Source organism: Rhipicephalus sanguineus, chromosome 1, assembly GCF_013339695.2.
Source record: "Rhipicephalus sanguineus isolate Rsan-2018 chromosome 1, BIME_Rsan_1.4, whole genome shotgun sequence".
Taxonomy (NCBI): Eukaryota; Metazoa; Arthropoda; class Arachnida; order Ixodida; family Ixodidae; genus Rhipicephalus; species Rhipicephalus sanguineus.
Window position 1 is genome coordinate 289464250 of NC_051176.1, and position 144179 is coordinate 289608428.

The 144179-nt window shown below is 45.9% G+C and overlaps 3 protein-coding genes and 1 non-coding gene across 5 annotated transcripts in view; 3 read left to right on the top strand and 1 right to left on the bottom strand.

The window, feature by feature from the left end:
* The first annotated feature begins 17722 nt into the window (after window positions 1-17722).
* LOC119383185 (atrial natriuretic peptide receptor 1) lies at window positions 17723-78369 on the top strand. Its single transcript, XM_037651223.2, has 18 exons — window positions 17723-17987; window positions 37103-37402; window positions 37895-38122; window positions 41342-41482; window positions 42077-42211; window positions 42290-42425; window positions 43194-43285; window positions 46148-46292; window positions 47392-47612; window positions 47838-47900; window positions 51081-51158; window positions 51482-51586; window positions 56933-57004; window positions 59024-59177; window positions 66401-66565; window positions 70214-70386; window positions 76178-76882; window positions 77299-78369. The coding sequence occupies exons 1-18, from the start codon at window positions 17724-17726 to the stop codon at window positions 77410-77412; spliced, it is 3291 nt and encodes a 1096-aa protein (XP_037507151.1). The 5' UTR covers window position 17723; the 3' UTR covers window positions 77413-78369.
* Trnat-ugu (transfer RNA threonine (anticodon UGU)) lies at window positions 74061-74132 on the top strand. The gene has a single exon. It is a non-coding gene; the product is annotated as a tRNA-Thr (tRNA).
* A 25804-nt stretch (window positions 78370-104173) lies between the features above and the next one.
* On the top strand, window positions 104174-128996 carry LOC119379224 (uncharacterized). Of its 2 annotated transcripts, none has more exons than XM_037648454.2 (10): window positions 104174-104471; window positions 104941-105872; window positions 106981-107210; window positions 109890-110028; window positions 114601-114713; window positions 119424-119677; window positions 125399-126509; window positions 126569-126710; window positions 126764-126876; window positions 127947-128996. In XM_037648454.2, the coding sequence occupies exons 1-10, from the start codon at window positions 104285-104287 to the stop codon at window positions 127996-127998; spliced, it is 3273 nt and encodes a 1090-aa protein (XP_037504382.1). In that variant the 5' UTR covers window positions 104174-104284; the 3' UTR covers window positions 127999-128996. The 2 variants fall into 2 exon arrangements, with proteins under 2 accessions (XP_037504382.1, XP_037504383.1); XM_037648455.2 differs by having other exon boundaries at window positions 104175-104471; window positions 127950-128996.
* A 3421-nt stretch (window positions 128997-132417) lies between these two features.
* The window catches only part of LOC119379225 (xaa-Pro aminopeptidase 1), a 62086-nt gene continuing 50324 nt past the window's right edge, over window positions 132418-144179 (bottom strand). The window contains exon 19 of the mRNA XM_037648456.2: window positions 132418-137213. Within this exon, the coding sequence (XP_037504384.1) occupies window positions 137094-137213 (120 nt within the window). The 3' untranslated portion in view covers window positions 132418-137093. The remainder of the gene's footprint in view (window positions 137214-144179) is intronic.

Below are 144179 nucleotides of genomic sequence, written 5' to 3' on the forward strand. Positions count from 1 at the left end.
GTTAGAGCATTTACGATCTAATTTGGGGGTCATCAGACACGAAGCTACTAACTAAAGCATAAAAGTGAAAAACACAAATTTGGCTGTCAAGTGTCCCTTAAACAGCCTGTGTCGCAGAAATTCTGGTGGCGGCGTCGATGGCGTTGGTTGTGAGCAAAACATAGGCGTTGTCCGTGAGCGAAAACTATGGCGGAAGCAAGGAACAAAAATCCGGCTTTCGAACCGAAATCTAACCCAAGCATCCAGCAATGGCGTAGCCGGGGGGGGAGGGTCGAACCCCCCCCCCCCCCCCCCCAAAAAAAAAAATTGTGGCTACGCTCCTGGCATCCAGTGTGGCAGTCAAGTATTCTACCACGGAGCTACGCCAGCGCTTGAAACTGGTTTTAAAGAAAGAAAGAAAAAACCTATACAGGCGTCATGTAGTGCAAGGAGTCCCATTGTCACATATAATGTTGCGTCTCAGAAGCGTAGACTCGCACCAGGCGTCACATCATGTGAACTGCGCAACGAGTCCCGCCCCCCTCCCTCCCCATTACGAAGCGCTCAGGTATAATTGATCATCATCAGCAGCAGCTATTTCGTCAGCATCATCATCATCAGCTATTAGTGAATGCGGCGTTAAAGAGTGTGTCAAGGCGACGAGGACGGTGATATAGAAGCCTTGAGTCAGGGTCTCACAGTCATTCCTTCCCTCGTGACATGGTTGAGGCGTCTGCCGAGAAGCGAAGCGTGGCAAGGGAACCGCTGTCTTGCCACGGGCACGCCTTACCAACACTGCAAGCGGCCTACTACTGCTCCGACTGGGATGCTACAACCACTTCCTTGTTCAGCAGAACCATTTTTTTATCGTTGGCACTGACCTTTTCGGCCCGCTACTAACAACTCCAGACGACAACAGGTGGATCGTCAGTGCTGTTGATTACTTGATCCGGCACGCTGAAACAGCATCGTCGGAGGCAGCAGCCTTCTTCTTGCAGCTATCTACTTGCGCTAGAGGGCCTCTTACGTTCTTTTTAGCGCCCGCGGCAAGGTACTTATTGCAAGAACCTTTCAAGAAATTCTCCAAGCTTCCAACTCCGTGCAAAAGACAACATCCAGCTGCCACCCTCATACCAATGGCCTAAAGGAGCAATTTCAACACCCGTTGTGTGATATGCTGTTCATATATGTTCAACCTGATCATCGTAACTATGATGCAATTCTTTCATTTGTAACATTTGTTAACAATACGTCTGTTCAACGGGCCGCTTGACACTCTCCATTTTTAGCATGCATATATATATATATATATATATATATATATATATATATATATATATATATATATATATATATATATATATATATATATATATATATATATATATATATATATATTGTTAAGCGGTTTATTGGACGGCACTCGGCGACAATGCACTATGGCGACAGTCAAGGCAAAAACACGGGCTCCGAGCGCGAGCGTAGAAGAGGACGACCCACTAGGAGCCGCTGGAGAGCGCAACCGTTAAGCAGTACCGATTGCTTCGCCACAATTACCCCGGGTACGAAAAGGGAGCCGTCCGGCGACCTAACAGCTCGTTACTATGAGTGGGTCATAGTAGGCCTTGAGGCGCTCCACGTTGACTATGTCGCGCCCTCGACGGCGCATGTCCGAAGCTGGTTCGATGGGTTCGATCAGGTAGTTGACCGGGGATGTGCGCTCGACGACCCGGTAGGGGCCTTCGTATTTCGGCAGTAGTTTTGAAGAGAGGCCGGTTGCAGTGGTAGGGACCGAGAGCCATACGAGCGCTCCAGGGAGGAACGTGGACTCAGAAGTGGTGGTGCCACCGCGAAGGCTCTTCTGCCGTTATTGTTCGTGCGTTGTAAAGGCCTTTGCAAGCTCGCGACACTCTTCAGCAAGCCTAGCTGTGTCAGAAATAGGCGCACAATCAGATGGATCCGGCTTGTAGGGTAGTATCGTGTCAATGGTGTGCAACGGGTGCCTTCCGTATACAACAGGAAGAAGGGTGAAAAACCAGTAGTGCTCTGAGGGGCGGTATTATAGGCGTAGGTGACGAAGGGCAGAATGGCATCCCAATTTGTGTGATCGGCGGCGACGTACATTGAGAGCATGTCGCCGAGCGTGCGGTTGAAGCGTTCGGTTAGGCCATTCGTCTGCGGGTGGTAAGCAGTAGTTTTGCGATGAACAGCATGGCACTCTTTGAGAATGGCTTCGACGACTTCCGACAAGAAGACACGGCCTCGATCGCTGAGAAGCTCCTGGGGTGGACCGTGACGCAGCATGAATCGGTTTAGCAGGAAGGAGGCAACATCACGCGCTGTAGCCGCTGGGAGGGCAGCGGTTTCGGCGTATCGCGTTAGATGGTCAACGGCGACGATGGCCCAACGGTTACCAGCCGACGTCAGAGGAAGTGGTCCATACCATAGAGTTTCCTAAAATGACCTAGAGGGAACTCTGGCGCTGCGATCGTTCAGCCACCATGGGAATGATGGGTAGTACACGGATTTGCCTAGTCTTCGTGCTTGTGGGCTTCGAACGCACTTGTGGCTTTGTTTATTGCTATGTTTTGGCTTTCTTTCGGATAAAAGAATGGATCGTTGGGAACTTCGTGACCAGATTTGAATCGGTGAGCCTAAAGAAGTTAAAGTGGTGAAGTGAAACTGCTGACTTTTGCTCAGCCTCGTTTTGCGACAAAGCGGATGCAGGCCACGCGGAGCCAAACGGAGCCGAAAGAACGAAGTTTAGACAAATCCGTGTACTACCCATGATTCCCATGCTGGCTGAAGCGCGATGCATTGCAGCTCCCATAGACACTAGCGCCAGAGTTCCCTCTAGTAAGTATTGTAGGAAACTCTATGGTCCATACAAATCGATGCCCACGCGCACAAACAGACGGTTAGGGCAAGGTAATGGTTGTAGACCGACTGGTGACACGTGCGTTGAAGGTTTGCGGCGTTGGCAATCAGGGGCGTAGCCAGAAATTTTTTTCGGGGGGGGGGTTCAACCATACTTTATGTATGTTCGTGCGTGCGTTTGTATGTGCGCGTGTATATATACGCAAGCAAAACTGAAAAATTTCGGGGGGGGGGGTTGAACCCCCCCCCCCCCTGGCTACGCCCCTGACAATGGCCAATCAAGGTAAAAGCGGCTGACGCCACTGACGGCCGAATTGCGGAAGGAGTATTGTCAGCCTCTGCCGACGACACTAACTGTTTCTCAAGGCAGGTATCGCACCCCTAATTTTTTTTTTTCGGGCGGAAAGCCATTTCGCTAGTTTGCGAGTCTTGTCTTGAGGTCCAATTGACGTTGTCTAAATGACAGCCTACTTGAGACGCTGCTGTTGCTTAAGTGCTATCAGCGCAGCAACCTTCTGTCTAACAGACCTTATGTCTAGAATAAATGTATGCCTTTCCTAATGCACTGGCGTTCGCTAGTGATTGGAGCGATATTTTTGAATTCCAATATTTAACGCATTGCAACACTAATCACAATATTATCCTGCACCTAATAAATGTCTTAGCAGAGCATCAGCGTCTTCGAAATAAGAAAAAAAAAGTATTCCAGTATTCTTGTATCTTGTATTCGGATTCTTGTATCTGTATCCCTGTAACTGTATTCCGGGATACTTTTTCGCCTTTTTGCAAATGTATCTCCGAAATATCCCGTTACGTCCAATACAAATGTATCTGAGTATCTGTATTTTAGGCTTCCAGCCTATGTATTTCGATATCTGTATTCGGGAATACTTTTCTGAGTATCTCTGCCCAGCCCTGCTGGAGGGGAATGAAGCGGCATATGCTGCGGCCCGCGATCACGTTTGCTGGGCCATTCCCTCCGTACTCTCGAGACGCCAGGCCTGCGTCCGCGGAGGCAGAGACCATACCAACAACGACTCGGCGATCCTTGAACATCACAGGCTACACCGCAAGGTGTAACCACCACCTCACCCAAAGCTTAACAAAGAAAACAGCACCACACTCGGACGACTCCAAAGCAATACTTACGGAATACTCATGCACAGACTTTACCCAACGCTACACAGATACCTCTGTCCAAAGTGCGGCGTACTGGACACTTTAGCGCACCTAATTCTCGAATGCCCATGGCAATTAGACACAGACGTATCGCCCTCACCTAAAAACTACAACGCCGGAGAAGAAAGCGACGACCTCATTGAAATGGGAGGCTAAGCTCGTCCCCGCGTACCTGGAACAACAACGACGCCTCGTCGCCAGGGCAAAGGAGGCAACGAGGGCCAGAGGATTCCTAGAACGAGGGTAACCCTCCCAACTGGAGTATAAACGAAATGAACGTTTATTCCTGCTCCTCCTCTTTTGCTTCTCAGTCGATTCTATTGACCCTCCCTGCGAAGTTACCTGCACTTCAAGTGTTGCTGCTCTACCTCTCAGGGATCGGCCTTCCTTTGACCAAGTGACGATGTCATGTGGGCAGGGGCGTAGCCAGAAATGTTTTCGGGGGGGGGGGGGGGGGCACCTTTAATCTGAAGGGGGGGTTGGGCAGGCAGATGAGATGTATATGCCATGGCAAAAAAAAAAAAAAATCGGGGGGTGGACACGGGCCCGGTGTGCCCCCCTGGCTACGCCACTGCATGTGGGACGTCGTCATATGTCATAACGTCACAAAAAGCGGCGACGACATGCATACGTTTAGCGTGCGCACTTTTGAAAACCGGAGAAAAAACAATCAACAAATGCGAAACGACGCGGTTGTGGTCGCGCGAAGCGATTGACGTGACTCAGAAAAAGAGCCTGCACCTAGTATGAATGCCCGCCGTTCCATTCCGACGTCCATCCATTCTCGCCGAGGTCGTCATTTAAGAGTATTACTAATCATCAAGTGCGAGAGGACAACGTACTCGGAAGTGCTGGCTACCAAATGAACTCGGTTGCTAAAGCAGCCCGCTTACTATAACTAAAATGCGAAAAGGCGAAGAGGTGACATGTAGCAACATAAGCAGATGTGCAGGAGTACTGACATGACATTTCTTATTCGTAGTTTTCCAGTTACATTAAACTGAAGTCAAAGCCCATTTTTACTTTTAAAAATGTCTTCAAATACAGGCAGGCGCCAGAGCGCCCTTAATCTTTTACGCACGTGTAATATAATTGTTTTGTCTGTTGCGAGCATTCTGGGAGTACGACAGCCAAAGTGCAGTGTCTTAAAGGGACCACGATACCCAACTTTCGATCATATATCCGTGTTATATATTTATACATATAAATTGGAAAGCATTCAGAGAAAGGCCATCAGATTTATTCATAAAAAATATCGGCGCAGTGACTCACTTACTTTTCTACTAACAAAGACAGGGATTTCAACCCTAGCCATTCGAGCAAAGCGAGCTCGTCTGAAATTTCTTCACCAAATAAGACACAAACGTGTAAAATTAGAGGCTACAAAATAATTTACCTTTCATCATTCTCGTATTGCCCGCCATAAGCATCAATACACACTAAATGAGTTCTTTTGCAGAAGGGGCGTAGCCAGAAATATTTTTCTTTTTTTTTTTTGGGGGGGGGGGGGTCAACCATACTTTATGTATGTTCGTGCGTGCGTTTGTATGTGTGTGTGTATATATACGCAAGCAAAGCTGAAAATTTTCGGAGGGGGGGGGGGTTGAACCCCTCCAACCCCCCCTTGGTTACGCCTCTGTTGGCAATCGAGGCAGGAGCGGACGAACTTGTGCACGTAGCGGTACATTCCTCGCCAGAAGTATCGTTGTCGAATGCGGTGGTAAGTTTTGGATACCCCAGAGTGCGCGCATTGCGGATCAGAGTGGAAGGACTCGCATATTCCAGCACGCAGATTTCGGGGTATCACAAGTAGCCACTGGCGGCCGTCGGCGTTATAATTGCGTCGGTGCAGTAGGTCGTCACGAATGGCGAAATGGTGGGCTTGACGACGCAACGCGCGAGTGGTTGGTGTTCTCGACGGATCAGTGAGCAAGTCTATTAGCGAAGCGATCCATTTATCCTTGCGCTGCTCGGTAGCGATGGTGTGAACATCGATAGAAGAAACAGCAGTGTGAGACACTGAGCAGGAGGCATTGTCGTCAGGCAAGGGGGTGCGCGAGAGGGCGTCGGCATGCTGACGTCCGTTGCGGTACAGCACGCGGATGTCGTAGTCTTGCAGGCGAAGTGCCCAACGGGCGAGACGGCCCGAGGGATCCTTCAATGACGACAGCCAGCATAGTGCGTGGTGATCGGTGACGACATCAAATGGGTGACCATACAATATATATATATATATATATATATATATATATATATATATATATATATATATATATATATATATATATATATATATATATATATATATATATATATATTGTATGGTCACCCATTTGATGTCGTCACCGATCACCACGCACTATGCTGGATATATATATATATATATATATATATATATATATATATATATGTGTGTGTGTGTGTGTGTGTGTGTGTGTGTGTGTGTGGCCTCCATTCAACCTAATCACTCCACGTTTATTTATTCTCTGGCTCCTTCAACATTTCACCATTCATTTGCGACCAATGTGTTTCCCGTACTGCCCAGTGCCGTCATCTCGCCTGTGTAAACACCGAAACCAACTACTAAGAAGGTCGCAGAAATCGCTATTATGCCTCTCATTGCGTAGTTTTCTATACCGCGCTGGCAACGATGCGCTCATTTGGGCCCCTGCAAACACCCGGCTAATGTGAAAAGCTTCAGTCTCGCTACATGGGCCCCTACAAAGTGAACTATCACGTTACACCTATTGATGCCCCAACTGACTGGCGCTGCTGCGGGATCGAAATCCTGCGTGTTTCCCGCCTCAACCCCTTTCATCGCGTATTGCACAGTATAACTTGCGCTGGCCGGTTCCGTTCACAGGGGAAATAGTACAGGCTTTGGTTTGGTTTGGTTCCTTAAAACACTACGGTACATATCCGCTCTGGAAAACGGCAGGAAGTGGAAGATGGAAGCTTGCGATGAAAAAATCCGTAAACAGGGGGTGGTTGCTCGAGCCAACGTTTCGACAAGTGGACTTGTCTTCTTCAAGGCTGGAACTGATTTCCTTAGCTATCGTGTGTATATGCTTCGTGCCCTCTCCAGAGTGGGAGTGAGAGGGGGGGGGGGGGAGGCCGCCGTGACTTTGTGTGAGTCATAAGGAAGGCGGAAAAAAAAGACAAAAAGCGGGTAGGGGGCGGGAGAGGGGAGAGTGTACGTTTTGCTGAATGAAGCACGTGGCATTTTAACAATAGTAGGTTCTAATTTCCTAGAAGAAGGGCTTAACTCTCGTTGGTTTTCGTTGTGCATGTACCATACCGAATCGATTCAAGAGCCCCCTTAGAAACATTAATATGAAAAATATGACAAAAATATAAAAACGAAGCTATCAGACAACTCAGCAACAACACGCACTATCGAAAATTAGCCTCGGACCCGACTCAAGAATATAGTAATAGCATACAACACACGATCACGGATTTTCTAGCCAGGCAATTAATCACACACTCTGAGCACCGGTTCCTAATGCCTAAAAATAAGCAAGCAGGCCGCTTCTGCCTTCTTCCGAAGATTCATAAGGTGTCCATAGATGAACTGCTTATCGCTCAAATCCCGGGCAGGCCTATAGCACCTAACAACAATACACCTACTGAGTCGCTATTAACGTTTCTAAACCATCATTTATCTAAAATACCATCTGACCTACCGTCTTTTGTTCAAGATACACCTCATTTCCTTCGAATAATAGATTCTATTAACGGAACACAAACACTCTTGGATCAGGCCATTCTGGTGAAATTAAATGTCTGCTCCTTGTATACGAATATACCTATCGCTGAAGGGATTGAAGCGGTCTCAGAATCACTCATAGAAAGCAAGCAAACACATAATGCTGAAGTTTACCTATCGTTACTGCAATCAGTCCTGACGCTAAATTATTTTGAATTTGATTCGTCCTACTACCTGCAAACTTTCGGCACTAGTATGGGAACCCCTTTTGCGCCACATACGCCAACATTTTTATGGGACAGTTAGAATCAGAGCTGTTGGAATCATGTCCAGTGAAGCCTTCCACCTATCTCCGTTATATAGACGACATATTTATCATATGAGAACATGGCGTAAGTGCACTAAACGCATTCATTGACCACTGAAACAAGTTTCACTGTAGTATTAAATTCACCATGCACCATTCTTCCAGTGAAATTAACTTCCTAGACACGACGGTATCTATTGAAGCAGGAAAATTAAAGACGACGCTTTACAGAAAACCAACAGACAGCCAACAATACCTAGATTACACTAGTCATCACCCGCGACACTGCAAACAAGGGATATTTGTCGGGCATGCGAGGCGTATAAGAAGGATCCGTAGCGACGACAGCGACTACGTTCACCACTTAAGCAACCTAAAGGAAACATCAGTTAAAAGAAATTACCCGCAAGATGCTCTAAACAAGGTCTACAACGAAGCATGTCAACTAGATAGGAGAGAGAGAGAGAGAGAAAGAGCAGAGAAAGGCAGGGAGGTTAACCAGAAGTTTGCATCCGGTATGCTACCCTGCACTGGGGTTGGGGAATAGGGGGTTGAAAGCGAGAGAGAGAAAATAAATAATAAGGAAAAAAAGAAACAATCACACACACACAGACACGAGAGCGTTCCGCTCAGAGGCTCTCTGACAGGCCAGTGGATCACAGGAAGGCGAGTAGTGCTTGTAAAGCCTTCTTCTGCGACGTTATGTCCGGACGATGGCGTAAAAGTCTTTCTTCTGATAGAGGCTGGTCGTCTAACTTGTTGAGAGCATGGCAAAGAGATTGTCTCTGTGTTCTATACTTCGGACAGTCACACAGAACATGCCGAATCGTTTCTTCGTCGCCGCAGTGCTCACAGGCGGTGGTGTCGGCCATCCCTATGCGAAATGCATATGCATGGGTAAACGCGACGCCCAGCCATAATCTACAGAGAACGGTAGCGTCACCTCGGCGAAGTCTTGATGGCAGTCGAAGGCTTAACGTGGGATCAAAGGAGTGTAGTCGTGCATGCATGAAATGTGGCTCATTCCAATTTGACATGGTGCATTGGCGAGCGAGCATGAGGAGCTTCTGAGCAGCGTCCGTCCTAGAAAGAGGTATCGACAGGTCGCGGTCCTCTGTATGGGCTGAACGGGCAGCTTGATCGGCCCGTTCATTGCCGATAATCCCACAGTGACTTGGTAGCCATTGAAATGTAATGCAGTGTCCTTTCTCGGTGAGGTGGTGGAACATCTCGGCAGTCTCAAATACCAACTGTTCGTGCGGACCGCGGCGTAAAGTCGACAGTAGAGACTGCAGTGCCGCCTTGGAGTCGCAGAAAATCGTCCACCTTTTTCTGATTTGGTCGTTAATGAAAAGCAGCGCGGCGCGAGGCGCTGTGAGCTCTGCTGCTGTCGATGTTGTTGGGTGAGCCGTCCTGAACTTGATAGTTGTGGCGATCGTTGGAATCACGACCGCCGCTGTTGAACTGCTCGGTAGGACGGAGCCGTCAGTGTAGACGTGAGTCGAGTCGTGATACTTCTCGTACAATAGAAGTAAAGCGAGCTGTTTAAGAGCTGGTGCTGACAGATCTTGTTTTTTCTGGACGCCTGGTATTGTCAGGTTGATGACTGGTTGTTTCAGGCACCATGGAGGAACCGAAGGTCTCGCCGCCGGTGTGAAGCCAGTTGGTAGAGATTCGCCGTGTGTGGTTACTGTTCGGAAAAAGGAGGTGCGTGGTCTGTCCGCTGGTAGAGAGGCTAGGTGGTGGTGTGGTGTCCGGGCAACATGCCTTATGTGGGTCCTCAGTGCTTCAACCTCAATATGAGTCTTTATGAAGTGGTCCTTGGCGATGGCTATGGTCGCCGCTTTTGAAGCACTTTGAGGCAGGCCTAAACAAATCCGAAGGGTCTGGGCCTGAACACTCTGTAGCATGCGTCGACTTGTCTTGTTTGCGTTAGTTAATGCAGGCAAAATGTATCGCAGGAAACCGAGAAACAGCACCCTGCACACAAGTTCCTGGGCGTCATAATAGACAGAGAACTATCATGGAGTCCTCACGTCTCGTACCTGAAAAAGCGGTTGGCAGGCATTTCTCACCTCTTCAAGTTTTTCGCTGGAAAGACTTGGGGAATGTCACCCAGTGCTATGTTACAACTAGATAGAAAATCATCACTACCTCAAAGGGCCCCCGTAGCACAACCCAACCAGCCGCCAGCATTTATAACCAAATACTCAAATGCGCTACCAAACATAAATAATATCCTCCGTAAGTATTATCCAATACTGGCAAGCAACGAGCGCCTTAGAAAAGCGTTTCCCGGAGTACCAAAGGTCGTGTATCGCCGCAATAGGAATTTTAAGGACATGTTAGTGCATGCAAAAGTAAACCCTCATTCTACTGCCCACATAACACCTTGTTCTCGTCCAAGATGTAAGACTTGTAAACACCTTCAAGGCGACGTTATAGTTAAAAGCACCGGAAGTGATTACGTCCATAATATGAAATCTAGTTTTACCTGCTGTAGTTCAAACGTTATCTACATGATCGAACGTTCATATTGTCAAAAACGGTTATTGGCGAAACGGGACAACCTGTTGATGTTAGATTTAATGGGCATCGTGCGGACACGGCGAAGAAGTTACCCAAAGCAGTGGCACAGCATTTTAATGTAACAGGTTACAGTTTCGACGATTTCAAACTTTACATACTTCAGTCAAACTTCCGGTCCCCAAGGGACAGAAAATATACAGAGTCATATCTTATTCACAAGTTCAATACACTCCAGCCAGCAGGTATTAACGTTTCTAATGGGGCTCTTGAATCGATTCGGTATGGTACATACACAACGGAAACCAACGAGAGTTAAGCCCTTCTTCTAGGAATTTCGAACTTACTATCGTTAAAATGCCACGTGCTTCCACTGAATAATCATTCAGCGAAACGTACACCCTCCCCTCTCTCGCTCCCCCTCCCCGCCGCTTTTTGTTCTTTTTGTTCTTTTTTTTTAATTTTTTCCCGCCTTCCTTATCACTCACACAGTTCGTCGCGGCGGCCTCTCCGCCCCCTTCCCTACCCCCACTCTGGAGAGGGCACGAAGCGTACACACACGATAGCTAAGGAAATCAGTCCCAGCCTTGAAGAAGACAAGTCCACTTGTCGAAACGTCGGCTCGAACACCCACCCCCTGTTTACGGATTTTTTCATATCCGCTCTGGGGCATTGGCCAAGACATCACCTTAACATTTAGATAATTTGAAGAATGTATAGAGACTAAAAAATGAAATAAAAGAGATGCTGCCATTGCGCAAACAGACCAGACAGCTGTATTAGCCTGACCATTTATGCAGTCTTTCTCATCTGTACAAAGCCATCACCAATCATCGCTTCGCTTCTTCTCCTTCGGTGCCAGCTTGTTGCCTTGCTGTAAAGCGTTGGCTCAACCTTTGTATTTCAATACTGTGAACCATACGAATACGTTGCACCGGTGAAATAAAAAAAAAATATTTAAAGCGAGAACATTTTTATATATTTAGTGATAGTGGCATAAAAGCACTCTTTAGGACAACATATAAAGCCGATTTGGGGCTGTGTACACATCCGGAACCGACTTTGCGACAATTTAATGCCGAACACGGGTTTCGGTGATCGCGGTATAAGCCTTTCGTTCGGCCGTTCCACACGCTGACGAATGCTACAAACAAGAAGAAAAGCGCAGTGCCGATGCCGCCCGAAAACAACGTTTCGAGAAAGGCCGCAACCACGGAGTTTCCTAAGGTAAAACCCTACGCTTACGCATCACTTAGACAACTCCCAAAGGAGATTCTGAGTGGATATTTATTTCGATCACCGTTCCCAATATGTTTTGTTCCGCCCCGCCACGGTGGTCTAGTGGTTATGGCGCTCGACTGCTGACCCGAAGGTCGCGGGATCGAATCCCGGCCGCGGCGGCTGCATTTTCGATGGAGGCGAAAATGTCTGAGGCCCGTGTACTTAGCTTTAGGTGCACGTTAAAGAACCCCAGGTGGTCGAAATTTCCGGAGCCCTCCACTACGGCGTCTCTCATAATCATATGGTGGTTTTGGGACGTTAAACCCCAGATATTATTTAATATGTTTTGTTCCGTAAGCCCGTCATACGTATATGAACCCAAGGCAATACATTTGAGAAGTTTGTATTTTGGGGTGCATGAATTGAATAAACAACATGATCGCGAAACAGGCAAGCACAGGCTTTCTTTTTACACGTCTCGCGATGCCTGCAGTTTTTTTTTCTTTTTCAATATTTGTCTTGCGTGTATAACTTACCGCTTACCATGTTTATTCCTTTCATATAAGCTCTAGTTTTATTTCATTTTGTTTATACCTTTATTCTATATTCGGAATTTTTCGCTAATATTGCATAATACCACGCGTTTCATTTCTTTTTAGTCAAGTCCATGATTACCTGGAATGAAGTAATGGTGTAGCCACCCACACCCCTGTGTAAATAGCCTGGTTAACGAAATAAAGCTCATTTCTCTCTCTCTCTCTTTATAGATTATGCAACCCACTGTCCTCTTCAATGCTTCGGTGGTTGGAAATGCGGCCGCATTTCAATGGAGGTGAAATGATATAGGGGCCCGTGTGCTTAGATTTAGATGCACGTTAAAGAACCCCAGGTGGTCGAAATTTCCGCGGCCCTCCACTACGGCGTCTCTCATAATCATATCGTGGTTTTGAGACGTAAAACCCCAACAGTTATTATTATTAATGCACGTTGATTCATTTTCAATGTACGCTGATTCATACGGCAGTTTCTTGGTTCACTCCTGATTCACACCTAAATTACTAAATTCACACTATTCAAACTTCAGTGACTTCGTTCATTCTTGATTCACACTTAATTCACTTGATTCACTTTAATGTACGTTGATTCACTTTAAGTTCAGTGGAAATTACTTTGTACTTCTCATCATTTGGAATCATTGCACCTGTATGTAAAGTCTTCAAGCAGAACTTTTTCTTGGGCTAGTTGGTCCATGTTACGGAAGGAATGAAGCGCCAATGAGACGAACAGAAGTGATACGGACAAGCGCTTACTGACAAGTGGTTCTTCACTGAAAGAAACACGCATATGGATGTAACGCTGTAACAGCTGTATGTAACGTCACAAGAATTTTGGTACCATTCGTGTTCACGACGCTGCCGGAAGTGACGTTTTTCAACCGTTGAGCCAGATAAGTATTTCGCTTTAACAAATGCAAGATAGGAAGTCACTGACGAGAGAGAAATAGCTAGCTTAGGGAAAACTTGTTGCTACTAGCTCGACAACATATGCAGCAGTATCTCGTGGTCAATAGCTCCCTGGTTTAGCTGCTTAAGCGCCAACGCGACGGATGACATGCCACTTTTCGTCGCACATGCGCTATACAGGAAGTGTGTTTCATTACCGAAAAAAAAAAAAAAACGGATGGGGAAGCTGCCTTAGCGAGGCTTTTGAAATTGTTCCACGCAAGCTGGCTTCACCGCTGTTAGTGTATTCTTGTGGCGAAGTAGCTTTGCGGGCCTTGTACCAGCGGCAGTGTGGGATCGATCATGGCCAAAACGTGCAGATGTCATCTTCTACATCGATACAGCGTAAGCGGATTGAGATACGCACACTGCAATGAATTATCGAGCCATAACTACAGGATGAAAGGGAGAATGACAGTTTCTCGAATCCCGGACGAAAGCGTCGACAAAAACGACGCCGTGATTTTACAACGTCGCATGTAGACGCTATACGCCGAAGAATATCCGACAGGAAAGCTGGAATGATTTTTTTATAATGCGTAATCATTTATATGCCAACTTTAAGAGAAAACTGTCCGTCCGTCCATCGTCCCCCTGTCACTTATGACGAACTGCTATAAAGAAATAAACGTATAAAACAAAATATATTTTGTTGGTGGTTCTCGGTTTTGAACCTACGGCCCTGCGCTCCGAAGGAAGGAAAAACGGAGAGAGAGGAAAGGCAGGAATGTTAGCCAGTTTAGCATAACCGGTATGGTATACTCTGCACAGGGGGAAGGGATGGGGGAGATTGAAAGAGGAGTAAAGAAAGAGTGTGTGCGCTCCGAAGGTGAGTGTCCTACCTACTGGGCAAAACACCCACGCTTGCCGAAATGGCATATGAATGCGTTGTACTGGCGGTACAAAACAAATGTAAAAGGAGAACAATTTCTATAAAGGCCTCGTGTAAATATTTTGTGGTGGTCAATTAAAAGCCCTCTCTAGGACAACATGTAAAGCCGACATGGAGGGTTGTACACACCGGAAAATTCTGACTGCGAAAATGTAATGCCAATTCGCGCTTCGGTGGTCGCGGGATTGGCCTTTCGTCGGGCCGTTCCAGCCGCCGACGAATGCTACAAAGAAGGTGAAAGACTCCGTGCCGATGGCGCCCGACAACAACGTTCAGGGAAGGCCGCAACCAAGCAGCTTTAAAGCACACGCCACATTAACGCAGTGAAGTCCGTAGTCGAGCAATACAGATGTTTTGTTATTACCTACCAAAAGGAGGTATTAGTGGGTCAATCGCGCTATTCAAGCATGCAGCACAGGGCACCCTCCAGAGGGGAAAAAAATGAGTGTGAGTTTCTCCTTCAGCTCAGTGTTGTAATTTGAAGAGCGAACAACGACGTTCCCTCGGTTCTGAAGCACGGGCATGATGTAGCACGTGGGTATAAGCAAGCCAAAGATTAATCTCTCTTGACAAGCGTTTGGGCCACGGCCGGTTGCAAGTGTCGTGACGTGAACTTTTCAAATTGGCTTCTCCGCGTTACACCAAACAGCACACGAAGCACGCTTCTCTAGAGAGCGTGTAATCGATACCCAGGTGCCTTGACTGTTCTGCTTTTCCTGTGAGATAGCTGACTCGCCTCTACAGCTTGACAGGTCTTAACGAAGCTTGTGACTGCTCGAACAGCCGCCCAGAAGCTACTACTCAACATATGATACTGCATATTTTGAGAATTGTTTTAAATTGACTTTAAAGTGTGATTTTAATAGTTTCACAACATGGTCCCACACAATAGCATTGGTTTTTCGTACCGTTATACAGTCATATGACGAACGAATTGCACCCAGTGGCCGTTCATGAAAAGTAGCTCGTAATAGAAATAAGTGAGATCGCCCAGGCTTTGGTGCTTACGCATTGCCTCGTCTAAATAATTACGCAAGTGCTACTCAAAAGCCTGCATCAAAGTGTTTACAATGAGAACTTCTCAACAGATAGAAGAGAGCGCAGTAAAGCACACGCCACTTAGCCTATGGTAATCATGTGCACTTGCATTGAAACACGACGATCTGTTCATTTTAACACTTTTTACCTTCTGCAGTTAATATTGTTAGCGATATATATTAGCGGGTAAACATTCAGGGTTTATCACAGTTGCTTGTGTGAAATAATTGTGCTTCTTCTTACTTCCACAAGCTAATGTGGATCTTGTTGATCAAAAGTTGTGGTCACTGACCAAGTCAATGTTAAAGAACACGCAGACGCGAAATGTTCCGAGACGGTAGGCGTTCCTTGATGAAACGAAAGCAGGCAAGAGCCGCACGTCGTTTTTCATTCCAAAATATGACGTAGGGAACGGGTGTAGTTAGTAGGTAGATTTCAATCAATCATGTTGATGGTGTCGTAAGTCGCTTGAATAAATAGATATTGCAATAGTAGTCGTGCCATCGGATTCTTCTGCTTCGCTGTTATAACAGCGTTTCACCCATCGCTGCGGTCGGTGACCGGAATTATCGGCGTGCTCAGCAATAGCGCTTGACGCGTTCTTGTTGTTAGAGATGTCCTTTTTCTGCTTCTTTAATCTTGTAAACTTACCGGTTTCGTGGATGAAAAACTGGACCTGCAGTCTGCGCATGGTATCTTGTAGAGACCACCGCGGTAATTCTTGCTGTCTGGTCAATCTTTCAGATTAATGAGTTGGTTTCTCAGTTTATCGGACGGCATGTGCACTATTCGGAGATCTTATCTTGAGATGATATGGCTGAAAGCTTCACTGACGCCAGGTATGTATGGAATGCCAGCGCAGTCTTCCAAACGCTTGCCTGGAGATGACTTAGGATGGAGAATACGAGCTTCAATTTCGTTAATAAACTTTTTCGGGTACCCGTTACTGGACGGATCGTGACGAGTTATCTTTTTTTTATTGAAATGATGAAATAGGAGAGGTTGGTGCCATTATGGTGGCACCGGCTGATCCTTCTTCTGTTACTCATTTCGTTGTCACTTGTGCAGATGTGGGTTGCCCGCGTCACGAGGCATGAAACAACGGATGATTTGTGGCGAGTCGGAGTTTGTGGAGTCGGAGCAGACGAGAGTTTAATACCGGTTCGTGATTGTTTCTTTATTTTTTTTCTTTGAATCCTGCCGGCTTAAGCTTCCGTGTCTGAATAATTTTCATATTGAAGAGTGTGGCAACTATATTACGTAAAACAATAAAGTGGTTGGAAATCAAAAGCTGGATTATCGAAGATATAGTTTGAAAGGAGACAAGAATGGATACAAGAGAGGGAACAAACACCGGTCGCATCGCCTTGTGTGCCCCAAATTATTTTCTCTTAAAGAATTAAAGAGATCGAAGGACTTCCAGACAATATCTTCTCCTTCATAGAATATGCCCGCATGAATTTACCTTGTGGAATCCTGTGCAGATACGCCGTCTTCCGTGAAAAAGTTTCGCACGAAAAGCAGAAAAGTATCGGTGGCGCCATCTCGCTTTTCTGAGCCGAAATACCATGTCTTCGGGGACCGCTTGTCGGACGTCCGAAGAGCGATCAATAGAGGGGGCGTGTTTAAATGACGAACGTCCAGTTTCATTTAAATTGATGGCCCTACGCTGACATATTAGCTTTTTGCTTGTATTTTGTTCAGCTTCATTACTTCTCCTTTGACAGAGAAACCAAGAGTATAACAAACGATGGCTCTTCGCTGCTGTGATGTCTGAAACCGCCGGCTTAGCGTTTCATCCCGAACAGCAGCACAACATACACGAACTTATTGAACAACTATTCCGATAACCTGTAGATGTCATTTGAAGAGTGCTACCGTCTTCCTTTCTTGCTTGCTTCTTTTCTCCATAATCACTGGAAATTTCCGGAATCAGCACCAGAGTTGTTAAGCTTTGTGATAATAAAAAACGCCGGTTTTCGTGCCTGCCCAGGAATTGTACATTCCAAAAGCATAAAGCGAAAGCAAAGAAGGAAAAAATAATTTGGAAAGGCCGCAAGCGCAGTCGGATTTCGAAGACAACGCCAGCTCCGGGGGATAGGGAGAAGACGACGGGTAATAACGGTGCTCGGCGCGCCGTCCGCACAAGTAGCAACAGGTCCCCAATTTCGTCCGGGCAACGGCGCTCGCTCGGATATGTCTCTGAAAGTCAAAGAGGATGGGAGAGGGGGAGGAGGAGGATACTGCGCCAGCAGCGTAAGCGCGGCGCCCTTATGTCGTCCACCGGTGCGCGCACTCTAGAAGCGCACGCGCAGATGGGAACATTAAAACGGCCGATAGAAAAAGAAAAGGGCCGAGCAAGGAGGAGAAAGGGGGGCGCAAACAGAAAGAAGAAAGGCAGCCGGGGAAAGGAGGGATGCGCACGGGGATGCCCGGAAGCGGCGGCGGCGCTGTGTCACACCGAGCGCGTGCCACGGACGCCAGTCGGGCACGATGCGCGGCTGGGCTCTGGTGGGCGCCGTGCTGCTATCGGCCGGGGCGCTGCCCGAGGACGATAGCCCGGCCACGCCGGACTACGTCGAGCTGGAGCTGGGCGGTGAGCCGGCCCGCAACCGGACCCGCTGGGACTCGCGCTTCGTGGACGCCGAGGGACGCTTCCTGGCCAAGATCATGGCCACCTTCATCCTAAGCAAAGACCTCACGCGCAGCTTCGACTACCGCATTGCCAAGCCCGCCCTTGACATTGCCATCACCAAGGTACAAAAAGCACTTGGATGCCCTCCCCTCATACGCAGGTCCTTCGGAGAAATCCAACTTCTCCCAGCACCTTTCACTAACGCCTCGTCTCTGGAGCTTGTCCAGAGATCTTGTCCTGGTTTAGCAAAGGAAAGACTCGGAGTACTCGGTCATATGTAACCTCTCTGCTAGTGCAGTCTTTGTCTGTTAGTGCAATATGATGGTCCTTGAGGAAGCCATTTATTGCACTAACATACAAAGAGCTATCTTACCTAGGTACTGCCGAAATGTGTTTCAGACGATAGAGGTTGTGCTCTCAACAATTTCTTCGTTGTTGTTAGTTTTTTATCCTTATTACTTATTCAGTCATATTTCTGCATACAATTTTGTTTTCTCTCTAGTATTTGTCTTGGGACTCAATTTTGTAGCTGTATTTATGGTGCTTGAAGCTTACTTGGCATTCGGATTTACACATAACGTTTCAGACAATTTCTTTTTCAGATCACTGCTAGCTACGTTCGCCTTCAGCTGTTGCCCCACGTTTTACAACTTTTACCTGAAAATGTTCTTCCGCGACTTTGTACTGAGACATTGTTTATGTAGCTGGTACTGAGATTGCTCAAAGGAGTTGTCTCAGGAAAAAGGTTGAGGGTCAGATTTATTGAACTGTGCAATTTTTTTATTCACGTAATGACACTTCGTGTTTCATTCATATACAGTAAAACCTCGGTGATACGATGACGGCTCGTATGAATTTCGGGGTGATACGAATTTTTCTGTGGTCCCGGCCAAGGCCCATTAGCCTGCTATGTACTGGAGTGCGGTTGCTGCGAACCGACTTTCACCCCCGCGACGTTTGATACGAACGTACGCAAGCGCACAGGTACGAACAGGTGCTGCCCGCGCTGTCGCGGAAGACGCTCCAGTACCGCGCGGGCGCGGAAATGCGCGCTGCGCGACCACCAACGGTGCACGATGAACGGTGCACGATGAACGGCGCGTCTTGCCTGCGAGGTTGTGTGCCCGAATCTTGGCCGTTATGCGCCTTCGCGCTTAGATTACAGATTGCTTTGACGTCGCGTTTCTTTTTTCTTTTTTTTTTCAGCGCTTTCACGCGTGCTGCTGTGCTCGAGGCAGCAGCGCCTTTGTACTGCGTTAACACGTGCCTGCAACGTCAATACAAGCCATGCCCTCGCAATCAGACGTTCTGTGAAACAAGACTGAAACTTGGGCTGGGGGTCCATTATGAAGTCCCATGAAAGATGGAAGAAGACCCCAAGAGACAAAGCGGACGGTCTTGGCGAAGGAGCTAGGCATCGCAACGTACGCGCACACCTGCCAACTCTCCGATTTGCACGGGAGAAACTCGAATTTTGAGCAAACCTCCCAACTGTGTGGGCACGGCCGTAAATCTCCCGAAAAGCGCTCCCAACACCACCGCGATAAGAAAATAACAGCAACAAAGGACAGGGATTATAAAATTTTCTGGCCTTCATCTATCGCGTGCAAAACGTTTCTTAAGTTACTTTCGCCGCACTACTGTAGTGTCGTGCAAAAAAGCGTAGTACAATTAGGCAGGGGCTACTAGCGGTCACGCATCACAACACATCTGGTTCATTAATTACACACGCGCGCACGCACCATATATCTGCGAATACAAGTGTGATCATTGACGTCTAAAAAGTTTACTGGCAATCATTTAGGGCTGTTTATGGCGTCGCTGCGGCCCTGAGAAACACTGAATCAAAACGTATATGCCAACATTGTTTTGTCGCATTCTAATTTTCCATGTTTTCTGGTGATACGAATTTAGGATGATACGAATATTTTTGGTGACCCCGCGAGATTCGTATCACCGAGGTTTTACTGTATTGAAGTCCTTTATGCTTATGTTTCTCAGCCTCCCCCCCCCCCCTCGCGTTGTTTTGTATTTGTTTTCACTCCTGGGCAGTTCCTTCAAAGCAGTTCAAACATGAAGCCCCATCGAGAAAACATCCCACGAAGCTCCAAACGCTTCGCTGATGGAAAGAGCAGCGTTAAAAAATGTGGCCACTCTGAAAAAAAAAAAAAGAAAAAGATAACTCACAGGTTCTCTTACGCGTTCGCCTAAGACGACTCAAACGCGAAAGCTATCCGGTGTGGCTATTTTACCGTACACTTTATACCACGCGAATGCCACTTCCTTATTATTATTATTCTTTTTTTAGTGACGCGAATACCGCAAAGACGAAGTGAGCGCGCAGCTCGCGTGCCTCAATCCAAGAGGCGCGTGCGTGGTCATCTGACTTTTGTATGACAGGCCGCTTTCGCCTCAAGGTCAAGACATATAAGGTTTCCCCTAAAGACAAAGAAGGCTTTCGCCTTAAAAATTTGTTGCTAGGGCGATGCAATGGCACGATACCTGAATGCTCGCGGAGCAACGGTGTTAAGCACGAGCCACAGGTGTGTTGGCCGCGACAGTGTTGGCACAATTATCTTATAATTGACCAAAGATTTGCATTGGAAGCTGTTAAAATGTGCAGCAGCCCTTCAGCTATGTTTTGTTGGTTACCTTGGAGCAATTAAAAAAAAAATTATGGCAGCTTGGCACTAGTGGTGCCAAGCCTAAGGCAGAGAGTGGCCTTCCTTGCTTCTCTTTATTTTCTCTTTCTTTCTCTCTGTTTCTCGTATCTCTTTTCTGTATCTGTTTCTTTCTATTTCTTTCTTTCTCTCCCCACCTATTTCTTTCTCGTTATCTTTATTTCTCTTCCCTTTCTCTCTCTCTCTCGCCTTCTTTCTCTCTCTCTCTCTTTGTTTCTCTCTATTTCGCTCTTTCTTTCTCCTTCTGTCTTGCTCTCTATTGTTTCTATCTTTTTCTCTGTCTGTCTACGTTTTTCTGTCTTTTTTACCTTTTTATGTCTTTATTCTCTTTATTTCTCTCTATTTTTCTCTTGCTCTTTCTTTTTATCACTTTTTTCCTCTTTCTCTATATTTTCTATCTCTTTCTTTCTCTCTCTCTTCTTCACACGTTCGTTTTCGTTCGACACTGGAACCCGCTGGGGCTTGCCCAATTCCTGTGGCGCATGCCCACCTGAGGAGTTTTGCACGACGGAGCACAAGTTACCGATAGCTTAAACGGCTTCACTGTAAAGAGAATGAAGAGAGCGCGTGCCGGTTCATGATGATGATGATGATAGTTTTTTTAGGATGGAGCACAAGTTACCGCCAGCCTACACAGCATCGCTGTTAAAAAAATAACATTTCTTGGAAAATGTTCCGGCTTCAACCATATTTCGGTACAACGTAGCAACGGTGGGTAGAAAGCGTGGTGTTACTCCAGTGCCCTCACAGCACATAATAATGGCAGCACACAATGTACCCACCATGGCGCAAATTTCACGCGCGTTTGCATTGCGCGCGTTCTGCTCTGCGCTTGCATGCATGCCTCGTTCGCGCGACTCCTCTTTCAACAATGATGATCAGCAAGAGGTCATCATCATGAATGGCCGCGTTTAGAAGCAAGCGTCACTGCAGCGCTCCCTGTGCCACTCAGGAGTCGGCACGCGGAAGGGTCCAAACACCCATTCACGTAGCGAATGCTTTAACAAGGCAACACCATTAGCGGGACGCGGATGCCTAAAGGGAGAAAAATTAAGCCTTAGATGGGACACCAGAAATAGATCCACACACGATACAATCCAGTTATGAAGTCCTCTCTTGGGTTGCTATATCTCACCGACGAAAATAAACACGTAGAATATAAATTAAGCGTCGTAATGCATTCAGTTCGTAATTTGGTAGTTTTTAGATGCGAAGCAGCTTTTGCGCTGGGCTGTGTCCGTAGTTCCATTGGCGACCGTCCCACCTAGCATAGCAATCTGAGCGCGCGCTCGCGCGAAGAAGTCTTCTTCCGCTTGTTCTTCGACCGCATTGATGATGATACGTGCAGAGCACTTAGGGGCCCGGGCTGCCGTATGCTGTCCTAGCCTGGCGTAACGCAGACAAAACCATGTGTGCTGGCACGCGCTAGCGCGTTCGGGCCTGTGTAAGGGGCTTGGTAAGACGCTGTGGCCTCTCCCCCTTACACTCTCTCAGCAATCATGTGATGGCGAACAGCTACAGCAACTACAGTGAATTCATGGTGTGCTCCACTTGCAAGGACGCGTTAACATCGGGTAAGGTGCCCGTGATGAACGAAACTTCAAGTCGACCCATGTGCTCCTTCGCATCCCCACATGGTTCCCTTTAGTGGGAGATGGTGAAATTTTTTTGGTGGGTATAGTGGACCATTTACTTGCAGATTTAATGAATGCGTAAAATACCTTTCTGGCTCTTTCTTTCAGATTTTTTTCAACCGTATACAGAGTTATATGACCCTCTTTATTTTCGCTTAATAAAACTACCATGCAACGATATTCGAAGTTCCTTTGCTGCTCTGAAAAAAACTTCGACGCGGATGAAACCAACTGTATGCTCGCCAGCCTCCTGGAAATTCCACCAGAGTTTTTTTTGTTTTTATTAATAGTTCTTAGTAGTTTTTAATTATCAAACCCTTTAATTACTAACTTTGCAGTTGTCACGTAAACAAAAGGTTTGTCGAACACATTTCAAAACATTTCCAAATGTTTGCAACGCGTTACCTCTGTTTTTCCGCACTTAAGAGGAAGCGTATGTAGCAAGTATAGCTAGGAGGCTGCCCGGCTTTATAAAGGTCTCTCGTGCTTTCTCCTAAAACAGAGAAAAGAACACCGAAAAAACAAGGAACGCGTCCCAAGCAGTTGCAGGTAATCTTTGAAAATGTACACATGAAATCTTGTACGGAGAATATGGTCCGAAAGTTAACAGTTAAAAGGCGTGCTACATAATTCTTAATGATTGTTTATGTTTAGTGAGAAGACATGGTACTTGAGACTCATTAAAAAGATTGCACAAAAATTTATCCACAACAAGCATGGTTGTCCGGTTTTCTTTTTTTTTCTGACACTCAGGCACCTGGTACAGTGTGACGCAGTGTAGTAATCTTGAGCTTGAACAAGAAAAATGGCGTCTTGCAAAATTTTCTGCAGATCAGCGACATGTGTTCATGCTTCAGTTCGAATCCCTAAAGAACCAAAGTGTCGATGGCCAAAGAATATGCATATAATTTTTTTTTCAAAAGAATATTGCTGGCTATGGGTTTAATTATATATATATATATATATATATATATATATATATATATATATATATATATATATATATATATATATATATATATATATATATATATAGTTATAAAATCAGACACAGAGACAGCACCCGTTCCTGGGCCAGCTGTTCTATTCTCCATCTTTTCTTCCTCATGTCACTCTAGCTGCCCGCGCGACAGAGCCTCGGTGCCGCTCTTCTTCATCACACTAGGCCATGACTGCGAGCGCGCGGGACAGTCTACAATGTCTCTGGTGGGCGGTGCTGGCTGCATCGCTGCGGTCAGTCCCTACCACGCTGCAAGTTGGTTGGGAGACCTGCCAGAAGTGTCTCTGGTGGGCGACACTGGTTGAATCGCGGTGGTCGCTCCCGGCCACGCTGCGACTTGGCTTGTGGATGAGTCATAAGTGTCTCTGTTCGGCGACACTGGCTGCATGGCGGTGGTCGGTCCAGGCCACCCGGCGACTTGGCTTGAGAAGGTGCCTCAGCGTGCTCTGGCGGGCGACCCTGGCTGACATCGAATGGTGGCATGTTGTCAGGAAGTTTATTCGGTCGCAGTCTCGGAAACAGTGCACGAGATGGCGGATCCGGCAAAGCCACTTGTTGCACCGAACGAGGCCGTCGGCCCTTTTTGCAGTGGGCCGAGGGGCGTCTGAGTGCCCTACTACAGGTATGCGGCATCGTGGCGCCAAGTTCACGCGCTGACCTGGGACCTGGCTTGTGCCTTTGCAGCGTTGTCGATGTGGGGGCCCCTGGCGTTCTCAAGTCAGCAATTCTTGAAGCTGCGCTGCCTGCAGGCGTGAGGTCCTCGAAGAAAACAATTTCAGACTTGTCAGAGACCTTGGTGTCTTCTGAAAAGTCGTTTATCAAGTCATAAACGCTATCACACACACACACACACACACACACACACACACACACACACACACACACACACACACACACACACACACACACACACACACACACACACACACACACACACACACACACACACACACACACACACACACACACACACACACACACACACACACACACACACACACACACACACACACACACACACACACACACACACACACACACATATATATTACTGAAGCCCCGTTCGGACACACCTGTCCCTCCCCTATTAAAAAATAATCATAAGCACTTGATTGATTAGCCAGCAAAGGTGCGTGAGAACTGGAAATGCATAAAAGAGAATGTGCTCACTTTTTGTCACGATAGTTTGAAAAGTTTCTGTGTTCACACCAATCATCCGCCAATCACGTTTATCGGCCTCGAATTCGTTATGGTGCCGCTGTGGCTGTATAGTCGCGGTGCAAAGCTCGCGAGTTTAATTCCCAGCCGTGGCGGCCGAATTTTCGATGGGGTGAAAATGTGAAAACGGTCGTGCAACTCTGTTTCATCAAGATTAAAGCAGAGCACTCCACTGCAGCATATTCCAGTTCCCCATTGTCACTTTTGTACAGCGACTTAATCAATCAAACATTCAGCCGTCTTACAGCAAATGGCGCCAGAGAACTCGAAGAACAAGAGACGGAGACGAGCACACGCCGCCGCCTAATCGTCGCCATTTCTCTTTCTTGTCTAGTGTTCCCTGGCGCCGTATGCTGCTATTACGAATCAACTAGACCAACAATAAGTTTTCACCCTTCAATATACCTGCCGCGATGGCAGAGTCTTCGACTTCTGTTGCGGAGATCGCTGGTTCGATTCCTTCGCTGCGGTGGCCTCAATGCACCAAAGGCAGGTTGCAAATGTCGAAAGGCATCGTGCACTTAGATTTAAGTGCAGGCTGGAAAACTCTTTTAAGTGATCAAGAGTTATCCGGCGGAGCCCTTCGGCACGCTGTCCCTCAAAGCCCGCTGTGCCGCTTCCCGACATAAAACGCCCGAGAGATTATAAAATTTGTCTTGATACGATGAGCGCTGTTAAGAGGCTTTCCTCGAGCCTTCAGCTTAGGAAGCGACTGGAAACAGTGCGGTATCTGTTCGCGGAGTTATATTTGTGTTGATACTTCGTACAAGAAATGTATGATACTCCGTCCCCCGCTTCCTCAGGCGCTGTAATAAAAGCCCTCTAAGAGCGAATCAGCCACTATACAGAGCAGCGAAGATCGGAGGCTATAAATAAACACGAAGTAAACCCTTACAAGCTATCAAGAGCAAACGAGCATGAAGCTTTTATATAGATGCGAAGTCGTAGAACCGCTCCAATCACCGATTCAGCCCACGGTATTGGCTGCGCGGCCGCAATTGTCAGAATTGTCCGCATATTATGTGTAACACAAATTAACTCAATATGATACCTCTTGATGATTCTTAAATATTAATTTATATGTCTGCTAAAATAGGTCGCCTAACGTCGCAAGCTGCCAGCGGCGCGCCATGCGATGGCTTAAAGGAGTATTGACACAAATTTTAAATATTTTCGGATTGTTGCTCTAAATAAAAACACTGGTGTAGAGAACCCTAAAAAGAGTATTGTGGTGCTTGGGAATGCATCGCATATATTTTTAATACGGCTACCTTAAAAAAAAAAAACTTTCGGTTTCGATATCGAGGCCGCGGCTTCTCAGTGAGGTGTCATCTCAGTGTGACGTCACTGGGAGATAGCAACTCGCAACGTACTAGCGGCAGATCTGTCATCTCTCGTGGTGCACGTAAACAGCGATGAGTGAATTGCCGTCCAGTGACGCCGACAGTGATTTCTACGATTGAGGCTGCATGCAGGACGCAGAGGTCGCCAACTCAGTGGAACTGTGCTGACTCGTCGGCATAGGTCGGCAAAAAAAATTGGAGCTCACTCAGACTCACTCAAGAAATATATACCTTGCTCTGAGGGCTCACTCGGACTCAGAGACTCACGAAAAGTTTCCTCAACCGGACTCACTCGGACTCATACTCACTAAACTTTTCTCAACCGGTCTCACCCAGGCTCAAAGTCACCAATGTAATAATCAGCCGGACTCACTCAGACTCAGACTCACGGCTTAACCTGAGTGTGAGTGAGCCTGAGTGAGCCTGAGTGAGCCTGAGTGAGTCGAATCATGAGTCTGTTGGCGTAAAATGAGCTTTTTCGATCATGGTGTCAATCCTCTTTAACGCCAACATCTCTCATATTCGGTGCTCTACGATACGGCTTTTGATCTTGTACCTTCAAATACGTGTTACTATCGTATATCATATATCATCATTATCATATATCAATCCAGTAGGGACATTTTTATGAAATTCGCGACTCACACGAGATATTTTTATCAAGAACTTTCCATGAAAGAGTTTGCGGGGGAAGGTCATGGCACCCCGCCTCCCAACTCACGCCTCTGATCAATAAATATTGAAGTGGAGCATGAATGCTAGTGTGCTGAGATGTGTGAATAGACTTGAGTATAAACGTAAGCCGATATAAGGCTGATTGCAATGCTGAAGATGAGTAGATAGGGCCATAAGTGGGCAACAAAAGGTGGAGCTCACTCGGACTCACTCAAGAAATATATTTTGCGCTTAGTGCTCACTCGGACTCAGACTCACTAAAATTTCCTTCAATCGGACTCACTCGGACTCAAACTCACCAAAATATTACTCACCCGGACTCACTCAGACTCTAAAAAATTTAGAAAAAGTTTAGAATCTAAAAAATTTTTAAATCTAAAAAATTTAGAAAAAAGGTGGCTAATCGCAACTGAATAAAACCAACAACATACTGTTTTCCGTCATGTGGAGCTCGTTAAGGTATCTTTTTTACTGCGCTTAATTGCTTAATTAACCGAGATCAATTATGTAAAATTTTTAATATTTACTTTAGGGCCAAGTGTCTTTCGTTACTTTGTAGAGGGCATTCCAAAATGGCCGATCCAATGTATTGTGCTAACGTACGTGCTGCGTGGAGATTTTTTTCGTCGTTTAAAGAAATCCCACGAAATATGAAGTAAAACCACCTGACTGCGCTCGTGCGCCACCGTTCTGCAGCGCTCTAAACCATGCTCGCGGACCAGCGCGCGGACCCGCGCGCGGACCGTCAACCTGTCGCTTATCAGGGACGACGGTGCTTCCTTGCCGCCTGCGTCCGTCAACACGCTGACACACTGGGAAGCCGATGACTGGAGCCCCGATCACTCATTTCGCCACAGTTCCCGCGCCGGTTGTTTCGCTCAAAGCACGTTTGAGAGCGCTGCAGTACGGTATAGCACCCGAGCTCAGTCAGGTGGTTTCACTTCGTGATTCGCGGGATTTCTTTGAACGCCGAAAAAAATTCCCGCACAGCATGCACGTACGTTGCCGCAAATAATTGGTTCGGCCACTTTGGAATGCTCTCTACAACGTAACGAAGCGCACTTGGCCCAGTGAATGTTAAAAAATTTGCATAAATGATCTTAGTTAATTAACCAATTCAGAGCAATACAAAAAAATACATCTAACAAGCTCCACATGGCGGCAAATCATATGTCGTTGGTTTCAGTCAGTTTTCATAAATAAAAGAACTTTTAATAAGGAACGGCGACGAATATCACCTCGTAGGAGTAGACTGTTCGGTCAATTCGAGAGAGATATGCTTCGCACGAACCAGCACAGAACAAAGGACGGGGAAGGAAAAAACAAAGCAAGCGGTGAACTAAAGTTTTCTTGCAGAAAAATATTTCCTGATTGCGAAAACGTGCCACGCTTAAGCTGGTTGGCGTGGGAAAAGCGCAAAATAAAAAACAAAAGAAAAACAGGACGGAGACGTTGGAGACACCGCACGTGTGGTGCATTTATTGCCTCTGTGCTCCTGTTTGTTGTACTGTTGCTATTGTTTTTTTTTTGTCACTGCTTTCATGATTTGTTAATCGGCTGGCGTTCGGGCAGCCACCAGTCATAATAGTGACTGGAGCGATAAAAAAACAATATCTAGGGCGAAGGCTAATTGCGCATGATACATCAGTAGGTAATAAAGCCGTGCGGGTTTTTTGTTGTTGTCTTTTTTTTTTAACCGAACTTGTTACTACTTATCATTAGCGACTGCTCTAACTAAACAACCAAGTGTTCCATTTACGATCATTGAGTAGAACCTTTGTATGTACGCTGTTATGCTATATCGTTGTTGTAATTCTGCCATGAGCTTCATTAACATAGTGATTCTGATTCTATGAGCCCCAGGCGAAGTTCTGCGCTTGTCGTGCACTTTATTTCTCGTTAATTGTAGTTCTGCACTGGTAACGTGGTGCATTCCTTCAGGGCGCTCAGGTCGGTTTCATGGAGCATGGCCGCTCGATCAAACACGGCGTGCAGAAGTGGCCCCATGGCTTTCGTGTGAGCAAGCAATAAGACGAGTTGGTACGGATAGATGATAAAAGAAATTGTATAACGCAAGATCTAATGTAGACAAAAGGAACAAAACATGCACAAACCGCTCTCTCAATTACAGTTTTATTGCTAAACCGCAACATATGTAGACGCACATTAAAATGGTAAAAGAATCCAAAATAGCCCCGCCACGGTGGTCTAGTGGTTATGGCGCTCGGCTGCTGACCCGAAGGTCGCGGGATCGAATCCCGGCCGCGGCGGCTGCATTTTCGATGGAGGCGAAAATGTTTGAGGCCCGTGTACTTAGATTTAGGTGCACGTTAAAGAACCCCAGGTGGTCGAAATTCCCGGAGTCCTCCGCTACGGCGTCTCTCATAATCATATCGTGGTTTTGGGACGTTAAACCCCAGATATTATTATTAATCCAAAATCACGTGAACGTCAGCCAGTCTCGTTCTTTGCACGACCCACCCTTCCCTTGCTCATACAATCAATGCGTTTGCCACTTGCAAAGAAACTGTATTTCTTTTTCCGTTATAGTTCTATTGAAGGACGTCCGGTGCAGCTGTCCTCTTCTTTCTGAATCGAGCGGGTAACATTATATTTATATATCTCGATGATGTTGGTGGTGCTGTATTCTGGCATGCGCCCGCATGCGCGGCAGTGTAGGCACAAGTGAGTTGGTTCGTTGTTCTTTCCTCTATTTCGATCAGCCTTTAATCTAATGAAGGGCAATGAGAAAGCTGTAAAATAGAAAAAAAGAAAAACGAACAAACTCACTTGTGCCTACATTGCCGCGCATGCGGGCGCATGCCAGAATACAGCACCACCAACATCATCGAGATACATAAATATAATGTTATCCACTCGATCAGTGAAGTATACCACATTCAGAAAGAACAGGACAGATGCATCAGCCATCGTTCAATAGCACTAACGGAAAAAGAAATACAGTTTCTTTACAAGCGGCAAACACATTGATTGTGGGAGCAAGGGAAGGGTGCATAGGTCGGCAACAAAAGTGGAGCTCACTCAGACTCACTCAAGAAATATATTTTGCGCTTAGGGCTCACTCGGACTCAGACTCGCCAATATTTTCCTCAACCGGACTCACTCGGACTCAGACTCACCAAAATTTTCCTGAGACGGACTCAGTCGGACACAGACTCACTAAAGTTTCTCTCAACCGGACTCACTCGGAATCAAACTCACCAAAATATTGCTCACCCGGACTCACTCAGACTCAGACTCGATCTGAGCTTGAGTGAGTCGGAGCAAGTAGGCTCATGAGTGAGTTTTCCGACCTATGGAAAGGTGTGTCATGTGCAAAGAACAAAGACTGGCTGATGTTCGCGTGATTTTGGATTCTTTTGCCATAATAATGTGTGCCTATATATGTTGCGTTTTCTCAATAAAAATCTAATTGAGAGAGAGAGAGAGAGAGAGAGAGAGCGGTTCGTGTATGTTTTGTTCCTTCTGTCGGCGTTAGATTTTGTGCTATATGTTTTCTATCATGCACCATGGCTTGTTACCATCGAGTGTCCTTGCCAGTGGCGGTGCAGCATCGGTGCGAATTCTGTATCGCTTCCGTGAAGTAATGTCAAAGGAAAATGTCATCTTGAAATGACAAAGTGCGTCTCCCATCCTCGCTGCAATGCCATAGCAGACACGCATGTATTGTACAATGAAGACTGCTCAGCGGGTAACAATGTAGACGCTTCGTGCATGTACCGTCATGGACAGTGTAACTACAAAGAGCTTAGGGTTAACCAAAATGCATTGTTTCCTTCTTGTTTCCGGCAGTACGCTTAACGTCAGCACGGTTCCGGCTTGCACGCTTAAATTGAGACCTAAACTATCTTTGGCAACCACATAATTAGAGGCCCGAGATAGTGCTTTCGAGCCATCGCTTGCGAAACCTAATTTCTTGTTCGGTTTTGATTCTTCCACTTCTGTATACATCCCAGCCAATAATAGTAAGGATAGGGACGGCTGTCATTGCAAGTCCCGCTTGAACCTCAACAACGATAAGGTGACAGCCAGGCGCGTGAGTTGCCGCTCTCTCTACACGAAGCAGGTGGGCGTTGGCGGTTGCCACCGCACGAAGTTGGATTTCGCGGCGGTTGCCACCGCCGCGAAATCTCGCCGCGTGCGCGGCCTCCCGCAAGCGTTCAGAAACTGAGCGGGAGTTTCATTGTGCTCGCCACGTGGAGCGCGAGCGAGGACCGGTTACCCGCTTTTTCTGCATGTATCGTAAACGGGAGATAAACGCAGCCGAAATCCTCCATTGCCGCCTTTGATCTTTTTCTTTTTTCCCCCCTCCTTGTCGGCTGAACAGTCAAGCGAACGACGCCTCCTGGCATGATCTGAGGCAGATGTATGCTATGTATATTTATATTATCGAGTCTACCGCGAATGACTTAATGAATTTGGTGAACGAATTCTTAACATAAATCAGGCTTGCGCAACAGCCGGTACAGTATGTCCCGAGCCTGCGCTCATGTGCCTCTGACAACGAGCGGGTCCGCATGGGCAAGTTACGCGACCGGTCCTCGAGCAAGTGGCCGCGGCTCACGCGAGCGGAACGAGCAACCTCCTAAAAATAACGGGGCCACAGCGCGATGGATCAGGGGTCCGGAGAAATATGGCCGCCTTAAGCCGGGCCCCAGCGCTGCGCGCGGCCGCCCTCCGGCATCGGGATGAGCCAATATCCGTGGCGGCGACGGCAATCCTCGTGAGCCCCATTGCTGCTGTGCGGCTGATTTACGGTCGAGGTAATTGCTGGGACCCTGAGGGGCCAAGCATTTGATGCCCCACCGCGCAGGAGCCGCACAAGACGCTACACGATTGGACAATGGAGCTTGACCTAGAAGTTGCGATTACCGTGAAAGACTAACCCGCAGGGACACTATATACAACTTTTCAATGCCTGCGCATCCGCTGCGCGAGAGGTAAATCCCAATAAAAGAACGAGCATTCGTGTAAAAAAGTAACTCGAGTCGAGCGTATAGAATCCTTTGCACCACGTCCGCCGAAACAATGCTGCTATGCCGTGCGACGGATATCGAAGTCGAAGGTTCGTTTCTAGACATCGCTGATGCGGGAGCGAGACCAAAGTAGCGGCCTTGTACTTTTGTGCTTATGAAGTCGCCTGCATGCAGGCGCTCCTTTCATAATTTAAAACTTCCTTCAGGCCTAACACTTTCATTACGAGTTGAGCTAAGATCAAAGCTAACATGGAGCTCCAATTTTATTATAACTTATGCTTGGTTTATCACAGGCAAAATTCAGAAGGGCGTGTGCATACTGCAAACTGTTGGACTCACTGAAGACGCATATACGATAACAACGCCGTTCTTCTCGCACGTTCATCGATCCACTTTGACATCGAAGTGGATCGATGGCAGGGATTTGTTTTCTTTTTTATGCCTTTGGGTGATTTAAGATAGCATGTTGTGTAACTTTGAGATTCCGGAATAATCACCATGTATTCTGAAAGGTCAATATTTTTTTTATATGTTAGCATAATGTTTTTTTTTTTTTTTGACGTAAGCATTAATATCCAGAGGTAAAATATGTATAAGCAAGTGTGAGTGAACTCTCATGAAACTGCCCTACAAATTCTGCGTGAAGTAGATAATGTTGTTTATGGCCATGCATTCAGCAGTTCGCTATCACGAGATCGCGGCACGGAGTAACTGTTACAAATTTCGTAGATTTTGTCTACTAACATTCAAAAAAGCGCCACCTCTGGCATTTTGTTTTGCGTAGATTCCAAAGCGAGGGTTCCGTCCTCGCGACTGATATGAGCCTGCAGCATTGCCGAATGAGCACATGAAAATTAGTCCATCGTTTGGTAAGGAGCGAAAGGTGTAGGCACTGCTGGGCAGTATCGAAGATACAAATATCTTAGATACTACCTTAGATACTCTTTGGGTATCTTGTATCTGTATCGCGATACGTCTCGCAAGACGTGTGTCAGCATCTGTATTTCCGATACAATGAGGAATGTATTGTGTAGATACAAGATACTGCAACACCACCGTGCGAAACAATAAACGTTGGTGAACTCCGCTTCCCATGCTGATGCTGCTGCCGCTAAGCCAATAAAACTAAAGTCAGTGACGTTAGTTCATCTTTCCGCCAGGGTTTTCCAGCGAGGGCTAATGAGCTCTGAGCGTCCGTATTGATGGAGCGGAGTCACGTGGTGGCGCTCGCATCGTATCGAAAGACAAGCGCGCGAACATCGACGCCCAGCCGACCATTTGCTTTCTCGGTGTTGTTTTTTAACACGAAAGTGTCTTATGCCGGGGTCCACCACGGCTCCACAGACGTATTTCCGTCACGGATATGACGTTGTAAAATATAAAGACTAACAGTTGACAAAGAAAAAAACCAGAAGAAAAAGCTCCGTCACCTGGAATCGAACTTACGACCCCTCGATCCGCAGCGCGAAACGATTCGGCCGCGGACGGCACGTTCTTCGCAATGCTAACGGTGAGCTATTTATATACACCATTTGCCGGTGGCTGTACTCAGAGATCTGTGTTAAAGCGTGTTTTCGTTATCACTAGAGAGATGGTGCGAAGGGCTGTTTTTCCTGTCTTTTTCCTGTCTGCCGTGTGTTCTTTTCACGCTGTTAACCTTAAGTAAGCAGGGGCGTAGCCAAGGGGGGGGGGGGGGTTGGGGGGGTTCAAACCCCCCCGAAATTTTTCAGTTTTGCTTGCGTATATAGGCACGCACACATACAAACGCACGCACGAACATACATAAAGTATGGTTGAACCCCCCCCCCCCCCCCGAAAAATATTTCTGGCTACGCCCCTGTAAGTAAGGCTCGAAGAGCCCGCTTGAAAGGTCGTTGCCGTTGGGACGAGCGCCCGCGTCTACAGGGAGTGGTCGCTTGTGCGTGCGCTTATCTCGTGATCGCGGTGGTTTGTACGTCTCGCGTTGAGAGCACGAAGGTCACTAGGCTCACTGCAGCGGCCGCTTTTGCGAAAGGAGCGCGGTGCTCACGCAGAAATAAGTTAGAAATGTGACAGTTCGCTCTCATCCTGTGTATGTTCGTTCCGTGCGTCCTTTCTGCTTGATCATCGCGTTGCAAGTTTCGAGCTGCTTGCCGTTGTTCGCGTGACATTACAATTTGTTGCTGTAGCATTCATGCCTTCGCCCTTGGGGTGAAAGAATGTGCAACAAACGCTCAACTACGTCTGTGAAGACACGTTTCACTTTCGTGTTATACCGATTCCTATGACAGAGGGATCAGCCATGTTTTTTTTTCTTTTTAGTTGTGTCATTGCCACGAAACTGGTTTTTAGTCACTATCCTGTGCCGCGAGCTCCAATGCGTGCGGCGTCTTTCGCACATATTCTGATGACGCTGTAGTGTCGTTATCGAAGTTTCTCTTGCGTTGTGTTTCGTCACGAAGTCTGAAGAATACAAGAATGGGGTTGCGTTGCATCTTGAGGCTTTCACACATCGGCGATTTGAAGGACCTCGTGGATGTAATTTTGACTTACATGCAATGAGATATGCAAATAAGATTCTAACAGCTGTAGCGCCACCGGTACCGATGCTGGATCTAACAGAACGAGCACTCACCTAACAGAAGCTATCTTGGCGTACGTCTTTTTTGATTTATTCAGTGAGTTTTTAAAATCATATTTTTATTGTTAGCACAAGTTCTTTCTCAGCTGTCCGTCTTTTCCATGCCATACATTACCTATATATCTGTATTGTTTTTTCGGTCCGCTTACTGCAATATGTTTTTTACCGAGCTGCCAAGGTAAGCTATTTGATTTATTCTTACTTTTAACTGTTTGCGTCGTTTCTGCTGGTGTTTGCATACTTATATTCCACTTGAGTTTACTGTTATGTCAAGGCTATGTTGGGAACAGAAAAGTCACAGTTTCGCCGCAACGGCGAAGCAATGAATGCGATAGCAATAGATTGGAATGTAACGCGAAGAACGGAAAGCAGCTCTAAATTGCCAGCGCGTCGCTCGAGCCCAAAGGATGCACGAAAAGAACGCACACAGGACGAGCGCGAACTATCATGCGTCACAGCTCGACACTTGAAGCGCACTGCTCAAACATAAAGCAGGACGCACGAAACGAACGAACACGTACACACAGGACGAGCGCGAACTAACTGTCACAGTTGTTACTTATTTCTGTTTGAACAGCGCGCTCCTTTTGCAAGCGCGGCCGCTGCAGCGAGCGAAGTGACTTTGGTACGCTCTGTGAATTCAGCGCGGACATCGCGGAGAAAGCACAAGACATACAACCCCCCGTCCCCGCCCCCCCGCCCCCCGCCAGCCGCCTCCTTTCCTCGAGATAAGCGCGCGAAGGCGACCACGCCCTGTAGTGCGAAGCGGCAACGGCGTTCGCAGGAACGGGGCGACGATCTTTAAAGCGCGCCACGCGTGCACATCGCGCCATCTATGTGGTAACTAAGAAAGCATGCTGATGTAAGTGGTGTATATAAATAGCTCGCCGTTAGCAGGCTGAAAGACGGTGCTGTTGGTGGCCTAACCGTCTAACGCCGCGCGCTGGAAAGCGAGAGGTCGCCCGTTCGATTACGCGCGCCGGAACGTTTTTCTGAATTATTTTTCTTTGTGGCTTTTCTGTATATATATAGACATATACATATACGGTGCATGACGGCGGCGACGGCAAAAATCAGCCGAGACTGTCCATATAATTGCTATCGCAATAATATATAATAATCTGCTCGGGCCTGGAGCACACAGTAACAAAAATTCTGCTTACTACTTAGTAAAATAGCGAAATTGAGTTTGCATTATAATAGCGTTAATTATTAGGAGCCACCTTAAAGATCTTAGCAAAGGAATTCGGGAAAGGTTGTTATACCAAATTCTCTGTTTTTCTCACGAGCATTCTAACGAGCCGTTTTACGCTATTTTCCATAGGCATTGAACTTTCTGTGGTCTTACCTTAAATGTTCAATTGTTATAGCTATTCGGGGTTACCCGCGACGGTGGGCTAGTGGTTATGGGGTGCTTGACTGCGACCCGAAGGTCACGGCAGACGCATTTCGGTGGGTCATGGAGACAAAATGCTAGAGGCCCGTGTGCATAGGTTTTGGTACCCCAGGTGGTCGAAATTTCCGGGGCCCCCCACTACGGCGTCTCTCATAACCATATCGCGGTTCGGGAACGTACAACGCAGCAAGTATTATTTGACAGATTTAGTTGGGCGTCCTCAACAACGTACGGACGCAGCCTGCCAGCCATTTCCTATGGCAGGCTGCGTCCGTACGTCGTTGCGGACGCTCAACTAAATTTGTCCATTAGCTCTTGGGGGTAGCGCCTGCCCCGTGTTTCTATACTTATTCCCTGTGTTTGATACGGAACCGCTTTTCTATTTTACTTAGATATATTGGGTTTCCTTTTTTAGGCTTCCCTTAAGCCTTCCTACTCCTACTAATCACCAGGTGTTCGGAGATAAAATTGGCAATATAGGGTGAATAGCGGTGGTGTCCTGCGGCGCTTTGTGCAAACATACAGTACGTCTAAGACGTTTCTGGGCTGCACATGTTCTATCGTAGAAGAAAAATTATTAAAAGATTGTGCATTATTGAGTACGTCGCTAACGAATGTTTTACACCAGCAGATAAGTGAATATAAAGGTCATTTCAGTTTTATGTCCTCTACGTAAACACGATGCGTCGCAATGAATGTCGCTGCCAGCGTTCTTGCCGATGCACACCTGTCCAGTGATCCGGTACTGCGAAAACCGTAATACGTTTACGGCCAATGTAGAACTCCACAATGGTAATTGCACCATCGTGCGGATGCTCTTGTGAAAGTTCTTGTGAAAGGATCAGCGAAGCGCATAGAGAGATGTCATGTTAAGCAGCTAAAGCAACGCCAGTAACTTATTTCGGAATGAAACTAATATACCTTGAGCAAGAAATACAAAACTTTTGAGATACTTCCAGACATTTCATTCAAACAAAACAAAACTGGTCGCAGTTAATAAATTTTCAAGCGAACATTTTTGTGCATAGTCGTTTGGTGTTACATTATATAGATATATAATAACAAATTTGCGAATGTATCGAATTATCCTAAGATACAATTGCAATGTATCGTATCGGATACAATCAGTTATGTGGTATCTTGTATCTGTATCTCAAATACTTCTTGCCTGAGTATCTTGTATCTTATATACAATTTTAAAGTATTTTTGCCCAGCCCTGGGTGTAGGCGTATGTTGTGTTTATTGAAACAGAAATTTCGCTTAGTCATTTGGGACACGGCACAACATGGTCTTGCTGCATTGAAGGCATTGACAATTGCCAGAAAGAAGTTCAACGTTGAGGTGAGAGCAGCGAGTTAAACTTTCGACATAAAGGGAAAACAAGGAAGGACGTCAAGATTCATCCATTCATTGAAGCCTGAGTGAGCAAAAGCAGGAAAACTAGTTAACCTTAGCTTGACGGTCATTGCGTTAGAGACAGCGAAGGCGATAATTAATATGCGTGGCTTGTCACTCGAACAGGCCTCATTCAGCCAAGGTTCCAAGCCAGCTCTCATATACCGATGAAAACCAAAAGGGTACATTCCCTGGACGTTTTTACACGCACCCTGTCCTTCAAGCAAATCTAGGCCGCCAGATGGCCCCGTTCTTGATGGCGGCGGTTTCGCTGCAGGTTCGCAAGTTGTACCCGCACATTGCGTTCGAACTGATCGGCCGGCGCGGCTACACGTCGTGTATCAACAACTACGCGGGCAACTATGCGGCCGAAGAATACCTGGGCGGCGGTGTGGCGGCCTTCGTGGGCCCCGGCTGCTCCATGGCCGTAGACTCGGTGGGACGACTCGCCTCGCACTGGAACGTGCCGGTGTGCACGGCTGCCGGTGTCGGAGCGCAGTTCGAGGACCGCACCATCTACGGCACGCTGGTGCGCCTCGCGCTCACCATCAACGCGCTGCGGGACGCCTTCCTCCAGGTATGGCGCAGGCACGCTCAGCTCGTTCACTGTTTCGGCAATCTTTTTTTATTTGATAACGATGAGCTGCTGCGACAAACGAACATTAGGAATCAGCGTCACGGCTTCGGCACGCCTGGAAATGAGACTCTTTGAGTGAGTCGCAGAGTACATTCACGTATTCCGGAGGCTGCATACTCGGCCGCAAAGTTAAACAGCCTTCTAGTCAGACATCGTTTTGTATTAGTAAATACACGCGAAGAGAATAGCTTATTTACGAAGAGCCAGTGAACTCCAATGGCTATTTCTACTCTTCAACCGCTTTAACAATCAAATGCAGTGTCCTGTTTAGAGAGGTGGGTATACAATACAGCAGACGAGTACTGTCCTACATGAAGCTGTTGCGGGTGAAATTACCGAGCAGAATACTCGACGAATGTGCACATAGCTTATGAAGGTTACCGACCCAGACCCTAGTAGACAAACGAGCTGACGCTTACCGACTGCGTGCAGGTGCTGCGCCACTTCGGCTGGCGGCACCTGGTGGTGCTATCGGACAGTTCGCAGTCCTTCTTCCGGCAGCTGCGGCGTGCTCTCGAGGGCCTGTTCGCTGACCCTGACACGGGAGTGCGCGCCGTCTTCCGTGACTTCGATTCTAGCCGCTCGTCCGTCAACTACACCTCGTTGCTGGTCGAAGGTCGCTCGTATGCGCGGGTATTCCTGCTGGCTGGCGATGGAGAGGTAATTGCCACCAAAAACTATTCTGCACGCACAAGGAAGCTCACAGAAGCAGAAAATTGTAACCATTTTAAGTCATTTTGCTGCGTCACGAATGACAGAACATCGCTTTTGCTAATAATCATTCCCTAATGATATGATCACAAGGACTGCGCGAAATATGTAATGTTGCGACCAAACCTTTAGAGCCCGCCCTCTGCCACTGCCTTTTCTTCAACAACATAATTCATCATGATCAAATGTTTGCAGTTGAAACAGAACTGGGACGAAAGGAACGCACATCACAACGGCACCAGCGTTCGAATGCAGTGCTGGTCCTGCTTTGGTGTGTTTTTTTCTGTTCTCTTGTTTGTGCTAAGCTTTTATTTCTGATGAACCAACAGCCATGGTTCTCCTGCCTCAAGCAAGTTTCTCTTCCATCAAATCAAAGCCGGTTAATCAATGACGCTTAACGGACGGAAAGATGTTATGATAAAGTCCAAGTGCGATATCTACGCATACGCCTGCTAAATCTCGAGGCTTGCTGCTATTCTAAAAAATTACTAAGTCATTTGAATTAGAGCACTGCACGGGCCGATTTTTCCGGCCCGGGCCCGGCCCGGCCCGAAAATGCCATGCTCCGGCCCGCCCGAGCACGGCCCGGTGTTCTTAAATGTGGCCCGTACCCGGCCCGGGCCCGAAAGGTTCGGGCCCGGCCCGGCCCGGCCCGGCCCGTTTCAGCTAGTTATGCCTTGAGCATAAAGGAGGCACTGTCCAAACTTCGGTTATTGTGAAGATACCTGCCGCACAAAATATATTTTCTAGAGATTGTTTTAGGAACTTATTTCAGTGTCACGACTTTCACTGGTACTGTGTATACTTTCGGTAAATTACGCGCGTGACACTCTTGCGAAATGATTGCAGGCCAATATAAAATATAATTGGAATCATAGCTGGCTCTTTCATGTACGCACGCAGTGCTAACCACGCCATCTCATTTTTGCATTTCAAAGAACAACTACAAAATATAATACCTGCATAAAGTGGAGAAAAAAAGCATGGCAGACATTTTTAGGTTGAGTCTACATCAACTGCATACGAGCTAGGGCTGTTGAGTAAAAGTAGAAAGTCCCCTGCAAACTTCATCTATTGCACAATGCAATGAAAAAAAAAACGTGCTCTAGCTGCTTCTGGGAGGATTACACCAGGCTGGGCAGCGTTACATAAATTAAAGCTGTCGTGTTGACTCCTCGGCAGGCAACTGCACCCAATCTACATTACGTTTTCGTGCTCAAAACAACAAGGTTCTTTGTTGTTTCGAGCACGAAAACGTAGTTTCTTCCCCGAGTCACCGCCACCGCAGGGCCATAGATCTGTCAAAGCAAGGCACACCCGTTAACGAGCGAGCCACCGTCCTCGTGTCAGACGTGTGTACAGTAACGGTGTGTTGAATAAAGGGTGCTTTAAATAAAACTAATCAGTCTGCGTGTTGGTTATTCCCAGACTCCCGGATTGCTTCTCTAGCCTGATCACTCCAGTTGAGCCACACTCGGGGAAATTGGTGTCTCTATGGTCTGGCGCCTCACCACTAGTAATGGCAAAATCAACAACGGCGTTCGCCCTGTGATGAGAGTCGCTCCGCATATTGCACTCAAAATGCACGAAAAACAGCTCCTGAGATATTAATGACTCACAAGTCGCGTTGGCCAGTCTACGGGCATGCGAGCGTAGCTGCATACTCGAAATGTTTCCCTAGATGCGAACGCGCACATCTTATATACACTAATCTAGGCAGTTTACCGTTGCTTTCCTTACACGGTACCCAAGAACGTCTTTCACTCACTATAATGGCGGAAACTTATATTAGGCGTTTCTTGAAATCTGGTGTAGCATACCGATGGAGCAAAATTGTAGACGTCTTGTACTGTGCAATTTCTGTGCACGCCAATGCACTCCAGGTTGTTTAAATTACCCGGAGCCCTCAACGACGGCGTCTCATATAGCCTGGGTTGCTTCGGGAATTAAGCCCCAGAAAACAACAAAAACAAAGCCACACAACGTACACACGCAATTATACATATACGTATGTGACCCGGGCCTAATACGGGCCTGGCTCAGGCCCGAGCCCGACCCGAGCCCGAAGATCATGGGCCCGAGCCCGGCCCGGGCCCTATCCAACAACCCCTTACCCGGCCCGGCCCGGCCCGCGGGCCGGGCCGGGCCCGGGCTTTCGGGCCGGCCCGGGCCCGTGCAGTGCTCTAATTTGAATATCTGTAAATGTATGGCAAGCACTCACAGATTGATGGCGCATACATCTTATTTTTGTCGTTTTTTTTCTGGAAATATTTTTGTTTGCATGTGCGTATCTGTGCGAGTGTGACCTCTCCGTTTTTTAGCCCAGCGTATGACAGCGAATTGAATCCAAATATTGCTAACTTTAATGGGGTTTCTTTGTCTCCTTTCTCCCGTCATAATGGTCAATGATTCTGCGAACTACTTATTCAATGGTACTTGAGATCACTATTTTCTAGTTTCGTGATTGGCTATTTTGTGCGGTTTTTGCTTTCTCAAAGTAACGCACTTAAGAAGTTTTGGCACCATGCCCTTTCTGCGCAATCCACGAAAGAGTTCATTACAATAATAAGAAAGCTCATGACTTTGGCATAGTAAATCAGTTTTAGCTATTACAGTCGGAGGTTAAGTCCATCACCAACGAAGTTAGTTAGTTAGTTAGTTAGTTAGTTAGTTAGTTAGTTAGTTAGTTAGTTAGTTAGTTAGTTAGTTAGTTAGTTAGTTAGTTAGTTAGTTAGTTAGTTAGTTAGTTAGTTAGTTAGTTAGTTAGTTAGTTAGTTAGTTAGTTAGTTAGTTAGTTAGTTAGTTAGTTAGTTACGAAATCTTAGTGTTCTGGCAATGCTCGAAAAAGGCAGATGGCTACTGATTAGTCTAAGGCTTTACTGAAAACAGCTAATCACTCAGCAAAGTTCAAGAACGCCCACAGGCCGACGAATCTACCAAGCAGAGATATTTGCGCCATGAAAAAAAAAAAAAAAACTACAGCGACAGGCAGCACTCGAGGCCTGCTGACTACTGTAAACGCGAGAATCATGCGAGTAACGCTAGAGGTCCTAAGAACGCAAAATAATATTACTAGCAAGATTTGCACTCGTTAGCAGCGCCTGTATTGTCCGCGTCGTCTTCGAGTGGTCCCGTGAATTGCGTTTTCCGCTCTCGCAATGTCAACAGGTAATTCGGCAGCTGCTGCTTGACGCACACGATCTGGGCATGCACGACGGTCAGTTCGCCTTCCTCACGGCCGAACCGTACAAGAATGAGCGTTACTTTGGAGAGTTCTCCTGGTACAAGGAAGGGGACTCCCGGAACACGGTCAGTACTCTGTTCATGCCTACAGCTGTTTACAGTAACAGCTGTTATCTATCGGCGGGAAGCACCTACAAATATCTGACGATACTTTTTTTTTTCATTATACCAATGACGCCTGCTCTTCGAAGTTAAATAAATATTTATGCACAGTGCGGTTTAAGTTTCTTTTTTCTTTTTTTTATCTGGTATATCTCGATGACTTGCGATGATCAGGGTTAGTTGGAATTGAATATTTTATGTAAAGGTGGCGCGAAAGGTGAACAACAACAAAGTAAGAATATGGACGCAAGTGTAGTGTTGCCCGCGTCTTTTCTTTTATCCATGTTTTCTCTTGCAATACCTTAACTTGTAACGCCTCTTATAATTACACCCATACTGTACGACTTTCAATGTGTGAACGAATCCATATGCGTCCCATCAGATGTGCACCGGAAATAAATGTGAGAGAAATTGAAGGCCTGTGTGGAGATATTCTGCGGATCAGCTACTCAATGTTTGAGGCAAAAATGCATCGGTTTTTACGCCAACTCGTTAACACTGAGCTTAGTATACCGCCACGTAATAACCCTGGGTTCGTGGTCTCCGTTGCGTACGCAGGAAGTCCGTAAGATGTACGAAGCTTTGATGATCCTGTCGCTCAAGATTCCTACCAGCCCCGAGTACAAGCAATTCGTGCGCCAGGTGGTGCGTAACTCGAGGAAAGAATTCAACACCACAATCGAGGACTCCATTGTGAGTGAAACCGTCGCACGCACGCGGGCTGGTCGAGCAGTCGAACGACACTCCCCAGCACGATCCGTTTCCTTGCAGGTGAACGTGCTTATCGCGGGCTTCTACGACTGTGTCCAGCTGTATGCATGGGCACTGAACGAGACGCTCGCCAACGGTGGAGACCCTATGGACGGCCGTGCACTTATCGACCTCATCATGAACAGCACGCGATACGGTAAGGAACAACCAGCACCGCCGTCTTCCGTGACTTCGATTCTAGCCGCTCATAGCACTTCGAACGGCGGATGCTCTTTGAACTGCAGAGAAGTGTGAATCTGGAGCTTTATGGAAAGGCGCAGCGGGAAGGCCTCGCCCCAAGTGTCTGCCAATCCCACTCGGTTTTTCTAATCCAATCGGACACTTGAGGTAACCTAAGCAGCTAAGCATCTTCAATTAATTAGGAATGGGTCTTTTCAATTGGTTCTGGGCCTTCCAAATTGAGCCTGGGTCAAATTGGGCATATGGAGAACAGGGTCAGGAAAGATCATTAATACCAAATCCTTCTGAGCTGAAAAACTTTCTCTTTTGATAGAAATAGTATTTCTAGTTTAGTACTACATTCGACTATTTAGTAATTTCGCGTCGAAATAAAACCGTCTCAGATGTCCCACGATTCCAGGGAAACTATGCCATGGTTTTATACGAAGGTTCTTTTCAAGGTCGTTAGCTTAAATTATAGACATAATCCTAAATTACTTGTGCTTCGAACTTTTAACAAGGTGTGTACATTGAACACGCTGTGTATTGTTTATTCCTCACTCCCTTTCAAAATGACTTGTATTTCTATTTAATCCACGATAAGAAAGCCAAATGATAGGATACCTTTGTTCATCTGTCAGCAGCGTATGAAAAGTTTCCTTTTTTTTGTAGTTGTGATTCACTTATCAGTAAGATTTATCGGTGATGGACAAAGTGAGCTACTTACCGTTGCATTCTGTCGCAGGTCTGACGGGTAAAATCCACTTCAATGCCAATGGAGACCGCATCGCTGAATACGCGCTGAAGGCTCTCGACCCTGCCACACTCGAAATGCGGGTATGCTACGACACTTTGAGCATCCACGAGTGTATATAATAAGAGCTCAGAATCTGATTTTATTATTCGAAAGATTCGCAGCAAAACACAGAACTAAGAAAATATGTGCAGCTCGGCATCCCATAGGAACTGCGAAATCGCCTCTGCCAACTTGTCATTCCTCGCCCAATGCTACTGGGATGAAAAATAACAATTTTGCAAGACCCAGATGTAAATGGTAATTCTGACCTAGAAAACCAGGTTTTGCTCCATAGACAAGAACCTACGACGTAAAGCACATAAACGTAGACCCAAAGAACATTTAGGGCAAGGTAAATACACTTCATGTCTGAAGGAAAGAATACTACTTCATCGTTTCGACTTAACGTCGCATAAGAAGACCGTACAAGCCTTACTAGGCTTCCTGCGATCTACTGGCCTGTCTGGACGACTCTGAGTGGAACGCTCGTGTGTGTGTGTGTGTGTGTGTGTGTGTGTGTGTGTGTGTGTGTGTGTGTGTGTGTGTGTGTGTGTGTGTGTGTGTGTGGTGTGTGTGTGTGTGTGTGTGTGGTGTGTGTGTGTGGTGTGTGTGTGTGTGTGTGTGTGTGTGTGTGTGTGTGTGTGTGTGTGTGTGTGTGTGTGTGTGTGTGTGTGTGTGTGTGTGTGTGTGTGTGTGTGTGTGTGTGTGTGTGTGTGTGTGTGTGTGTGTGTGTGTGTGTGTGTGTGTGTGTGTGTGTGGTGCGTGCGTGCGTGCGTGCGTGCGTGCGTGCGCGTGCGCGCGCGCGCGCGCTCTTTCCTCTTTTCTTTTATTTACTTTTTATCTCTCTCTCTTTTTCAAATCCCCTATTCCCCAACAATACTGCAGTGTAACATACCGGACACTACCGTCTGGTTGGACACTACTTCTCTCTATCATGTGCGAAAAATTCTACTTTACGATAACTGCAGAGGAAGGGCAAATATGACTGCAAACTTAACCGTCTTCTATACTTTAGAGACAACAAAATTTACAAAGTTAAAGTTAATTTCCCAGACTACTTTGCCCGCTCTCAGTATTGGTCATTTTTCTATAGTATGTATTATGAAATATGAGTGTTGTCGAGGCTCATCACTAGCTTTTACCACAAAAAAGAATCGTAAATTTCAATCTTAAGTCCTAGCTGTAGTGATCCTACATGGGAGTTCTCGATATGCCCAATGGTTGTTTGCATGTGCACTCTATCTTTAAATAATGACCACATATTCTTTGATTCCATTTAAATGTCATCGGGCCAGTAGCCCCCTGGGGGGGGGGGGTTAATGGTTACTGAAAAATAGATGTTTTCCTCAAATAAAACTTGGAGGACGGAAACCGCAGAACAACACACGATCGTCGCTTCTTGTCCTCACGTTTACGCGCGGGCTGGTGGCCACGGCTGGCGATGCGCTTTCCTAGCAGACGACAACCAGTGATGAACTGATGGGCGCTTGCAGTCTCACTGTCTGTAAAAGTGTGTGCGCGCGCTCGCCTGTGTGTGTGTGTGCGTTGTGAGCGTGTTTGTGTGTGTGTGCGTGTGTGTGTGGGGGGGGGGTAATCTACTGTTCCCCGCGTGGTGTCCAAGGGACGAAAAAGAACTTGTTTCCGGCGCAAGCATCTGTGTTTTGTCGGCTTTTTCTTTTCTTTTTTTTTTGTTGGTAGGGCTCGCAGTTCGGTTTTCAATGAAAAGAAGGACTGAGAGGGGCCTGTCTTTCTCGAACGGCTTGAGGAGAAAAGGGGACGAAGTTTTTTTGAATGCTTACGTTAACAAGAGTCGCTGGATGCTGATTTTTCGGCTGCAGCTTTAAACGGCTGTAGTTTGAGAGGTTTTTCAGACAGGAAGAAAAACATCAATAAACGTAAGTTAGCACAGCGTATTGACACACGCAGACAGAAAGAAAGAGAACTACGGTGGCCGTTCTTGGAGAACAGCTGCCGCCGCAACCGTAGCAGCCGCCTTGAAACATGCAGACGGGCCCGTAGGCGACAATCCTAACTGTGCGCCGCTAGCCCGATAGAGGGCGAGAGCAGTAGCGCCACCATACCCGCTCTCGAGGTCTATATTCATGCACGCGGTGCGACGAAACATGGCGGGGCGATGCCGTTTAAAGCGCGCCCGTGGGCCCTTTGCGCCATCTCGCGGGTGATAGTCAAGCCTCTGCCACGCTGTAGCACCTCCGAGATGTGCGTGCCACTAACGGTAACATGGTGTATTTAAATACCTTGCCGCCGTTAGTATGCTAGAGCAACGTTTATAGAATATAAACGTTGGCTAGAGGATGTATGCGTGGTGGCCGAGCGGCTAAACTCATCGCGCTACGGAGCGAAGGGTCGGAGCTTCGAATACCCACTCGAACCGAATATTTTTTTATTTCTTTATTTGCATCTACCTCGAATTTTCGCCTGGATGTCGTACTCATCAGAATTCGGACTTTAAGATTCAATAACAAGTGCCCTTTTCATGGTTTACTGAACATTTGACAATACTGTGATAAATCAAGCGCCTATTCTGCGAAAGAAATTTAAGTTTCCAAATTTGCTTTAATTGACTTGTTTTCTTGCTATTCTCAATGTGCCATACTGTGCGGAAGCACTGGTCCTGCCTGCTCTGGTGGTTTTCTCTCTCTCTCTCTCTCTCTTTTCTGCTGTTGTTCTAGGCGGAAGCGAACCAAGGTTGGAAGTTACCCGAGAATAATACTGGTACATGCATGTATAATATATAGTCTGCAATATGTCGCAAAAACATATACCGTCGTTCATTCCTCTCGTTAGTGCTCCGAATTTCCCATCGAGTCAAACATTCAGTGTGCATACGCTGAGGCCCTGCGGATGTTGCCAATCTTCATTAACAAATGCTGTGATCGCAGCCCGTGGCTGTGTACCACGGGGCGCGACAGGTGCTGGTGCCGGTAGAGAACGTGACCATCTACTGGCCGGGTCAGCGAACCGATCCGCCGCAGGACGTGCCCGAGTGCGGCTTTCTTGGGGACGCCCCTCACTGCCAGCGAAAAGGTGACATTTCTGTTCCTCCTGAGCACTCAGAAGTAGTCGTCATTAGCAGCTCCCATCGTTTTCATCCCTCAATCTGCGTAGTGGTAGCGTGAACTAATTGGGCTTTAGATAGGCAGATCGTTCTCGGTTCCATGAAGCTGCGAAGCCACGGAAACTCATATTCCATATCCGATTCGCTGTGCGCAGTGATGCCTAGAGTTAAAAGGAACACGCAGTTAGTATTATGCCTTCTTTCATCACTGAGATATGGCATAAAGACTCGTAAACTTATTTTTATTTGTGAATGCATTCGTCAAACTGATTATATCAGACCAAAAAAGTGGCTACTTGTGGCTGGTGAAAAATTAGTTAAATACAAGGAAAAACTCGTGCATGAAATGTTGAAGGACATAGAGAAGGCGACAGGTCCTCTCACCTCCTTTATTTCGCTCAGCGTTAATAGCGCCAACAAGTATTTATCCTTGCCTGATATACCAGGCACTTCCTATAAAGGTAAAGAAATATTCGTGGCATTTTCTTTTTTTTTTACCTGTTTGTTGTTCTCTTTAAACAGTGGACCGTGCTGTACTACGAACGAGGGAAGAGAATCGAACGGGATGAGTTGAGTGGGCAGGGGAGTACAATACGGATGAGCTATTCGCCTTTTCGGTCGGTTTCAAGATTGCGATAGCAGCAGCTCGTGTTGTACCCCAAGAAACTTCCGGTCACTTCAATTATCACTCTCTAACGCCGAAGCAGAAAGCGTGTTTTTTAAGTTGTTCCAGAGTAAAGAAAGACCTTTTTTCCGCTTTCAGGTAAAAGGAAGGCGCTTAAAGTTAAGGACTAACTCTTATAATGCTGTGTGTGCAGCTTAGAAGAACATTTATATAAAATATTTGGCCAGACACAGGGAGAAAAGTGTTGAAGATGTGCGGGCTACTCTCTAAGGCTTTTGTTCCCCGTCAATGCTACTAGGCTGCTCCGGCGCACAAAACCGGAAGCCGTCCAGCACCTGTGTTTGTAAACAGCGAAAGAGACTATGGATATATAGGTAGCCATAGGTAATCATGTGAGGCCACTGAGCGACACTGGAGCGTGGCTGTTTGAATGGCTTGCGCAGAATCGCCCACGCTGCTGATCGTGGTGACGCTGGTGACGCTGTTGAGCTTCTTCGGCATGGCCATAGTGGCCCTCCTGTTCTACCGGAGGGTGCAGCTGGAGACGCAACTAGCAAACTTCTGGTGGAGCATCAAGTGGGAGGACATCGCTTTTCCGGAGAGAAGCCGGAAGTCTGCTAGTAGCCTCGCCACCAACGACGAAGGCCTGTCCAAAGGCTCGCCCGTGAGTTCCATTATACTGATGACCGTGTTAGTGCATCAGTGCCTTCTATTCGTCGTCTTATTTCGTGAAAAAAAAGCTTCCTTCTTTTCACGAAATACGATTCCTTTAAGGTTACTCTCTCCCTCTCTGCTAGTGCGGCAAAGTGTAGCACAACCGGAGAGATGAACGTCTCGATGTTGCAGTACAAGATAATTGTATCCCTTTTATGTTCTAACCTTGGTGCAGAGATTTGGAGGCACCTGCTCTAACCAGGGTTACTACGGCGATGTCCACGTTGGGATCTACAAGGTAAGGGCGTTTGCTTCAGCTTTCTGGAAAGCACCAAATAAGGAGGCAACACGAATGCTGCAAATCCTGCTTTTAGTTTCTATTCCAATGTAGCTGCGCATCTGTAGGCAGCATTTAAACTGCGATATGAAATGACAAAATCTGTGTCAGTTGAAGAAAACAAAGGATTTATTACCGGGGGTGGAGGGTTAAAAAAGTATATAGAGGGAGCTGAACCACTGCAGGTTTTTATTTCCTTATTTTCTGTCAAAAAGAGACAGGGTAAATGAAGCGCGATTATTGTTTCTGACGGCAATGCCTCCACAACATTCAGTATTTAAAAGCACGCAAGATTCACGGCAAAGAACACTTTCCGTTTTCTATAGCAGTGAGGCTACCGGCATGCTTATGACCATTGTTCCGCACACCGATAGCGGTCAGCTTGACAATGCGATATCGTAATGTTTTCCTAGAGCGGCGGCCTTGTGCAGTTAAATCCCATTCCTGCTTGCTTCTTCGCGCTCTTTCACGTCCTTTCTTTTTTTTTTTCCTTCTTCAGCATGCATCTTTTAACGCAATAACACTGGAGGGAGGAGAAAAGCGCAGTAAATGAAAAACTAAGTTGATTTCTTTTTGTGAAATCTCCCCCTAGAAAAGCGAAAACCTAGAACGGCAACAACATAACCCCGGAAAGCACAAAAGCCCACGCGCGCCAGGCGTTTATGCATGGCGAATGCATGGCGTTGCGCGACCGTGGGCCGCATTTAAAAGGCGGCTGTAAATGAACGCGTCAAGAGAATCTCAGAAAGCGAAACCGGATTCCAATGCGGTTATACTTTTTTGTGACCTTCCAACGGAAGCGGAGGACAATGCGCGACCGATAGGGTCTCTTCCGCTCGCAGCTAAGCCTTGGCTGGATAATCCGCTCGCTCAGTGCAGACCTTCCAGGAACCAGACGGCGCTCGTTATCTGGGGCGGTGCACAGCGATCGAAGGACGCTTGTACGGGCGCCCCATTAGGCGCGTCTTCATTTCCCGTTAATATGCACCGTCCATGACGTTCGCTGTGCCGGAACGAGGAGAGTCGTCGCAGGGGTCAGACATGCTTTTACGCCGCCTATAAAAGCTGTCTCGGTTGCAACGTGCGAGTTTGAACAGCCCAAATGTTTTCTTTCTTTCTTTTTTTGCTCGGCCTGAAACGGCTCTTCATGAATGCCACCCAGTAAGCGATAGTCTTACCGACATTCGGCAGGCAGCAACTTGATATCAGCTGCAATGCGGAGCCGCGAAAGAGCGATGTCCTAGTAATAAGTAATACTTGCTGCCGGAGTTCCTTGATGACCGCGTAAAGGAGGTTAAAAGATGAGAGACGGTTTGGACTTCGCCAAGCAACGTAGTTTTGTACGCAGGCACATTCGACAGCCTCGCACAATGCTAAACGCGTTTGGAATGCCGAAGAACGTACAAGCGGGACAGGCGCGCTGCCCGAACGGACGAGGAACGCCAAGCCCGACTGGCCGAAGCTAACACGTACAAGAGCCACAGAGCCGAGGAACGCCTGACCGGGACATCGGCCGCCACCAGTTCCTCAAACGAGTTCAGCTGAAGGCTCGTGTTCTTTCCTGACTTCCGCGAAATATCGATAGGTACAGAGTGCTTTCGCACTAAAGAAATAATAATAATAAATAAAGCGAAACGCATGAGTTTAAATATTTTTTTTTTTCATTTTATTTTAACTTTTGCGTACACTGTAGGTTGCCTGTGCATGTGTTTTCATCCTACACACGGTCGTCCCAGTAAAAGAATGCGAATAATATTAAATATTCTTTTTTTTTAATTAAAGGAGCTCAGACATAACATTTTTTACTCGTATTTTTTATGTTAAATGAACGCTCGAACCGTCTAAACCCAGCAAAAAGATATTGGCAAGCCTCAGAGAACCCTAAACAATTTACTATTAAAACAAAACTGTTTCCGGGAATCAGTTTTGGTTTCAGTGCACCGGAGGTACATGCACGAGGACGTCACGATCTCATCGCCTCGCTACGTTTGTACAGTACATTAGCGGCTGCCTCACGCGAGCGCAGGCAGTCAGACGAGCGCGCACCACTGTTGCTTAGTTTGTTAAAGGCAAGGCGTCGTCACATACCTTGCGTTATCACTATACTACGTCGGAAAATGTTGCCCTGTGTCACGACGTCACGATAATGTCAATGATATACCAGGTCCGGCACTTAGAAACTAACGCTAGCATGAGATTAGGATTTCTTCAGTTTCCCAACCCTCACACTTTCTAAGGGTCAACCATTCAGGGGAAACCGATATCCTAGATGACATTAAGAGAAAAAAATTAACCTGGACAGGTCACGTAATGAGAAGGACGGATAACCGATGGTTAGTTAGAGCGACGGAACGGATTCCAGGGGGTGGGAAGCGCGCCCGTGGACCACAAAGGGTTAGGTGGAGCAAAGGGATGAATAAATCTGTGAAATGGAATACCCTCGCAGAATAGGGCGAGGTCACTGGGAGGGGCCTTCGTCCGGCAGTGGACAAGACGACGATGACGGCGACGAAGCGCGTGAAGCCAGTGCTCCAGATTCTGCAAAATTTCAAATAAGTGCCAGTGCTCATTAAAAAACTCCCTTATGCAGTCGCCTTGGACGACTCGAAGGCGAAAACCATCTTCTGTTTCTTCCCGGCTGGCGCATTGATACTCCGCCGCTCCCCTCCAATAGCTTTCGGCACCTAATCTGGTTTTCCAATGCCTCCAGAATCGGAGGCGTGGCAAGCTTTGTTTTATTCAAGCGTTATTTTTCGGGAAAGAAATTTTGCGATGGCGTGAGGGCGCTTCGAATTTTGCACACGGAAGTCAAACTGTGTCACAAACAATAACGTCTACAAGTTATTAATATGAGCCATTACTACGAAACATTTTTCTCGATAACGGCTCCAAGCAACAATTTTGTACAAGTTATTTTGTGCAAGCGCGACACAGTTTCACCTCCGTGCGTAACGTTCTAAGCGCGCCCTCACGGCATCACTTTTTTTTTTTGCGAAAAGTGCGCTTGATAAAGTACTTTCGAAATTCAGATATATTAGCGTGACTTAATTTCAGCGGGTGGGAGATGGTCGAAAAACGACTTGGTACACTTGAGAGGGAATGACCCTCCTCCAAATGAGCGCGTATTGATCTTTACCGCAGGGCATGACCGTGGCAGTTAAGACCATTCGCATCACCAAGTTCACGGCCACTCGAACCATACTCCTGGAACTGAAACAGGTAACGTTAATTTTCAACGTCAAGAAGCACGTCTTTGCAACGCTTTTCTTGCTACAATTCAAGTTTTCTTTTTTAAACGGACTAATCCGTGAAGCGTTCAGCTTGCTTCACGGAAAGACAAAAGCGTTAGCTGCTTCCACGTCCTCACAACATAGAGTAAAATGCAATTCCCTCGCTGCGCTTTTTGGGGGCTGTGGTAGGTGTCACGTGTTATTGTCTCAACTTGCTTATTTCTTCAGTGGTTCACGAAACAGACTTCTACAAGTAGGGCGAGGGAAGCGATTCTTCACATGTGGGGGCCACCCAAGCACGCGTGTACGCAGATGCGGGACGTGACCCACGAGAACCTGGTTCGGTTGGTGGGCCTCACCACAGAGGACCCGAACGTGGGACTCGTCATGGAGTACTGCCCCCGAGGGAGCCTCAGGGTGAGAGCCCACGCACGCCTTACGCACGAACTCACGCGCAGCTATAGTGAACGAAGGCTCCGGACAACCCGAGGCGAACGATCCGAGTTCGCGGCGACTTCTGACGCCATGGCTATCGCGCCGTGCATAAGTGGACGCTGTGCGACAGCCGGACGTCTGCATGACACATTTACTTCTTCGCGCGCATGACGCGCGTCCAGAGCAGTAGTTGCGCCACGCCGGCATAGGTGGGCACGAATTTCTCGACCTCGATTAAAGTTTGATGTCCTCACTCAACCTCATCCAATGACGTTGAGGGAATTTCAGTGTCCGCCCGTCACCTCTCCTCAGCTTCATTATTAATTGAGGATGAGGTCACGTTTTAAACCTCAGTCTCAATCTGCGAATTTAAAGTCAGCTCCTTTATGCCAAATCTGCTTATGCGATACAAGATTTCACAATGGCCAGCGCAAAAAAGACACGGGACTAGAAGAATGTACTCGACACAAGCGCTGTTTAACAACTGAAAGTTTAATGGAAAAACATAAAATATTTAAACAGAACGGGAGGCAGTGAATAACAACAAAAAACATTTTTAAAAAGTCGCCCGCATCTTCCCACGGGGGGAACTCGAGTAAATGCGTCGCTGAGTGGTGGGGGTATCGCGTGAATGTTGCGTAATTGGGTATGGTTTGGGAATGCTTAATTGATACACGATGCGCATACCAAGTACGACTTGAACGGCTCCAGCGTGCACGAAGTTCCGGGTCCGCAGCTCGCTTCAAACGCTTGCGTTCAGCGTCGTATGCTCGTCTCTTCGCAGCCTTGTCTTCTGCGTTGCTTGCTGTTGTTGACGCCGACGATAGTGAGGGTGGGTTAACGTTGCCTTCAACGAGTGTTGGTACGCTGAGTGAAGGTACTGTTGCTTCCATCGCATCTACTCGAGTCAAGCAAAGCGTCAAGTCAAGCGAAAGCCAAGTAAAGAAGCCCTTGACTGAATTACGAACGCGCGCTCCGCCGCTTATATACACACCGCCCGCGTTCGATCGAGAGGAGGGAGGGACGGAGAGGAGAGAGGGAGGGAAGGAGGAGGAGAGAGAGGGAGGGAGGGAGAGGAGAGGCTTGCTGCCGGCACGAAACGAGCCGAGCATGCGCAGTGGGGGTGTGGACGGCGCCGCCGACGCCGCAGGTGCGACTAAGAAATGCTCCGTATTTAAAATCCTTCCCTGTCATGAAAGCTTACAATCATGCATGTGAGAGCAATCGATGGATGGCTCACGGGCTTGTCTTTGCTTTTCGTTATTTCAGACGCTTCTGCGATTTCTCGGGTGCGCTGGTCCCCGTGCCTCATCACCACGACCGCTTTGTTTAGCTCAGGTGAGCAACCGCACTGCCGGTAATGTAGGGAAATGTGCGACTAAGGCGTACTTATTAAGCATGCTCTCTTAAGTGGACGTTTAGACACCATCCTGTTTGACCAATATACGTGCCACCGCACGAAAAAGGGATGAAGTGCACAACACCGCTGGCACAGCGGTATTGTGTACTCCATCTAAGGCACGCCTTAATCGCAACCTTCTCTCCATTGTCGGCAGTGCAGTTGAGCACCTGAGCTAAACAGAACAGTCGTGGTGATGAGGCACGGGGACCAGCGCAGCCGAAAAATCGCGGAAGCGTTTGAAATAACGAAAAGCAAAGACAAGTGCGTGAGCCATCCATCGATTGCTCTCACCGATACTGAAGTGTTGCTCTTGCAACATGCGTGATTGTAAGCTTTCATGACAGACTTTTTTTGTTTTATTTTTGTTTTTGTTCACTGCCTCCCTTTCTGTTTAAATATTTTATGCTTTTCCATTAAACTTTCGATTGTTAGACGCCGCTTGTGTCGTGTACTACATTCTTCTAGTCCTGTGCCTTTTTCGTGTTGGCCATCGTGAGTATATTTCAACTCGCCCTGTTTGTACCTCGCTACACAAGTATCTCTACTCATGTGCGTTTCCAGCACATTAAACCACAAAAGTGAACACAGACTGTCGCAATATAGATGACAGGCAAGAAGCTGGAAAGTTTCTGACATTCAAAGCCCGCGCCCAACCGTAAACGCTCATCCACAGATTAAGTTTTTCAATACGAGAGCAGAAAGCGTGCTCGTGTCCACGTTTCTCAGTGATTCCTGCTTTTACCTGTTGTAGCATGCGAAGAAGCAACAAAAAACTGAGACGAAGCTTCGCCTTCAAGAGTCGAACGCGTTAGCCTAATCGGGCCCCTTTCGCATCGCCTTGTCACTCGTTTGCCATTCGTTTCTGTTCGATGGACACATAAATCAAGCAGCAAAGAAAGGAATGTATATATGCGTGACATTAGCCGTGCCTATATACTTCAAGTACAGTTGCGAAGTGCCCACCACGCCATAATTCATCATTTTGCAAAGTAGCAAAGCAACCACGACGCGTCCGTAAGGTGATACGCGCAGCTCCGCAGCTGCACACTTTGTTGATGCTGATGCTGTTGATGAACTTTGAATGAGCCATTTGTAATGGGTGGGCAGCTCTAAACCACTCACTCGTTACGCAGTTCACGTGGTGTGACGCCGGGAGCGACTCTAAGCTCCTGCCACGCAATATTACGTTTGTTAACACGACTCCCCATCTTCAACAATCAGCGCAGAACGGACAAGGGACAAGAAAGGGAACATAGATGAGCGCTCACAAAGTAAGATTGAAGGTAAACTGAAGTTGAGGTCGGCCTCTTAAGGTGCGAACCTCATGAAGTCGCTCACATTTGCACGCAGGTAATATACTAATGCAAACACTATTGATAATACTAAATCTGTGTGTGCTCGAGGACGCTGGTTCGATTCCCGGCCACGCCGGCCTCACTTCAAAGGGGGCAAAGTGAAAGAACACCCGTGTACTTAGATTTAGGTGGCCGTTAAAGATACCCAGATGTTTGAAATCAGTTCGGAGTCCCCCTCTACGGTGTGCCTCAAAATCGTATCGTGGTTTTGGCAAGCAAAACCCCAACAATTATTATTAAATCTACGTGTTTAAGGGGGGAGCGAAGGGGTGGGGGGCGGGAGCTGAAACACTGTAAAACACAATATCATACACACACACACACACACACACACACACACACACACACACACACACACACACACACACACACACCACACACACACACACACACACACACACATATATATATATATATAATATATATATATATATATATATATATATATATATATATATATTATATATATATATATTAAACTTCTTCCTTTACGGTACATTAACTTGAAATCGGATAAAATTAAATAAAGCTTCGAAAGGAATTTTCGGACTACAAGACGCCATTAAATATGCATTCCTCATAGTTTTACTGGTATTTCCGGTTTTCATTCGAGCAAGCTTTATGTCTCAGACGAGCTTGCTCTTTCTGCCCATCCCATTTTCATTAAAGCACGAAAACCTTCGAATCGCTAATTGTGCGAGCACGTGCGCAAATAAACGCTCACTGACGCACAGTGCGACGCACAAGCGTTCTCTTTGACCTACTGACAAGGCACGTGCAGCTCAAGGCCACGATGTAAGGCTGTGCAGGTGATGTACTCTCCTCGAACAAGCTTCCTCTCGACACACAAGACGATATTGTGTCAAGAAAGCGCACAGCGCAAGCAGAAAACGTCATTTCAAATTCAATAGTAAAATCTAATTTCACAAAGCGAACTCGGGTGCCGTTCAGCGCACTGGCTCCGTTTGCCCATCACAAAGAGGACGAAATGCTGCCGTTTCCTTTCTCTTTTTATTTTTTATTAGTCTTATTCCCTGTGCTCTAGAGCGTTATTTGTTCATGTCGGGGCGCCATCGTAAGAGAGTGCCTCTTTCAGGGTCAATTAAGCTGATTGCTCTTAGACAAAAAAAAAAAATCTATTCAAGTGAATTCAAGACAGAATGCGGGCGCCCGGGGAAAGCGTAGCTGAAGTGAAACAAATGTATACGAGACAGCAGGGAGCGAGGCTTCCGCGTATAGTTTATAGGAGAAGAAAGGTCTTCCGGTGGATTCGTATGAACTCCTCTTTTCTCTCTGCTGCTCTCCGAGTGATACGTGGCAGCGCTATATAACGAAACAAACTGTCCCTTTACATATAAAAATGGTGCCGGTTACCAAGACGACGAATGAGAGGCCTAGTTCAACCGCAAGATGACATCACTGTTCATAACAGAGCGAGGTCATCTGCTGATGCTCTATCCGCGCCTCCGCCTCGTTGAAAGCATCCTCGTCAAGCGTCGTGGTCAAAAAGTAAAAGACGAAAGCCATAAACTTTTACAGTTTCTTCGCTCGAATACAAGGCCCGGACGCCTATTTTACGCACTGTTACGCATATTGTCCTGCTCCAGCCTCCGTGCTCAATATAAACAAGTTATCTGAGAGCACGAGTCTCCTCTATAGAGGACGGAATAAGCTCGGTGCTTACGCAGCGTGAAGCTTTTTTTATTTTGTCGTAGTTTCTTTCACTAGTACAGGCCAACGTCAACTTGCTACAGTCGCTATAGGCGTAACTGGTCCAGAGGCCTCTGCAGCGTGACTCGCGTCTTGTTTGTTTCGGAAGCAGCGTCCTTGGACTTGTTGCCTATTCACAAACTTCGGCGCAGCAGTAAGACCGAGTGGCATGTAGATAGCCCGCAAAAGCAAAGAGTGTCTATATATGGTTACGTTTATATTTAGCAACGTGACGTATAGTCAAAGTAAAGTATTATTTTTTTTTTTCTAATTTCATCGCTCACTGAAGTGGAATAAACTGCCTTTGTAGTCACCTCTCTTTATATCAGTAATGGTTCTAATAACTTTTCCCGACTTATTCATTCGTGCTGCGATCCCTTATAGCACCTGTATTACTGTTATTGAGGGCATTCGGTGCTTGTTTCTTTTCTGCAATGTCGCCGTAGACTAAACGCGCAAGTGTATTGCACCAACTCTTCCGCATTAATAGCAGCAAGGGGCAACTTTGAAAGCAAATGAATAAATGAATGACAGTGGAGGCAAAATCTTTTTTTCTTACGGAAAGCTTTGTTTCTACAAACTATCCAAACACAGCAAGAAACTGTGAACCGAAAAGATTAGCCCACTATTGTGGCACAATTTTTTTTTTTGCACCGCTGGTAATGTAGTAGTGACGATATGTAAGAAATTAACAAAAACTCGGGTCGGAATTTCCATGCAGACAGAAGCGTGGCTTGTGTGTACACGGCATCACTAATGAATTGCGCCACGTCGTAATTAAGCGTATATCTATCTTACATGTGCTTCGAAATAAAGTTCATTGACTGACTGACTGACATGTGCTTCGCCCGCGCGGCGCAGGATCTCCTGGAAAACGAGTCACTCAAGCTGGACTGGACATTCAGGTACTCCATCATCAACGACATCGTCGAGGTGAGTTAACTGAACGGAAAGACATGAACTGTGAAACGAGTACGATCCCATACATGTACGACGAGGCTCCTGCCAATCTGTTTTTCTTGAACCTTTATCGACCATCGCACTCATCGCATGCATTCTGCATACGTAATCAATTGTCGCTACAAATTTTGATGTCGCACAATCTGTCGAGCATTGTGATTCGTGTTTGTAAAATTCGTGATGTGGAATGGTGCAAACAAGCTCGACTATCCCAAAGGACTTCTTTTTGGGCGAGTTGGTGCTTAGATTGCTTAGGTGTATTTGACTGTGGCGCAAAATACATTTCACGAAATGCATTTTGCGCCGCAGTCAAGCATGCCTAAGCAAGCTCGACTATGTTGGCAACAAGTATCTGCAGTCATACAGGTTAGCTAGCACTTCGTCCCACGCGTTGTTGCTTATTTGACCACGTACTTGCGCTATGCTAATTTTCTTAAAAACCAGTCTAAATCTTTTGAGCCCATATTTATTCATCTGAGGCTATACTTTCCTGCCTGCCACTTCCCGTACTCTTTTTTTTTTAAACATAATTTTCTGATTTCATCGTGCAAGTTTTTCATTACCTCCTTTCCTCATGGAGCTTAGTTTATGTGTGTGTGTGTGTGTGTGTGTGTGTGTGTGTGTGTGTGTGTGTGTGTGTGTGTGTGTGTGTGTGTGTGTGTGTGTGTGTGTGTGTGTGTGTGTGTGTGTGTGTGTGTGTGTGTGTGTGTGTGTGTGTGTGTGTGTGTGTGTGTGTGTGTGTGTGTGTGTGTGTGTGTGTGTGTGTGTGTGTGTGTGTGTGTGTGTGTGTGTGTGTGTGTGTGTGTGTGTGTGTGTGTGTGTGTGTGTGTTGTGTGTGTGTGTGTGTGTGTTTAATTGCATAGTATCCTCTGGCGCCCCCCCCCCCCCCCAAAAAAAAAAACAGACACCTTGTGTATTATTCTATATCTTTTAACGCTTTCTATCTGAGGCACGCGGTCGCTTGTCAGTTGGTTCTTATGTTAGTGAGCTATGTTTGCATAAAGCTAAAAGCTAAAGCTACTTTTTAACGAGCTGTACTTTTTATCAGAAGCAAAGTAGCTGCCCTATATTTCTTGGATCATTAAAGGAGTACTGACACGATTTTGAGACATCGCAAAAGGGACATTTTTTTGTTTTCTTGGTATGCAGTGTCAACGCTGTCCGCACACAGGAGTCGGAGAACACGTATAAAATATTTTAATTTGACTTTTGCGAGTTTGCGAGTTCTGCGTCCTGCATGCTGCCTAAATCGTAGAAATCACTGTCAGGGTCACTGGACGACAATTCACTCATCGTTGTTTATGTGCACCACGAGCAGATGACGGATTTGCCGCTAGTACGTCGCGAGTTTCTGTATCCCCGCGACGTCACACTGCTATGAAACGTCACTGAGAAGCCGCCCCCTCGATATTGAAACCGAAAGTGTCTTTTTAAGGTAGCGGTAATAAAAATATATACGATGCATTCCCAGGCACCACAATACTCGTTTTAGGTTTCTCGACACCAGTATTCTTATTCTCACTGACACATTCCAAGAAGTGAATCAGAGAAAAGTTGTGGCTTCGGCTGCTTGCTGCATGATAAGGTGGCGATGACCACGTTATAATACAGCGTGTCTCTCATTTGGCAGCCCCGTATAAGCTCTAAGGCAGACCGTGAAATCCAGGCGGACCATGAAATCCCGGGCGGTAACCTCAGGAGAGCCATGTAGTGTACATAAGAGTTGGGTTCTCAGAGCGCCATGGGCTGCCCCCCATTGACCAAGCGAGTGTGGAGCGGTGGGTGGAGTTGCTGGCCCGCAATAGCATTGACGATCAGATCAGTTTCATCGACAGGGCACGCAGGGCGGCAACTGCCTGTGGCGCCCTGGGCCGAGGGCAGCCAGCACTGCTAGATGGGATTTGCGGAACAAGCTGGCCCCGCACCCCAAACCCCTTTCTGCCAATAAGTGTTTTGCCTTCCTTCACGAGAGCCGTGGTTCGTGGCGCGCAGGGCATGAGCTTCCTGCACGGCGGCTTCATCGGCTTCCACGGACGTCTGAAGTCCACCGCCTGCCTCATCGATGCCCGCTTCGTGGTGAAAATCTCAAACTTTGGCCTGCGAGAGCTTCGCAAGCAGGTGACGCCGCCCGAAATCGAGAACCCTCGTACGTATACGCACGCCGAGCATCCGGCGTTTCTTTCATCACGTAGACACTGGTCGTAACTCTGGCTGTCTGCTGATTGTTGAAGTTTCTTTAAAGCAAATAATGCTGGTGTTTAACGTCGCAAACGTGCACGCCATATTTGTATGCTCCGCGTGAATTTCGACCACTTGAGGTTCCTTAACGTGCACAGAAGTCTAAGTACACGGGTGCTTTAGCATTTCACCCCTTTCCCCCCATCCCCCTCGAAACAAGGCATCAGTGATCGGGATTCAATCCCGCAACCTCCTTCGCCTAATAGCGCAACGTCATAGCCGCTGAGCAACCACGGCAAGATTATTAAATTTTAGGACGCAGTTCTTAGGCGCCCGTTCCATCGAATGAGAGTACAGGGCATAATGAAGAGACGATGTTTGTTTTCTTTTTAATATATCAGTACTGTCACTGACTGGCCCAACGATGACATGACTGAAAAGAAGGGTCAGGACAAGTTGAAAAGTGAGAACATTTGGTTGGCCTACCAACCAAATGTTCTCATAGTTTACCACAGACACGACTGTTTGGAATACTTAAGTTTCAAAATATAAACACGTAAGAATAATACGAACATCTAGCGAAGGACGTGTTAAGCAGTTCTGAATTAGTAACGCGTTATAATTCAGCTATAAAATAGATCACTTCTGCATTTAGGTGAAGTTCTCTCCGTGTGTGCCTAGCGGCTGCCATCCTCAAGATGTATTTGTGAAGCTCCGTGATGAGAGGAGCAAACAATAAAACAATGACGTAAACGAGGTCACGATTACGTACCCGGTAAAGCCTATTGACAAATCAAGAAAACTCGATGCGCTATGCTCCCGAATTCCCGCGGTATAGTTTAGCCGTTTCGGTACAGCCGGACATATATGCCCTCTGGCAATATTTTAATTTTTAAATAACCTAACGAGCCGTCTGCCAAACACATTTTATGAAATTTCAAGAGCAATATGAAATGATGATCAGCAGCGATGGTGAGGCACTGAAGGAATTCGCAATGACCTACACTTAATGTAAGCCTTTGCGAACGAACAGCTGAGGCGATTAATCTCATGAGACATCAAAAAGTATGTGTACTTGTTAGACAGATATCTCGTAAAGAGAGATACTGCAGACGGATTTTATTTGAAACACAGACAATTGCCTACCCATCTACTACGTACAAAATCAGTCTCATTCGAGCTCAGCTGTTTCCGAGGGCTTGCCACAGATCGCTATGCTTGTTATTCGTCGGCAACTTAACGTCATTTTACACCCTCGACAAGATCTGATCCAAAAAGTATCGACTGTCTCTTACCCGTAAAATTTCTTCAAAATTGCGCAGTTTCAGATTTTTATCCTGAATCGGTGTGACGCCGTCATGTCATTTTTACGAATTCTAGAAAAACTTCGCGGCCTCACGTGGCGTGAAGTTCTCATGTGCAAAGGCTTTTTTTTTTTTTTTTGCTCTTAACCTTTCATTTGCCCAAAACAGTTCATTCAGAAAAGCCTTTCAAAATTTTGGTACCCGCGTTTGCTCTGGGGATGTGCTGTCAAGTTAGTGCGTCTCAAGTATCAAAATCCGAACATTCCGAGAGCACAGTATCCATTCCTCCTCACATACAGGGCCGCCTCTTTGAAACGCAGTCAGGTTTCGACAGACTTTGCGAACGACGGTCCTTGCGCAGTGCACCTTAGGGCAAAACTAAGGCTTCCTTTCAACTATTTTCCGTGAGCAGAAAAAGCGTGACCACCTACTTGCGAAAGTTGTTTAGGCTCTGCAGGCGCCCAGTCACCCCACCCCCTTTGCTATAACGCTTTCTTTTCTGTATTAGCCTTGATGCGGTTCACCTCTTCTGGTCTTTGAATCCTGCTGTTCTTTCTGTACTTTTTTTCCCACTAAATACGTGATCCGTTAATGGACCCATGGCGTCTTTATTTTGTCGTCTTTTCTTCAATGTTGCCACACGTATCTTGGTATCTGTTTACTAAACGGCCGATGACATGGTTTGTGAAAAACAGCGTGACTTATGTCTTTCAAAACGACGCCCTTCGGAGACGCGGCAACAGCAAGTTTGTCTCTGTCTATTTGGGTGACACAACACCGCCATTCGGTTCTGGCTAGACCGGCTTAGTACAACTGACGGGAGCTGTTTCTCAAAAACTCTGGAAATGGCTTGGAGGGAGGTCCGCACGGAAGCTGGAAAATTGGAAGTTGGCTGAAGAAAAGATGGGCGCGAGCGGCGGCGTGTAGGCAGGTTTGGCTGAGGCAGTTAATTATACTTTGACAGGTGTTAACGCAATTCGACTCTTCTTTTCCAGCGTGCGCTGGTGCTCACTCGCACGGGAGACCCCACCGCAGCGTTTGGCGACTTTCCCGCCAGGCGAAGAGCACACGCCCCGTGGCACCGTGGGAGAGGTGGATTAGAGTTGCGAAGTACCCGTCACGTGTCCTTGAGGAAATAGGCGCACCTACGTAACTTCACACTTTGTTAATGTTGTGTCTGATGATGATGATGATGATGATTAGGAAGAGGAGGAGGAATTATAGCTTAGCATTGTTTTTGAGCGGAAGTAAAGAAGATTCTAAATTTGATTGTCATTTCTATATCTACTTTGTAATTTGTTGGTAGCTTTAAACCACCCCCTCGTTACGCATTTCACAATGTATGACACTTATTGCGATTATGCGCTTCTGCGGCGCAGTCACTGACGTGGCTGTGCAGTAGAAGATTTGACTGCCCCGCAAAGTGCCTGGGTTCGATTCCGGCTTGAATCCTGGTTTTTATTAGTCTTTTTTCGCAAGTTACGAAAATGCGGTACGGAAACACGGTACGGAAACACGGTATACGGTGTTACCGTACCGCAGCTCCTTTCTCGCTCGTTGTGCTTAAGCCACTCCCAGTTCCAGTGACGGTGCGTCCCCCGCACGACAGGTTCCTCGTTAACAATGCGTAGGCCGAGAGGCAACAATAAGACCCCTGTCACACTGGACGTTTTAATGTAATTCGAATGGAATGACATTCGCATCTAATGACATTATGCGGCTGCTACACAGTGATATTTAATGTCATTAGAGACGAATGACTTAAGCAATCGAATGAGTTCGAAAAACACATTCGCTGTCGAAGTCGAACCGAATGTATAGTCTCTACACCAGAGACTACTTAAAATGTGTCATTCAGTATTTTCAATTCGACACGCATTCGTGCAAACACGCTATTAATGTTGCTTTTTTAAAGGCATCTGTGATTTTAACGAGCACAGGTGTACGGAAGTCTGTCGCAAAATGTTTTTACTCTCCACCTCAGTGGCGTCTGGCCGCCGGCACTGTCGGCCATAATGTAAACAAACAGACGCATGTGTGCATGTGTATCTGCAGCGATGGAATGGACTCCACGAGCGCACTGGACCGAGGTGGAGATGTTTGCTCTCATAAGGCTATGAGAAGACAATTGTGCGCAGTTTCGTTGAAAGCTGTTTTCCCGCATGGACGCGTGCGAGACCGCGTTTTGAAAGCGAACAAACGCGGAACGCTCTGAGTTTCCGTCAAATCTCTTCTTCTGGCTTATGCGCGTTCCTTGCAACGCTAAGTACAAAGCAACTAAATGTTTTACTTGCTGCAGCTTAGCGTCGTCGTTCAGCGGTACTACAGTGCCTAATAGCGGTACTGCCATGTCAGCCATTCTATCGGCTGTGGATACTGGCTAAGCGTCGTCTTGGCTTATGGTGGCCAGATATCCTGCGATATGAAATTTTTATCCGTGTTTATCTAGCGATGCGACTTCCTACATGCCTTTTGAAATAAAGAACTTCGCTTTCATGCCACTCTACATTTACCTTCCTCAACTTTTCTAGCCATTTTTTTTTCTGAATTATCGACATTGATATCATGAACGAATGACATTACTTTTTCCTGTGTAGCACCGCCACGGATCGAATGGAATTCGTTGCGCCGAATGACATTCGAACCTAATGACATTAACACCTCCAGTGTGACAGGGGTATAAGGCGTGACAACCCCACAGTAATTTTTGAAAAAAAAAAAAAAACATTTGTGGTGTTGGGGTGCCTTCACTGAAATTAGGAGCGGCAAAAGCACAACGAGCGAGAAAGGAGAAGCGGTCCGGTAACATTGTGCCGTATTTCTGTACCGCATTTCCGTAACTTGCTAAAAGACTCTATTCTTTGCATCCACCGGGATGTTTCGCTCACGGACAACGCCGCCAGCACCGACACCACGGGCTCTTTAACGCTGTCGCGTTAAAATTAAACGGAGCGCACGGTTCTGTAGCGTTGACATTTCCTGAATGACGTAGCTTTACGAAGGATCCCGAAAAGCTGAGGCATACTGAATTTTCGTGCATATTAGAGCGGTGTATGCCAGTCCGCGTATGTTATAGCTGGAGTAAGTTTAAGGTTGCGCTTGATGCCTAGTGAGTTTATGCTAACATAAGACACATTTGATGATCCCATGCTATGGGACTGTAAGTGAGCACCAAGGTAGTTATGTGAAGTTGTAAGTTCGATTATGTTATCTGATACGCAAGAAGATCTGGTGGCCGCGCGTAGTAACTAATATTAACTTTGTCTTAGAAACATTATGCGCCATTAACCATGTTGAGCACCATAATCCCCTCTCGCGTTAAGATAAGACTGAATGATATTTTCGTCATTGTAAGATGAAATTATTCGATACATTAAGCAGGTATTGGCCAAAAGCCTGATGTAGAAATCAGATGTAGATCATTAATGTAAATTGGGAGATGTAGTGAACCAAGAATAATAATTGCTGGGACTTTACGTGCCAAAACCACGATATGACTAAACGCCGTAATCGGGGACTCCGGGTTAATTTCGACCACCTGGGGTTCTTCTACGTGCACTTAAAGCACAGAGGTGTTCTTTGCGTTTCACGCCGTCGATATGCCACCGCCGCCGCCGCCGGGAATCGAACCCGCGCCCTCGAGCTTAGCAACGCAACGCCTTACGCGCTAAACTACCACATCGTGTGTGGCCAAGAACGCTGGCCTGCGGTAGGGATTTGACCGGGTTGGTCGATGTTGTTCCACTTATGCAAAACAACGCCATACTAGAGAAAGGAAGAGGAAGTCAAGGAGCTAGAACAAAGGCAACAGCCGACTTCCCATTGTTATTTTTGTTTTTTGTTTGTTTTTCGAGAGAGAGAACAGGTGAGCACATGCTTGATTTCGCAACGACCTAGACTCATTGAAATGACACATGACAAATGCTAGACAACAAAACGTTGCTAAATTACGGGTACATCACTTCACGCGTGTTGGCTTTCCCGTGCATCCCAGTTAAAGATAGCTCTGTATGTGGCATCGCTATGGAAGGCTTACTAGTAGACTCTTGCGTATCAGAGCTGTTCTGAACTGACTGCATAGTTTGCTTATGGCGTTCCGAAAACACGTCTTAACCAATTTGCTGAAAAGTATACTTTGAAGGCCAAAAGTGGCTTTTTCGCGCGCATTGCATGTTACCAGCAGACATGAATGGCTGAGAGCGCTAGGTTCGGATCTAAAAGCCGGATCAATCCATCTTCCGGAAGCTCGTGCGTGAGCGTTAATGAATGAAGGCTTTTCATTAAAGGTAGTTAGTGTTTGCTGAACACGGGAGTCAAAGAGCAAACCACCAGTGTCTAGTAAAATCAAGAAATCGTTAACCAAGAATGGCAAAAATTCGCGAACCTCGGAGCACACTATTCAAGCACACGGAGCACACGTTCCTAACATACCTTGATCAAAATGTTAGACGCAATATTGTTGAGAACTATTAGACAATAACGCCAAGGAAAGTATAGGGGGTGCTATTTGTAGTAATTATGACATATAAATGTTAAGAAAGTAAAGTGGGCGAAAAGAAAAAGATAAAGAAGGTAAAAGACGAAAAGATAAAGACAGCGCCAATCGTAGCCATGGCTACGATTGGTGCTGACTAACACTCCCAGGTTTAAATTCACAGATATACCCAATGTAGTGGACGGGGGTATGACCGCTGCCGTAGTTCAAATGGTAGAGCATCGGACGCGTTATTGCAAGGTTGCAGGTTCGGTCACTGCCGGCGGCAAGTTATCTTTTCGTCCACTTTACTTTATTCACATTTATATATCATAACATAATTACTACAAATAACACCCCCTATACTTTCCTTGGCACTATCGTTTGTTAGTTCTCATTAGTATTGTTTCTAACAAAGAAAGACAAGCCCTTAAGATTCCCCTTCTTTCCTTGATAAAATTGTGTAGTCTGTGCTCCAATGTTCGAGAATTTTTAATGTTTTTTTTTAAAGGTTGTTTGATGATTTCTTGGTTTTAGGTGACTTGCTCCTTGACCCTTGTGTTTACAAACGCTAACTACTTTTAATGGATACCTTCATCCATTAACACTCACGCACGAGATTCCGGAACAACGCTCGATCCGGTTTCTGGATCTGAAGCTAACGCTCTCAACCATTCATGTCCGCTGGCAACATGCCCCGGCGAGCGAGGACAGGCGAAAGGAGCAGCAGCTTTTTGTTAAACCATAGTGCTGTCAAAGAGAAGGGTATTTTTGTAAAAGGGATCGAGCGATCGGTTAAGTCATTAAAAGTTGTTTTAAACTTCGTTCAGTTATACTCACTGGTGAATGATTGGTAGCTATTCAGGAAATTAATAGAAAATTCTGATAGTTCGGGGTCCTGTCAAAACTGGCTGCTTTGTTGTAGCATCGAATCTACTGACGGAACACCGACGTTTTTGGTGAAAAATGGCCAGACCACCTTTCAAATACATCGTCATCACATAGTCCTCCTTGGTGAGTTACGTCGAAGCGCACGCCGGATTTTTTGGTCATTATTAGATGCAAAATATTAGCGTATATACCCCCTCCTATAACAAATAATAAATAAAAAGAGAGAGTGAACTGGCATGCGCATATTCTCTGAAAAAAATCATTGTCATATCAACCGCGAGAAACGCAAAATTTCCCCATTAACTCGCACGCCGACAACGACAAACTTATTTAGTTATACATGATCAGTTATAATGTTAACGACGAGAGTTAATACTGGGTTGTTCCCGCTGTTTTCTGACCGTGATTAGGGTACACGGCAGCTGTTGCGTTTCATCGTCAAGGTCAGCCCGCAGAACATGCACGTACTTTCATTCACCAGAGCAGTGTGCACTGTTCAAAGGTCATTAACGCGGGCCGCAGGCAGCCTTCTGTGGACAGCTCCCGAGCACTTGCGCGAGGAGATGCCCGGTGGCTCGGTCAAGGGAGACGTCTACAGCTTCGCAATCATCCTTCAGGAGATCCTCACACGCTCGGGGCCCTTCGAGAATTTGGAGAAGTATTCCAAGCACTTCCTGCCCCCAGAAGGTAAGTCCGTCTGCTGCGTCTCGGTCGCACTTACTTAGAACGTACAGTCGTGAGCAGTGTGAGAGGGAACACCGAATTCATGTTTATGAAACGATTGCCTCCATCGTACCGATATGAATGTGGCTTATCAAATTGCGAGAGATACCATTCCGCTTGAGCATTTGCTTTCACGAGCACTTTTGCGCTTGCCAACTGCGTCGAGCCACTATGACATTTAAATAGGAATACCTCTCATATTGCGTACGACCGTATACATTACACACTGTGGAAGAGGGCAAGGCGTGCAAGCGAAGGCAGCACGCCGGCGTTTCTGCTGTCTGGTTCTCCTCTCTTGTGTCCGTGTTTGCAAGTCTTAATTCCATTCACGACGCGTTCGCACTAACCAGCTCGACTTTCTGTCGTTTTACACATGATGCATCGGCACCGCAAAAAGGTGGTCACAGTCGTAAGGCGGACTCGTGCCGCCATTGCTGTCATATGGTAAGAGTGTTCAAATTCCGTTGGCAGGCCCGAAGTGGGAGATAAGCAAACTTTTTAAAGAAAGAAAAAAAAATCACGTTGGATGTTGTAAGCGCGTCTGCGATGAGCCTGGTGTTGCTTATTGCAACGCTACCGGCTTCGCTGTCACTACACCCTTTTCATAACGAGGTATGGATACATAAATACTGGAGAAAGTAACTCCCTAGTGTTAGAATTAGTCAGCATAATTTACATATTTAGAAAAGATAATTGCTGTTACAAACAAATCCAGTTTGCATCGGCGTAAATGTTAAGCCGAACAAGACGTGATGTTCTGGAGGAGCCAGGGGCTTACGAGAACGTGGCCTGCTCTCCGCTCTGATGCACGGCAAATCTCTACAACGCCTGCGGCTCCAGAAATCAGCCTTTGCTGACAGAGCGGGCCGAGAAAATTTGTAAGGTGGTATGTTGACCGTAGGAATGCAAGTCGCAGAGTGAAAATGAAGTCTGAACCTATCTTGTGTACACAGTCGGCGTGGAGGCCGAGCCGATATGCAGGCTAGAAAATAGGTGCAACTTCGGTTCTTTCCGAGATTCTCGTGCAAGCGATCGTCTCCCAAAGTAAAACCTTGAAATACGGAGCACAGTCATTCAGCGTGTACGTGGAATAGGGACCCTTAGGCGTGGATAACACGCGATCCGCTGCTCTGAGCCTCAATTTGTATATTACTTATCAGGGTGATACATCGCCAAGATAAGAGTAAATAAATGGAAGGCGACAGCGTAAGGTAACTGATAAAGTAATAATAATCGTGAAAGAACTGCCTTGGCGTCGATCTGTCTGCCCGTGCTCTGCGGCCGCCGACAGATATATCGGAAACGAGGCACGTTGACTTGACAAATACAGAGTGCCCCTTTATTAACTGTTTCCAAGTACTGTAAAAAATATCCGCGCTGTTTTCTAGAGCAGAAAATTTCTGCAGTTGGCGTCAACATGAGCACCGCACGAGTCCAGTTGTGTGCCGAGTTGGTGTATACAAGAGCTTATACTTTGCATGCATGCTATATAGGACCTCTCTCTCTCTCTCTCTCTCTCTCTCTCTCTCTAATACCGTTTCGAGATCCCCCAGTGTAAACACGACGTCATTGGACAGTCAGTGAGACGGACGAAAGTGCAGATGTATTGCATCCGGCGACGCGACTCTCAGGTCCCGCCTGCTGCTTGATCTTTCCAAGCTGGCTGCTCGGAAGCTCGGACTTCCGGTAGATCGACGCCCTTCCGTTCTGCTTGCTGAAGCCTCTTCTGTGCCAGGATATACCGTCGAAAGCGCTCGGGATTTGATCCCGCGTCGCGTTACTTCAGGACAGCCTCCTAGCGACACTTTCGTTGCGTTCCGACTTCGAAAAGCAAACGCAGCGTGCGAAAGGCATCGGTGACGACCGTCCCCGTCTTTCCGTAAAACTACGCCATTCCGCGTCTGCATCTTTAAACCGTGCACTCAATATGCTACAGTCTTAAGGATGAAACCGAAAACGTTGCTGTATATAAGGTTACACAGATATAGATTTAGATCCTATTAAGAACTTCTCGACATGAGCTAGTTGCATGGATTCCGAAGTCAGTGAAATGAATGTGATACGAGCATGCGTGCATGCGGACTTGCAAGCTTACTTAATGTCTTAATGTAGCTTTGCGAGTGGTGCTCGAATTGACTGGTTAGGATGTGCGTTATAATATTCCCCGTTCCAACATGTGCACCACCGAGAAGCACTGCAGTATAGTATGTGCCCGCACCTGTTAGAAGCCTAGTTTTTGTCACAGGCACGGCGTGCTAAGGTATCTACGGCTGCACAATGGATATTGTTACATATCAACAGTGTGTGTCATCATATCGAGTAGCCTGGCGTGCACGGTTGCGTAAGACGCACTCTAAACATTGGCTTTCGTTATATCGTATGCATGAAATGACGTCCCCATTACGGAATGCAATACACGTTCAGAGCCTCGCTGATCAAAACACTGACGCTGCACCTCAGTTCTGGTAGGTTATGAAAAAGAAAAAGAAAAACGGAGGTAACGCGTCACGAGCCAGTCATTGATGTTTTATCCGCAATAGGACTGCAGCTCTTCGTTAGGAAACAAATTTGACTACGCAAATAAACGTAGAAGCATGCTTATAGCATGCTTTTAATGCGCATGTAATTAAAACGGTATACTTGTAACAGGAACTGAAAAAGTGAAACATGAGCGTTCTATTCCTGGCCATGGTTTCCAAAACTTGTTTTATGTCATTTATGTCAAATTAAATTATGAGGTTTCGTGGTTTCGTAAAGCAACACGCGGGCTGTGAGGGATGTCTGTATAATCGGAGGCCCCAGAATGTAAGTACCCGAGCATCCTTTTTTTTTTATGCATTCTCGACTTCTGACCCGAAGATCACGGGATCGAATCCCGGCCGCGGCGGCCACATTTTCGATGGAGGCGAAAATGCTAGAGGCCCATGAACTTAGATTTAGGTGCCCTTTAAAGAACCCCAGGTGGTCGAAATTTCCGGAGCCCTCCACTACGGCGTCCCTCATAATCATATCGTGGTTTTGGGACGTAAAACCCCGAAAAGTATTATAATTTTTTTTTTGCATTCCTTCAAAATTGTCACTGCGACAACCGTCTCGTTGATAGACAGCTTTATATTTCGAGGGGTTAGCGTAACGCAAGACCGTGGGAGCACGAAAACCGCCGGGAATACAAAAGAATACAAGCCGGTCTGCAGGAGGCAAGCAGTGTTTCGGGCTTCGCATACGCAAACTTCCTTTGCTTTATCCAAAGATGCCAAATCTAAAACTCCCTATTATCTCGCTCGCTATGATCTGGTGGCGGTGACTTACAAAAACGTACTTACGTAAGAGTGCGGATGGCTGTTGACGCTTTGCGTTTCCCTTCTAGATAGGCATGCGCGTTCAACGACTTCATTCGACATATGTATTTGCTGTGTGCTATAGCGTACAAAAAATGATGACCCTCTCTCTATTCCTTTGTCCCTTCTAGGCAATCTCTTATGCTAACATCTCTATAGCTCAGAAACGCCGGAAGAATATTTTTGCGGTAAAATCGGTGGTAGTGAAAAGGCCTTTAAATAGGCGTAATATCGAGGCACTAGGAGGTGGAAATGCATGTTCGAACGTGTGCAGAGATCCTGTTTCGAGTGAAGCTGGGCTCGCGGCCACCGTTCCGACCTGACGTCACGCCCGCCGACTGCCCGCGCGAGCTGCTGTCACTCATGAAGCTGTGCTGGAACGAGAGCCCCGCGCTGCGTCCCTCGTTTGCCATACTCAAGCAGCTCATGCGCAAGTACACCAGGCGAGTGCCCCTTTCACACAGTGTTTTATCAACCCCTCCGGGTTGGTAAATGTCACCGACTCGGCAGGACAGCAGAGTCGGTGACACTACAAATAAAATTTGACCTGGGTGCCTGATCGAGGAATCGTACCTCTCTTCCTCCAACGCAGCAACCCGATGCTCTAAACATTAGACCAGCAGCTCGTTTTTCGTGCCAACTCCAGCTGTAGTTACTTCCTCTGTGTTCTTCATTATCTTAACATAAGCGGTGCGTCTTTGCCTCCGACATAGTGCGCGCGAATCGTGGAGGTCTTTAGGGGCCTTCGCGTTTAGGTTACAGATGACGTTGACGTCGCGCTTTTTTTTTCTCGACGCGTTGACGCGTGTTCCTGTGCTGTTCCTTATGATAGGGATGCCATCTAGGAGCTGTGCAGCGTTTTACTGCGTCACGAGCACTAATGAGCGCAGTGAGTGCTGCTGCGGTAAGAAAATAATTGTGTAAGACCGTGGCCTCCAGTATTCTCTGCGGTAGCAGACTGCTGATCTGGAAGGCGCCGTCGATACGATCAGGCGTCGCGTAGCGCGCATCTGAGCGTCGTGTAAAAGACGAAGATGCGAATGAGATTAGCTATGTGTAGATTCCAACAGGTCACATTTTATCTGCTGCACTTCTTCACCTTAACTTGACCTTCGAGGCTTCTGTACATACATGCACTTAGTATAGGCTTCGCCGCAACTAAGCTCACTTACCCATTCCGTTCTGCAATCGCTGCCGTCCCGCCTGCCGCCTTTTCCTCCGAGTTGAAGATGGTAACGCGGCGTCTGCAGGGACAATGCTTACGAGCCACCGTCTAGAGGATCACATTTTCTTCGTTACTTCTTTTCATCCTCCGGTGTAAGCACCTGAAAGAGTGATACGAATATCCGTCTCAAGTCCAGCTTATACCGCTTCCCTAAAACAAAAACTGCCGCTAAAATTCTTCACTTGTTCAACTGCGCTTAGCTCGCAAGCTGGATCCGCTCCGCGGATTCGTTGCCAGCTGGTATCTCGTCTCAGAATAAGCACTGTCAGATGCTTCTCAGTCTGCCCAACAACTTTATTTGAAGCCACGGTCGCAAAATCACCTCTCTAAATAAAAGTCTGTTGCTTCTTCAATGAATAATATTAAATTAAGAAATTAAGTGCGATAAAATAGACGCTGGAAGCTGATTATAAGGAATCGATTTCATTCGCCATAGAGCCTTATTTTCTTGTCGTCTGTCTTACTCATTTTCTTTTTGTTTATAAAATAAATAATAAAATTTCATTTTCATGTGTAGTCAATCTCTGCGCTTCATGCTGATGGGACACAGCAGCAGCAAATATGCAGAAAAAAAAGTTATCTTGCTGCCACCGTGTTCAAGCTCAGACACCGTTTCATGTTCGTCCTACAGCGCAGCCGATGGATGTTTCCTTGCCAAAAATTGGCGGAGCGTAAACAGCTTTACCCGCACCCGATGCCTAAATTGGTCCACAGGGACCGTGCCCTATCAGAGACCGCAGCAACACAATCCTGCGTGTTCGCAGGCTGTTTGGCTTCCGCCTGTTTTTATGACACCCCAAGTTTCTTTTGATAATGCGATCACTTCTTTTTCTTATTTCACACACTTCCATTGAAACGTTGGAACATTACTCTCCTCTTCTTCGTGACGCTGCAGCAACAATTCGGTTGCTTACTATATTTGCTTAGGTTTAAAGGGTAAACTGGAACCCGTCTTATATTAACTAAAGATAAGGTACAACAAATCGATAGACACTTATTCTTAGGGTACATGCACGAGAAAGCAAAGCCACCGCTTCGACTCTACGAATTCGGCGATTCAAAACGTTCGCTCACGGAAAAAAGAAAGAAAGAAAGAAAGCGCGTTTAAGTAAAGAGAAAGGTTGCGCCTTGAATTCGGCGAAATCAAGAGCAACACTAATTCTGGCGCGTGAAACGGGATATGTGGCTCGTGTGATTTATCTGGCCGCTAGGCAATATTGCTGCCCACTGAGATTGCGATTTCTTTCGAAGTTGTGCAAGCGCGGGTAAGAAAAAGTAAAGTGTAGAGAGTGTGGGCAGAGCGCTGCAGACCTTTTCTATTGCGCAGCCGACGTAGTTGCCTTTGCTATGAGCGTCCTTCATTCGCTAGCACGCCACCCACGCGTCACTTCTTAAGAAACTAACTTGCACGACACGCGAGGGCCGTCTTCGTTTCATTTGCTTGTTATTGTGTTCTTTAAATGAAAGCCGATTGACGGGTCTCTGTTGTAGCTTGGCCTTGTAGTATTTGGTCGAACACTTGTTTGAATAAAATACAGGGAGATGAAGTTTAATGTAATAAAAGAGGCTGACCGGAGTGCCTCTAGCCAACTAGCATTCAAGGCTTCACGGCGAATGACAGATACCAGATTCGAAGACAAAGAAAGTCGGCAGCAAGAGGAGAAAGTCATGGCTCGTAGCCCGTGTGCGCTCTACAGCGTTCCCACCGTACAGAGCCGAGGTCGGCTGAAAATCTTGCACTGTTTAAGCAAGACCCACAACTAAAGAGGAAGAAAGAGGCAAAGGTACAAGTCCTTCGGCCAGTTTCTTCCTATGCTGCTGAGCGTCTTATTTAGGCAGAGGGGCATCTGCCAGCTAGCCCATGACCAACTCCTATATGGCTAATTCCACGCCAACTGTCCCAGCCTTGGCGCTCGACCATCTGCGATTTGAATGAAGAAAAACGAGGACGGTCTATCCAAAGCCAGAAGTCACCCGCCAAAATATTTTTGGCGAAAAAAATTTTTTCAGTGCCGCAAACCGTATGTGAAGTTTCTCTGAAAGCTCGAAACTATGGCTCGTAGAATGCGTTTTCAAAAAAATCTCTTCTTCATAAATTAGGCTAGGCTTCTCGTAGGCTTCGTAGGCTTCTCGTTTAAAATAAGGTTCACGAATGTTTACACTTTCGTGGGCTTTTTATGCGGCTTTAAATATGGACAATATGACTCATATTGGGGATTTTTTCATAGAAAGGCGAAATCCAGTGAAATGTAATATTTCGCATTAACTGATCGCCAGGAAGTTTTACTGTAGCCTCAAAATAGTTTGAGACGTATATGGCGTGAAATGGTGTGTACAGCTGGCGACAAATTTGCAAAAAAGTTCACTTTCACACATGTTTAGTCGTAAATTTAACATTGAGGTGGTCCTAGTAAAATTATGCTAAATAGCGCATTTACTAGCAACATTAGTTGTCAACTGACTGAGAAAGTTTTATCAAATTAATTTTTGTTTTCAGCAAGAAACAAAATTTTTGAAGTTGTGTTCTGCCGGTGTCTCTTCTTGCTCACGTTTAGTCTTCGCAGGAACGCGTCTAGCGGTAAGTACCACCTATGTGGGCGTGAGGTTCGTCACGGAACAGCTAGACAACCTGATCATCTTTGCCCGTGCTTATTTGAATGCTTTACTAGCGAGTATTGGCCCGAGTCAACGAGAAATGCGAACCCCGCTAGAGTGAATTTAACCACATGGAGCTGTCCATTGAAGGCCGGCATAGTATGCTTACGCAACAGCGGGAAGTGACACCGGTGCGTGCAACACCCCGTTGTCTGCGCAGCCATGGCAGCGATTGGCGCTGAGTAACACTCCAAGGTTTGAATGCACATATATACCCCATAAAGTGGACGGGAGGATGACCGCCGCCGTTGCTCAGTGGTAGAGCATCGGACGTGTTATTCGAAGGTCGCAGGTTCGGTCCCTGCCGGCGGCAAGTTATCTTTTCGTCCACTTTACTTTCTTCACATTTATATTCTAAATACTAGAGATAACACCCCCTATACTTTCCTTGGCGTTATTGTCTGTTAGTTCTCATTAATATTATTTTAAGTGAGAAGCCTACGATCGCTATGTAGGGAAAAATTTGTCCTAGCCTAATTTATGAAGAAGAGGTTTTTTGGAAAACGCATTTTACGAGCCATAGTTTCGAGCTTTCCGAGAAGCTTCACATACGGTTTGCGGCACTGAAAAATTTTTTTTCGCCAGAAGTATTGTGGCGGATAACTTCTGGCTTTGGGTTGATAGTCCTCGATTTTTTTCATTCAAATCGCAGATGGTCGAGCGCCAAAGTTGGGACAGTTGGGGTGGAATGACCCATATACTTACAACATTGCTTACACCTTGATACTTTTAAATGCGAAGCATTTCTTAGCGAACCTTTGGCACTTTGAGCGTTTCTATCTTTCTATCTATCTATCTATCTATCTATCTAGCCGCCTACGTCTGGGTGCTCTCATGATCGCCTTTAACTTGGTGTAGACCAAAATTGGCATGGGAGGGTAAGAGGATTTGATGAATATGACTGTTGGGTCAATGACATAAATAACGTGAAAATCCTAATGCGTACGTCGTCAAACTTTTTCCTCCAGACCCGTGTGGCACAACCCGTTTACCACGGGCCGCGGCGTACGGGTACGCGCCACATGTGATTGACAGTTCATATCTACCCAGGAACGGCGAGAACAGACATCGGTAATTTAAATGCGAGAGTGTTAAGATAAACCGACCTCGGCAGCGTTGACCCGACGGATGGAAAGAATAAAAATTAGGATCCCAGCAGGAATCGAACCCAAGCATCCTGTGTGGCAATCAGGTATTCTACCACAGAGCCACGCCAGGTCTATAAACTGGTTTGGAAAAACAGCCTATGCAGCCGTAATGTCAGTGCAACGTTAATTGTGGTTGTGGTGCTGGCTAACTAATTTTACGAGAAAGCAATAAACACTACATATGTACTCCTACGATACAGACGTCATATCAGATTAACGTCTGTGGTTCTAGTATTGGCTCCGCTTTTATAGCAGTCTAATAAACATTACATTTATATTCCCATGATTCAGCAAGCTATATTGAAGCATTGCTCGACCCCGAAGGAATACATTAACGAAAGTTACGTATGATATTTACATGGTTGCACCAGAAAGTGCACTTAGTTTAGATAATATTGACGTATGTACTCTAACGTGGGGGCTGACGTTACGTCGGGCCTTGAGTCACCTTTTAAACGCCAGTGTTGTCGACGTGCCTGGTAAGCTCACGATGTGCACACACAAAAACACGTCGATCCACCTCGTAACGTTTGGTTCAAAGCCATAAAATACAGCATAGAAGTACTCCTGCTTGCTTCGCATAAAGCCTATTCCCACAACGCGTGGGATCTGCCTAATGTTTTGCAACACTACTTCCCCGCGTAACTCGTCCTTGTGAAGTTTGCTTCTTCTCACTAATGCTAGTTTGCAAAGAGGCCACCTTTACAGCAAACAATGGCGGGGAACAGAAGTAAAAGATTGTGAAAAGGTTCATTGAGGTACTGCACCTATGAAGTGAGCCCATGCTATTGCTCACAAGCAATATAAATTATAGGGACATGTAAAATTTAGCATAACCTGAGAGAAATGACAGACTCGCTTTGATTACTTTTGGGAAGTAAAGTCAAAAAACGGGAACCGAAGTAAACATGACTGCTCCTACAGTATACATGTAGTTGTCGCTACAAAATGAAAGGCGTGTATAGGACCACCAAATGAACTCTATCTTGAAAGCGACTGTTATTACAAGAAGTTTCTGCTGTGCCATCTCGCACAGCTGCGCATCGCAAAAAGTTATCACGGGTAATTTCTCACCAATGTAGTAGACAGGGCTGGTGGTCTGTCATGTCACGAGAGCACCGCAGTGGACACATGCACGGGGCGAAAACAAACAGCGCCGTGCCTCGCCTCTCCCGTTCAGCGAATGTCTCGGTGTGGCTCGTGCAGGCAGATGGGTAGCAGCAACCTGCTGGACAATCTTCTGCAACGCATGGAGCAGTACGCCAACAACTTGGAGCAGCTGGTCGAGGAGAAGACGGCCGCGCTGGTCGAGGAGAAGCGCAAAAGCGACGAGCTGCTCTACGAGGTGCTGCCGCGCTCGGTGGCCGAGCAGCTCAAGCGCGGCGAGTACGTGCAGCCCGAGGCGTTCGAGTGCGCTACCATTTGCTTCAGCGACATCGTCGGCTTCACGGCCATCTGCGCGCACAGCACGCCCATCGAGGTGGTGGACCTGCTCAACGACCTGTACTCCTGCTTCGACGCCATCATCATCAACTACGACGTGTTCAAGGTGGAGACCATCGGCGACGCCTACATGGTGGTGTCCGGCCTGCCTGTTCGCAACGGCAAGGAGCACGCACGCGAGATCGGCCGCATGACGCTGTCGCTGCTTACGGCCATCTCGGGCTTCCGCATCCGGCACCAGCCGTCCAACAAGCTACGGCTGCGCATCGGCGTCCACTCGGGCCCCTGTGCGGCCGGCGTGGTGGGCCTCAAGAGACCGCGCTACTGCCTCTTCGGAGACTCGGTCAACACTGCCTCCCGCATGGAGAGCTGCGGCGAGGCCATGAAGATCCACATCACGCGCGAAACCAAGCGCCTGCTCGACACCTTCGGCACCTTCCGCCACCGGCTGCGCGGAGACATCTACGTCAAGGTGCGCCACTTTGTCGACCGACGCTTATGCCGAATAGTGGAAATTCGCGCTGAGAACAGGGTTGACAATCATGTAACGCTGACGTGTACGGTACCGGTGTGTCCTACGCTTCCACACACACTTTCACCCAAACCGTGCTCCAATATGCTACACGTTATACCACTTCACCAATGCATCTATACTCATTGAGATTTTACTACGCGTACATGTCCCTGTAGAGCTGTTACACTAACTGATACAAAAATGCAACAAGCGCACAGCTGCAACTTGGAAAGCCAACAAGGTTGTACCAGTTTTTCTACCGCAATTGCACCCAAACACAGCCAAACAGTGCTTGCATGTGTCCAAGTACCATGATCGATAACTTCAAGCCGACAAAGAACAGCGCTGATTCATTGCCGTACTCTTCATCGCAGGGCAAAGGCATGATGCGCACCTATTTCCTGGAAGCAGAGGACCCTCCTTTCTCGCCGGACATAGGCTTGCAGGGTACATTCTTCACAAACGAGCACCTGATGCGCCAGCTTTGAACGGGACCAACAACTTCCATCGAGTGGCTACACACCGGCACCAATTGTCCGCGTCACTTTTCGACACAGATTTTCCCGCCAATCTCTAAGCATCATAAGAACGAGCTCACAAAGAATCGAATCGCTGGCCAAACCGGCAGTATCGGCTTTACTGGTTGTCAGGTCACGCAACGCTGTTCAGCCACGATTGTTCATTGGAGAAGAGGCACGCGACGTGAACCTTGGTGAATCGCGCCTCAGTTTTTGTTTTTTCGAGTGTATCCAATCCGGTGCACGCATAGGCACGCACTTAAGTCACGCTCGCTAATAGGCCGAGATGTTTAAACGATTACCCCTCCTTTTTAGGTTATGTAGAAGTAAATCATGAGAAAGTTATTAGAAATGGAGGTGGGGGTGGACATTTTGGAAGTAGACAGTTTGCTCCAAGTAGTCTGCTCCTAGATGAGGCAGCGACTAAAGATGACGCCCATGGGTTCCTGATTTTGTCTCCAACTTGACCGAATGCCCAGTGCAATTTAATATAAGCTGAATGAAGCTAGGTGTTGCGTTTAATTAGTTTAAAAGCTGCAGTGTGAGTATAATGTGCTGTGCTCGTATACATACTGCTCTTGGTCAACTGAGTGTAGAGAAATCCAAAGCAAGGGAAGACCAAATGGAAGACGCAAGCTTGGACGGATTATTGACAACGATAAAAACAGGATGTCACCTAAGCTGATGTTTCGACAAGGGGGCTTGTCTTCGTCAAGGCAGCAACTGATGACAACTGCCCTAATAAAGACAAGCCCCACCGTTTAAATGTTGGCTTCGGTGACAATCCTTGTTCTATCACCGTTAATAACTTCGATATATAGAAATGTTTATATATGTATGGTCGTTATCACTTACCTCATAACAAGCCATGATGGTGGAAAGCTGTAATGCACGTGATCACATTCTGCGAAACGTATGTCGCCACAAAAACTGGGTGTGTCCAGATAAGATCAAACACGAGGTCCCGGTCACCATTCCCGATTGTGATGAAATTTACTGTAGGTCTAGGCATTACACCCAGAACGATGGTTTCGCAGTTAGTTTTGCGAAAAAAAATTTTGTTCGCCTGAAAAAAAATATATATAAATTTTGGCCACAAAAACGCTTTTCCGCCAATTTCGCGATTTCTGAATTTTGAGCGCACCTAGGAAAGAATCGGTGCACTTCTTCGTCACAATATTTATTCCCCTTAAAGAACAAGTGAAATACAATCTTATGAGTCTATTATTTCCCTTGCTTGTCGAAGCACTTTTGAAGAAAAAAATCACAAATTTGGCAAATCGCACAAAATACCTCTATTTCAGGAATTTATTGCTGCATGCAAGTTAAAGTGAGGATAATCAAAATCGGTACATATTAACTTTGATACTTTCGCTCTCTTTTAAAATAATCACGTGGTTTTATCGCGCTCGGTTTTACTCGATAATTGGGCTGAAACGTAAGTGATTTACCAAAAACGCCGAACTTTGAAAATGATGTTCTCAAAAAGGCCATTTTTAATTTTTTTAAAAATCTCTCTGATTGAAGCGAAAGACGTCATCTACGATTGTGCAGAAAAAAACGTTGCATTATTTTGGTTGCTAACAAATTATAGTGCGTCAAATGTCACCATGCCAGCCTAGCGGCCGCGTCGTTCGTTATGGGCTGAAACTCGGATATAAGTTGCTAAAAATGCTTGTACGTGACATAATCACAAATCAGCAGCTCTACACCAACAAATACGCAGCCCGGTGTCATGGTTAAGCAAGCTTTGTCTTGGGATCAGCCGCTTGACAAACCCGCAGCAGCGGCCGCTCGATGCTGCGGGCACTCACATTACATGAGTACCGCTTCGACTGCGGATGAGCTCCGCTTGCGCGCCAAACTATGCGCTCAGAGGACAAACGAGAGAAGGAATGCATCACTGTGAAAGTTAAAGGCCGTTAAGTGCCAACAAAAGTCATAATATGCAACGAAAACTCTGCCGGCGATTTCCCATTGAGCGCCTCCAGTAGTGCGCTCATGTGTTGCTTTTTTTCTTCGGATGGCCTAAATATAATTAGGTACATTCTATGAGCAACATATGGCACAAAAGAAAGCCATTGATGTCTAAAGAAAGCTGTCATACGTGCTTCCGATGGTCGAGCAACTCAAACTGCAGTTGTGCATCTCGTGCCAGAACACTTGTGTCAGCCGGCTGTGAAAAGAAGTGTGTCTAAGTCCATTACTTCATTAAAGAACCGCTTTTACAATACTGTATTGTTGGGCGTCCGCAGATATTATATTCAACGCAAGTCGAACGTTTATCACGATATTATGCGGCTTCGGGCATAACAGCAGGGAAAATAAATACATCCGTGCTGTATTGAAGGAGCTCACTGGGAAATTGCCCGGAGAGTTTTCTTTGCATATTATGACATTTGTTGGCACTTAACGGCCTTTACCTTTCACAGTGATGCATTCCTTCTCTCGTTTGTCCTCTGAGCGCATAGTTTGGCGCGCAAGCGGAGCTCATCCGCAGTCGAAGCGGTACTCATGTAATGTGAGTGCCCGCAGCATCGAGCGGCCGCTGCTGCGGGTTTGTCAAGTGGCTGATCCCAAGACAAAGCTTGCTTAACCATGACACCGGGCTGCGCATTTGTTGGTGTGGAGCTGCTGATTTGTGATTCTGTCACGTACAAGTATTTTTAGCAACTTATATCCGAGTTTCAGCCCATAACGAACGACGCGGCCGTTAGGCTGGCATGGTCACATTTGACGCACTATAACTTGTTAGCAACCAAAATAATGCAACATTTTTTTCTGCACAATGGTAGATGACGTCCTTGACTTCAATCAGAGGGATTTTAAAAAAAAATTAAAGATGGCCTTTTTGAGAAAATCATTTTCAAAGTTCGGCGTTTTTGGTAAATCACTTACGTTTCAGCCAAATTATCGAGTAAAACCGAGCGCGATAAAACCACGCGAATTATTTTAAAAGAGAGCGAAAGTATCAAAGTTAATATGTACCGATTTTTATTATCCTCACTTTAACTTGCTTGCAGCAATAAATTCCTGAAATAGAGGTATTTTGTGCGATTTGCCAAGTTTGTGATTTTTTTCTTCAAAAGTACTTCGACAAGCAATGGAAATAATAGACTCATAAGATTGTATTTCACTTGTTCTTTAAGGGGAATAAATATTGTGACGAAGAAGTGCGCCGTTTTTTTCCTAGATGCGCTCAAAATACAGAAATCGCGAAATTGGCGGAAAAGCGTTTTTTGAGGCCAAAATTTATATATTTTTTTTTCAGGCGAACAAAATTTTTTTTCGCAAAACTAACTGCGAAACCATTGTTCTGGGTGTAATGCCTAGAGCTACAGTAAATTTCATCACAATCGGGAATGGTGACCGGGACCTCGTGTTCGATCTTATCTGGACACACCCAACTGCGTATCTATGAACTTTAATTCGGGAGTTTTTTTTTTTTTTTTTTTTTTGCTTATTCCTGTGTACTTGCATACGATGACGTCAATGTTGTTTTTACAACTGCCAATAAGTTAGGTGCGATATGTGCCGCCGGGCAGAGAAAGAATGAGCAGGTAGCAGACAAAAGGCGGACTGACATTTGTTTCATATAACAAAACAACAAATTTAGACTGCCGTACTGGTGTGGCATGTAAGGTTCCTTTTAGCTGCGGCCGCTTCTATGTAGGACAGACGGGCCGCTGTGTTAATCAGAGGCTAATGGAGCATAAGAGGTTGTTAGCTGGAGGCTCACCATCTAATCTCTCTCTACATTGTCGAGAGTGCAACTTCACGCCAAAATTCCACGAATGCGTAGTGTCATACAGGCACAAGAATGAAGAAACGCGTCTAATGGTTGAGGCCTGCAGGCATATCGATAGTAGTGGAAGCGCATACGTGAGCGAGCCTTCGGTTAACTTACATAACGAAGAAATTAAATGTCTGAGCGTTTATCTCTTGCGTATACCCCCGCGTGTGCCGTATTGCCAGATGGCGCTACCATACATGCGTATGCGCAGAAAAGTTTTTGTCTACTTTCTTTTCCGCCGCAGTACGCCCTTTTAGTTGATAGTCGGCGTTTGTGCTGTTTTGTTGCCTTCTCTTGTAACCGTGTTTGCATGCCTTACCTTCTTTTACGATGAATCCTTACCTACAATCTCAGCTTGCTGTCGTTCTAATGCATATGTGGCCCTGATAAATGTTGCGTTTAAGTTCCACTTCCTTACAATTACTTGTGGTGGCTTCCTGCACTCAATGCTCACGATGCAACTTTGCCTCCGATGGCCAGATTGTTTCCACCTTGGAAAGAAAAGAAAAAAGATATTATATGCGCGTGAAATGAAAAAAGAATGTCCTCCACCCAAAAGTTGTAGAAGGCCACAAAAAGAAATCATGCGTGCTTCTCAGAAACAAAGCTTCGTGGTCAAGGAAGCATGCGTCCTGGTCAGCTGATCAAACCCGGGACCAACACCGTTCGGGCACGGTCGCTGTACCAGATAAGCAAATCAAGAAGCGAGAGGGTCGCAGGGCTAGGCTAAATAATAACTCAATAACTCGAAGCACATGAACAATGAATATGGCCCCTCAGTACTGGGTAAATCAGCGACAAGGAGGGAAAAAGGAAATAGAGGTAGATGGGAGGACGAGACGACAGCGTGAGCGCTATCGTCTCATTGACGTTTCTATGTTGTTGCCAAAAGTCAAGGAATATCTTCTCCCTCTCGAAGTAACCCACGAACTTCCGCAGAATTGCTCTATCCGTTTTCTGGGTCTGCGCTTGGTTTGTTCCGAGCGGCACACTTGTTGCAATTATGACCACACGCGCAAGCAAACCACCCCTTCCGTACAACTCAGCACATTCTAAGGTTGTAAAACGAGGCATTTGTAACCTGTGCTTTAAGAATGTGTTGAAGAAATCGTGCCACCAATCTGTCGCAGCCAGTTTTGCTTCGCAAAGCGCGCGTTTGTCACGCGCTGGTCACCCCTTGTCACTGCAACTATCGGTAGCGGAACGGATTCTAAGAGATTCCCGAATCGATAATCAGCACCGAGTTTCATCTACATCACCCTGTAAAACAAACGTTATTCCTTATATTCACACCATCTCTCACAATTTAAATAAAATTGCTGAGAGAGCTAACATTCGCGTTGTTTGTTATGCCTCGGACAATCTTCAGCACCTTCGCAAGCTAACTCATCCGAACAAGGAGACGCGTTCCAGCTGTGCTAAAAAACACAAAATGAAATTTGTTAACCGCACTTGTGGTGTCGTTTATAGATTCCCGCTCTCATGTGGTAAATATTAGTTGGCCAGACAGACCGCACTGCCTGAATGATAGGCTGCGCGAGCCCTGCAACAACGCTAAGAAATGCATTACAGCGGGTAGGTTTCTTGCGGTGCACTGCATATGGTGTGGTTGCGTAGCGCTCCCGTTGTCGTCTTGTCCTCCTTTCTACCCGCCCTTTGTTTCCTTTTTAATCTGAGTTTCGATAAACGCTCAGGACGTCACGGGATACCAACTTGCCCAAACTGCTAATCTTGTGTACAAGCAAGAAGTTTTATGAAAGATAAAAATATCGTTTGTTCAAGAGTAACAAAAGCCTATACAAAACTGCCTTCGCCTCGCTGATTTCCCCAGGATTTATTCGCTTACAAGAGGCAAAGCACCGCTCGTTCTAAACAAACAGGCCGAATTTGGGGAAACTTTACTTGCAGAGAAAACTCAGCAGGCGAGTAGCGATAGCTGTGAAATAAATTTGTCGTTCGAGTGGCTGCCTCTTCCCAAAAGGCTGCAATTCGTGCCACCTGTTCGTAGAATTCTATTACAGTTCACGCTAGGCTGCAAGAAATTTTGAATAATAGCCCACTACACAACATAAATACAATGCTTCTTGCTACTGCCTCGATTTTTTTTTTCATTACATGCATGCTTAGGTGAGGAAGAGCATTGCAGAATTGACACAAACAGTGAGAGCAGCGTCACTTTTTGTCACATCGATGACCTCTCGATACCAAATGCTCTAAACCGTTCAAGCGAATAGCCGACGTTCATGTCTGTTTTATGTATTTACAGTCTTGACGCTTGTATAGTGATACCGGCCCCCTGAACTTCAGTCTATGTACGCTGATCTGTCATTATGATGAAGTGTTGTGAATGTTATCGTCAACACCTGCTAACACCAGCTGCACGTGTTTCATGGCAACCTTCCCTTCGTGCATACTTATAGATATTTGTGTGCAAGAGCATATATCATTTATCGTGATTTACTTGTCTTCTTATTGCCGCGGCACGCGTGGTCATTTTGTTAGGCAGACTGCGGCCTCGAGCGAAGGGGAGACGCCAAGTTGTTGGTCGTTTCGTGTGCCCCACTTGTCTAAACTTGTGATGCGTGCTTCACGGCAGCCTTCCCGACAACTGCTTACTTTCCGTCGGCCCATCTGTGTGGAACAATCCTTGTTCGATGGCTTTCACTCTAGTCATGACAGAAGTCACCAAACATTGTCGTTGCCGGTGAACATGCTACACTATCCTGCTCCCAATGCACGCACATATGCCGCTGTCCGGTGCTCGATCGATCAGCTTTGATACGAACAGTCATGCACGGTTCTGTACTATAGCGTGATCGGCACCGCAGTGCTGTCATCGTATACGTGCTGTGTGGTCGCCTCGCGTGCAACCCTTGAGTCATGATTGTACATGCACATTCCGTCAATATTTCGAGCAAATAAAATGCACCAAGCGCATCTTCTTGTCGAATGAGCGCAAGCGGATCTGCGGGCGCAGAAGCAAGGTGGTAAGTGCGGCTCTGGGCGTGTATACCCTGTACGCCACGCGCCGTGAAGATAACCGCGGCGAAATGGGTTATACGCGGGCGACCTGGATGCCATTGTGCAGAGCGTGGTTCATTCGCTGTGAACGCCCGTCGTATGATGTTATGAGCGCCGTTTTCCGGTAAATAATCAATAACATCGCGGCAGACATAGACTGGACGTCGTAAATGAGTGCTTTGGCCTATATAATGGGGCCGACCCGATCATTATTGTAGGTCGTTAAAGCCGAAGGAGAGACCGCAGGGCTCGCGCACAGTTGAGCAACGACATATGAATCCTGCACGACGACGCTGAGCGGATGTCTACGTCAAGCCGAGTAGCGGACCAATACGAACGAAGAAAGCGCGAAGCAGTGAGAGGCGCAACTGCCCTGACAGAAATGTCGGTGCGCCTCATTAGCGCTGATGCCTCGTCTCTTTTTGCTGCGAGCCCACTTCACCGACGGAATTAATCCTCATCCGAAGCCTCTTCTCCGACGAATGTCTATGACTTTCGCACAAATGAAGCGAGGCATTCGATCCCAATAAAAGCTGTCTATATATCTACGGAACATGTACGAACACGAACATACTATTTGTAATAGAGCAAGTTAAATACGCGCCCTCCTTTGCGGCGCCTGTTCTGGCACCCAATGCAGCTATTTAATATAAAGAACTATAAAACAGTACTGTGACGTATCACCTGGAATATGTACCGAGCATCTGCCGAAAGGTGACAGTCGCTGCCTCTGCGGAACTTCGTGCACGTGCACAAGAGTTTGGGGAAAGCTCATCGCTACAGAAATGTTGCGCGAGTTTAACACTAATTTCACAGCAGAGGACTATTCACAATATATATTTACAAGATGACGCGCAGCAGTGGCTGTGCACCGAGGTAAAAATTTCATGCGATGTAGGAGTTCATCGCCGTCAATATGAGGGTTCATCATTCTCGAGATGCACGTAGCAACAGCACCACGCGAGTGCGTGGCGTATGCAGTAAAGCCGACTCGTTACTTGGGAAGCTGCGTATCAATGCGTGGCCGCCAGTCCCGCACAATCGCGTTGAGCGCAGGACGCTGCTGTTCTAGACGCCCAGCGCTGAAGGTTAGAAAAACACCCACGTAATACAAGTGACTCCTGCTGCACAAACCCTCACAAAGGGTAGTGCTTACGCCGACCCTGCGGGTGCTCACCACTTATATGAGCATTTAATGGCCTTGTCAAGACTAAGCACAGTCACCGTGGGGCGAAATACAGCGCTTACAAAAATAAACGTGTATGACAGAGGAGGAGAGTGGGGGCAGTCCCACTCTCCTCCTCTGTCAGCGCTGTTTTTCGCCGCAAGATGATGCACCAACCAGTCAATTGATAGTTCGAAACTGGTGTGAATCATTCAACTCCGCAAGCGCAAGCATTGCATGCGCTAGCAGCTTCAGCAGCGACGACACAAAGCTTTGGCCAAGATGACATACTGAGAACAATTATTTCCACTCGCGTCTCTCATAATCATATCATGGTTTTGGGACGTTAAACCCCAACAATTATTATTTCCACTCATCGGTGATACCTGGTGGCCAGAAAGGCAGCAGGTACAGCACTCCATAGGAATGCACGCGAACATTACGAGGTCCAAAAAATCTAATTTTTTTATATGACTGTGAAACGTAGATCGTTGAAAAATCACTGGGGCATTTCCAGCGGCAGCACGTCGAGATTTCGAAACAAACGTCGAAATAATGCAAAAGCGAAAAAACGCCATGTCTACGCGGAATACGCAGCACAGTCCCAGCGTAAACAGGAGGAGCGGGCCAATTCTGAAGCCCGTTGTAAACACTCATGGGGCGACTACTGCAAATACAGTTGCAAGGTACCCACTGCACTATAAATCATCATAATTTTGCGAAGTAGGAAAGTACCCACCATGGTATTATTCCTCATTCTGCCGAGAATCGAGGTACCCACTACGTGTCTGTAAGGCACTATGCGCATTTTGTCGATGCGATAAATAATTACAGCTGAGCACTTTGTAATGAGTGGGAAGCTTTCAACCAGCCATTCGTTACGCCATTCGCATCGTGTGACACCCAGCGTCATTTTACTCTTCTACTACGCTATCTGTTAACGCGATTCCTTGCTCGACATGTATAAGGTTTTTTTGCGAAGGAGTTTTAAATACCTCTTTGATAGAATGCTCGACTGCCACGCAGAGGGTCCGGACTAAGATCCCGCTCGATCCTTGATTTTTTTTTTTTTCTCATTGTGCGCGATAGTGGTTACAGACACCGGCGGCGGCGACGGCGGACAACTGAGCCACCAAAATCGACTGTTGTTGTGATCTCATAACAGCTTTCGCTGTAAAACATTCTATCATTTTGTAGCTGGGAGAATACCGATTTGTTTCGCGTCCTCAGTTCAGTGTCCTTTCTTTTGACCCAATCATCGATCGCTTCCACGCCTCGGCCATAATAATACTGTAACAGCACCTCAGTGTTGACCGCCCAATAGCTGTGAAGTCTCAAGATTGATTTGGCGGCGCTTTACGAAAGTGTGTGAGGAGTGGTGGCGTGGGCGGGGGCCCTGGACACGTGCCTTGTCGCAACCATCTTAGTTGTGTATATCGCGAGTCCATGCTTGATCCGAGGGAACGTACACTCTACAATGCATGACGCATCACTCTTGCTAGCTGAATTTGTGGAAATGATGACTAATGGTGGTAACAGCCATCATACATGAAAACAATGGTTCATGTCCTTTCTATAATTTGGAGGGCCGGAGGAAGGACCCCTGGTTTTCGCAGCGCTCGCTGTCGCTGATGGCGCTGGTAGTCATCAATAGACGGCGCCCATGCACATTCTTGCTCTTATTAACAGCCGTATTTTGCAACGATGCCCTTCATTTTTTCCTTCTTTTGGATTGTCGTCGTTAACACGAACGAGACCGCGCCGGTCCCTATCACCGAGATGGGCCACTGGATGGCACGGACGATATGAATAGAATCCAAGCATTCCTTCCGTTGAATCGTAATACAATCCTTACACAACCTTGACCTCCATCGCACACAGGTCGAAAAATGACAGCGCGGGACTATAACAGGGAGATTTTCACGAGAAAAAACACTGAAGTTTGTGAGAATGCACTGTAGAAGAGGCTCTTCTATAAAATGGCGGCAACGCTGACTAACATAAAACGCCTTGATGAAACGCGCAATTTCTACAATTGACTGCCATTGTAGAAAGCGCAATATCGTCCGTATAAACATAAGCAGTTATTTCTTGGTGCCGCGGAATGGCGCCAATTAGTACATTAAACAGTACCGAGAAAAGAACTGAGCCCTGCGGTACTCCTCTCGTTTGTGTGTATGTAGAAGAAGAAAAGCCACCTTTCAAACAATAGAGCTTTCTGCCCGCAAGGATGTTGCGAACCCACGCTATTATGTGTCTCGGGAAATCAAGGGAATTCAACTGATCTATCAGAATACCGTGTTCTGCAGTATCATGTGCTTAAGCGATATCTAAACTCAATAAAGCCGCGTATTGGTTATGGTGTCGTGCTAGTTGTATGCGGCTTTGTAAATCGGCATGGACACTTCAGATTGAGCAACCGGCACTGAACCCAATTCGACAAGGACTTAGAATTGATCTCTCGTCAATAAAGACATTCACTCGGATGTGAATAAACCTCTCAATCAATCTTACTACAACTCACGTCAATGCAATGGGCCTTATATTATAACAGGATGTAACCTCCATCTCATTTATTAAGCAACAATGTAATTTTGGCAAGTTTCTATTCTGGCGGTATCCATGCGTTTTTTAACGAATAAGTGACAAGTTGTAAAAGAACACCAGGCGATTCCTAATGTCCTGTAAGAAATTTTCGCCCTGTGACATATTTTACTTGATACGAACATCACTAAACCACCGAGTGTATGGCGACCTAATCGAAAAAAAAAAAGCTGTAGTTTGATTAGTAGAGCATCGGACGCGTTATCCGAAGGTTGTAGGTTCGGTCCCTACCTGCGGCAAGTTGATTTTTCATCCACTTCAATTCCTTTCCATTTATGTCATAATTACTATACTACCGTTAAAACATACAAGTAATGTCTCCAGTACCTTCCTTGACTTTATTGTCTGTTCGTTTCATTACGTTGTGTCTAACGAAAGAAACGTTCATAAACAAAACATTCATAACAAAAGAGACGTCCATTCATAGCGAGGGTCCCGTCCCGGCAGACTTGATGCCTTACGTAGTATACGAGGGTTTATTGGTCATCTTTCAGCTCGCAATAAGATCGCCTGCTACGTGACGCCAGCTGGCAACAAAAGAGTGTTCCACACTCGTCGTCATGGCTGCGAGCGGCGCTGGCGAACACTCCCAGGAATACACAAAATATAAATATCCAATAAAGTGGATGGGAAAGCGGCCGCCGCTGTAGCTCAATTGGCAGAGCATCGGACGCGTTATCCGAAGGTTGTAGGTTCGGTCCCTATCTGCGGCAAGTTGATATTTCATCCGCTTTAATTCCTTTCTATTTGTACTATCATAATTACTATACTGCAGTTAAAACACACAAGTAATGTCCCCTATACCTTCCTTAGGTTCATTGTCTGTTGGCTTCATTATGCAGGCATACAGCAACTTTCAAAAACCTAGCAAATGATTCAAGATTTTCTCTATTTCTACGTCGCTCTCTTATATATACATTTTTTTTTTGCCTACAACCCCTCACACACCTATGACGGCTTGAAAACACACACAAGCACGCGCGCACACACACGAACACAAGTAGCACAACGTGCTGTGTTGTGACCCTATATATTTTCGGAGCGAAAATATGACCGGATCGCAAAAGGAATTCGCGCGGAGCGCAGCTCGATTGCTCCGGCGTTGCAATCATCGGACAGCGGTGACTGGCTGCAGGAGCGGCATGGCTGAATGGAAGCATCCTTGCGAGTAAGCATGGTATTGTGTCACGATAAAAGAAGGAGGGAAAAAAAGGGAGCCGACTCGTAGACCCTTGCCTTCCCGAAATGGGGATTGAGCTTCATAACATCGGCAATATCTTAGACAGAATGGTTGCCCCTGCAGAGAGAGAGAGAGAGAGAGAGAGTGTGTGTGTGTGTGTGTGTGTGTGTGTGTGTGTGTGTGTGTGTGTGTGTGTGTGTGTGTGTGTGTGCGTGCGTGCGTGCGTGCGTGCGTGCGTGCGTGTGCCTGCGTGCGTGCCTGCGTGCGCGTGCCTGCGTGCGTGCCTGCGTGCGCGCGCGCACTCCCTCACTCCGCTTTCGCGTGCCAACTGGACTCTGCCGACGAGAGGTGATGCACCCTGTTTTGTCGGATATACGGCTTTAACAAAGTATTGCAAGTAATACTTTGATTGGCAACGCCTTGTCGGGTTACTGCGATAGTAAGAAGACCTCTCAAAGCATTCTGTGTGACTGTCTTCTCTACAATGTATACAGGGTGATCGCTCGCAGTTGCGCTAGCTCGCCTTCATCTAAGACCAGAGCAAGCCATTTTGGAATGTCGGCCTCGTAAGTCATCACAGCAAAGGCGACAAAGACACTGTTGCAGCGCTTAAAGATGACAGATCTGCACAGGCGGTTGTAGCCTCAGTGTGTGCTCATTGTGATGCACAAGTGAAATTGCGCAGTGACAGTGTACGCCAATTCGCGATGCGCAGCGCCTATAGGGGCGCCACTGAAAGCCGCGTAGCGGCGGCCGTTGGAACCGCACACGGGTCGCGTAGCGGACGCCTCCTTTCACTGCAAGCATGACGGAAGTGCGCGCGTGCGATTTGCCGCTTGTGCGCGTCGCTGATAATTACTTTTGCGGCGATAGTGTGCGCAAAGGAGCCGCGCTTCATAATAGTGGACATGTGTCCGATGTAACAGCTGTGTGGGACGACAATGTCACTATACACGCACTATACGCGCCAAGTGTTTGCCACAGACAAGCGTCAACAAGCTTCCTTACGAAGTTGAGCTCATCGTAAGTACACCGCTTTCTTTACAACGTCCCGATCACTAATGCCTGCATGCGTTGACGCATGAACCAACGTTTTTTTCTCGACACAGTAGCTTCGTTTACGTGCCATGTGTTTATATAGTAGATTTTGAGGGAGCGCTGTCGCGCCGGCGCATGGATTTCACGGGTGCGGCCACGCGAATGGTTAGCGTTGGTAAAACTTTGAAACCATCACGATAAACTTGCGAAAAAATATCTCGGCAGCTTGCGCTAGTGGCGCGGGACTGAGTCACTGCGGAGCTGGTGGTCACCTAGCTTGTCATAGCAGCTTGGCTACGTATTTGCTGGGTGTCTTCAGAGAAGAACGTCGGTGCATGTCCGTCGACCCCCTGTAATTTCGCTGAAAAAATATATATTTTGTTGTCTTCACGAATACGTGTAGCTCTTCGACAGCAATTTGTTCGGGAACAAAATTTTCGTCAGAATGAGATGCATCCAGAGACTCTACGGCGATCTGTTTGAAGCGGTTGAAACAGTTCTGGCACAAAATGTCGGTTTCTCTGATGGATGAGGCTTCTTCTGGCGTGCGCCTTCAGGAGGAGTGGCGTCTTAGCCGCGCCAGACAGACAGATGGGGCAGATTTTGCGCCCCCCCCCCCCCCTTAGGCAAATAGGAAAGCCCCCATGCCCCGTGAGCACGCCTATGGCCCCACTCATAACACAGCTTGTGTAAAGCGAATGAGTATTAGTGGGATACATCAAGGGTGTTTTTTATTAGCATGAAGTCATGTTACGAGGCATTCAAAGGGAGGTTGAATCGGTTGAATGTCCTGTCAAAAGCCTTCAGTGCGAACAGGTGCCATGTTTTACAGCCAATATGCATACAGTTGAGGCGAGCGCACAGCGAACATTCTGCACCGGTGATCGCATTCCAGTGCCATCATTAGGTAGAATGCAGCCCATTTCGTGCAGCACACGTGTGATTCCACGGCGCTTTTGTAAAGTAGCCGCCACCTGCCCCACATTCTCTGGCATAGCGCTTCGCGCCATTCGTTTTTCAAGAGAGCCTGGGCATCGCGTCTTATCAGTGATAACAACCTCATGTGCATTGTAGCGTCTACAATGCAGGCGAGGCGACCAAATGTAAACGTAGTAGCGTTCGCTGAAGACGTAGCGACATAAATGGAGAAATAAAAACACGGTAATCGTTCTAACACTGCCTAAACAAAGCGCGATTGCTTACCTTTTGCGTCGGACAGCCGCAATCCACCGTCGCCGTCGCTCTCGCTCATGAAATAGCACCGGAAACATGTAGAAGTGCGTTCCTGGCGAGTTTTTGTATGTGTTTGAGCAGCCGACAACGCAGCAGTCATTTTTCGACATCGCTGAAGCCCGAGAGAGTCGTTAAATCACGTTGAAAAACACATCCATCCGTGCACTTGCGTAGACGCTCGCTGAAACACTGTTCGCAGGGCCCCACGAGCGCTTCCGAGCCATGGCGGCAGATGGCGTGGTCGGCGCTTTGCGCATCGCCTATAGACTGTGTCTGCGCGCCCTGTTTCTACCTCGCCATCTGTTCTTTTAGCTTTCTCGCGTTCTTGTCTTTTTGTAAATGAGTAGCGGGTGTGTGCGCTGCTCACGTACGGAAAGTTTGATCGGTTTAAAATGATTCTTAGTGCACGTTCTTTATGTCACCCTCACAAGCCATAAGATACATCGTTAAGGCTGCTCCGCTGTGTCCCTGGACAGTGTTTACCATAACGCGCATCCTAAATCGTGTAGAGATACCCTGAACATTTATTTAGATGTACAGGCTGTTTCACACTTAGGGGAAAACTCGGAGTGCCTTGCAATGCGCTCCGAGTTTTGCCCTAAGTGTGAAACAGCCTGTAAGTACAGTGACAAAGCAGATGTATCAGGCCGATTGATTCACCCACGAAGTATTTCTTGGTCGCCTGCGCATAGTGATACGAAGGTTCCAGCTAGAAGCGAAATACGTCCAGACTGTTTCTTGCTGAAGGGGAATACAAAAGATGGGTTTTCGTGTAGCGAAGTGGCTGTCGGCCCGCGCTATGCTAGGAAGCTTTTCGGAGAGAGCGAGGGCCACTTGACCGGAGCCAGCAAATGTGCGGCCTTCTCTGGCATCATAGGCGGCACAAGGGAACGGGGTGCTCTAGGCAGAAATTTTACGACTTCGCGGTTGATGAGACCATGGGCCGTGACAATGTGACGTTTGTATTTCTGTGATATTCCTTCTTGCGCATGCGTCAGTGATCCGAGTCACGTACGTTCCGCCCACGTAAGTTATAACCGGGACTGACTTGAATAAAACTGATTGTAACCCGTGTATTATGTAGCACATGCTTTCGACAACAAAATTCAGGAATGCCCGTCTCATAGCGCCGAAACGAGCCACGTGTTATCTGCATTCCGAGCGTTCCGGCGCCTCAATCGCCGAACAGTATAGCATCCAAGACCCTTCATCTAGTCCTGGGCACCCCGTGGTAGCTGCATTCCGCGATTTCCTTTTCGTGTTTCTCACGCTCCCTCAATAATCAGAGCGATGCACTGCGCACATTATCAATGGGTTACCGATTGGAAAAACAGCGCTAAAAGACGGGACAAGAAAGGACCAAGACCACCACTATCTTTCCACTCGTAATCATGAACCAACCAGCCAAAATGCTTACCCTACTTCAGTTCGTTATCAATGGGATCAGCTAGAGGGCACCAGCTTGTGCTGTATGCAAGAGCGAGAGAACGCTGTTGCCGTTCGTTCCTTCTTCACTTTCTTTTTTTTTTTTTTTTCGCCTAAAATGTTAGGGGCAGCCACTGTAGTGTTTTTTCTTGCACACTATGCGTAAGGCGAATTTATGGTTTAAGAAGATGAGCACCAGATATGAGCAAAGAATAAGTGGCCCACTTTACCGCATTGTCCGGACTGCGGAGAGGCGTATTGCTCATTACCTCATAATGCTCTGGCAATGTCCTGCGTTACGTGACGCAGAGTTCAAAGAAGAGGACTGGGAGGAAGCCCTTAACAGCGGCGACCTCTTGGTTCAACTTCGGGCTGTCCAGAGGGCCTGCGAGAGGGCGGAGGGCCACGGTCTTCCGGTCCCTACATGGGAGCGGCCCGCGACTGCTACGGATTCCCCCTAAAAGGGGGCGTTACAACGCAGTTCCTCAGGACCTGAATAAAGTTCTCTGTCTGTCTGTCTGTCTGTCTGTCTGTCTGTCTGTCTGTCTGTCTGTCTGTCTGTCTGTCTGTCTGTCTGTCTGTCTGTCTGTCTGTCTGTGCCTGTCGCATATGACTCGTGGTTTACCCAGAAAGGATTGAGATGCGATGCACTCGATCTTGTTATTGCCTGGACTGGGCCGTTGAAATTCGATGACAATTATGTCAAATGATTTGCGATTTTTCATATTTCTGAAAAATGCGGATGCCATAAGTTTTAACGCCCTGCAACTTTCCCACATAAACAATCGTCCTGAAAAAGTTCACAATAAAAAAATCACAGCATATCCACGTGGTGAATGATGATGAGTGGGGCGAAGCGAACTCGCGCTGCAGCACGGCGATGGCATTGGCGCGAGCGTGGTCCTTCTTGATGGAAGATATTGTGACTAGATTGTTTGAGAACCGCAATCTGTCGCACACACCGCAACTAACTATGGCCGAAACAGTTATCAAGGAAGTCCCGCTGGAAGCGCGCGTCGGCGCCTTCGGGCAGAGCCCGCCTGATGCGTTTTGCAGCCACTTCACGTGCTCGCACAGCCTCGGGCTCTGCCTGCCGGTACGCGCGCTTTCTCGCCGCTTCACGGTCCTTCACATCTTGAAGATCCGATTCGCGCCGCAGCCGTGCAGCTTCGGCGTCGCGGGCTCGAACGGCGGGGTCTTCGCGCCGCAGCCGTGCAGCTTGTCGAGCAGCTTCGGCTTCGCGGGCTCGAACGGCGGGGTCTTCGCGCCGCAGCCGTGCAGCTTGTCGAGCAGCTTCGGCCTCGCGGGCTCGAACGGCGGGGTCTTCTCGCCACAGCCCTGCAGCTTGTCGAGCAGCTTCGGCCTCGCGGGCTCGATCGGCGGGGTCTTCTCGCCGCAGCCGTGCAGCTTGTCGAGCAGCTTCGGCCTCACGGGCTCGAACGGCGGGGTCTTCGCGCCGCAGCCCTGCAGCTTGTCGAGCAGCTTCGGCTTCGCGGGCTCGAACGACGGAATCTGCTTCGCGGCGTCGACGTGCAGCTTCGGCCTCGCGGGCTCTCACCTCAGGATTCTGTCTGCGAGCGCGCGCTGCCGCCGCCTTCCGTGCCCTCCGTTCCGCAGCCTTGTCTTCCATCTGGCGACTCCGAGCTAAAGAGAAAGCGTGCCAAGAGGGAGCCTCATAGCGCGTTACTTCTGAAATGTCTTCGGATGTCGTCGAAAACACGAGACGTAGTAAAGAAGAAAGAACGCTACACAGGCGAACACGCAACGAGAGTGTCACTCGTCAACGTCGTCTTCTTCTTCTACTGCATACCAGAACGCGCACAGTAAAGAAGAAAGAATGCCACACAGGCGAACATGCACGAGAGTCTCACTTGTCAACGTCGTCTTCTTCTACTGCATACCAGAACGCGCGCTTCTCGCGAACTAGGGGTGTCTACTACAAACAAACCTACAAACGGAGGATGGACAGACCCACGGCATAAGGAGCTTCGCCCCTAAAAAGTTCATTGACAATTTTTTATTGTTAGCATTTTCAAAGAAACTTTAGCAGAAGCAAAGTAATTACACTTCGCCAAGACGACAGGTGCGATGGTCATAGGCTTTCATTATAAAAAAATATCTATTTCGGCTTTGAAAAAGCACCTTGTTTATTGCCGCCAAGCATGATCGTTCGTGCATATTGTCACGTGGTCGTGACGTCGACGAAGGCAGCAGTCAGCACGTCAGAGATGAAACTATTTATTTGGCCGAACTTGTGGCCGGGAAACTGAAAGTCAAACTACAGCAATACACTGATAGCGGCGAACAGAGCGTCGACCGTCGATCAACTGACAAGCGGTGAGGCGTGTCGGCATTTAAACATGTGCCGTCGAATATTCCAGCGTTGTCGCTGGCTGTTGCGCAAATTCTAGAATAAGCTCGAGTGTGCGCGTCTTGCGCGCAATCTTAACAAAACGATCTACAATGATCGCGAAGCTTCTCGAACAATGAGGCGCGGTTCGCGCTGAGCGTTGCTGACAGTCTTTGTGGGCGAAAACCGAATACAGCAAAAGTAATAATAAGGAACGCACGTGGCAGTATAAATATCATTACCACTTACCAACATAGGAACGCTTAATATTAAAGTAAGGTTTTCTTTGCGAATTCTTTCGGACTTTCATGACCGTGCCACTGTCTCGTCGAAATTCGCCGCACGGGCTGCGTATACCATCGATACCATGACGCCGTGGCACATTTATACAAGGTCGAGCACGTCGTGTCATGCGACTCATTACGTTTTAATACTCAATATAAAATCCACTTGCTCGACAAGGTTTTCGATGATGGCCTAAAGGTACGTTCGTATGTGTGATTCATTATTTGTTTGTTTGTTTGTTTGTTCGTTTGTCTGTCTGTGAGCTTAGTGTTTTAATGATTGTTGGGATTTATCGTCCCAAAACCACGATATGATTATGAGGGATGCATGAGCCTTTTCGCATTTGAAATCTCGTCTATACAACAGTGAATGGGATCGAAATCATTTTCTGTATTTAGGTTAGCATGGTTTGACTATCTCTGTTCGACGAACTTTCAGGCGACCGCGGAAACCATCGATTTATCAGCTAAGGAATAAACATATATGTCACAAAAAAGCGCAGTTGTGCATTACGCGGTTGTAGTGAGTAAGAAGATTAATTTTAAGGTGCACGTCGTCTTTGTCACCTTCAGTTTAGAACTCAAGCCATTTATTTAGTCGAGTAGGGTCATAAAAAACTTCTTAGTTTTGTTGTATTATGTTCACACGTGTTTCGTGCTCTCGCAGAACGTAATATATATTGAGAACGATGGTTTGGGAAAATGTAAATTTTTGCTGTTTTTGGCAAGTGACAACACTTCAGATCGCTGGACGAATCTCGCACGCGAATTGCGACCCCCACTCCCCCTCTCTCTGAGTATACTCTACGTAAATATATGCAGGTCTAAAGTGCAGGCGTTAAGCTGATCTATGGAATCAATAAAGTTATATTATTTTGTGCACGCCGGCACTGCAGCGCAAGACGCATTCCTTTCCCACTAATTAAATTTGTATGCCCTTCGAGCAGGTGTTCTGTACTCTCCACTGCTTGTGATGGATCGGCAGTCGGCGGTATGCATTAAATTGCAGATGGCAGCGCTTCGATAAGAGTTTGGTCAAATTTCTGGCATTACAAAGGACCTGAGTTTAAATAATTAATGATGCGTTCCCATCGTACATCACTTACTCTTTGACGATAAGTGAAAACTGAAATATGAACGAAATGCCATGTGGGCCCGTGGTCCGGACATGTCACGCAACCAGTGGCGCAGAAGGGGGACTCGGGGGGGTACAAGTGCCCCGGGCGCCACTTGGGCGGGGGCGCCGAGCCGAGTCCGCCCGACATGCGCTCGGGGACTTCCTGGGGCCCCGCGCCTCGTGTAAAGGTCGCCCCTACAGGTTCGAAACCAGTTGGGGCATGCCCCCACACTGTTCCAACCCCCTTCCTTCCTCCAGCGTATCTTCTGTCCTGAAATTTTTCTCAAGGAGCTGAAGCCTTGCGCTATATTCTGTAGCCCTTGCATGAGCACGTCTCTGAGCCACGACTTCGGAATGCCCCTCGTTCTCTCCTTCTTCTTCTTCTTCTTTTTTTTTTTTTTGCTCATATCCAAGCCCATGAAAAGCAATCGGATAAAAAGGTCGGTGTAAGCCCGTTTTCACATAAGCATGATTTTAACCATGAACGTACCTATCCAGGGTCGTAGACAAAAGCTTTTTTTCTGGGGTTCTGACTTACCTTTATGTGTGATCTGGCATGGTTTTGTATGTGTGTGCATATACATACATATACAAAATGTAATAATATCGGGGCGGTGGGAGGTTGAACCTTCCAAACCTCCTTCTAGCTTCGCCACGGAACTTGTCGCTTGAAATGTTCGTTTTCTTCTGGTTCGGCCCAAACCACTTTGGTTCATCCACACGTAATAACCGTAGTGAAAATCGGAAAGAGAAAGCGCTTAAGGGTTGCCATCGAGCAGCTCTTTACCAACTCATCAGACATGTCAGCCTCCAAGCTTACGGCGATCTTTCATGGGCAGACGTCGGGATGAAATAACGAAGCTTAAAAAAAAAAACGAAGTATGGGCTTTCCTGCAAGGATTCTTTCTTGTCTTTTTCAAATCAGAAACTCGTTCACAGACTGCTTTCTGCCGTCAAAGTGCGTCACCCCTCCTCATTTTTCTCTGTGTATCGGTACCTTCCCCACGACATTTTCCTTGATCAGCGTGCGTAGGATGGGGTTGACTGTGAGGAATGACGTCCCCGAAGAAATTTTTTTAGAAGACTTCGTGGTGTGGGCGTCTTCACATGAAGAGGGAGGTTCACGTGTGAACTCACTGTCGCTCACAAAATTAACATTTGCGTTCCTAGTCTGCAGACAAAGTCGCCTTCTCGGAAGTGCTTGCTGCAAACACGTGCTCGGGACTTCAGCTCATTGCCCCTTCTAAGCTAGCTTTATCAGCCATGCGTCGTGATGTTCGTTATCCTTGAAGTAAAACTGTAAATGTGAAATTACACCCTGCTCTTACACCGCATGCGCGGTGCACTAGTTGTGTCACACAGCACCACCGAAAACATTGGTCACGCTTTCCAAGCTCTTGTTGTTTCTAGATGCCAGTGCACATGAACTGATTGTGAAACGATGCTGATTGAACTGAAAGAAAAAAACGCGCTCGGGCCACCAGCTTCCCGTCTTCAGAGCAAGGTTCCGTGAAGCAAGGTGACATCACGTGATCGTGATGTCGTAGCATGTCGACTGCAGCGCCCGTGTCTCCAATGGTGGGCCTCAGGGGTGTAGCTAAAAGGGGGGGGGGAGTTGGCGGGTTCAAACTCCCCCCCCCGCCCCCGAAAATTTTCAGTTTTGCTTGCGCATATATACACGCACACATACAAACGCACGCGCGAACATACATAAAGTACGGTTAAACCCCCCCACCCCCCACCCCCCCGAAAAAAATTTCTGGGTACGCCCCTGGTGGGCCTCGGGCACAATAGCACCAAAGAGATACAGGAAGTAGAACTGCAATGGCAAATTATCACATTCGTGCCATTATTACTGTGAACTGAGCGTTAACAAGCGAGAAAATTGCGAAAATCTGAAGGATATATACACGTACTAACGCCCCTGCACGTTCCCCGTAGTGATCACAAACGCTGTCCGGCCGTGATTTGCCGAGAGCTATTCATCTTGACATATTTCTTGTTTGTTTGCTTTTTTTTTTTTTTTTTTGCTACTGCCGGTGGTAATAACAGCAGCCGTAGTCTGACCCCAGTGATATTGACGTAGTTTATACGAGCGAGCCTCGCAGCAATTCTGCGTCTGATTTCACACGTGTTCTGCCTGTTCTGCCGCTGTCCCACAGAGAACTATGGGGCTTCGATGGTTTTGATCTCATGGTACATTTCTCCTCACCGGCACCCTCCCTCCTGCTCTTAGGATGTGTGCCGCATACCACGGCAGGACTTAGTGGCCCTGCATGGCCCTGCTCTGCCGCGGCTCTCTTCGGCATGGCGCCTCTGCTCGAGTTCTTCAAAAGGAAAACGCCATTAATAACAAAACGAAAAATTAAATACGCGAGAACATAAGCAGTATTTGGCAATCGGACGCCTGGCATGCCGTCGACGAAAACGACGCTTCGCTTTCCGTTTGTTGGAGCCAGGCTTCGTACGCAGAAAGAGCTGCCACCGCCGCCGCGAGAGCCCCGGGGATCATTGCAGACTCACTCAAATGCAATCCTGCTTCCATGCTGAGATCGCTGCGAGGTTCTAAGTCTGCAACCACATCTATCGCGGCAATCATGAAAGCCGCGGCTTCACTGCACCGCGGCCAAGCAGCGGCCAATTGCACGCGTGGTGACGTGTGATTGAGCTTTCGTATTCGCTGAGAGCAATCAGATTCGTGACGACATCGCTTCAGCACTGAGTCTGGGGCGAGAGAAATTGAGTAAGAGATATTTGGTCTTCGCTTATGGCTTATCTCCACTAATAACTTATCTTTTCACACCCAACCTGCATGCAATCTTCAATGCCCCTGCTCATTCCACCTCAACTTCATATTTCTCGTTAGCGTACCTTTAATTAAAGACCCCTAACTGACTGTGCGTATCGGACGCCCAAGCAGGAAAGTTGCACCAGAAAAAGAAAGATCTATAAGCTCATGTTTTACTCAATACCTCCGGGGAGAAGGCGGATTACGAACATCGTTTTCACTAGCGGCTTCAGTGAGGCGGTAAGCTACAATGACACTTCATTTTCTGCTAATAGAGCTCAAGATTGTTGCATTTGATGTTTCATGTAAACGGGTTATGGTGACTACATGACATGGTATCAGCGTCATCTGGTAGATATATAGACTCAAGGCACAAAACAGACACACAAAAAGGCTCATGTTTCAAATGGATAACGTTATTGCCATTTGAAATAACTTTCCCTTATCTCATATATGGGTCATTTCTGAAGGCGATTTGGCGCCGCGATTCCAACAACATATATCTACCTCCAAAATGACTAAAATCTGGAGGACGATTCTGAAATATAGAGATGTTGAGCGCAGGGGTTCCCTGCGGTTAATAAAGTTGCTACCACCACCACCAAGTCATGCCTATGTATTATTAAGGAAATAATAATAATAATAAAAACATGCGATGAAGGCAGTCACGTGCGTGCCGCTGTTCGCTAGCGAGAGGTCCGCGGGCCGCGTGTTTGAGACTGCAGCCGACGGCGGAAATGTGTGACCGGAGAGCGACAGCTCCTTTCTTAATGCGCGTGCGCCATGTCAAATATAAAGAACGCGTCTTTCTTGGCAACCATTGTTCACAATCAATTATAATAATATCTGGGGTTTAACGTCCCAAAACCACGATATGATTATGAGAGACGCCGTAGTGGAGGGCTCCGGAATTTTCGACCGCCTGGGGTTCTTTAACGTGCACCTAAATCTAAGTATACACGGGCCTCAAACATTTTCGCCTCCATCGAAAATGCAGCCGCCGCAGCCGGGATTCGATCCCGCGACCTTCGGGTCAGCAGTCGAGTGCCATAACCACTAAACCACCGTGGCGGGACTGTTCACAATCAAAATGAGCACTCGCCGCAAAAGGAAATAATATATGCGACATTAGGGTTTGCCGGAACGAATTTTTGAATGCATCAGCATTGATTAAAAAATGTAGGCATAGTATGCAGATTTGATGTACGCAAAAAATAATTTTGAACAATACATTTCATGTAGCCAAAAACGATAAGAACCGTTTACATGCCTACTTCGTCGATCTCTTTTGTGTGGTTGTATGTAATTTACGAACTTTTCATGCAAAGCGAGACGACAACAGGACAGCGGCTTTCACATTTTTTCTAACCTTGTGGACTTCTGGTGTATCGTACGATGCGTGGATGTGCAAGACGGCTTTAATCCACTGTAGTGAACAATCAATCAAGAAACCGCTGATTCGCTTGCCCTAAACAGCTAGACGGCTTTTTCTTGCACATAAATAATAATAATAATAATAATAATAATAATAATAATAATAATAATAATAATAATAATAATAATAATAATAATAATAATAATAATAATAATAATAATAATAATAATAATAATAATAATAATAATAATAAAAGTCACAGTTTCGCCACAAAGGCGAAGCAATGAATGCAATAGCAAGAAATGTCATACGAAGAACCAGAAGCAGCTCGATACTTGCAGCGCGCCGCTGAAGCACAAAGAAGGACGCCCTAAAAGAACGCACAGGCATGCACAGGGCAAGCGTGAACTAACAATTGCCACAGTTGTTACGTCTACGTGCTTGAGCAACGCGCTGCAAGTGCCGACCGGTGCCTGGCAAAATAAATATACATGTGCCACATAATATGTATACCATGTGTATGTCATTGGAGCAGCAGTAAGCATGATAATCAAGCTAATTCTAGACAATCAGGAAAGCTAAGAACAATCAGCTAAACCTTTGCTAACGCTACGTTATTCTGGCATAACCGAGCTAGGCCACTGCAACGTTTTTTTCCCTTCCACATCACGAGTGGGTACAGAAAATGGCCACTTTTTCGTGCGCGTCTCAAGGGCAGTTTTCGAATTGAAAGAAAATTAGGAGCGCTGCGTCTGTAAGTGTCGGCAATGGAGAATCAGACGCTCTTATATATTTCTTTTTCTTTTAAACTGCGGCGCGTGGAGTGACCCCCTGCGTCTCCAGCCACACGGGGGCGTCTGATCAGAGAATATGGTCTGATGCAAGGTGTGCCCGGTGTTCTTTGTTTTTTTTTTTCTTTCCACATCACGAGTGGGTATGCAAAATGGCCATATTGTCGTGCGCGTCTCAAGGGCAGTTTTCAAACTGAAAGAAAATTAGGAGCGTTGCGTGATAGAAAAAACGCTCACGCTCCTCCGAGATTTGCTTACCACCAGCGGTACATGGTGTATATAAATAGCTCGCCGTTATTTCGCCGGCGCATGCATGGCGTGTGGTTGAGTTGTCTAACGCAGCCGCTGGGGAGCGAGGGGTTGCTGGTTCGAATCCGCGGTCGGTTTCTTGAGAATTTTTTTCTTCGGCTGTATTTTTTCTTTGTGCCTTCTATATATATATATATATATATATATATATATATATATATATATATATATATATATATATATCCGGGGTACGACGGCAACGGCAAAAATCAACGGAGAGTGTCCATATAATTGCTATCGCAATAATAATAATAATAATAATAATAATAATAATAATCATATATTAATAATCATTATCATTACCATCATGAAGGGCGCATCAATATATTTGCCATGGGCACTGTCCTATCGTTACGCCACTGCACGCATCTTTTAGGGGCGAAGCTCCTTAAGGCGGCACCCGTTCGTCCCTCGTAGTCGTAGTAGTAGTCGTAGTGCGTAACCATTCTTACGCTTTGACCTCCAAGGTGGTGCCGGTGGGAGATTTTTCCTGTGCGTCGTTGAACAATAAAAAATTCGCAGCGTGCGCGTTAACTAAAAGCCGAATTCTTCTGTCTCTCATTCCCCATTAGCAGCCATTGGCATGTTCCAGTAGGAAACGTTAGTAGAAGTGTAAGTGTTAGCTAAAAGCCGACTTCTTCTGTCTCTCATTCCCATTAGCAGCCATTCTTTACCTCCAAGGTAGTGCCTGGTGAGATTTCTCCTGTGCGTCATTAAACAATAAAAATTTTGTTCAAAACGCCGTTGATTGATGAAATAAACCAACGAAAGACGCCAGATGTTTTGTAAAAGCAAAACGAAAGAACGCCAGATGTTTCTAAAGCAAAATGAAGAGACGCCAGCTGCTTAACGAAAGACGCCAGATGTTTTATAAAGCAATGGTTTTCTAAACAATGAAAATTCACAGCGTACATGTAAAATTAAAGTGAGCTGCAAGTCGTCATAACTCATCGAACCTTTAGTATAAACGCGCCCGATCTCACGTCGGTGATGATGTACTGGGCAGAATTCACGGAAGATTCACGGTTTACCGATGAACCTCCGCAGCTTCGCCCACTCATCATCATTCACTCCGTGGATATGCTGTGATTTTTTGTTTTCGCAATTTCGTCGCGCTTTCTGGTCAGGTTCGGCTTTCACCTTGCCGGATAGTTTAAGATCCATTACTATATAATAACTTAATGCCACCTCGTAGCGTAATAACGTATTTTGCTGCAATACCGCTAAAGTACTGCATGTACTAATACACCGCAGCGACAGCTTAATTTCTTGGGGGAAAAAATCATATGTCTTTCCTGATATTCTTAGAATGCTATAGGCGGGAACAAAAGCGAAATGTCTGGCCGAAGCGACCGGCCACCACGAAACACTATTACAGCGCATATATACACGGCACGCCGACGGTCAACTGCTGCAGTTTTTCTACAGTTCACTGTATTTTGTCGTTGCGTGTGACGTTTCATATGCTTATCTTATTCTTTCGCGCTGTACCAAAGGAAATCGCAATCCCCCCCCCCCCTTTTTTTTTTCTTGCACTGCACACCAAATGCAAAGAATAAGTGGTCCACTTGTGTATTTGAGACGACTTGTCGTTTAATGTGACCCACCCCCTGGGACTCGCAAGAAAAACGAAAAATAAAATTTTCTGCTACAGATTCTGCTGCGACGCGCATTTTTCAAAGTTCATCACGTGACGTTCTGGTCTGACGTAACACAGCGGCGGCATTTCCTGCGCGGCCGGCGCGCTGAGTTTCGATATCGCGAATATCGCCTTGGTCGGGGCCTTGGATTTCGATGAACACTATCTCAAATTACGCATTTTTTTTTGGAGGGGGGGGGATTTCTAAAATAAATGGGTATGTCGTAAATTGTCACACGTCCTACAACTTTTTCATATAAACAACTGCCCTCAAGTTACTAATTAAAATGTTTATTAACGAGTTCTTGTCAGTTAATCATTTCGACACAACTTCAGGCGCGGCAGAGTATTTTCGCCTCGACTTTTAGAGTTCGTGTGCGAAGACGACAGGCTCCTGCGGACTGTCATAGCGTTTTTATAAGAAAATCTATTGTCTTGACTAAAAAAAGCATCCTGTATGATCATACTACATCCAATACGGATAGTGTGTAGCAGAAAATTCGAGGGCTTTTATTCTTGAACGACAGTAAAAACGAACCTATGACGCAGGTTTTTGCTAAAACCACGTTCTTCCAGTCTGGTTGGCCACCATGAGTGCTTTATTTATTTATTTTTTCTAATGGTAAATACGAAATATAGGAAATACGTAGAAATACACTTGCAGAGACGGCGGCTGCTGATGGTTATCGCAGTATCTTACAGAGGATGTTAGTAGCCGACAGAGGCCAGAATGGCTTCTTCGGAAGAGCTCTTGATAGTTGGCGGTCGTAGTGAAATCAGTGCTAAAGTTTTGATCATAGGTGGTGGTGTTGCTGGGCTGACAGCTGCGAATCGTCTTTGCGCGCATGGATTTAGAAATATCACGATCCTGGAAGCCAGAGACAGACCAGGCGGTCGAACGTTTTCAAAACCTTTCGGTGAGCCTTGTACTCTAGATATAGTTGATCGTATTTTAAAAATGTAGGTTCCAGGCAAAATCTATAGAAGAGGGCGTACGGGAGTGCTTGCTGCATGCAGCTTGAAAAATATTGGCGGTGTGATCTCTCGCTACACGAGCTTGTGACACGCCCTCTCATAGTATGTCAACTGCGTACAGGCGCCTATTACTGCAAAATAACCTTGGCAGACGTGATATCTGCGAAACTGTGCTGTGTCGTTGATAAAATATCCTATTCGTTTTCCAGTGCACGAGCATAATGCTTCAGATATATGTTGTACTCCCTCGCACTTTATTTGACTCATTAACAGTTAGCTTACAATTTTATGTGCTTCCGCGACTTGATAGAGTGATTTGTCTTTCATATTTGTTCTTGTGAAAGGCCTATGTTTATTTTGTACATTGGTCGTATATGCTAATTATTATTATGTTTCCTTGCTGTTGTATAGGGGATAGCTATATCGAATGTGGTGCCCAGTGGATTCATGGACAGGATGGAAATGCAGTTTTCCAAGTCGCAAACGAAAATGGTTTGGTGGATCACGACTGTCCATACTATCTGGAGCAGTTCTATGTTTGGCCTCAGCTGACCGAAGAGCAATCCAGTGTGGCCACAGAAGTCAGTTCCCATGTTTTAGAAGCACTGGACAGATGCCAGAAGATGTCAACAAATGGCAGTCGGGATGATATGCCGGGTGTCTTTCAGAAGTCACTTGGTCACTTCTTGCGTCACAGTCTCCTTGACTACATCAACAAAAACAGTTTGGGCAGTGACAAGGTTCCACTTGTTGAGGCATGCTACGACTGGGCAGTACGGCTTCAGCAAGAAATTCAGGGATGCAGCTCCCTCACAGATGTCTCTGCTCAGTTTTTTGGGCAATACCGTGAATGTGATGGGAACATTGTGACTGAGCTGAAGCACGGATATGGAAAGTTTGTGGATGTTATTTTGCAAGGCTTTCCTTCTGAGTGGCTACAGCTTAACAAATGTGTGACTAGTGTGACCACCTCTGTAGCACCCCTTTCGCCAAACACCTGCATTATGAATGAGAGGCCACAGAGTCACCTGAAGACGTCTTTTGCAGCTGTTCCTTTAGGTAGCAACAAGCCGGTGATCACTGTGAAATGTGAAGATGGCTCAGTTTACAAGGCAGACCACGTAATAGTCACTCTGCCACTGGGCTGCCTCAAAGCACATGCTACACATATGTTTGAGCCACCACTGCCTGAGAAGAAAATGCTGGCCATTAGGTCACTAGGATTTGGTGCTGTTGACAAAGTATTCCTCAAGTACAGTGTGCCTTTCTGGAAGGCTGGTGATGTGTTCCAAGTACTGTGGCTCGATGGTTTCAACCACTGTGGGAACAAAGTGGAAGGGGATGTAAGCCTGCTTTTCACTTCTTTGACTGTGCCATTTTGTAAATGCGTATTGTGTTTATGTTGTCCATTTCTCTTCTGTTGTGTCTGTGTTTGCATGCCTTATTTTCTTCTACAATGAATCTCTACCAAGTAGGTCAATGTTCTGTCATTTTAAGCAAATTTGCTACTTTTTATAGTGTCCATAGAAACTTAGGCCAGAGTGGTTGTAGCGTTATCAGGCCAACACAATGACTTCCTAACAGCTTGGAATAGTTAAAGAGTGCCTTGAATGCTTCTTCACTGGAATCCCAAGGCACTTTCTATAGCATGCTAGCTTATGTTGTGACTGTACATGCTGTCCCATTTGTGTATGACAAAATTTGATGTATATGTTGCATAATGAACTGTATTGTGCAAAAGTAACAAACCTTCTTTGTATTTTTTAAAACTTCATGGGACATCACTTGCTCACTATTTATCCCTCTCTAAAGGCAGAGTGATACATCTGAAGAACACTCTCAAGTATAACTAGTGATGGCATCTGTACTAGAATTGCTGATATGTACTAGAATTGCAGTAAAAACTAAAATTTGTGGGGTGGGGGGTTACCTGCATTTGCAAATCTTGGTAAAAATTGGAGCATTGCCTTTTATATTATAAATGACCCTCTCAAATGTGTGTTATCACAACGTTTGTCTAGAGCAGGCTAGTGATATACAAAAGGTCAAAGTAGTTGACACCTGGCAGGATATATTGGAATTTTGGCGAAGCCCTTGTTTCTTATTTGTAAATGGCTGTGGATGCATCAGCACACAATTATTTCATCTTCATTACACAGCTTGTTCATTACAACACAAGATTGCTTTCTTGCTTGGAACAGCATGCAAATGCTGTGCTGCTATGGACAGGTATGCTAGAGGTTGTACACAGCTGTGTGAAGGCCACTTCACCTGCTTATGTAGATCTCTAAGAAAAGTTTCCTGGTTTTTAAGAGCAATGAAAAAATAAATATTTAACAAAAATGCATGAACATGACTACATACCTGTTAAATTTCCTGCCGAAAATGGAGGATTTTATTCTGCCATTTGCATGTACATTTTCATTTCATGCATTTCTGAATTTGTTTCAGGACATGTCCTCATGGGTAACACACAGCCAGCTGAATACTTCTTGGTTCAGATATATTGGACGATTCAATGCTGTACGTAACCATCAAGATCTGCTGTGTGCGTGGATAACTGGGGAAGGAGCCAAGTATATGGAAACACTAAGTGATGACGATGTCCGCATTGGTTGCCACAACGTCCTTGTCCAGGTTCTTGGAAAAAAGGACCTGCCTTTACCATGCGAGGTAGAGCGGTATGTAACACTGTATTTGCAGTGACTATAGTGAATAACTTGTATCCATGCACAACAGGGCGTCCTTAAAGGCGTACTGACACAAATTTCACGGCCGAGATAGCCTGCGGGATCGATTCTCATGAACGTGTATATCATCTGCAAAATATCAACAGCGAATATAGCTTTGAAGGTATTTTAAATGAATTTTGAAGTTGAGCGATCGACATGAGCGATCAACACCCTCGCACTATTGACACCCTCAAAGGTGACCCTCGGTGACCCCCCTACTTCCCTCACCTGACCACGCTGCAACAAGTTATGATGACGTCATAGCCATCATTTTATTTGCCGCATTCGCTCCAGCAGCCTACTTCTCAGCGGCTGCTTGTGAACCGCGCGGAAGTGTGTTGCAGTTCTGTGTGCTGACGTGATCGAGCGCTGCACACGCTAAGTGGTGATAATTGCACCTGGAGACTTCTCGTTTTTGAAACTGAAACTGACACTGGTCGGTAATGAGGAGCCTGTAATTAATTATCTGTCACGCGCAGCAGCAAGCGATGTGCCATGTTATGACTAACAGGCCCCCAGCAACACACTGCAGCAGAAAAAACGTGAGGCCAAAATTTTTGTGTCAGTACCCCTTTAAAACTTTCGTGTATGATACCACCATATGGCATGTTACAGACTTGTAAAGTCCTTCTTCCCAGATGTTACTGTGTGTTTAGAATGCTCACAGGGGTGCAATTAAATTAATTATTATTATTATGGATCGTAATCATTGCTGCAGTCATCATCATCAATTGCTATCTCAAAATCGCAAAATTATACACCTCCCACCTTGAAAAACTTACATTCACGCCTGTTTCTTTCGAAACTGTACACTGGTAACATCGGTGTTTGCTGAACATTGTTTTGATAACACCTTAACAACTTGTAAGATTCAACAGAGTGAAGGCCTTTGCAAAATGTAATGGCAAATATGAAAAATTTAAAAGAAAAGAAAGAGAACTTGTGTTGTTGAAAGCAATGTAAAAAACAAAGGTTAAGGTATGCTTAACAACATTTCTTAATTTTGTTGCAAAGCTATAGCTTTAGGTTGAGGGGATGCTTTAAAAAATATTTGTTTATGGTCTGTACACTTCACATTTGAAAATCTTTATTGATTCTAAATTTGTTTGCATTCTAGATTACGCTAGGTGAGGTGGGACTGGGGTTTCTTTTCAAGGAGGGGTCTGACTTTGAGATGATGACTGCGTGGATGCTTGTGATCAGTAATCATAAATATAAGTTCAAGTGAGAAGCCCACTCTCACATGCATTCTACAAGCATTAAACAGGCATGCTGGAAGGATTCGCTACATATCAGCATTTTAGTGGTGGTGGGGGCAGCGAGACGCACTGTGTCTGCCTTTCCCCCTTATTTACATGTGGCTGTTTCTCCTCATTGATCATTAAACCTTTCTTGTCTCCTCATAGCAAAAGAGCAGTTACAAGTGGGAAGGACTTTTGTCACATGCCTATGCTGGCATTGTGCAAAAAAATTTAAAGAAGGATGGGCAGGGGTCAGGTCATCTGGACATCCCCCATGGATCTGCACATGATCTAGATGTCATTAAGTTAAAGAATTAGGACTCACTTTTCAGTGTTGACACATGCATTAAGTGCTTAAACACTGACTGACATAGCTTAATGTTTTCATTGCATAGGAGCCACTGACAAACATTTCATTCAGCTTGTTTCCACTCAGTCATTCAATTTATTTGTTCTTTATGGCAAAACAGTTGCATGCTGTGAAAGGGGCCAAGGAGAAACATCATTACTTGACAGCATGAGATCCTTGGTCCCTTTTTTGGCATTTACAGCAACATATTAACAGTGCCATCAATGAACAAAACAGTCAAACAGGTGGATATTCACAAATAATGTTTGGTACCACTTTCATGCCACCTGTCACACAGCTCATAAGTTCAACTTCCATTCATGTTTATCATAATTGGGGCATGTCATGGTCAAGGTGTGGCAATCTAAGTAGTGTGTTATTGTTGGAAATTTGGATGTGTTACAGGCTTCAGATTCTCCGGTTGCACCTCATAAGCATCCTCCAGTGAACTGTTTGCAGTATTGGCTTTTAAAAAGGTGGTGGGGGGAGAACTTTCACACACTTTTGGCCATGACCAATCCCTCCTGCCTCTTGCAATGCTATGCAACCATTGGAGCTCCTGCTTATTCAGTGCAGGAAGATTAGCTGTGGCAGCTTGTGCAGTTCCACCATCTCATTAGAGTTACTTAAAAAGATGAATGTTAGTTGCATAACAAATCATTTTGTGATTATTTACCTAATAAAACTAGAATAGCTTTTTTCTTCTTAATTAAAAACTAGTGGACATGGGGGATTGCCGGAATTGTAGTCAGGCAGTGCTCGAGCTTGTCCATTTAGTGGGTACCTTCTACCCTTACTGCGCATGAATTACAGTAAATATGCCGTATTGTCATGTCGGTAGCGCTTCTGAGCATATATAATAGCCTACTGTCAATGCTTGGGGGAACAACCTGTCACTAACTGTTGGGGTTTCTTTGATTAAATACTTTGTCAGTGTTTGTTGAACGAAAGGTCAATGACTGCGAGGCCTTTTGTGTCTAGATTTAGTTCGAGGGCAAAGCTCATAGTGGCACTTCTCCCACTGTACTTCTTTTCCAGGAGCAAATGGCACTCTGATCCTTATGCAAGGGGTTCTTACTCGTACATCTCAGTGGCTTGTGATACAACAGGTGCTTTGCCTCGAGACTTGGCTGACCCAATATGTGAGCCTGTGGTGCACTGTGGAACAGAAGTTACGGTATGTACTTCTGAAAGCTGGTTTAGGCAAGTAACTGTGGTGATATATTTGCATTTAATTGTGAGTATAATAGAACTCATATATCGGAAATTGTACTAATTTAGCCAAATGAACAGTGGTCTTTTAATGCCCTTTATATTGCCACGTGCATTTCTTATTATCACTTTTGCTCTATTCGGTTTTCGCCCACAAAAGCTGTCAGCAACGTTCAGCGCAAACCGATCCTCATTGTTCAAGAAGCTTCGCGATTATTGTAGATCATTTTGTTAAGATTGCGCACAAGACGCAAACACTTGAGCTTATTCTAGAGATTGCGCAACAACCAGCGATACCACTGGAAAGTTCGATAGCGCCTGTATAAAAGCCGACGCGCTTGACCGCTTGTCAGTTTTTCGACGGCCGACACTCTGTTCGTCAGTGTACAGAGTGTATTCCTGTAGTTTGACTTTTCTTTTCCCGGCCACAAGCTCGGCCAAATAAAGGAGTTTCATCTTAGACACGCCGGCTGCTTCCTTCGTCGACGTCACAACCCCATGACATCTGGTGGAGGTGCTGGGTATGACCAGCTTCTCCACAATGGTAGCAGAGTGGGTGGTGGTCAGTCACGTGTCAAACACACACACACACACGCATGCACGCACGCACGCACGTCAAGCCTTAGTGTTGCTTTCAGTACAGTTCTCAGGTCACTTATGCCAGTGAAAACCTGCAAGGGCTGCATTGTAGCTGTTTATCTTGTCAACACATAGCTTGTTTTTAGACTTCGTGCACATGAAAAAAGTGTATCTACTCTTTGTCCTCATCATTAAACCATTATTCTCTCTTCTACTGCTGCTGAATATGAGGTCATGGGCTTGATTCTGTGCACCATGGTCACATACAACCTTACACTATCGTGTCTCTAGTGGGCAGCTTCAAAGCTTGAAACCTCATAGTTAAAAAGTTCTCGCCCTCTTTTCCCTCCATTCTTCTTCTGCAATGTAATTGGATATAGGGATATGCCTCGTACAACTTGTAATGCAGATTCTGTATGCACATACATATTATTCAATTACTATCATGGTAGAATTAGTTGAAAACAAAACAATGAATAACAGAAAACAAAATCTTTCTGTCTTTACACTTAGTTTCTTAAAATTGCATGATCCTGGTTTAACTATGTGCTGAAAAATTCTAGACCCAGAACTAAGTGTTTGTTAATGAATTGCATGATAGTTAGGTACAGTAGCTATTGTGGAAAGGGGAATGTGCCTCTCTTTGTATCGTATGTCCAAGCAAACTACATCCTCCACCTAAACTGTGAAACCCCTCAGCATCTGTTTTGTCACAATCTTGCATGTTCTGTCTCCTAAGTTGCATGCACTTTCATACAGCTTGAACAGCTTATTATATATTAGTTCATACTATATTTGTAAAAAATGATTTAAAACAAACCGAGAAAAACTTATGGCTCAAGGTAAATATGCATGAGACAAATATAATGCTCAATAGCTTGGTGAGAGGACAAGAGTTCGTGATTAGCAACCAGCCCCTAGAATTTGTGCAAGAGTATGTATTTCTATGTCAATTACTAACAGGGGAGCCTACTTTTGCTCAGGAAATTCACTCAAGAGTAAGGATGGGCTCTACCACATATGTTAAACATTCCCTAATCATGAGCAGCAACTTAGCACTGTTGCTAGAGCGAAAAGTGTAGAATCATATTTTATGTAAACACAAATACACAGACATAGAACACATCCTTTGGAAGTGCACACACACTACAAAGCCCTTCGATCATAAAAACCCGTACGTCCTTGAAGCACCTTGGGGCGACACTCTGGCTAGCTCAGAATTAGAAGACCAAGTTTGGGCCATCCAGCAGGCCCAGGAAACAGTGGAAAGGCTAAACCTTGCCGCGAGCATCCGGGTAGCCTAGGCCAGGTCGTCAATCTGCAGGTTCTGAATAAAGTTTTGTTCAGGCCAGTCCAGTATTTTACGAGTACTGACACATGGTGCAGAAATTTGGAGTGTAGCAAACAAACTTGAGATAAAGTTAGGAAACACGCAGCATGTGATGGAATGGGAAATAAAATGTGTAACAATAGGGGTCAGAGAACGAATCGGGATTGCCGACATCCTAGTTCACATGAAGAGAAAAAAATGGACCTGGGCAGGCCACATAATGCATAGGACAGATAACCATTGATCTATCAGAGCAACAGAATGGGTACTAAGGGATGGGAAACGCAGCTGAGGACAGCAGAGAGTTAGGTGAGGTGAGGAAATTAAGAAATTCACGAGCATAAAATGGAATCAGCTTGCTCAGGACAGGGTAAATTGGAGATCATTGGGAGAAGTCTTTGTTCTGCAGTGGGCTTAGAAGTGGCTGGTGATGATGGTGATAAATTTCACACTACTACACATATAAACAGTACCGAATTAAAAATTATGTGCTATATTAAGTTTCCAACTGTAACTGGTCCACAGCATATACTTTCAAGCAAAGCAATGTTTGAGCCATGCTTAGGTAAGATGTATCTATAATGTAACATAAGACAACGTCTTAATTAAGTTTAATCACCTTGTTGAATGTAGTATTGGGCGCGAGGACATACCGTGGCGCCGCCATGCAGAGGCATCCCTGTGACGTGCAAGGTTGGATTGCTCCACCAGCCCTCTCCCGCTCAGCCCGCAGCCGCTTTCGCGTCTGCTTTTTTATTATTATTGTTGTACTTCACTTTGATGAAGATAGTAAAGTACTGCTGCGGCTTCGCCACTGACTGTACAAAATGCTAAATAACTGCTCAGAAAAAAATGTTGCGTTCCCCATAATGCCTTAAGCAGCACCCTGACTGCCGGCGCGTCTGCTTTTTTATTATTATTGTTGTACTTCACTTTGATGAAGATAGTAAAGTACTGCTGCGGCTTCGCCACTGACTGTACAAAATGCTAAATAACTGCTCAGAAAAAAATGTTGCGTTCCCCATAACGCCTTAAGCAGCACCCTGACTGCCAGCGTCGTCTGCTATGGCCGCCGATATGGAAACCAGGGGGGTGAGCGCGCTGCTTTTGTAAAAGGTAATGAATCATTGTGCGTCGAATGGGCTTTAGCGCGTGCTTGCTGCAAAGAAACATTTTTGCTGCAAGAAATACGTGCAATTGTGCAACTTCATTCATTGTAGGTTTGCATATAAAAACGGACCGCGTTTGACACGACAAGCATGGGCAAATTTACATTCCTGTCTAGTACACATAGCCCTATGAAGCACGACGAAAGCAGTTTCTTCGATTTGGGCCAAGCAATCCAGCACGCTTAGAGATTCGTGCAGCTGCAACCTTTCTCATCCTTTCAACAACCGTACTCCATTACATTGCAGGCCAATGGGCCTTGGCTGGGACGAAAGAACAATTCGTATCACCCCGAAATTTGTATGAGCCGTGATCGTATCACCGAGGTTTCACTGTAGCTCTTACAGCGAGAGAGAACTTGAATTCATATTTTAAAAGCACATACTTGCAGGACAATAATGAAGTGGAAAATGCACTGACATACGAACTCTGCCAAAATATGACGTTGCCTACGTCATATTTTAAAACATATATAACTGGACTGTTTGCGCATTCATTTTTCACTGTGAAGGAGGTTCTCGTGTGGGAGCCGGAACGTCTTGCTTTTATGTGAATATTCATGGTCGGTGTCCATTTTAACATCATAGGCTTGAAATAACAATAAAAAAGACAGGTGACAGCGGCATCATGCTCGTGAAAGGCAGGGTAGCAGTAAAAGTGAAAGCTCACGCGTGGCCCCTTCGCATACATAGTGCACTGGGGCACGGAGCAGAAAAGTACCATGCCGCCGATAACTTTTACTGCCTTTTTCTGGATTGTGTACTCTCTGGGGGTCCACACACAAGAAGTGAGAGCAAAACAGTGCTGTTCAAAAGCGAAAACGCCATGAAATTTCAGTTAAGAACAATGCATTCAGTTGTCCGCTTCCCTTCACCAGAGCGAGGCGAGGTCACGTGATCCAACCCTGCACGTCACAGCGATTGCAGCTCTCGCATCTCCAGTGGTGGGCCTCGTGCCCAATATGCTCCATCAAAAGAGTCCGGTTAAATATTTATGATAGCTTAGTGGCTGTGGCATATTACTGTTTAGAACACGGTTGTGGGTTCACTCTTGACTGTGGGTTCACAGTAGAGAGTGAGGGCTCTTGTGGGTTCACTCTTGAGCCACATTTTAATGAAGGCGGGACGTAGAAACACTTCTTAACTGCACTTTGAGTGCATGTTGACCCTTTACCTCTGGTGATGAGTTAACTGCTGATGACGAGGCAACGTGGATGAATTCAGTGAAATGGTTTGGCCAAATATGTGCTGATAGCTGAGACGATTGTACGGATGAGATGTGCGAGGCAGGCAAGTGAGCCGCAGGGTAGATGGGTGCATGCTGTTAAGTGGTTAAGACACTTGAGGTGGCCATAATTAATCAAAGCACTCTGCTACATCATCCGTCAAGGCCCCCTGTATTGCTTTGAAACTTTAGAAAATTAGTCATTCAAGTTAGTACATGAAATCTTGTTGTTTTCAGTATCCAGTGTTATTCTTTGCTGGTGAGGCAACACATCCCCACTTCTACTCAACTGTACATGGTGCCTATGAGTCTGGCATCAGAGAGGCAGATCGTCTTGCAGACTTCTACTTGTGAGTATATTTGCTTCTGTATCTGCATACATAGCATTTTCACTGGTATGGGCGTGCCTTCCACAAACATATTGCATGGTGTGTGGCCCTGCATATAGTTACTGTAGTTTGTAGACCACCAGAGTTCTGCAGAACATATTACTGTGGCTGGTTTGTACGAAGAGGTAAATTTTACATGTGACCTCCTTTAATTTGGGTGTCTGGTTGATTTCCATAGTATTTTTCTTCTGGGAAAATCCACTTCTTTCTTACAGAGAATGTACAGTCTGCCTTAGAAACAACTCATGCCATAGACGCAGGGCCCTCCTTCTGTTAGAGAAACCTGTTATTATCTTCACTTGTTCATAAGAGCAGCCTCTGCTGAATTTGTGCTGTACCCAGCTTATTCCATAATATCAATACTTTTGTTTTTAAAAAAAGAAAAGGAGGCTGAACATGCTTCTTTTTGGTGGAAGGAGAGGGGAGCGGGGCAAAGCGGTAAGCAGCTTCAAGAAAGCACACTGTGAAAAGCTTTGTGTAAATTGTGAAGAAAAGGCACTTGTGTTACATTGAAATAATTTTTCATGAAATATAAAAAAGATCAGCTACCGACAGATGATTTGATCTTTAAATGGTCCCTCACCAGGTCTAGCCATATCAGACAAAAATTTGGAGGCATAAAGGAACCAGGACAAGAAAAGACTGGACTGGTGCCATCCCGTCTTTTCTTGTCCTGTTCCTTTGTGCCTTCAAATTTTTGCCACACCATGCACCAACTGGCCCCAAGAACCCGTTTCAAATCCAGCCATATCAAGCTGACAAGTGCAGTGCTTACTTTCCATGCTCACGATTGTGCCAAGAGTTACCGTACATGCTATGCACTGCGGCAAGAGCTCAAATTTCAAACTGAATGTTGTTTTCCCTTCTTCTTGTGGGCACCGCACTCCAAGATGGAGGGGTGACGTCCGACATTGAGTGCATCTACGTAGGTGTTGGTGCTGCACCGCGCAGCTGCAGAGGATACATAGTGCGCGGCATAAACCTCACAGAAAGAAAGAAGGTGCATCATGCACACACATCGTGACGTGCTGATGCATGTGCATCACGTGATCCTCCGGCTTCGATACGGGAGAACACAGGGAAGGAATTTGGCTGGCGAAAGCTAGACAGGCCAAGTAGCAAGGGTGTGAAGCTCGCCTCCTCACATCATGATCTCGCGCTGCTTCAAAATATTTTTTATTCATAGTCAAGAGTTCAACAAAAGTTTGTCTGGTCAGGCATTGGATGAGATCAAATACGGTCACATACCAAGTCTGATTAAATTATTTGACGTTTCAAAACCGCATATGGGTTCTCTGTTCATTTTTTATCCCGGCTTGTAATGAACTGATCTGAAAAATTCTTGTGGTAAAATGCTCTATTTGGCATGTAACAACTTTCAGTGCATAAGTATTGTTGCTAGAGCCTATCTATTCCAGGGCAAACTGAGCACCCTGTTTATGTTCCTAAAATGCAAATGCTGTTAGACATCATTTGTATTGCAGGCGCAAGGTAGAGTGCTGCATGGGCCTGGAGCTAACCTAAAGCCCAGGCCTTGCCTGGCCATGTACAGTGTTTTTTTTGATGGGCCCAGGCCCGTTCACTAGTAAGTCTGGCTGTTGAGCACATGCTGGTACTCTGCATAAATTCAAGGCAGTCTTTGCAGAGATCAAGTCACAGTTTGGAGAAGGTGGCTGATAATTACCTTCGCAAACAAAGTAAGAAATTGTTCTAATTCTGTTTTGTTTATTTTCTTCATAGAAAAGTTAAAATTTGTTTGTTTCCACAAAAACAGATATTTTTTTGCTGAAGAAAAAGTACACCAAAAGCCATTCTTGATACCGTCTGACTGTTACCACTTTTGCAGTTGCACATTTTATCGCTCTCTGTACAAATACTTTAGTGCAGTTGCATCATTTTACTGCTTTGCAGTTATTGCACCACATTGACAATGGCTTTATGCTGTACTCGGATTTCTTTGACCCTAGCTGCATTTGCAATGTTCTTTATGAGCCTAAATTTATACTCGATAAATGCTTTGTTGTGGTTTTGGCAGAGTTGGTATGTCAGTGCATTTTCCACTTCATTATTGTCCTGCAAGTATGTGCTTTTGAAATATGAATTCAAGTTCTCTCTTGCTGTAAGAGCTACAGTGAAACCTCGGTGATACGATCGCGGCTCATACGAATTTCGGGGTGATACGAATTGTTCTTTGGTCCCGGCCAAGGCCCAATTGGCCTGCAATGTAATGGAGTACGGTTGTTTCGAACAGATTTTCACCCCGCGACGTTTGATACAAACGTACGCTACCGCGCAGGTACGAAGAGGTGCTGTCCGCGCTGTCGCGGAAGACGCGCCAAGCACGTGCGGGCGCAGAAGCGCAAGCGCGGGCATGCGCGCCGCGCCGCTAATTGGTCAGAATCACGGTGTAAGAAAAATACTTTTCTTACACAGTAATCAGAAAACCTACAGTGACGCGTCGTAGCCTCCGAGGTTGTGTGCGCGAACCTTAGAGGTCCTAATGCTCCTCCGTGTGCCTTCGCGTTTAGATTACAAGCCATGTCTTCCATGCAAGCAATGACCTCGTGCATCAGACACCGAAAGGTAGACGAAGACCCGAAGAAGACAAGGACGGTCTTGGCGAAGGAGCTAGGCATCACAAAGTCAACAAGCACGACTGTTGGGGACGCACTTGTGCGGGCACTGCCGTAAATCTCTCGAAAAACACCCCTAACACCACCGCGATCAGAAAATAATAATGCAGGACCGCGGTTGTGAAATTTTCTGGCCTTCATCTATCGCGTCAAATCGCTCCTTAAGTCACTTTCGCCGCAGTACTCCGGTGTCATGCGGAAAAGCATACTAAGATTTGGAAGGGGCTACTAGCTGTCGCGGGTCACAACACACCTGGTTCAAAAATTACACACGTGCGCACAGGCCGTATATATAAGAGTGCGGGTATGATTGTTGACGTCTAAAAACTTCACTGGCAATTATTCAGAGCTGTTCGTGACTTTGCTGCGGCTCTGAAGAAGAATAAATGAAAATGTACGCCAACATTCCTTTGTCGCATGCTAAGTTTTCACACTTTCTGGTGATACGAATTTCGGATGATACGAATATTTTTGGTGATCCCGCGAGATTCGTATAACCGAGGTTTTACTTATTTGCAAGAGCCATGTCACTGCCGTTGTGCTCTTACAGTATCCATGTAGATGCACAGCCTGCTTATGTAGGATATCCAAGTCGCGCTAAGTGATCCTCATGCAGAGTATGAGACTGGGCTAGCTGGTGCTTCATTTCGCTCTATGCTGTTTGGAGCAAGAAGCACCACCCTAATGCTCCATTCAGTCTGCTCTGCCGTAGCCAGGGCATTGTTCCGGCTTCCACTACTGGTGTGAGCAGCTGTGTATTTACCACATCATGGTACCGGTACCACTGGAAAGGACAAAAAAGGACGTTAAATCTAGAGCCATTAAACACCGACAGTTTTACCAATTTTCTGTCCCGACTCGTTTCATGCACCACCGAGGTGCAATGCCGGAAACACCATTACCAGTGTTCGTCATCATGGCAACGTTGTTGTATGCCTCATATCTGCTAGGATGCTGTTCATGCTGCACAGCAGCAACTGTCTTGTATGCTGCAACGCACTATCACCTCCATGCATTGTTCAATAAAGTTGTTTCCAAAACAATAAAGTTGTTTCCATCCATGCATTGTTGAGAGCCCTGCCAAAAAACTTGATTGCAAACCAAGGTCTCGTTACTGCTGTCAGTAATTCACTTCTGGGTGTAACTGCTACATTCTCTTATGCAAGTGTAGGCATTCACAACATAAATGTACACAAAGAGCCTTAACTAAATGTCTTGCCCAGAATTTTTAACTCGGCTTTTGCTTCCATTAGCCATTTCATGTCCACTGCACAAATGCTCTGTTGGAAAAAGTTTTTTCATAATGTTTTGTTGCCACTGCCATATTATTTATTCACATATAACTGCCTAAGCAGTGACATTTTAAGGGAATGTAGTGTGCAGCTATTGAGATGCAGTATTCAGAGAGCAGGGCTGTTTTTATGCCACTGGTTGAGCACTGGTGGCACCGAGCTGACACTGTGGGGCAAATAATGAAAGCGAGAGATTTTGTGATGCATTTTGACTGAATGTGCTTTCCAGTGATGATCCAACACTCTTCAATGAAGCAACAAAAAGTGCTGGTCTGGCATGTGGTCTGCGTATCGCATTTCTGTTGCCGAGATCCTCTGGCAGGCCCAGTACAAGCCTGTTTATTGAGTTGCAGTCTCAGGCAGGGCCTGGCCACAGTTATTGGGCTTTGAGCCATGGGCCTGAGTTGGACCAGGACTCCACACAGCAGGCCTGTGCTGGGAAATATGGCTGCCCATGCAGTGCACCATTCAAAGGTAGCACGCTGAATGCAATTTGCTTCAATGGCCCAACTTGCTCGTATCTACACAAAACTGCTCCAAATGGTAACGACTCTTTGTGCTCCACCCTCTTTGTCCTTATTCTGCTTGAAAGCAGATGCATGGTATATGCTTACACAAAGGCTTGTAGTGGTATACCTAATAGTACTGTGACAGAGTGACTTCTAAGAGCATTGGCAATGCTTAAAAGCTGAAAGTTGAGGGCTTCACAATTGTAACTGTTTTTTTTTTATCCTTATCTGTTGCAGCAAAGCTGGAACAGGACAAGAATCATGCTGCATACCAGACGAGGAAGAAAGTCTTCTGGTCAAAGCGGATCCCTTCAATTCTGCAGCATTGAATGCATCATCTGCTGGCTCAAATCCACGCATCATAATTGTGGGAGCTGGTGCTGCTGGTCTCTCTGCTGCATACAAGCTCACCCAGAAGGGCTACACTAATTTTGTTGTCTTGGAGGCTCAGAGGATGGCTGGTGGAAGGATACAATCTTACTACTATGGTGGTAAGGATTGCATGCAGACTCTTTGTTGCTCTTAAAGGGACCGACAACTGATTTTTCTCGACACAGTTTTTTACGGCGCGACAGGAAGCTCACCCTTCGTAGCGTTTGTAGCTGCAGTGGTTTATCCGAAAAGCACGTAGTTATTTTATAAGCAGTATTTTTCGATCTGAAAGGCTCCAAACACGCATGGAGGCTTGCTCCAGCAACGCTGAGAATTGAAAGCGATGCCGCTAGCCCTTGTGAAAGCTGTCGTTGTTCTGCTTTCTCAGGAGTTACTGTAACTATGCTTAACCACCTTTATTTTGAGCTTTCCAACCATTTTTGAAAATAGCAAGCTGTTACAATGAAATGTGTGGCTTTATGCACCTTCCCTTTATTTGTACAGCGTTGTGTGCGCCTGCGCCCGAGGTTGCCTGCGCCTGTGTCATGGATGGCTTGTCCTGGCGCCGTTACTCTCTCGATACACGAGCCAAACCAAGTAATCGAAAACGTAACTGTGCATGTGCACGGCCGCACCGAGTAGCAGTGCGCGTCATTTCTGAGACGAAGTGTAGGTAGCAAAACTATGTCGCTCCAAAATCTTAGCGACCTGGAAGCTGCGTGCACGGTTGCATGAGCACGCTGAAAAGTTGCTCAAGACGCGCTGACGAGCATGGGATCATTACGTCACGCGAAGGCAGCGCCACTTTAATGCATACTACTAACGCAGGCCTATATGTACATTATTATGGAGTAATACCTTTTAATATAAAGAAACAAACAATATTTCAATACTAACAAAAAAAACGGCGACCGCGTACAGCAATCAACGGTTGCGTGGTCGTCTTTATCGGATCATTCATGTTTTTGCCGCCAGAGGCGCCACAGGTCATTTTTCGCGACTTTCAATTAAGAAATAAAAATATAAATCCATCTCTCACGAAAAAAACAGGGTTGGTTTGAGTCAGTGCGACGGACAATCTTTACATCAGTGGAGTCAACTCATTTCATATTCTGGGCAGTTGTCGATCCCTTTAAATTGTTTTAATACTAACCAAAGTACGAGCTAAAAGAAAAAGAGGTCACCCATGCATGAGATAGTTAAATGGTATTCTTCAGGCCACAGGAAAATGTTTAGGTGAGCTTAAAGAGTTTGTATTAAATAGATACAGTCTATCACTGGTGTTCATGTACTCATGGTGTCACCAGAAGCCGTCAGTGACACGACAATACTTAACAGCTACAATCCTTCTTGGCTACAAATCTGAGAAGCTCTTTTCTTTCCTGAGTGAAGTTACAACTCTGACTTGTGGCGTTTTTTTTCTTTTTCATAAAGAGCCAAACGCAGAAACCGAAACTGGGCTAGATTTCATGGGAGCGTAAAGTGCGTCTAAGTATCTTTAACTTCTAAAACAGTTGGAATCAAAATGGGGCAATTTCTGATTGTAACGTGAACTCAAAATGCAGTTTCTAATCAAAAATGAGTCAAATCCTGCATTTGTTTAATCAAACTGAGCCTCGTTCATTAAACCAGCGCTACGTCAACAATCGTGGCCAAAACAACTAACTTGGTCTCATCCAATCTGTTTCATTTGTGTCCTAGTTGCTTTGCTATCGTGTTTACGTTCCACAATTAGTTTTTCTAGGGCGAGTTGGCACTTGCTAAAGGACATGATGTTGTAGGGCAAAGCTCGAATATAAAGAGTAAGAGGCCGACTTTCCTACTTCTTTTTGCTTCTTAGTGTTTCTTTTCGAGTTTAGCACTACAGTATCATGTCCTTCTTTCGCTCCAGGACGGTATATTTGAAATCAAAGACATATGAAATGAAGATATTGGGCACCAATCTATTCCTTGAAGAAGTGATCCAAAACAGCATGGCATAAAACGAGCTCAGAAGAAGAACAGCTGGAGCACTTTTCAAGGCCTTCAATAGATGCCAAGAACAAGAAAACACTGCCAAAAGTGCCTTTTGCCAGGAAGGACCACTCGCTCATGCGACTCGCTCATACGCCCATGCGACGAAGGACAGCACCAATGGATGCACAAGGATGATGTTAATTTTATCGCAAAATATTGCTAAACCATACATTCGAATCATTTTAGACTTCTTTTACAACCTAATTCAAGCCCAAATGAAATGTTACAATCTATAAGAGCCAAATACAAATTTTACTCCTGAGTACCGATGATAGTGGGCTATATAGATTTTAGCCACAATATAGTTTTCAGGTATTTATGGGGCAGGAACACACTGGCAAAATATTGTTCGAGCAGGCCCGACCATATTGTTAGTAGCAAAAAAGTCTGTTTTTCTCAGTTTCAATTAAAGTGCACTTGGCTCTTTTTGAAAAAAAAAAAAGCGCCTCACTTGTTTTGTTCATTGCTGAATAGAAAATGGCCCTCGAATTGCATATGGATAGTTCATACACTAATGTCAGCGCCTTTTTATTAATAGACAGTTTTAGTATAGTGTATTGCAGCAAATGCAAGGAATTAGCATTACTGTTGTGGGCTCCACACTGTGCAAGTGCGGAACATAAATGGTGCTGGAGCTCTCACGTACATATGCTATTTTGGGAATATAGCATTCAATGCCAACGCACGCAGTGGGAGCCTTACGTGAGGCAACGTGGTGGTGCCTATCAGAGTGAGAGCTGCCCACTTCAGATCTTCCGAGTCGTTGGTTGGCACTTTTCAGCTTATGTATTTCCCACTAATGCTCATATTTGCTTTAAATTTGTGTAATGGGGCTTTGGCAGCCACATACTGATGATGAACAGACCCTGCTTTCTCGAAAAGTTCTCATTTAGCAGTGCGAAAGGCTTAGTGAGAGAGTTTGCTCATGTTTGCAATAGCCACATAAAGATGGCGCCACTGCATGTGTCTAGGTTCTTGTTGATTCACCTGTTTAAAAGGGTATGGCCTCAAATCAAGGCGAGATGTGTCATGTTTTCCGCGGCTAGGCAAAGTGAAGTGTGGTTGTATTGATTTGGCTGTCAGTACTTAACGTTTTTACATCTGGATGGTGCCGTATACATTTGCATTACCATTAGCATTTCACTCCCTCTCCTTATTATAAAAGACTAGTTTGTGTCACATAGTGCAGCCATCCTTAACGTTGGTGTTGAGTCGCACACTAATGTAAGCATTTTCCCCACACCTCTATCCCTTTGGCATTTCTGATCTTACTCAAAAGGATCATTATTGCTGCTGCTAAAATACATTAAGTGTGGAATGTCAAATGACATAAATTTTACAAAAGGTTACATAAACTTTGTGTTTTGTGGGAAACTCAGGGTCGAGCTAAAATCATGATTTCTGCCAAAAATACAACTCACTTTTAAATTTGCGTTGTACTTGATTCATCAACTAATAAAAAAAAGCTCTTCACCAAGTATGGTTGCAGTCCTTCACATAGAAAAGAAGAAAATTGATGTTTCACATGGCAGTGGTGCACGCTTGCTGTTGAAATAGCTCATGAACAGTGTTTTCACAATGCAGCTGTAGAGCACGAGAAAAGCTGCATGTGGAATGAATGGCCTCATTCTAGAGCTAGTACTTTTCACATATTATTAGAGGTCTATCGATACCACAGCATAACAAGTGGAAAAAATGCCCTAGAAAAATGGCAAAACTAAAGCAGAAACTCGTTTTGGAGGAAACACACACGCAAAAAAAATGGCACATCTTCAGTCGTGCAGAGTTTGCATTGATGCGCAAATTCATACTGAAAGTTATATTTGTTGATTACTATCGAATTACAGTTAGCGAATACTAGTTGGATTACAATCAGCATGCGGCCCTGGTTGGTGCTGGCAAGCCATCATTGCGCAAGCCTGTCGTCCAGCCTTTAGCAAAGACCTCACAAAAGAGCATGCCTTAGTAAGCCAGAGCTCCCTGCACATTGTTCCAGGATGCAGACGTAAAATGCAAACAAATTATTCAGTACTTTAGTACAGAAGGAGGTGCCTGAAGAGTAAGCTTTTGTCATTGAGAATGGTGGTGGCTTTAGTTAAACGAGGATGAAGACAACATCGACAGAGTTTTCAAGAAGCTGAAGTATAGATGCCTGTAAAGAAGCATGTCGCGCAAGCAACTAAGGCAGGCATCTTCCGAGCACCGATAAACGCTTTTGACAGCTCTAAAACTGGAGGAAATAGAAGAATGCTGGAAGCAATTACTTCTGAGCAATGTCAGCTAGAAAAGAAGGGCCAGACATATGCAGCAAGAGCCTCTAATTTATTGCCATTGCTTGGGAAATAAGCCAGAAAGAAACTGTCTGGTATTAGAGATACTGTAGCAGAGTTCTCTGGAATAATCTGGCCACCTAGGGGTTTTATATGTGCCAGGTCACTGAACAACTGTGGCAGGTCAAAGTAGCATGCTTTAAAATATTCTAATTGATCTTTCTCACTTTGTGACCAAATTCGGCATCCAGAAAAATTATCCTTTCTAAATCATGCTACCAAAATATATCTTCAAGGTAGTTTTAAAGATGAAATACAGCAAATAATAAAGCTATTATTTCTTAAAGGGGTACTGACATCAATTTTCGAAGCTGAGTTTACTCCATCATACAAATCTCCTGTATACAGATACCGCTCTGAGCAAGTGTGAAGCTGAGCAGATGTGCTGATATTTTATTTTGATATTAAAGTCAATTTTTATATGGCACACACGCTGACATTGCAAGCATGACGTCAGACTACAGTGTCAATCCTGGTGACTTAACACGCCTGTGTGGCTAGTTGTGTTGACGTCAGGCACCAAAACATACAAAATGGCCGCTTGTGCGTCACCAATGGAGCCACGCAGCGGAGAGGCTGTGGAAACGTCATGATATCTTGCGTAAGCATGTGACGTCAGGGTACAGTAGGAACCAAAACTTTTAAGAACATGTTGCAATTAATTTTTCAGGGCGCTTTCACGATTACTGGTACATTTTATAGGTTCTTGAGGACTTGGTCTTTCATTTGACGCAGAAAAAAAAAACTGAAAATTTTTGTGTCAGTACCCCTTTAAACCTCTCAGTTGTTTCTCAACTAGGTGAAGAATATCTGATTTCTTAAGTACACTGAAAGGAAATTAATGTTCCTTTTTTCAATGACAAAATTTTAAAAAGTGTGAAATAACAAGCAGCTGTTTTTATTCTGTACTATAGGCCATCCATAAAGTATCTATTTAGAAATAATTTATATGTTAATTATTTTTTAATGATAATAATAATAATAATAATATCTGGGGTTTAACGTCCCAAAACCACGATATGATTATGAGAGACGCCGTAGTGGAGGGCTCCGGAAATTTCGACCACCTGGGGTTCTTTAACGTGCACCTAAATCTAAGTACACGAGCCTCAAACATTTTCGCCTCCATCGAAAATGCAGCCGCCGCGGCCGGGATTCGATCCCGCGACCTTCGGGTCAGCAGTCGAGCGCCATAACCACTAGACCACCGTGGCGGGGCTATTTTTAATGATAGTTATTTTTTTTTTTTGCAACATGCTCACTTCTGCAATGTGATGGCCATAATTTTGTTTAGTTAGCGATAGAGCAATAGAATTTTAAATATGCAGTATTGTAATGGCTTTAAGTTTATTCATCCTTGAAAATTTACTTGGAATAACAGCACATATTTATAAGTTGATGGGTAACATCCCTGCTTTGATTGCTTATTTCTCTCCTGAGCTGCCTTGATTATTCTTACTAATATTGACATTGTTTGCCTTTTCTCACATATAGACAACAGAGTCCTGGAGTTGGGCGCCCAGTGGGTCCACGGTGAGGAGGGAAACCCCCTGTATGGTTATGCATTATCGAAAGACCTGTTGGCCGACCCACGGAGGCACCATTCCCTTGAGGGCCGTGGTATTTTTTGCACAGAGCAAGGAACTCGGTTAGCCCAAGAGTTGGTTGACGAGGTCATCACTGTGCTCAACCAGATTAAGGAGGAACTGGGGGGACGGCGACCTCGGCTTGAAGGAAACCATGAAGTGTTTGTGCTCAATGAGTTGCCCATATCGGTTGGAGAGTACTTGCGTTCACGCTTTCTTGAGCATCTTGAGCAGCAAAGCGATACAGCCGACATGGTCAAGGTCAAGTGGGCCATTTATGACTGGTATTGGCGCTTCGAGGTCATTGATAACTCCTGCTACAGTCTGGATGAGCTCTCATTCAAAAGCTACGAGGAGTTTGAGGAATGTCCTGGCGTTTGGAACATCAACTTACGGCATGGCTTTTCCAGCGTTATAAACAGTCTCTTGGAGCATATTCCTGAAGCCAACGTCCGCTACAACAAGGCTGTCAAGCGAATCTATTGGCACAACAGCGCAGTTCCTTCGTACACAAAAGTGGCTCGTTCCTCAATCAGCAACTCACAAGAGACTGTCTTGGAAAGTATTCCATTTGTAGAATGTGAAGACGGTGAAATTATGTCATGCAGGCATTTGCTCCTAACTATGTCTGCAGGCTACCTGAAACGGCATCTGAATGACATGTTCCAGCCAAAGCTTCCAGAAAAGAAGCGTCAAGCACTGCGAGGCATTGGCTTTGGTACTATAAACAAAATATTTCTCATCTTTGAGCAGCCCTTTTGGGACACAGGAGCTGAAGGTTTTCAGTTAGTGTGGCTCGATGGTGACTCCGAAGACGCAACAAATCCAGATTGGTGGGTTCGGGGTATATCTGGATTTGATCTTGTGTATGAAAATCCCAATGTTCTTGTGGGCTGGATTGGTGGCAAGGCAGCTGAACATATGGAGACATTGAGTGACCAGGAAGTCCTCAGTGCCTGTGTCCATGTCCTGTCCACGTTCCTCGGTCGAGACATTCCTGAACCCGTGTCCATAATCAGGTGAGTGGCACTCATGCTGACTTTAGCTTGTGCTACGTTACCTCTAAATCTTGTTTCAGGTCATACTGGTTCACCAACCCCTACATTTTGGGAAGTTATAGCAACAGACAGCTACCATATGGCACCTCAGACACCCTCCTGGAGACCTTTTATGAACCTCTAATGGCTGATGCCCCACTGCATCGGGTAACCAGAGTAGAGGTACTAAACTGCTGTGTGCTGGTGTCGTACTATATTCACATTATTTATTACAGTGGCCCCTTGTTCTCTTTGCTGGGGAAGCTACTGATAAGGACTTCTACTCAACTGTCCATGGAGCTATGAGGTCGGGGTTCAGAGAAGCGGACCGCTTGATTAACTTCTGGAGGTGCGTTTTCTTGCCGTTTTCATTCTGCTACTACACAGAAGAATGTGTTGCAGTATGTATAAAACATCAACCCCTTGACTAGAGAGAAAGAGAAACAACTTTATTGACACTAAATAAAAACTGTGCTTGGCAATATGAATGTACAAGTATGAATATGTGGTGCAGTTGTGTGGCAGATACAACAGAGATTCCAGCCAGTCTTCATGCTGACGGCAGAATGCTTCATGTCGACTTTTCTGTTAGGGACTTGGAATTAATGTCCAACTCCCACATAAAAAGGCATGTACATGCACTGGCACCCGTGTGTGTATGTGCCTTTTTGTCTTGTGTCCAATTCCTGCTGCTTTGGTTGATCATTTGCAAGTTTTACCTCCTTAAATAAACAATTTCATTGACAAATTTTATTGTGATATAGGTCAAAGTTCAGGTTTTTATTTTTCGTGTATATTTATATGTGCACTTCTGTTTTACAAATGTGCTGTGCTCATGGATTGAAATGCAACATCAAAAGTTTTAGTATAACGGCTGGTATGCACAATCATTTGAGGTAACCGCGTCGTATTGCTACGAATCTGGCTGCTAAAAGTAATGCTGTCTCTGATGCAAGTGTTCCATTTGAAATTAGGCCACTATGACATAACCTCAAGACTGTGGAAACAATGCATTACTTAGCCGTAAATTGTCATGTTTCAATCCATGAGCACTGTAAAGGGAAAATGCAGAGTTTAAAAGAGACACTTCTTTAATATATTCACCTTCGAGTTTTCAGTGGCAGTATTTTTTACCTTCATGTGAAAAAAAAGCAATGTATGAACTAAAAAGACAACGAAATGTATTTAAGCCAGGCATGGTCGCTTAACGAACCAGTAGTTTTGTCATGCTTCAGTGCCCACCATTTCGACATGAAGGCATGGCTGCCAAGTACAGGTCACCCTGTGTTCTTTCAAAATGCAGTAAAATAGCATTGCTTTGTGAGGGAAAAGTGTCATAGCTTTACCACTGCAAATACAAAAGCTACACCTATAAATTCATCATTGCAAATATTAATTGTATTTCATCTCTTCTCCCAGTAGAAAACGAGATGACATCATCCTTGAATCATCAGCACAGCCAAGACTCTGAGGGACAACCACTGAAGGCACATCATTTCTTACTTCCTCTGACAATCATGCTGTGGCGGAATCAAGAAACACCAGCAACATTAGTTAATGATGTGGCCAGCTGTATTACCATTTCCTTATGAAGTTGCACTGCATATGCCCTTCTGCAGTGACACACTGTCTTAGCTGAATGTATAGCACAACTACAGAATTTATTGGAACTTGGGGCTAATCCTAGTCTTATACGTCACATTGCAGCTGGCTGTGGAGCATCGTGCCAAGTGCTGTCCACAGCATAGCATTGCAACACCTTCGTATCCGACATCTGGGTAGGTAGTGGGTGGAACAGCAATTGGTGCTGTGTATAGAGGAATGTTTTAATGCAGGAGAAGCTTGTTTTCTGTTACGCTGTAGTCTCGTTGGGTCTGCTTTTGTGGCTCCAGCTTTGAAGTGCCAAGGTCAGCACAAATAAATGCAGCTGCTTTACAAAGCGTATGCCCTGTAGCACTAGTCTAACTTTGTCAGGGCACTTGGTACTGTGCTAGTCCTTTTTTTTTTATAGCCGCCTCTTAATGTAATCCTCAGGCTGTAAAGGCAGCATTGTAACATAGCCAAATTTAGCGCTTCATTGCTGTTCGAAGCAGAAGTTTTATGAAATTCTAGGAAGTCGTATGTGTAGAATCTTACTGCCTCTTGAGTTTTAGCCCGTTACATTGTAGTTCCTGGGGGCTGTGCAATTTTGTTAACACAATACACATAGTGTGCCTATGGCAGATGCTTGATGCACGTGCCTGTAGTTGAGCTCACTTAGAGCAGGAAGCAAGAAGCAAATTTGGATCTTCACTCTGACCAACTTCATATACCCAATTATATGCCTCTGCAACTTCAGGGTGCTGAAGTATACACTTTGTCATTGTTCTGAAGCATTCTGAATGCAATATTCATCATGTGCCAAGAAATACACCATAGAAATAGTGCTGTTGCACATTCCTATCTACAATAAAGTTTATTTCTATTCAACTTTGCAGTGTTTCATGTCATGAGCCAAGAGAAATATTGGTCAGCCTTATTAACACCAGATGCTCCAACAGGTACCCATACTTTACCGTGGAGGAAAAGCTCGCGAGTGCCTGAAGTATCCCATAAAACAAGCTACACTACAGATACTGCTGGTGTTTTTTTGTTTTTGTTTGTCATGCTATCTGGCTTACATGTCCAACAACTTGCCTATATGCAATATTTAGTGAACAGAAAGCTTTGAGTGTGTTTAACATTGATGACTCGGGTTTTTTACAGTAGTCATGCCATTTAGTGAAATATTTAGGATTTTCCTCGAGAAAGCAGCACAATTTATATGCACAACCGTACTGACCTGCCAACCTTACTATATGCAATATGCCAAAAATTTTTGGTTAATTATCAGGATCGTAATTAAAGGTTTGCAGACAACAGCAGCACCTACCGAATTTGTGAAATAATTGCATAACATCAGGCAACATATTTCCATTATACATTGGTTCTGTAACTTGAGCACTGCTGCTGGAGAGGTCAAACTGCTAATTGATGGGTTTAAAAAAACCATGGGAATATGGCTCATGAATACACTTATTCTTTTGAGATTATTTCTGCCTTGAATTAGGTGCAAATGAAATATCCTATAATTATTGGTGTCTAATGGTGCATTTTATGGCAAAATTTTAACAAGATTGCGTCAAGGAGCTTGCATCGCAGAAAATCTGGTGTCGGCGGCAGCGTTACCTGTGAGCGAAAATCCTGATGGATGCAGAGAATATAAACAGGTCAATGAATGCCCTGATTGACGCCATATTTGTCGGGACAGCTCCAGCAAACAAAGTGAAGCAACCAAGCTGAAAAGAAAATCGGGAAGGGGGAATATGGGTTCCGAGGTTTAACCCAGGCCTTCCGAATGCGAGACTAGCATGCTTCCCAAACAGCCAGACGGCTCGGTCAGTGAGCGAGCGTGCTCTCCAGCGCTTCCTGACCATACGCTGACGTCGCAGCTCGTAGCGGCCTCCGCGAGTGGTGGAAACCATGCATTTGTGTGTGTTATGGCAAGATGGCGTCACTCTCCCATGGTTTCGCTTTAAGGAGCCTGTCACAGAAAATCAGTTGTCGGCGGCGGCGACACTCTCATGTTCTACTCTTAAGGGCTAAGCATCAGCATCCTCCAATTTAAGTCGGCTGGTGCGATGATGAGACTCCCCAATTTACCACAGCGGTGGTGGAGTGGTAGAGTGCTGGCTTCCAATGCAGGAGGTACTGGGTTTAATTTCCAGTGCCAGTGGTTTTTCTACAGGGGAAGGAGGTACTTTGACTGGTGCTTGGTGTACGGCGCTCTGTCTTGAAATGTGGCCTCTCCTTTCCTCGCTCTTTTTTCACTCCCATGCGTCTACTCTTCCACGATGCTGTTGCGCCATGCTCACTTTTACGGCAAAAACTGTTACGAGATCACAACAGCATGGTAGAGTGATTGTCCGCTGCCATCAGTGTCCGTAACCGCTATCGTGCAAAATGAGAAAAAAAATATCCAGGATCAAGCGGAATTTGATCAAACCCAGGCCTTCTGCGTGGCAGTCAAGTACTATACCACAGAGCCACGCCGGTGCTTGGAACTCCCTTGCAAAAAGACCCTATACAGGCTTCATGTTAGGCAAGGAATTACGTTAACAGATTTAATATGGTGTGGTAGAAGACTAAAATAACAACCAGGCATCACACAATGCGAATTTCATAACGAGTGGGTGGTTTAAAGCTTCCTACCCATTATGAATAGCTCAGCCAGAATTCTTTGCCGCCTTCAACCACAGCATCAACAAAGTGCACATAATGCCTTACAGTTGTGTAGCAGGTACCTTACTTCCCTGCAGAATGATGAATAATGGCATAGTGGACATTTCCCTACTTCCCAAAATTATGAATTATGGTGTAGTGGGTACCTTGCAATTATAGTTATAGTAGTCGACCCAGGAGAGTTTACAACAGGCTCTAGAAAGGCTGCTCCACCAGCTTTTGCTGCGACAGTGCTGCGTGTGCGACGCAGGCCTTTTTTTGGGTAGCAGAAATTAGTCTTTCCAAACCTCACACCACTGTCTCCCCAATGGACAAAGTATGGTTACCAGATGGTTCAAGCCTTCCGCAGTATACCCTTACTGCACATGTGCAAGTTATGCAATACTTCAAGGCAAGCCTCTGCATTTAGGCCCCACCCAAGTGTGCATCCTGCTCCATAAGTGCTATTTTACAGGATCACAAGTGGTTTGTTTCTGCAAGTAATATTCTGTATTAATTAGGCAACATTATACAAACTATTCCCAAGCTATCCACAGCATCCGTTGCGATGTTACAAAATGAGCAGGTTAAGGAGGGGGGCATAGGATAGTTCTTGGCTTTGCTAAGACAACACCAACAACGGTCTGAAGTGTTGTAAGGTACCCACTGCGGTGGCTTCGCAGCTTTGGCATCATGCTCAGCATAAGGTTGCAGGATCACATCCTGCCCGCCGTGGCTGCATTTAATTGGGTGTGAATTGTAAAAATGCCTGCCTACCTTACACATTATAACCTCAGGTGGTCAAAATTAATCCAAATCCTCCCACCAACTGTGCCCGATGTTCAGACCATAGTTATGGCATGTAAAATCCCATAATTAAGCATTAAGAAATCTCTCAGAAGTTCATGCACGGAGTCGTAAATAAGAGGAAGAGTGTGTAGAGGTGCCACACACTCCACACAGCCCAGCTGACCTGGTATATGAGCCGAGCTAACTTTTTTGGCCATTGAAATTGCTGTGAAACTGCGCGCCATAAATTTGTACCCTACAATCGACTGCCAATGTGGCCTTGTACATGGATGTTCTGAAGCACCTTCAAAGACTGCGTGTGCTGCGTGCAACAATATTTGTCAAAAGAAAAGATGCTGGATTCTGCGTTATAATAACGCTTCTCAGCACTCTGCTTTAATAGTGCATTAGCTTTTGCATGTAATTTCGTCACTGTGGTGCAACACACTTCACACCCGCCAGATTTAGTCCCCCCATCCTAGAGACTTTGGTCAGCCAAATGCAAACAAACGCGGGAGGTGCCACTTCGGGGATGCAATGACTATTTCGAAGAAAACATTGCTTAACTATCAATAGATTGCTTCCAAGAGCGCATACAGCAAACAGCAATGGCAGGGGTGGAACCAGTGTATTGTGGCTAACGGGGAGTATTTTAAAGGTCCCTACATTAATGTACCTAAATGTTCGTGAAGCTAACTTTTAAAATATGCTGCACAAACTTTTAGGAGACCTCGTATATCAATATTTAAGTATTTGCAACATTCTTGCTCTGAGAACTGGATTGAACGAAGTACTGGCGCTGTTCCACTCTCGACGAAATCTCGCACACCATAGCAGCAATGAAACATGCATTTGCACAAGCTACATTGTTAAAATTCTTTATTTCAACATAGAGCACTTGATTATTTGTACAAAGAAAAATTACGAATCTCCATAGTGGGGAGCAAATATTGCTTATCCATCAAATAAAAACCATTTTTCTTTTTAAATATGACTTTGAGTCACTGGCTGTGTAAAAACCCATCACCTCTGCATAGTTTTTTTCCATGCCCCTCTAAAAAAAAAAAAAAAAGACTAGGGCAGATGTAAAGTTTGGTGACATTGATCAGAAAACTAGCATGGGCCGACTGTGTAACCCAGCATCCTGCAGAACCAACTTGTACTTTCCTAGCCAAATGGAACATTTTGGTGCTGTGCATGGAGCAGCATTGGCCATTTGGGCAACTGTTTGACAGCATACGCCCTTAAGAAAATGAACCATTAGCCACATAAATAACGGCTACTGGTAATACAGAGTGGTTGCAAACTGTTCCACTGGCAAAAGGCTAAGCACTGAAATACTAATCGTAAGTGAATTCTTGTGGAGCATATTCACTTACAACCTATATGTGCAATCTGTCTATGCAATTTTTTTGCCAATTCATATTCCTATAGCCAAAATTTGCCTTGGAACACGTAGGTTGCATACATAATGCCAGATTATGCAATTGATAGTGTCTGGTATGTCACATTAGAACAGCACCCTACCCACTTTCCTGCCATCAGCAATGCTTAGCCATTTAGCCATGGTACACAATGTTTTTCACCATGGCACAAAGCTGCAATGCACAGTCAAACAAAGGACCAGAGGTGCCACAGCACAGGACAGTGCGAACACTTAGGGGCAGGGCCCCAGTATTGCCACAAGGCTAGAGACAGCCCTGCGGATATCAGTTGTCAAGGTAGAAAGCAACAACCAAGGAAATTTTGAGAAATAATGCACACCCAACACCAACAGCATGACGACAGCAAAAAACTACGATACGGCCACCCACTGACAGAGTGGGAGAATCATGAGCAGGACAAACTCAAGTGCTCAAGTATCTGCTCCACCAGTTGCCAAACCTGTGCACAGTGTGTGGATCATCCTTGAGTGCAAAAATGGCAGGGAAAGAGAGTTGTACAAAAGCTGGTCGCATGTGGTTTTAACGTCCCACCCGACGAGCTACAAAACCGGGAATGGTTCTGGCTGTCCAGATGGACAGTGCTTAAGGCAGAGGAGCAAGAAGGGCAGGCAGGGGTGGAAAAGAGGGGAAGCAGCTCTTTATCTCCCATTCTGCAGGGGCTGCTCAGCTAAGACGACAATTACGGCAGTTTGACTGCTCTTAATATACAAACAAACACGCAACACTGATTTCCATTGAATGTTAACACAATTATTGCTCCTGTCTTGTACACTTTTCCACTGTGTGATATGCGTTACGGGTGATTTCCTTGACTCTACGTCACGCTAACAGCAACAAGACAAAACATGTTTTTCTGCTGGAAGACACTGATGGTCAGCTGCTAGGTGGACAGGGAATGAGGAGGTGCCAGAGCCCCCCTTTCCCTCTGAGGAGCGACACCCCAGGCAGTGGAAGCTTGGCTCTCCACTCCTGGGGACACCGCCCAGCCAACCACCCCGGTCGACGACACACAGCTGGGCACACTCCAAAGGTCACAGCAGAAATCACACCACAGAGGGCACACTGTGGATGCTGGGTGACTGCAGACCCCGCCAATAGCTATTAAGAGGTAGTGCGGTTGCTTTGGCCCACCCGTATGCGCTCCCCAGCAGGAAGGCCCCACAAACAACACGACAGGCTAACAAGTTCCTGGCCTCTAGGGGCCGCATCATTGGCACAAGGGAAACACGTATACACACACAGACATGCACACAGTAGTTAATGGCTGCTGGGAGATACCACAACGTCCACGACCCATCCCACAACAAACTACAGTGCCTGAGGTATTTCAGGAGATTGCTGCCAGAGCTATTTGGCAAGAGTGCGCCTGCAAAATGAGGGTAGTTATGTTGCTTGAGGTATATCTGCGTCAGAAAGCAGTGGCCAAAGCCAAGCTTCTAGGAACCACGTCTAATCTCCACAAAAGGAGTTAGACGGCCAGTCTATTTGGAGGTAGATGCAGCAGAAAGCGCTGTTTGCAATGGGAGCTGCAGTCACCCAGCAAACTGTAAAAGTTTCAAAAGAAGCAGTTCTTCAAAAATTACACACATCCTGCCCACATAGCCTATAAATAGAGGCTCGTATATATTGCCCTGCATGGTTTCATCAAAACCACCAAACAGCCCAGTAGAGTAGGCAAAGGCCTTTCTTAGACGAGGTAGCAATTCAAAGCTCAAATGAGGTCCTTAGTTGTTAATCTGAGGTTCTAAGGTTTTGCTGCACCTGCTGGCAGTTGAACTGCACAAGAGGATAACGCTGGAAACAAAAGGCACTACACTGCTAGACAACAAATGAGAACACACTGTCATGCACATAACACCAAAGGACAGCAGCACGTGCACTCTTTCAGAGTACACAATGGTCTGCGCATGCTTGAGGTGCCTGCCCATAGCTCAAGACACATTCTACACTGCTGCTACTACCCGTACAGGATGGGATATTGAAAAGCTCAGAAGCAACCCCAGCCCCCTCTACGCAATGTGCAGACACCCAAGAATAAGTCCCACCTAGAAAGCAGCACTAAAAATGCTGTGTAATACATCAATAAGTGCAAGGCTGCCAACCATACAGCTCTTGGAAAAAGTTCAGAGGTAGTGTGTTTGAAACAAGCAGGGCCAGAACAACCACGGGCAGGTTATACATTTGAAAACGTAGCTCCTTCCAGGTATAAAAAATAATGTCTCTTAAAGCCACACCGATTGGCTGTGAATTAGTGCACCTGCTCACATTCCACAGCAGTTTTTGGCCCATACCTTGCAGGATATTTGGCAGAGTGACCCATGAAAATACTCTGTACTATGTACCCATGCACATAGCAGCTCCCCCCCCTTAGTGCATCACTGACTAGCTCAATCGCCAGGCAATAGATTGACTTACTGACAAGCTGTCTCAACAGAGGCAGATGATCAACAAAACCATATCACCTTGCAGAATACAGGCCAGAAACCACGACCACGAGAAAAAAAATCCACCAGTGGTCTCGCATCTGCTGTGCACATAACCTGACTGCAAGCTTCTAGAAACAGTGCAGAATGGAATGTCATCATTAGATTATTCTTGTACAAAAAAAAAGTAATGCCCCATGAATCATAAGAGCTCGCTGAAACAGAACAATATGCACTAAGCATGCTCACGTATAGGAAATTAAGTTTCATTTCCATCTTTCACTAACCAACACAATAATAATAACTTACAAATTTATAAAAGATGTAATAATGACAGCACAAACTGACAACATAACTGCACAGGCATGCTCTTTCGTGGGCTCCTTATGAAGCTGCATGAAACAGAATACACACAGATGTACTTGTAGCTGATGAAATGCACAACTTCCAAAATGCACATGGCCACAATTCTGTCAGCACTTGGACAGACCAAATGATAGACGTGCACCAAACTGGTGGCATCACTCGCAGAAATAAACACACAATACATCACAGTAATATAATAAAAAAACAGATGCAGCACATTTCTTCACAGCCAAAACTTGTATATGCCCAATACATAGCAGGATGCATTTTGATGCAAGTCAAGGACATTAAAAAAGAAACGATGAAAGCTATGTCTGCATATGTGCCACAATGCAATATTTCCGTTTTACGGTGCTTTGTCAACAACGCCATCTAACATATGGCAGTATTCATAGTACTGCTTTGCATTTATGCCATTACGCGTTGCAAAACCCAAGGGAAGTCCATGCTTTTCTTTCTTTTGAGGCCATAGACACAGCTACTGCTTTGTGAAAAAGTACCAGACATCAATACTTTATTGCTCTGGGTCACTCTCAATGCAATACCCAGTAGACTGGACCAACACTATTTGATTTGTTTCAATTAGCATGCAAAACTTGCTCTGCTGAATCTCTCCACTTTTGCTTTCCTAAATAAAAGGCATTCCTGCCCAAGGACAAACTAGCAAAGCAGTAGAGCATCCCTTCCATCCCAGGGTTTTGTCAGCAAAAATGGCAAGGTGTGTAGAAATCCTAAAATAAGGACATACAAAATGACTGCAGTTTGTGCAAATGCTGAGCCAGGCTCAACAGTTCCCCGAAGCCCTGTTGCAGGGACCTACTGGACATCACTAACAATGAATGCTCCTGGGGTTTCTAGGAAACCCGACAAAAACGTCTGTTATCACATCCTCCCTCCTTGAAAAATGACTCCAGACAGGCCTCTTTGTGCACACACACTGGCAAGAGTGTAGCTTCTCTCCCGCTTCCAAGAAACACGACCAACACCAAAAGCTCTGATACGCCCTCGCTGTCGCTTTTTGACATATGGTCATGTGTTTGCGGGAGACACTTCCAGTACACACCAGCAGACCAGAGCTTACAAGGCTGCGAGGCAGCACATGATGCCCCTTCCACCTTAGACGGGACAGGCGAATAAGGGGGCGCAGAAACAATACAGTCCCGAAAGCCAGGTCTCTCACTAAATGCACGGGGGATGTTGGGCAATGGACGACTGGCATAAAAGAGAGAAACTTAAACCCTGTCTCCAAAACTACCCTTTTGGCACGATACCGAACACAGAGGTGGGGACGCATCGTCCCTCTTTTAACCCAATGGCTGGGTCTCTCGAAGCAGCCACTGGAGAGCAAGGTCTCGGCCCTGCTCTTCTAGTGCACGGCCAATGACATCCCGACAGGCTTGGTGGTATGTGTCAAGCCACTCCACCTGGAACACAAAATCAGAATTTACAGCTCTCAATGTTCGCCAACTGAAAAAAAAAAAAAAAAAAAAAAAGTCTGCCAAAAACAGGGTGTTATGTATTTGGCTGTTTTGCCCACATAATGCGACAGCAATACCTAGCTATTGTATGATGGAAAAAAAAACTCTCCTTGTCGGTACCCCTGTGTAGTGGAATACAAAAGGTGGCACTCACGCAAATATGGCTGCTTGACCTCCTTAGACCCAGACGACTAACCCTTTGAGCGTCGAATTTTTCTGAGAAAAACTTACCCAGATGGTCAAATTACTTTACTGCAGTTTTTGAATGTAAGAAATGTGTAAAGTAGGGAAAAAGATGTAAAAAAAAAATGAACAGTTTTTTGGTGTCAGCATTACTCAGAACTGCAAAAGGTTCAATAATATTTCAGAGCGTGGTACTCCTTGAAACACGAGTCAACGCACAGTGCCTTATCGCTGTCTGAACACATAGCATGCATTTCCATTTTCTTCTTGGAGCGACGAGTTGTGCTGGCAAACACACAGCACATCTTCTCTTCATGTAGCTGCCTTGGACAGAGTAAACTCGGTAATCAAGGAGAACGAGAATACCACGCGAGTGTCTGTGATAAAGAAGCTAAGAGCAGTGACAATAAAGATGGAAATAAACTTCAACTGACCCCGCAAGGGAGTTACCGATAAAGATAAAAATCAAGTTTCGCGCGCCTCCGTTGCAATCACGCGGAGAAACCAAAACCACGAAAGAGCGTTGCCCATCGATGTAGCCACAGACCGCGTGACACGCTGACGCTAGAAATCAGTTTTGTTCATCTCCTCAAGAAGGTAGCACAATCATTTCCAATGCTTCTTGTACATCCTAGGAGGTGGCAGCACATCCCAGTGAGCATGCGTCATCATTACGGCACGAAATTTTAAGCGGAGGGTCGAAAACGTACCCATACGGCAAAGACACTGGGGGACAGAAAACCGCCGCCGTACATGTACAGCAAAAACACTCAAAGGGTTATACATGAAGTGGTTTTCAGATTGGTTCTCATTACTAAGGGGTGTTGAGTAATGAGAACAGACCTGCATTCTTATTACCTATAGTTTGAAGTCATTGAAGAAGGAGATGCTGTGTGTGGAAGTAGCATCTCCAGCATATTGATCTGCCCTTGGAAGCTACTTACACTGTGCATAAACTGCGCATTTTGAAAGATCACATCAGCGACGTCAAGGACGTCAGCGACAGTAAAACCTCGGCAATACATAAGAACAGTTCAAAAATAGTTATGATGAATCCCTGACCGCCTAAGCAGCAGTGGCTTGTCCCAGGCATTGTCCAATCATTAGTGCATACTGTGATCATTTTTGTCTTATCAAAGTGAACACTTTCGTGACCGCACCTATTCCCATTGATAATACGTTATCGGTGAATACAAATTCAAATTTTGGCACGCTCCAAGCGCTTTTGGACAGCTAGCTCCGTCCAAAGTTGTACATATTGGGTGGATTCAGCGCGATACACCGAGGACAGAGATGAAGAAGGGACACAAACACCAGCGCTGGTGTTCGTGTTCCTTCTTCGTCTCTGTCCTCGGTGTATCGCGCTGAATCCACCCAATATGTACAACAGAATCCAACTCGCCCAAATGTCAGTTCTTCTGCCATCCAAAGTTACTGGTAAAAGAGGAGGACAGGAGATGATTCTTATGGGCTCGTTCATCTTAGTTAGACACAATATTAATGAGAACTAACAGACAATAATGCCAAGGAAAGTATAGGGGGTGTTATCTGTAGTATTTAGAATACAAATGTGAAGAAAGTAAAGTGGACGAAAAGATAACTTGCCTGTTGGCGTCACGTAGCACGTGACGCCAACAGGTAGAAAAAAGAGTGTTCCACATTCGCTGCCATGGCTGCGATTGGCGCTGACTAACACTCCTAGGTTTAAATTCCCATATCTAACCCACAAAGTGGACGGGAGGATGACCGCCGCCGCAGCTCAGTGGTAGAGCATCGAACGCGTTATTTGAAGGTCGCAGGTTCGGTCCCTGCTGGCGGCAAGTTATCTTTTCGTCCACTTTACTTTCTTCACATTTATATTCTAAATACTATAGATAACACCCCTACACTTTCCTTGGCGTTATTGTCTGTTAGTTCTCATTGTTAAAAGAGGAAGTATTTTATCAGTTTTACTTTTGAGTTTCTTTTCTCCGCTGCGGGGAGGATTTTTTTAAAGCTCCTTCGCAGTCGGGGAGGCAAGTGCTTGTGGTTTCGGTTATGACGTTGACTTTGGTCGCTGATGCTCCACAGGAATGGCGAATTTCGATAGATTCCAATGACTCTGAGCTGGAATCTCTGGATGATAGTAGCAGCACAGACATGGAAGATTACTTCGATTCGTCAAACTTCAGTACAGACAGCGAAAGTGCGTCAAACAGCCCTGGAACATCAGCAGGTATCCACCGGTAAGTTTCACTTTCCCCTCAAGCCGTCTTATTGCTGCCGCGCATTGATGTAAACGTATCTGGTGTGTTCTAAAGATCACCACTCTTATCTGCAGGGTGTCAACTCCGTTCGGGCGGGACCACTTGGTGCCGGCTGCACAAAGAGTTCTCTCTACGAAGACGGCCCGGAGTGGACCTCGACCTTGCGCTCTGGAGTGCCGTGTGGCAGTTTCTTCGCATTTTTCACCACCGAAGTCATCAGAGATATATGCAACCACACAAGTATGTGTAGATGCATATTTTCAAAAAGCCAATGTATAGTAAGAGGACAGATCCTGGAGGGAGGTCACTGAGGAGATGTGCAAGTTTGTCTGACTTTTGGTGTACATGGGAATCGTCCAAGTCCCGCACCTACATTGCTATTGGAGTCGACGACACATATTTTCAGGCTTTCTTCACCATCAGTGATGCCACAGAAAAGGTTCAAAGCATTGCTTGCCTTCTTGAGTGTCTCTGATCCGGAGAAAACTACCGTCGCACCCCACGGGAAGCTTCACCGCGTGTCTTCTCTACTTCAACACATGAACGATTCATCCGTGCTATTTTTTCAACCGCGTCAGAACCTTTCCGTGGATGAGAGAACAGTGAAATCTAAAGGTCGGTCTGGTATATGGCAGTACATGAGGGACAAAGTGGTCAAATGGGGACACAAATTATGGGTTTTGGCAGATTCGGAAACGGAGTACACTGTTCCTTTCAACGAATACACAGGAAGGCACCTCAGGGTCCCCAGCACCAACCACTAAAAATTGAAAAATACTGGAACAGCAAAATCTGCTGCGAAGAAAGGAAGGCTGAGCAGAAAACAGATGTTTTCTGTGAAACATGTGCAGCCAGCCTTTGTTTCACTGCGTCGGAAAACTGATTTGCGCAGTGGCATGATAGGCACTAGTGCTTATGTTTCTTTATGTATCTAAACAACTTTCATACTTGCAGCGCTTATATTTGCAGTATTATTCTATAAGGCCCTTGTATTCAAAGTGTATATTTTGTTTGTTTTTTATGTTCACATTGTGCAGAGTAGCACTGATGTTTTTATAGATTTGTTGTATTGCAATAGGAATTATATGGACACTCTCGGCGGATTTTTGCCGTTGCCGTCATGTCCAGTATATGTATATGTATGTATGTATATATAAATAAACACCACAAATAAAAATGATTCAGAAGAAAAAAATTCTGAAGCGCTCGACTGGGGTTTCGAACCTGCGACCCCTCGCTCCGCAGCTCGCTGCCTTAGACAATTACGCCATGGCTCATTCGTTCTTCAAGATACTAACGGCAGAATACAAACGCACGTGGAGTTGGGTGAAATGCACGGGACGCCACACATGGCGAAATCAAAATTATGTGAGCCGCGGGCCATGCTGCATCGTTGCCCACGCTGCGATTGTGTCGTGTTGCTGGCGACCCACGCTAGTTTTCCATTTTGGGGTTGTAGCGCCATGCCACTCGTGGCCAGTTGGCCAGAAAAAAAGAAGAGCGTCCCGTGGCTCGTGGTGGCGCGAGCTAGTGGGAACGCTTTGGCTCTTGTAGACTTATGCCACAGGAGGGAAGAAACGAGACGTCTGAATCAGAATCACAGTATATATGTTACATCGCGACCAGAATCCCGAGGCTAAGATTACAGCGCAAACGGACAAGACACCCATGAAGAAAAGAAACGTACGACACAAGCGCTGACTAACAACTGCTTTATTCTTTCATACGCCAATGCATATAGAAGCCCAAGCCAAACTTACCGTACATGCGCACAAAACAATAGCTCTAAACCAAAACGTGTAACAAGGATGATAGTGTATTAGATACGCGAAGACATGAAATTATATTCGGATGGGTGCAGGGACAAAGATTCAAAGAAGAAGTAAGAAGGACAAAGTAAAGAAGAAGTAAGAAGGACAAAGAAGTCCCTCGGGGCTGTAATTTTAGCTTCAGGAATATGTACTACCTAGAGCCAAATGAAGATTTATCTTAGTGACCAGAATCGACGGCCGCAGAGACCGCGAGCTGTGGCTTCACGTGCCACTGCCAAGCACCATCTTTATTTTTTTTTTCTCTTGAGGTCGTGCGCTCTGCGGTTTTGTTTGCCGCCCAAAGGAAGGCGCTGCAGGGTCTTGGGACAATGCGAGCGCGAGGGTCCGAGAGTGGCTTGCGTTCTGCGCATGCGTCCTGGCGGCTGGCAAATTTCTTGGGTCCCCAATTCTAAAACTGTCTAGTGTTTCGCCGGAGTTGGGATGTGTGCCTTCGACTTGTACTTTGACATACAGGGCGTGGTCGACCGTGCTCGCGCGATTATCTCTTGAGTGGGAGTCTTGTACGTCTTGTGCTTTCACCGCAAAGTTTGCGTTGAAGCTATGGACCACACGAAGGTCACATTGCTCGCTGCAGCGGCCGCATTTGCGAAAGGAATTAGTATCTACTAGCTAGAAGAGCCAAAGTAGGGGTTTGTTGAAATAACAACTATGACAGTTCGCACTCGTCCTATGTACTACAGTGAAACCTCGGTGATACGAATCTCACAGGACCACCAAAAATATTCGTATCACCCGAAATTCGTATCACCAGAAAGCATGGGAAATTAGCATGCGACAAAAGAAAGCTGGGTGTACATTTTCATTTATTGATTTTCAGGGCCGCAGCAACGTCAGGAAGATCCCTGAATTGTTGTCAGTTAAGTTTTTAGATGTGGGCAATCATACCAGCACTCGTAAATGTACGGGCTGTGCGCGCGTATTTAATTAATGAACCAGGTGCGTTGTGACCAGGCACGTAGCCAGGATTTTTTTTCGGGGGGGGGGGGGGGGGGGGGGGGGGGGGGGCCCAAGGCCTAATTATTCGAAAGAAAGTCTTTTCATGGTAAAAAGAAAAAAGGTTGCCCGGGAATATAAAAGGCTGGGCGAATTTCGGGGGGGGGGGGGGGCCGGGCCCCCCGGCCCCCCCCCCTTGCCTACGTGCCTGGTTGTGACCCGCGACAGAAGTAGCCCCTTACAAATTTTAGTATGCTTTTTTGCATGACACCGGAGTACTGCAGCAAAAGTAACAAAAAAAGCGCTTTGACGCGATGGATCAAGGCCACAAAATTACAAAACCACGGTCCTGCGTTATGATTTTGTTATCGCGCAGGTGCTGGGGATGTTTTTTGGGAGATTTATGGCCGTGCCCGCAAAATGTTGACATTCTGAGGCCCGACTCCTTCACTAAGACCGTCCTCGCCTTCTTTCGGTCCTCGTCCATAGGATGTCTGATGCGCAAGGCAGGCACGTGTAAACACATTACAACGACAGCAGTCCGCATCGACGTGTTAAAAAAAAAAAGCATGGCGCTAATGTCCACTTTACACGCGAAGGCACATGAGAGCCTCAAAGATTCGCGCACACAATCTCGGAGGCCATGATGCGTCTCTGAAGATTTATTCTGACCGTAAGAAAAGTGTTTTTCTTACACCGTGATTCTGACGATTTGGCGGGGTGGCGCGCAGGCCCACGCTCGCGTTCCCGCGCTCGCACGTGCTTGGCGCGTCTTCCGTGGCAGCGCGGACAGCCCCTCTTCGTACCTGGGCGGTAGCGTACGTTCGTATCAAACGTCGCTGGGTGAAAATCGGTTCGCGACAACCGTACTCAATTACATTGCAGGCCAATGGGCCTTGGCCGGGACCAACGAAAAATTCGTATCACCCCGAAATTCGTATGAACCGTGATCGTATCACCGACGTTTCACTGTATACCTGTGCGTTCTTTTTCGTGCGTCCTTCTTTGTGTTTGGGCAGCGTGCTGCAAGTGTCAAGCTATGACAGTTGTTAGTTCACACTCGCCTTGTGTGTTTTCTTTTCCTGCACCCTTTGTGCTTGAGCAGCGCGCAGCAAGTTTTTAGCTGCTTGCTGTTCTTCCTGTGACATTCCAATTTCTTGCTATCGCATTCATTGCTTCGCCCTTGAGGCGAAACTGACACTTTTTTTCTTTTTGTTACATTTTTAAGATCAATTTTTCATAATATTCATAATAAATCTGTTGTTTGAAATTAATACCGTTGGAAAGACCAATTCTTCTTCTATCATTTGATACCCTAAACCTTAGCATCAATCATTTTCTGTGGCAAGAAAAAAATATTTCCTGGACTACCCAAAAACAAGATTTTTCCGCTGTCACGAAATCGTAACTGCAGCCCTCAACCTGAAGTGTGGTTTATGCCACAATGTACGCAAACGACAAGGAAGTGTTGTGGGAATCGAGCGCGCCCTCCCCCCTTTGGCGCCTCGTTCCCCAGCTGGCGTGTGTGCTGGCACCGCGCTGCTCGAGCGCCGGGAACCGCTGTTAATCGGCGACATGGCTACCGTGGCTATGCCGCCAGGCCCTTTTGCTTGGTGCGAGCCATGCATTGGTCTTCCCCGCACGAACCACGTGTCCGGGCATATCTGAAAATGCCCGCGGCACCCTGCACTAGCCTACGTCACTGCGCTTTGCCGGTC

Bases quoted from the DNA above. Each gene is read 5' to 3' on its own strand.
- LOC119379224 (XM_037648454.2), top strand. From the start codon at position 104,285: ATGGCTTCTTCGGAAGAGCTCTTGATAGTTGGCGGTCGTAGTGAAATC. The intron at 105,873-106,980 runs GTAAGCCTGCTT...AATTTGTTTCAG, and splicing joins GGAACAAAGTGGAAGGGGAT to GACATGTCCTCATGGGTAAC. The intron at 126,877-127,946 runs GTGCGTTTTCTT...CTCTTCTCCCAG, and splicing joins CGCTTGATTAACTTCTGGAG to TAGAAAACGAGATGACATCA.
- LOC119383185 (XM_037651223.2), top strand. From the start codon at position 17,724: ATGCGCGGCTGGGCTCTGGTGGGCGCCGTGCTGCTATCGGCCGGGGCG. The intron at 46,293-47,391 runs GTGACATTTCTG...TGGCTTGCGCAG, and splicing joins CCCTCACTGCCAGCGAAAAG to AATCGCCCACGCTGCTGATC. The intron at 51,159-51,481 runs GTAACGTTAATT...GCGTGTACGCAG, and splicing joins TACTCCTGGAACTGAAACAG to ATGCGGGACGTGACCCACGA.